Source organism: Rhea pennata, chromosome 10, assembly GCF_028389875.1.
Source record: "Rhea pennata isolate bPtePen1 chromosome 10, bPtePen1.pri, whole genome shotgun sequence".
Taxonomy (NCBI): domain Eukaryota; kingdom Metazoa; phylum Chordata; class Aves; order Rheiformes; family Rheidae; genus Rhea; species Rhea pennata.
This window is the reverse complement of record NC_084672.1, coordinates 12199709-12324352: the sequence shown is the minus strand read 5'-3', so window position 1 is coordinate 12324352 and position 124644 is coordinate 12199709. Positions and strand designations below refer to the sequence as shown.

Sequence of the window (124644 nt, the reverse complement as noted above, 5' to 3'; positions counted from 1 at the left end):
AAAAAAAAAAAGGAAAAAGCATGACTCAAGTGGTGCATTAATATTAAAGACACATGGTGCAATTCCTGTGGGAAGGTGCGATCCATCTTTCCTCGAGGCTGAGTTCCTGTGCATTGACCACCAGTTCGATATCAGGCTCAGCGCAGCTTCCTGTGCCTATCAAATTTACTTTAAAGGCATGATGGAAACTGCAAAAGGCTGAGCACTCAGGAAGCCGCCGGCTGAGTAGGCAGCGGCCCGAAATAGAACGGAACAGAACCAAGAGCCGCCCCCCCGCCCCCCGGCAGCTCCTTCCCGGAGCAGGACAGCTCCTCGCTGCTCCTCCTCGCAGCCTGCACGCGTGGATTGCGGTCCTGCCATCTGCAGCTTCAAACTAAAAAGAAACCACCGACCATTCATTACAAGTGTTGTGATAAATCCCAAGCTCCTGCCACTCAGAACACATATCCTTATTCCTTATTAAAGGAATGACGATTTTCGTTCCAGTTCCCTCCCTGCTTGTCCTGAAGCTCATCTCAAATGATAAATGGTGATGGGTAAACATTCTCTGCACAGACGAAAAAAAAAAATGCAGCATTGCTATAGACACCAGGCAGTTTACTCATGGGAAATATTTGTGCCCTTGGCACAAGGCACCTCAGCACAGTCTGGGTTCTTGGCACCTTGGCCAACATCACGAAAATATTGGGGGTTCAGACCAATAGATTTAAAACCAGTGCAACTACATTTCATTTCTCTCTGTTAGTTATTTTCTCTCACTAAACTTTTGGTATTAAATTCTCCTTCATCATGCTCACACTGAAACTGGCCTTACTCTCTTCTCATGTGTGGTGACATGAAACAGATGCCACGGGAGGGGGAACGAGCTCCGCTGCCAGCAGCCCCCAATGCAACAGGAGGAGAGAATTAGAAACCAGGAACCAAAGAGCGAGCTGAACACAGACACTGCGGTTTGCACTTTTACTCTTCTATGAAAGCTAGTATTAATCCTAAAAGATTCAATAGATGTTATGATTAAATTTGGGGAAAAAACACCCAGTCCTGATTGTACCCGTGAAATATTGCTCAAAGCAGCAGTGGCTTCCTTTGAATCAGCTCCTTTGGGTGGGATGTCTCACACTGCCCACAAACCAAACCTAAAGGGAAAACCTGCACAAGCCGTAAGTTAAGAACAGTGACTAATTTCTCGTAACGCTTTAATGATGGCTTCAAGCACCAAAGGATAGAAAACGCTCAGCAGTGAGTAGCAGCACTACTGATTGTATGTAAAGCACAGAAATTCTCTTAGCGCTGACATTTTTCTTTTTTAATTCTTTAATTTCGGTGCCAGGATAGAACGTGAGCTCCACGCAGCTGGAAGGAAAGGCCAAGACGGAGCCCGAGCCGGCGTCCCCGTTGCGCGAAACGCCCTCCCTGCCCGGGCTGCCGCGGCCCGAGACGGGGCCAGGCCTGGCAGCCGCGCAGCACCCGCGCCCGGCGGCGGCAGCTCGCTTCCCGCCGCAGCGGGGCTGCCGCCGGGGGGAAAGGCAGTGAGCGGAGGCGGCGGCCGGGCTGGACGGAGCAGCGGCGGGGAGCCGAGGGGAGCGGGGAGCCGAGGGGAGCAGGGGCCGGCTCCAGGGACGTGACGGGTCCCCAGGCTCCTGCCCCAGGGAGACTCCTCAGATCCGTATTTGGCTTTAAACCCCAGTTAGTGCCAGTGGCTCCGACCTGCCGTGCGCCTCACGCCCCGACGGGACAATTTCAAGGAAAAGAGGCCCCGACGCCGCAGCAGGGCACGAGCCAAGAGCAGGCAAGACGGGCGCTGCCCAAAGCAGCCTCAGGCGGGGGGCAGCGGGAGGCGAGGGAGGCGAACGGCGCCCCGTCGGAAAGTAAAAAGCTTTCGCTCAAGACCAGAAGCAAGATTTCTGCTGAAGCCGCTGGGAAGCCAGCGCGTGGCGCGCCGCGGCGGCGGCGGTCCTCGGCGCTCTCCCCGCCCGCGCGCTCGCCGCGCGCTCCCCGGCTGACGAGGAAGGGCCTCCCGGGGCTGGGCTGTCCCCGGGCCGAGCCCCGGCGCCCCGCCGCGCTTGCCCCGGCGAGCCCTCGGCCTCCGGCACCCCCGCAGCGAAAGCCTCGGCGGGCAGCCCCCGGCCTTCGCCTTCCTACGGCTTCGCCGGCTCTGGGAAGCGCCGCGGGAAAGCGGCCGTTTGCTTTCTGCCGCGCGGCGGGCCGGGGGCCCCCGGAGGGAGCGAGGAAGAGGAGGAGGGCGGCCTCGCGGGCGCCGGGCCGAAGCTTGGCCTGGCGCTCTCGCGAAGCCCCCGGTCCTGGCCCGGCACTGAGTGTCTCAGCAGGATAATTGGGAAGGACGAGGCGGGAGAGAAAGGGGAGCTGTTGGGGGTAACCGGGAAACGGCGGCGCAGGAACGGCTGCGGCGCCTCGCAGGGGCCGGCGAAGCGGAGCCTGCTGAGGCTCCGCGCCTGGAAGGCGAGGGGGGACCCGGCGCTGCCGGCTCCAGCCGCCGCCGCCGAGCAGCGCCCGCGCGAGGCTCCCGGCCGCGCAGCCCCGCGGGCGCTGCAGAGGCACCTACGCGCTTCCAGGCACCCGGCAGGAACCACGGTGGCTTTCTCGTAAGCAGCGTAGCAGAGGTCTGCGTTTCTATTTGAATACAGAATATTTGGGGGATTTTTTTCCTGCTATAAATAGGAGCAGCAGCGTTAATTCGCTGACGCCGTGCACGGAGCTCTCTGAAGGCGATGGGAAACCGAAGCAGCCTTGCTTCCTCATCGGCACGCTCGGCGGAGCCGGGCAGAACCGCAGGGCGGCAGCGGAGCCCAGAGCCAGCAGCTTCTTCCCGGGACGTTCGGGAAGCGCCAGTGCGCAGGCGCAAAAGGCCAGCGGGAGCTGGGCCCTCTGCAGGAGCCACCGGCCATAGGAAACGGGGCCTGGAGTGAGTTATGAACAAGCTGCAGTTTTCTTTCCAGGGCACCATGTTTTGCTCCTCCCAGTTTGACCAACTGCAAAAATGCTGCTTTGCCCGAAGCCACAGCGAGGCGATGAGCAGCCCGGCCCGGGGGCGAGCGGCAGGGCCGCTCGCGCAGGCCAAGGCAGCGTTTCTGCCGCCCGGAGGGGGCGGGCAGCACCTTGGGCACGGTGGCTTTGCTGCCTCTGCTTCGCCCCCTGCCCCCTACCCCCGCAGCAGCGGCGAGGGTGCCAGCGCCAGGCCCCCAAATCCACAATCCAGCCACAGCTGAACGGCCGGCACCGGGGCAGCCGCGGCAGCGTGGAGCCAGAGCGACGGCACGCGGCCTCGGCGGGCACCGGCGCCGCGCAAAAGGCTGGACGCAGCTGGAACCTCCATGGCCCCAGGCGGAGCTGCTGCAAGCCCCAGGCCCCGCATCCTGCCGGGTGGATGGATGGACGGACAGACGGGCCGGGCGCCCGCCACCCCGCCGCGCAGGCCTCTAGCCCGGCCCCACTGCGCCACAGCAAAGCGATGCTGCGACCGCAGGGAGGTTTCTGCTTGCTCAGCGTTTGGTCCTTTGCTCAGGTGCCCTCGGAGCGACGCTCCTCCCCGCGGAAGGCTTTAGCAGAGCTTCCCTTCCGGCGGCGCTGCCCGCGGCTCCTTTGCCGCTCGCCCGAGCCCTCCCCGAGCCCCAGCTGCTCCTCCGGCCGAGGCAGCCGCACGCGCCACCTCCTCGACCGTGGTGCAAAACCCACGAGAGCTGGAAGCAGCGCTCCTCGAGGCAGAAATCCACCCCAAAATGTTCCTCCCTCTTGCTTAAAACGTATTACAGAGCTTAATAGTCTGGAGAATTTTTGTCTAGATGTTTTTTTGAAAGAGACGTCTCAGTGCTAAGACTTTTGCATTATTTTTTGGGGGGGATATACAAGAGCTCCCCCCCCCCCAGTTTCAAATGACAATTAGTTGTTGCTCTGTAACTCTGCAAAACACAAGTAGCCTGGTTTATAGGAATGAAGCGTTACAAAGACCCGAGGTTGTTCTGGGGTGGACATGCGTTAGCTTTTGCTACAAACGTAGACGGCGCCGGTGTGCGTGGCGTTCCCGCAGCCTCCACCAGCTCTCCCAGGAAGCCCCAGCACAAACAGAAGGTCGATACAGGTAACTATAGGAAACGCACTTTACTCTGTGCCCCCTCTCCCACGTGTCTTTATACAAGAGCAAGTCTGTTACCGGCGTTACATGATTACTAAATTCCTCTTTAAAGTACTATCCTTGGAAAATAACATTGCAATAGAGCTGAGCACGTTAGATAGCGTCCAGATGGGCACCCACACATATCCGCCTCTCCAGCGAGCGAAATCACCACGCGTCAAACTGCAACGTAACAGTCCCGAGCACGCCAGCGCTCTGCATCTGCTGCCGAGACGCACGTTCCGGCCTCCCTTTCCCAGCATTTCATACTGCTCGCTAACCTGTAAAAGGACAAAAACAAAAGAAAAAACCACCCAAACAAAAGGTAACGAAACAGAAGCCTGGTTATCTTCTTTGTCCAATTTTGCAATAATAATAAAAAAAGCCCAAGTTGCCCAAGTTTCATATACTGGGCTCCTTAAAATCTGAAGGTCAAAAGCAACTTTGTTGCACGAGGAGCGGGTCCTGGTGGCTGGGGCCTTTCCTCACATTTCTGATACGCCGATTGCCCCACTCCCTTTGGGAGCTCCAGCTTTGCCCGCATAAACCTGCTACCCGCGAGCTCGCTTTGCTCTCGGTGCTGGCGGCTATCAAGAACTTCAGTGTTGCAATGTCCTGAGCAAGTTTCTCTCATGTAGCTGTTCCAGCCGTGTGCAGCAGCGCCAAATGTTAATGTCTATAGCGTTATCTAAATTCTCGGTAGAGGCAGAGAAATTTCTCAAGGAAGAAAGTGCTTTGAAACTACAAACCCCTTATTTTACTGTGGTTTAATGAAGAGGAGGAAGAGAAGTCCAGTTGTAAGGCTTTAGGGTAATTCATTTCCTTGTCACTATCACAGTACAAGTCACAAGGTGCCATCTACTTTTTTGTACTTTCCAAAATTCATTTCAAGTCAAGATGCATGCAAAACCCACACAGGAAGAGTACTTTTGATGGAAAGCGATAGCAGTTACAAAGCAAGGTTTATAACAGAAGTCCTTTCAACAGAGGCGACAACTGCAAGAGCAGAATTGAAACAAAGTTAAGGCACATAAATAGAAAATTCAGAATTACAGGATGAGGCTGTATCCTTTGTGAATTGCTACAAATATTCTCACAGGTAGGAGTTGCAAAACAAGTTAATGACACTGTTACTAGAGGTGCGGAAGAGTGAGCAGTTCCAGTGAGTCACTGGAGAACGCGGGGATGACATGGTGAGAACTTCACGTTATTTCAGAAGGTACAGCAACAAGGGGACATCGGCTTAAATTCTCATACCTTAGCAGCACACAGGAGATGCTGATTTTTAGGAGTGCCCCTGTTGGGAAGCGGCTGTTCTGGCTCTTACTCTCCTGGAGTGAAACATGGTTGTCTGACGGTGCTTTTTGAGGTCATCCTACGGCACAGTACTTGTGAAAACGGGGAACTGGACTCCCTAACGCAGGAAATCCTTTCCCAGCCTGGTGTTTCTCTTTAGCTTTTGCACCAGTGACCATGCAGCCAAGGTGATCGCAGAGCTCAGCTCCCTGTTGGGGCTCAGACTGGTGCCCGGGTGGAGGGCCACCACGTCCCTTCTCCACCCTGTGGCCAAATACAGCGTCACAGAGGCTTGGCAGGAGATTTTCCACCTTTCATCAGTTACCAGAAGTGCCTGGGCAGCGCCTGGGCAGCATTTGAGAACAGGAACTCAGGATAAAGTAGCCGCTGAACAAATATACCACTGTCCAGAAGCTGTAAATTTCTACAATCATTTTTATTAGTTATGGAAGAATCCCCACTAGTATTTACATAGTGCAAAAAAGCTGTTATTACTCCAAAAAGTACGGTAGACAGAACAATTATCCTTCATACAGCAAAAAAGAAATGGAACAAAACCCTTCATATTGTATTTCGTAGTGATTTCTTCTACTGCTTTAACCTAAACATTACTACAAATTTTAAGACATTAAACAGCTTTATTAGAATCTATTTTAAAGTAAAATACATGAACTATTTATGAACATTTAGAAGGTGGGCTGCGCCAACTGGGTTTCTACTTTCAGTGTTACCATTCAGCAGAGTGGAGTTTCGGGTTACATATTCCTAACATTTCCTTGTGAGTGGCCAGGTTGGTAGAAAACCCGCATCGTTTGTCTCTCTGTGGCTTGCTTCTGCTGATTTTTCATTTTGTAAACTAATCTTCATATCTAATTTTTAAATGGATAACACTGAAATCAACTGAATAGTTTCATTAGTTGGCACAACTTCACAGGAAATACTTAATGACAGTTTCAGCAAAACAGCAGCTTTTCAAACGATAATACTTTTTACATAGGTAAGTAAGTAACGCTATTAAAATTTAAGCTTGTGTTAAAGAACTGGACTGAATCACATTGTGTAAGCTCCCACCCACCCAAATGAGCATAAGACACCTCTTATCAGAAGAAAACAAGTGCATTATTAAACATTTTCTATAATTAATTTTTAAAACACAGGTCAATACTATCGGTCACTGTTTAGCTCCAATCTTACAAGTACTTGCACACAATTTAAGCAGATAAATAGGTCGACTGATTTAAGTCAGTGGACCTAACGCTCGTAAGTGTGTGTTTGCAGGATCAAGTCCTACAACCTTAAACAAACATCTTTACTTGGTCCAATTACGGACAAAAGCTCAGGATTTTTTCCCTTATACATATTTTCACCTACACTGTATTATTATTTTTACAGAGATAAAGTATAAATAGGTTGTATACATAGCCACCTCTATCTGTTTTAAAAGATCCCTATCCCTACCACAGATGCATTATTTTTTATTTTACCAGATGAGTTAAGTGGTGAAATCAATTCTATAAAGAATGCCTTAAGAAAAGTAATTTGTTTTCTGAATACTCATTTCCACAACAAAAATATCTATACACCTGTAACTACAGAAACATCTTTTCTTGGGGACAGTAACAACCTGTATAATAAACTGCACACTTATACTGAAATAGAAATTCAGCTACTTTAAAAAAACATGGTATCGTAAAACATTTTTATGCTTTCTTTTTTAAATTCTGGTGCTAACAGAATCAAAGTTGCCACAGTGCGATACTCTTCAAGTGCTTCAAGTTGCAAGAAACTTCCTTAATTTTAGATGCAAATGGATCAAGCCCAAAGGAATTGCAATTTCATTCACACAATTATTGCTCATTCCCAGCTTATTAAAAAGGAAGCACTAAAAATAGTTTCCTTTAGTCATTTTCAGTTTACCCCTCTAAGGGTGATCTGTCACATTTTAAAAAGAGAACAGCTCCTTATTTGCTGGAAAATTGAGAGATATTAGAAGTGCTGCATCACTCTTAAGAATTCTATTAAATCTGTAGCAAAACTGCAGTTATGTAGTGGGCTGAATATTACAAGAATTTTTCCATTTTGATATAAACGTCAAAAAATCTTAAAATGACAGTCCAAGTTCAGAAAAGGCATATAAAAAGATGCGCCTTTGATGCCAATACTTCAAGATCAAGTTATTTGAATCACTGGCGCTGAAAAAGCAAAAGCAAAACTACAAACATCTTTATTTTTATTTTTTAAAAAATGTTCCGGTAAATTTTTGCCCTCATTGTAGACACTAATCTCAGCTGGCACTGAGACATGCACTTACATATCCAAGGGCAAGCTTTGCCTTTCAGCAGTTCAAACACTTATCATTTCCTAAAGCAAAGAGACTTTCAAAACATACAGACAGTAGAAATCTGCCACACATACAGTAAAAGGGTTAACATTCAGGCGGCATCATTCCTTAGTCTTTGTTTTCCTATAAAATGCCTGTTCTAATATCTAGGAAGATTACATTACAGAACTAAGAACGTGACAGAACAGCCAGTCGTCCTAGCAGCTCTCTCTACTGCTTATCTACATAGCCTTTGCTATGCCTATGCTACCCAAAGCATTATTTACATAATAAACACAGTTTCTGTTATTCTCATTAGCATCCAAAAAAATAGGAGTAGATGATTTCTAAACCTGGAGTCTTATTTTCCCAGTGCAACTTAAAATACCAGCATAGCAAATACTAGAAGCGCTGGTCCCATGTTATTAAAGTTGTGGGCTAACTACGTAACTGAGCTACAAACTCCTTGTGTTATTCAGACTACCCAGATTTTTGTGTGCTTTTATCTAAGTGATAAAAAAAACAAAAAAACAAACAAAAAAAAAAAAACGTGGAATTGAAACAAACATACGCTTGCCATAAAAATGTTATTCATGCAAGTTATTCTTTGGCTATTCTTGCAGTGGAGCTCTTGCTGCTGGCAGTTTCAGTATCTCTCTTGCCAGTGTAAGACAAAGATGGAAAACAGACTCCGCGCATGCAAGGTTTAGACACATACTCCATTTTCAATGCTGAATAAGTTCATCATCCATTAATGGATTTCACTTCAATATTCAGAACAAAACATGAAAAAGTTTCTCTAGTAACATGTTTTTTTCAAGGAAGGAATGTGTTTTGTTTCTTTAAACTCTGAACCAATGAAACACCTCCCAGTACTACATGGCACTTTCTCCTTTCCTGGGATAACCACTTCCTTTTCTACTCTGCAGGTCAACCCTCAAGGCTGCCACAGCTGTGAGGAGGGACAAAAGAGGTCACGTTATCAGTAAGAATTGTTAAGACCCATCCTGAACTCAACAGGAGGGTGGCCAGGATCAAAGCATGCAGATGAACATATCAATACACTGAGCCTCTGTATCATTCATACTTGCTGTTAAAGGACTATCCTTGCTTTTTGCAGTGTTATGCAGATAACATTATGCTTAACAGCATTCCTGAGGTAAGTGACAGGAGAAAGAGGAAGTCATCAGTTCATTAAAACCCCGGATAGGGATTACGGTTGATGATTCACTTAGTGTGGTTTGGCAGACAGTGACTGTGGAGAGCTTGGGAAATTTTTGTTTTCTTTCCTCTTTTAAGATGCAGTATTTCCATTTTGTAACTAATAACACCACATTAATTATCTACCCCTCTGCTTAAAGTTGTTCTGGAATCAAAGTTGTTATAGCTTACTGTAACCATCCCAACTATCAGCAGCTTTTTAATGGATGCATATACCAAGACCAAATAAAAAGCTGCATTTATCTTAGCATAAGAATCATACATAGATTTCCTTATTATTTACTTATCCTTATGACTGCAGACAGGGGTTTGTTGGTTCTCTTTAAAGAGAAAAAAAAATACTTTTGTTTCTAGCTAAAACTAGAAAATGATGGCCAAATACATCGACATAACTGGCATAACAGCATGTAAAATGTTGGTAATTTGTCAGTCTTAAAATGCAGATTATCTGTTGAAAACGAGCTAAACAGTCACATCTTAAAAAGAATTTCTCTTAAAACTGGTCAGTTACAAGACGTTTCCTTCTACAAAAAATCAAATGAATACCTACTGACAGGTCTTCACACAGTTTCTATTCTGGGAAATAGATACTGATTAAAAGCTAGGCTAGTTTTCAAATCAAACAAGTAACAAAAGACAGCTACAAAAAATATTGGTGTGAATTAAATACACGTATTAAATGTTTAACAGTGCAAAATGTTGAGATGAAGCATATGAAATAATGGCTGCAACCTTTACAACAGTTAGTTTCTAAGAAGTTCCTGAGTTTCTGCTTATTTTTTACGGCATATAGATAGAATCTGTGTGTTCTTTATTCAAAGAACTGCAGATGGTGGGTTTATGTTGCGTGTTACTTGCGTGCTTATCAGTTGTCCATTCCTCACCATCAGTGACTGGATCAACATGCTCAGAAGTCTCTATTTCTTCCTCTTCACTTTGCTCTGCATTGTCATCTTCGGCACCACTAAGGGTCTTCCCAAGCTGAAGAGTTTCCATAGTTCTCTGGGTCTCTGAAACCCAAGATTCAATTCTGCTATTAAGCTGAACCTCTACGGAAATAGGTTCATGGGCATAATCCTCATCATCTTCCTCATCCTCATCATCCTCCTCTTCTAGCATTCCTGGTACAAGAGTACTGGTAGTACTGGTCATGGAGGAATTCAACAGATCTCGGCAGCTGCCATCCAGTGATCCTGTCTCTGTACTCTGCTGTGAGGCCCATTCCAGATTGTCATCTGGTTTCACCTCTTCTTTGTCACCTGGTGTGAATTTTCCATGATTTGTTGTTGAGGTAGCCCCAGTTGTAGCCACAGGTGGCTGTTTATTAAGAGTGGCTTTTTCAATTTGACCATTACCAGCTTTTTCTGGAACTGTAGCCTTACATGAGGATTCTCTTTCATTTTCAGATGTTTCTAACCCATCAGATGTTTCCACCATATTTCTCCAGTTTGTTTCTGTAAGTTTCAAAAGTAATTTGAACAAAGAACAGATTAATTCTTTCTGTATAAGAATATTTCTCTTAAACTACTGAATAGCAATTGAGGTAACCATTTTAATATAATGCTATACTTCACTACAACAATTTTAGTTAAGTGGGGAAGAAAGGAAAGGGAGAAACAATGGGGGAAAAAAACCATTCTGTGACACAAGTTTGTTTCAATAGTAACCTAAAACATGGACTATAAGATTGAAAATTTGTGCACTTGGTTTCCTGTGTACTAAGAATGAGTAATTAGAAGTAAGATCAAATACTTTTGTGCTCAATTATCAATAGAAAACTGCCGCAATATTAGTCATCCCTTTAATGATAAAATGCTTGACAAGTGAAGCTAGTTCAAGACATCATAAAAGAATTAGCTAAAACTAAGATAGTTGTAATGCAAATTAAAGAGATCAAAAAATTTTTTTTGACCTCAACCATTTTTCCTCTCTCAGCTTGGCATAAGCAAGCTGATACATAAATCTGATACTCACACTATAATAATTCTTCACAATCATTCAGTGCCATCTCAAATTTCAAGATTTACACTAAAGGTCCTATCTTTCAGATACCTCAGTAACCTAGCTACTTGTCATCTTTGTGTCATTGGTTCTTCTCCATCACCTAATCAGTTCTGAGCTTGGTACAGTCTTACTACCATACCTTTCAATACCAGTTCAATAGAACTAGAGAACTCATCCCAGCTGATGCGAGTATCCTCTAGCTTTTAGGGTGATTTTGATAAGCAAAACAGCATTAGGTAACTACAAGACTTGTGAGGATTAGAACTTAATGATTATTTCCCATATAGTTTAGGAAAAACTAGTTACAGAACTACCAAAAAACTAAACGATCTCATATTACCTCTGAAAATCGTAACCACTGTAAATTAGGACTAAAAAAAAAATTAAAAAAAAAAAGGCTGTTTTAAAATAAGCAGTGGGGAAAAACTCCAGTTTCTGGTTACAAAGTTTTTAAAACACTTACCATATTCTTTCTCATTCACTTCAGATATAGGTTCTGAAATAACACTACAGAATGAGATAGCACTTGCTGCAGAGGGATTACGAGAATGACCCATATGATGGGGTGCCTTCTTGACATTCTTCAAAGCTTCTTCTGCCTGTTCCTGCTCCATTGCTGCAACCATATCTCTGTATGCTTTTCTGGCCTCCTCCGTCAGTGATACCAACTTATTAAACAGTTCCTAGAGTATTAACATACACACATTAAAAAAAAAATTAGTAGTGCTTACTAATAATTTTCCACTTTATAGTACTACTTTTAATCAAAGCTACACCCCATGCAGCCTTATGCTTATTAGCTCAAAATACCTTTACTTTGACCAAAACGTAGTTCTGCTCTATTTCATACAAATGCTATTCTACATTTACACAGTCCTAAGGACATGTGCTTACTGGTATGCCTGGCAACCTTAAGCCTCCCAAGAATTTCAGATGGCTTTTCAAGTCTACTCAAAAGCTACAGTTGTGATGAAAATTTTTCATAGCATCAGTCTTTTAGTTCTGTAAATAAGTAAGCAATTTCAAAGAAAAAACAGACCCCAGTATAGATCAAGTCAAGGCCTGTATAAACTGTGTACTCATTTGATGTGGTCTCTACGACAAATCAGTTCATAGTTACAAGAAGCATAATGATTTACTCCAGCCATTTTTGTGAATTACTCACCTCAGCACCCGAGTAGTTGAAGATACCCACCACACTGACAGGAACCAGTTTGTTCACACAACGTCCAAGAGCTTTACGTCCAAGAGCAAAGACAAAAGGAATTTCTTGTTCCCGCGCCATGGCTATTACATTATATAAAGCCTCATCCAATCCACCTTAGAGAAAACAGTTGTAAAGAGATATCTTGTCAGTTAAAATCGTGGTACAATAGATGGGACACAGATTTATGTTCTAATTTTAACTGTAATCATCAGTTAAAGCGTCATTACATATAGTCCTTAGCTGTTTTAATTCAGCACTTGCTTAAAATAAACTAGCATTGCTGTAAGTGGGAAGATAATAGAAAGGACTAAGCAGATACAAAACCTTTGTACTGCAGTATAACCAAATATACACTACTCTGTATACAGATCAAGGTGCTTCTGTTCAGCAATATTCTGTATTCTCTATTACTACTGTACACATTGTAAGAGTTTGTCAGAGCAATTTTATTGAAGAACTTTGCTCTTCTCATCTCAGAAAGCCTCTATTTGTGTTTCTGGTAGTGGTAAAATATGTTGGCTAGCCTACACATACAGAAAGGAACGAATCCTCCTGGAAACCACTCAGAGCTCAGGATTTCAGCTCCATCAAACACTGAATAGAATAAAAATCTATTGGATGCATATCTGGTTTTTGTTAAGCTGTTCACCAATCAAATAAAAAAAAAAGAAAAGATCAATACTAATCAATCAAAACTGAGTCAGAAAGTGTTACATCTAATATAACTGAAAAATGCTGCTAACCTTGCTAATTAGTGTTACTCAGGGGCATAAGAAAATCGTAGATACAATGCAGTTAAATACATCACTGTTTTTATCATTTATACCTTTCGACTGGATTTTTTCACAGTTAGGAGATATGATTACACACTTGATCTTGTTTAACTTCATATGTTTCGTAACCTCACGCAACCCCATAACAAGTCTTCTCCTTGCTTTAGCTCTCATGGGATCCTTTTGGTAAATCCGTTCCTGGAAGCTGACAAGCTCTTGCAGTAACAGAGTCACACACTCGTCTATTTCTTTACTTAGAACCTGGTTACAGTATCTGTAAATTCAAGAAATATCAAAATTAGCACAGCACATGCTCAATACTAGTTCATTAAGCCTTTTCTTTTACTAAATAAAAAATATTTTACTTCCTTGAAACTGTACCATCTAAAGCTATGAAAAGGGATTTAGAAATCAGAGTGCATACTTTAGGCTAAGAAAGAAAACTCCCCTCTGCCCAAAAATCCTGAAAGCATTTAGTATTCCAGTAACCCTACCTATCTCAAGAATTTAGACAAAAAGAATAAACAAACCCTCAAAAAATCCATTAGGTGTCACAAGTGACTAGTCTTCTCCTTAATTTGATACTCTATAAAAATGTTAGTATATAAAAAAAAGTTTTAGCATGAGTGAACATTACAGAACTTTCATCACTCATAACTAAATATTCTTTTTCCCTTCCATAATGTATGCAGCCTTTCTTAAAAAAAGCAAGAGAAAAAAAAGAAAGATCTCCTTTTCAAAACACTTCTATCTAGCTTACTCATTGCACATGCAATGTGCATATCCATCCATGGCAAGGATAAAAGGGTAGTTTATGCTACCTCAGCTTTCAAGCCTGCTAAACCTGTCACACTTAAAAAAAAAAAAAAAATGAGAGTGACAAGTGTAAACTTCAAATTTATGTGAATAAGGCAAAACTCTTACTCTCTGAATCTCTTGCTGTGAATTTTGGTTATTGCAGAAGATGCCATTGGACTACCTATTCCTGAACTAGCAGGTGAGCCTTGGGACACTGGAGTCATGCAGTATGGAGAATTCTGACTTGCTGGCGAAAGTGAAGTATCACTAGGCATACTTAACCCAGTTTCTGAAAGACAGATTTGAAACATTACAAAATGCAAAGGCACTTTTACACAGAAGAAACATTATCACATTTATGATCCATCTCTCCCACACTCTTTCCAAATTACATTCTGAAAACACTGAACAGTATTCTTCCCTGAAGGAAGAGTAGAGAGGCAGAAAAAACAAAAAGCTAAATAAGCACATATCAGACACGTGGGGTGGGTAAATAAGTGCTGTTTGACTATTCATAAAATGAAATCCAAACCTAAGTTTGAGAAAAGAACAGAACAGAAAGGAAGACATGCCTAAATGGTATAACTTCTTGGTTATAAATGGTAAATGGTAAATATAAATGGTAAATCTTAAGATTTACACTGATCTTCAGTCAGCTGAAGTCAGACAAGATTTTTGACAAATATCATTCAGAAGAAAAATTTAAGTGGTACATCTGGAATTTTGGTAGTTTGATCCTCTTCCCCTCTCTGCAAAAGGGACTAGGTGGAGAAAGAAAGGGAAACAAACAAAACTCCCCCCATAAAATCCCAAAGGATGTTGAATAAGAGTTTCCAACTTGCTGAACACTCCTGTCAATAAACTGGGGAGTCCAGACTGTCTGTTTGCAGAGAAAGCTCTGAGCAACAAAGAATTTTCAAAGTTTAACTTCTGTCTGGTGAACTTTCAGTTTACTCATCATTAAAATGCATTCTGATCAACATGGCACAGCCCACAAGAAATTGAAAGCAGATCATCACCATGCAATCACTACTGAAGAATAACAGGTTTTGTCCACTTAAAGATTTTTTTTTTTAATCAACTCTGAGGTGTTTGAAATATCTATCCAAGTGAGATGAATTAAAAGGCTGTACAGAAATTAAGTAAATAGAACACACTCTGGACTGAGCTTTCCATGACTAAGGTACAGACAAGACAGTCTGCAAAATAAGGGTTCCAATTTCTGGTATTTTGTTGTACACTGTTAAAAAAAATACAATAGAAGCTAACAACAAGTTGCATACTATAAAAACTCCCCAATATATTAAAACGAATAGATTACTGCAATGTGAGGTTGATTCTGAAAGACAGAGACAAAGAAGTAAAAGAGAAGGAGATAGACCTTCTTGAGAAGCCAGTTCCTGAGACTGATCAGCAGTCAAGTTAATGTGAACCTCTTTCTGTTCGTCAGATCCCAAAAGGCTATGATCTGCTGATAAACGGCCTTTCTTTTCTTCTCTCTCTTTCAAAATAATCTAGGGATGAAAATAGCAACCATTAGCACGCCAAAAATACATAGATAAGAAATAAAACTGTACCATTTAATTGAACAAAAAGACCAAAATATAGTTAGCCAACTGGTTTCAAACCTTCCTACTCGCATCAGATTTTTTTTTTTTTTTTTGGGGGGGGGGGGAATGGGACACGACACACAACCCCCACACGAAAGAAAAACCATTTCAAGCTTCCTCATTGATTACAGATAGTACTTCATTTAAAATTACTTTGTTTTAAATATTAAGCACTTTCAAAACTTCCTTTGGTAATAACACTCATTTAACAATTCCTCATCCCCACTCTGTTTTAAAGTAAAACGCACAAAAAAATCCCAGCCACCCACAAACGGCCCACACCACGCATGCATCCCGTATGCAAGAACACTACGGCCTTCTCTGTGAAGCATGCCTACAACAGATAGAAACCTCTCATTTACAGCAACAAAGGCATAAAGATAACAGCAAAATATCTATGGCTGCTTTATGTGATGGATAATGAAAAACCAAAAACAAACAATAAAAAGCCTCAGCAAGATACAGACAAGAAAAACTTTTTCTGAACAGGTTGCTGTGGATTTCTCTGGTCCAAACGCATAATGGGTAAGTCAGAAAAAAAAAAACCCAAGCCTGCCTGGGGAGAGCAAAAAAATGCAAATTAGCCAACGCCAACTATCACACACACATAGCTTTGCCAAATCCTGACTGCCCATTTGACAAAACGACCCTGACAAGAACTGTGGTGCATGAGTAACATCAAGGAACTTTCACACTTTCCTCTTTTTTTAAAGCTAGCTTTTCTGTATTTTACCTTTTGATTTCTTCACATTATGTATTACATCTGTGTACACATTTATTTTATTTATGTATACACACACACACTGAACCATAAATTCACTCAATTAAAAAACAGCCTTTTACTTCAAATTATATAGCTGGTTAAAAGAAGAAAGAAAAAAGGATGGGGGCATCTAACTTAGTATACTATGTTGCCCTACACAGTAGGGCTCTAAAACATGGAAAAAACTCACCTAGCTTTGCCCATATGACTTAAAGATTATAGTAAAAAGTTCTTGCAACTGCTGCCTAGATAGACATATACTATCCCTAATCTGCTACACGGATAGAGAAGTCACGTTACATGCCTAAAGCCCCAAAACAAGATACCACTAATAGGAACCAGAAGTGAGCAGAAGCTCACAATTCCTTACCCTAAGCTCAGGGTCACTAGACTTCAAGTGAAACTAAATAAATAAGAATTGATTTTTGAAACTTGAATGTAGATTAAAACACTCCATAGTTGTCACATTTACCTTTTTAAGCGCAGTAGGGCGTTTCAGTTTTGAAATTTCTCTTTCTTTTCCTCTTTTCACTTTTGGAGCAGTTGAATCCAAAGGATTAAGGCAACCCATAGCTGGCTGTCCCTTTAAGGACTTCCTATTGGCAGATTCTTTGGTATGAAAGGGAGCAGCACTGCCGACTAAATACAAGAAAGGTATTAGTCTTGCTAAAAAGACACACTAACTTTATTTCAGCACTGCTTTCAGAATTTCCACTGATGAATTCTCAAAGTACATTTTCCTTCCTTGGGAAAAAAAACAAAACAAAACAAAACAAAAAACACCAGTTCATAATGACAGGAAAATTGCATCAGATATTGTTGCTTCCAGATGGTTTCAGCTTTTTTCAATTTAGCCTCATGTTTAAGAAAGCTATGGAAAGTAATTACTTCGTAACACTGGTAAGGAATCTCTCTCAAATGACTACATGTTACATTATTAGCAAGATTATAGTAATACAACACATTGCAAATATTTATTTAGACATTCATTTTTAGTTGTCAAAGACTATTAGCTGACAAGACAACAGATGAGGGAATGAAGCATGCAGTTAAGTATGCTTTCTGTGAAAAACAGAATAAAAACAAACAGTCTTAAATGAAAACGCCAACTGTTCTGTGCTGAGTTATGTTTGATGTAATCTTGCCAACTTCAGTTAGTATTTGAACACAGCAGAAACTTGGGAGCAGGTAAATGAAGAAACGTACATAAGGAAAAATGGTAACTACGTGTATAAAAATGAACTCCAGGCTATATGCTATCGTTCAAGAATGAAATCCAAGGGTTAAATAAGCAGCTCCATGAAAATATCAATTTGGTATTCAGCAGTGGGCATTGAAGAAAAATCTAACTTAATATTAGGAATTGAAAAAGAAATAGAGGAAAAAAATGCATTTAAGTCATTGCATAAATTCATAGTGGAATCACAACTTTATGTTCTGTGCATATTTTATCTTCTACATCTCCAACAGATACTGCAAAACTACAAGAAGATAGAGAAGGTAATCAGGATGATCAGAAACGTGGACAAATTTCCATATAAGGAAGCAGCTGAACAGATAAGGACTCTTCAGACTGGAAAAGAGATTATAGATTTAAAAAAAATATATACAGAAGAAGAGCGGGGAATGATTGCTCATTTTCTTCATAATGCAAACGCTATGAGGGCTACTGAAATTATGATTGGGGCACAAAGGAAGGGAGGAAAGAAGTCAGTGGAAGGAACAGCTTTTCCACACAACTTGTAGTAAACTCACTGCCATAGGACCTTAAGGACAGTAAAAGCACATGATGAAAGAGTGATGGATAATTTAATTACTAAACAAATTTTGATTGAGAAAACTTTGTGTCAGGAGGCCCTGAACTACAATCTATAGAAGCTGGAGGAATATCCTGGAGAAGTATCCTTGTGCAATCAATCATGCATATCGCCTCTAAGTTGCTTCCAAAAGAGAATTCTGGAATAGAAGCTCTGTTTAACCTCATACAGTTCTTTTCAAACACTCACTTTCACACTGAATTACTCGCAATAAGCGAGTACTATTTGAGCAGTAAGTGTTTTAACAAAAGTTTGTCTTCAGTTCTGCAAGACTATTCACCATTGCATTCTGCAAGTACGAAGTAAGATAGTACAGTGAGTATTTCATAAAGATAAATGCATTAAAAAAATTCCTCAAATTTTAATGTTTATACCTCAAAATAAAACTTAACAGAATAAAACACCAAAGGAGCTCAGAATGATCACATTTCACATTTATACTGTCACAAAAATGCATTTAGTGAGTTAAGCAGATTAGAAATACCTGTGTATGAAAGAGGCCTGGTGTTGGTGATCTGACGAGCTTTCATTGCTTGTTGCTGCTTTTCAAGAGCCGCTAGCATGTCCCCCAAATCCAGTTGTACAGGTGTCTTGCTTTTCTTTCCAGCCGCTTTTGATAAAGCCTCCTATACATGAATATCACATGCTGATAAACACCAGCAAAACAGTCTTTCCAAAGAAATTCTTGCTATTACAGAATAAAAAGGACTAACAGCTAATATGTATTCCTTTTTACTACTGGCAAGGTGGGGGGAGGAAGAGAAGCCACAGACCTGGAGCTTTTTCTGTTCCATGCTTATCTCTGAATATTCTTGAGCTGTTGCAAGTGCTGCTGCCAAAGCCTTCTTCTTCTGACTTTTTGCACGCTTCGGTACGGAGGTTGTAATAGGAATTGGCGTTTGAACTATATTGATTGGAGAATTCTCTGGTAAGTCATCCAACTAGGATTTTAAACAAAGCGCACAAAAAGCAATTAAAGGCCTTTCATAAAGATTTTTTTATTATTATTATTTCTCTCTTCCTCTTTCATAGGGAGAGTGTCAATCCATAAACCAAATGAACATTTACTTTGGTCAGCAGTATGAAATCAAAATAATTAAGTACAGCTAGATAACACAGTAAGGTGAAATATTTATGCATATTTCATCTTTGTACAGGAAGACATTATTATACTTATTCTCAATTATTTCTTCAGAATGTTTTCCAGTTTAATTACTAAATACTGGTGCCCCTTCCAGAAGTTTCACATAGGACTCGACTTTCCTGGAGAACAGCCAAATAGATGAAATAGTCTAGATGTTCTGTTTAAAGGTTTTGTTTTAGGATCATACAAGTATTAAAAGGGCATCTTTGCATCATCCATTTGTACAATCTTGAAACGATTCTCTTAGTTTATTTTTCTTTCAGAACAAACTATGTATTTGGTAGTTATTCTAAAAAGAAAAATGAAACTAGTTACTTATTTGTGGATTTAACAGTTTTAATAAAACTCTGCACCAAAACAGCAGTCTGAACGTAAACCCTCTGAGTCAGAAAAAGTAAAGTCTGCCACAAGACGTAGTTTAAGTATTAGCACCAAGAAATTTAGATAAATACCCCAAATCAATTTCAGTGTAAGAAATCCTATTATATCTAACATTAACTTTAAATTTACCATGAAACTTCATAAAGCACAAACTCCATGAAAAACACACCACTGAGATGGAGAAGCGTCCATGAAGTTCATCTTAGTCTCACTCACTGACAACCTCATTAAACAAAAATCCAGCAGTCTATTTTAACATGGCTTCTCTACACCATTTATTTTAATTAGCATTCCTTTAATGTCTAGATTAGTATTGCAAATACCTTAAAAGCTACTATAATTATTAAAAATATTGTAATAGACAGTCATAAAAGAATATTAACATTATTATAATCTCAAAACAACTTCCCTCTATTTAAAAATCCTCTCCAAACCAAAAGAGTTACTTACTACTTTGGGTGAAATCTTTTGCTGCATGTTAGCACTTCTGCTGCTCCCATTGTCACTATTTAGCTCTGGAAATTCATCTTCATCCTAAACAATATACAAATTAAAAATGGCAAGTATGGAACTGAAAAAGGCACATGAAAAGCATCAACCAAAATGGCTAAAACTAGACATGAATTAATTGTATCCCTACCTAAAGTTTCATCTTAAGCTGGAAGGGCTTAAAAGTGAGAAAAATAGGACATGATGACTAAAGTAACAGGAGATTTCTATATCTCAATGAGCTTTTTCAAAAACAAATGAACAAAAAATTTTAAACTGCCATAGTACATTAAAGAAGTTAAGTACGATTAGATAAGTATCACCAAATACATTAATTTTTATTCTCAGATAAAAGTCTACTTAAAAGTTATCTACCTGATCTGTTGGCCACCAAAAAAAAAAAAAAAAGTCCTCACACTTTCCATGACATGCCAGTGTAAGTTTTTGTACAGACACATACACACACATACATTGAAAGCACTGTATAGTAAGTGAAATTAGTGCACTACATGGCACACCTCAGTCAGATGCTTTAGAACTTCTCCCTGTTGAGACGACCATTTATCTGTATGTTGAGACTATCAGTGTTAACTTATCTCACTGTAATACGAAAGTAGTTTTTACAGAACACTACCTCAAAATACAAAGGTTCAGGACTCTGCTCTGTTCTACTTGACTGACTCATAGTTAGAGGTTTTTCATGTCGTTTCTGCACATTCTGCCTTCTTTCTGAAGACGTGCTGTGGCCTCTGCATCTGAAACCGGACTAAAAATAAGGGATGTGATCAATATTTTGCAACGTCAATGTTTCAAAACGTGCCTGTGTGTGCATGCATGCAAGGCATTCACGTTCACTAATTAGCAACAAGAGAGGTACAGTTTTTGTGAAGTTTGATTTATTAAGCTATGTATTTTGGGATTTTGCTTTAAAAGAGAGGAGGAGAGGAAAAAAGGAATCTACAGATGCTATCAGTTTTTTTTTCCTTCTTCTTTTTCCCCCTGAGAGGCTTTCCAAGACATCATATGAAACGCGAAATACCAGAGTAAAAAAATCTTTAACTTTACTGATTGGGTGTCTTTTCTACAGAATTTTTCTGCTTCGTATAAGCATCCATTTGCTCGTTGGTTAAAAGACAGAAGTAGTGACTCTACAGCATGATGGTTTAGATGCCTTAACAAAACTATATCCCAGCAAAGCAACCCAGCTGGAACACAAATGGGAATTTATTTCCACAAAGCATTTCCATTTAATATTAGTAAGGAACAGAACCAAAATGCCAAAGCAGATTTTGTATGCCTGTAACACACTCCTGTTTTTGCCAAGTCTTAATTTCTGTTTTTTTAGTTTTACAGCTGAAAGCTTCAATTATGATCTTAATCCAGATTAAGAACATTATTCCACCACTTGTGTTTAAACAGATTCTTGAAGAAGTTCTGTCAATTGTACTCCTTACAAAACCGAGTCTATGTTACTAGTGTTCTAACTCACATTACTTTGTCAATGGATAACTTAAACAGCTTTTTGTTCTTAAAAGCCTCAATGAATTTATATTTCAGCAACTAAATCCAGCATTGCTGGACCGCTTTACCGCTATTCCTCTGATATACTGATCTTTTATGGTACATTTTAGTAGTATTTCAAAGTAGAAAAGAACAGAGCAGCTTCCAGTACTACCCACTAAATTTTAAAATCCTCAGATTCACCTAGGTTTGTCTTGATGCTTAAAAACCACACACACACACACACACACACACAAATTATCCAAGGATACAAAAGTACAGCTACCCTCAAACATAGAACTTTCACCTCATTCAGACTACATATCGCAGAACATTAGAACTACATCATAATCTGACCCTTGCACCACATAGGCATTACAGGGCAGAACTGTCACATCAGCAGAACCTATAGAGAATCTCTGCTTTCTTTCACTGCAGAAATGTTTTGTATTTGTTAAGGGACTTGAAAGTCAGCTGCCAAAACCAGAAGATTTTTCTTGAGGGGTCTCAACAGCCATACTCAGCATGGGTGTAGACACAATAAGCAACAGAAGAGGAAAACGCATTTTTGCGAGCTCTTTGCAAAAGCATAAGGCTGCCTCCACCACCAAAGCAGTAACTAAAACGCTGACAAAGTCAGCATCCAAAATGCTTTTGGATTCAAATGATGTAACCACGAAATTAAAGCAAAGCAGCAACCCTGGCTCAATATAGAGATAGGCAGAATAAGTATCTGTTGTATATTGCCATAGCCTTCATTAAAGACAGTAATGACTACTGCAAGAATACCACCATACATTTGCTGCTTTACCCATTAAAGATGTGAAATTCAAAAACTTTTTCTTGTAGCAGTTAAGTGTGATATTGGCAAACTTTTTGCATACAGTATCTCCATTCACCTCTAAATTTCTAATTTATGATCACAGATATCTGAAAAGTACTGAAGCGGGGTTCTTTTGGACAAAGATGAAGGAAAGCACAGGAGTTGCTGATGACTCCTCAGAACTGACATGTGAATCCTGAGGAACTGTTTGTAGTGGGAGAAAGTCCTTTGGTTACATTTTTTTTTTTCTGTGTATGATTACTACCTTTTCAACATGTGTTTTATAACAATACATGGGCAGAGTTCTCCGGACAAAAGAGATCTCAGAATGTGGTATAAACATTCTTCTGTTTATGGAGTGAAGGATTGGTGGAAAGCCAGATGCAAGAGGGGATTGGCCAAAAATGAAGCATATCCTGAATGTGAAATTCTAGATCAGTTGTATTAGCATATTTCTCAAGACAACTTGCTATGGACAGGGTGCAAGTTTAATTTCAAAGGGAAAGCAGTCAGTTCCTAGAAAAAAAAATCTGTCTTGAAGTACAGTGAATTTGGCTAGTGAAATCACATTTAAAACTTTGTGCCAGCCTTGTTTTTAAAGATCTAAAATAACTGCCATATTTAAAGTCTGAAGAGTCTACTGGATGAAAAGAAAAAAAAATTCTTCTTACTCTCTCAATGCCATAAACCACAAAAAGTGATTTATTAAAGCATTTTATTTGACTATAGAACAAAGACAACCTCCCTCCCTGTGGCCAAATCTAGAACTGCTCAACTGCCAGATACAAGGGACAAGCAGCTTCTTAATATAAGAACAAAAGCCTACCAAAGCGAAAGATTCAAGACAAATCCACAAATCCATCTAACTTGATCTGAACAGGACAAGTATCTCAATGCACATACATACATGCCTATGATAAAGAAATTCTCATTTCAAGCTCTACTGTTCATCTCTGCAATAGCTACATATGGACAAAAATGGAGTCTTAGCTAAACAGTCATTTTAACCTGCCTCTCCCTCCCAAATGAAATGACCAAAATCAGAAAGGCCAGTTTCTTTTCACACACCAGTTACAGAAATCCTGTCCCACAAAAGTTTTATTAAAATATATTTTCAAATTTTAGCACAAAAGAGATTTGATATTTTTATTAATAAGTCAAAAATATGATACATCAATAGAAAAACATTTTCAAAGACAACAAGAGTGAGAACATGAGATTCTGTTTCACCACTTTCATTATAAAGTTCAAGATTCTTGTGAACAGATCAAAAACCTACCTTTCTTCCCTCCTCCCCCTCCAAATCCATTCCTGTATAGAAATCACCTCATTGTTTTTTTCTATTCACCCGCACTGTCTTCATTTCACAAGTTAGTTTATACATGTAACTTACTTCCTAAGTAGATGCATGTTAAGAACATACTATAGACAGAAAATTGCAAGTATGTGAAATCATAAATACATAGTGGTAGCATAAGAAATACATGATCTGGAGGTGTCTGTTCAGCCTGATTTCCTGCTTGAGTTTCTACACTTTTTAGTCACCATTTTCATTGATTATTCTTTGCATGTTGATTTTCTAATCCATTTCAAATTTGCTATTTTCATACAGTACAAGAAACAGAGCGCTTAAGTTTAGAGCCATTAACAACCTACCTGTGAACCACTCCTTTGCTCAGCTTGTCTTCCACCTCTAGAAAAAGTCTGAGTTTTCTCAATCCACGGCTTTTTTTGAGTTGCCTGGGAATTTACACTAGTCCAGCTCACACCAGCTGAAAGAGACAAAAGTGACACCTATGAAAAATGAGTTAGTATGACAGAATGTATCATAATGAGCACACATACCATGAAAGCCAGGAACATACTTTTAAAACAGAAAATTATTCGAGAAAGACTAAGTCTCCTCTGAAGTCTACTTCTGTTGCTATTTCTAGAAGTTAGCAGAATTGCCTTTATAGAAAGGGTGAAATTACACACATACAAATTGCCAAAATTGATCATTAGTAGCAATCAAATAAATGAAATCTCAGGTTCATATCCCGAATCTTCAGTCCAATCATAAACAGCCACCAGCATTTTTCACTATTACCAAACTAAACAGAACATTTGCTCATGTTACAGTACTTCTCTATTTGAGAAGCAAATGAATACTTTTCTAGAAGTTTTAGAGAAGTAAGAGCTCTAACTCTGAGCTGTAGAGAGGAGTGTCATTACTACTCAAACATGAATATAACTGCAGTCCAAAAGGGTAAGGAAGCAAAAGAATAAGATATAACTACAACAGAAACACAACTTTGTCTGAATGCTTCCATTTGGAGTCTTCTGCTATTTTGTCCCTTAAAAGAACAACTGTTAATAAATCATTAGTACCAACTACTTATCCATCCATTCAGCAAGCAGCTACAGAAAGGAGTGCGGTGGTGGTGGTGAAGCAAAAGGCAGTAGAGAACTTCTGAAGTATCCAATCAGTTAGAACAGCACACTTGAAGTAGACAGAGGCTATTCCTAGCAAAATGACCCAGCAAAATACGATACAGCTTACTAGCTAAGAAAATGCTTACCTGTATTTATTGCTGGTTCTACAACCTGAAAAGGAAAAACAAACATTTCAATAGTTTTTATTATTGTGCAGCATACAAACATAGCTAAATTATTCACTTATGTACACGCACATTCATTGCACAAGAATCTGTATTTCTTGAAGTCATGGCTGCAGCCTGGTTATTGCCATGCTTTGGACTACAATAACCGCTATCACTGTCTATGTCTGCTTCACTCGCGCCTTGTTCGCTAGAGGACTCTGCAGCAGGGTGAGACGCTCTTCTGCGCCTGCCTTTTGATTTCCAAAGCATTGTAGACGTGCTCTCAGACAGTGACTTATTAGCAATATCTGAAGGAAAGTCTGCAAAACAGAATAAAAATACAATCACTTATACAGGAATTGTTAAAAAAAAAAAAAAAGAAAAGAAAAACCTACCTACCAAAAAAAGCCAATTTTTTTCCATATGACAGTTACTTCCCATTAGTAAAATTTATTTTAATGATAGCACCGACTTGAAAAAGAGATAAGGTCTAGTCTTCCAACTATTAATAACAGTCAACTCCAGTAGTATAGAGTCTGACAGTGTCTAAGTCTTTAATACCTCAGAGTCACTTTGCGCCTCAGAAGGAATACCACATCCCTGCAAAATTATCTCACATATTAAACAGGTCTCTGGAAGCACTAGCACCTTTTCTTCAATCCCTTTTGATCAGCAAAAGATCCACTTTAGCAGCTGTCTTTTAAACATTGTTGTTCCAGGAAACATGGTGACAGAAATGTAGTTCTATACATTTAGAACACACAGAAAATACAGAAGAAGTTACCTGTTTGCTGTGATGCATCAACCAACAAAACAATCTTCGATCTGTTCTCAGGACCCGATGAACTAGTCTCCTTTTGGGTTGCCACATTTTTCACCGGAGGCCGTTTATTTTTTATGTGCGTCTGTAACTGTTGTTGCTGTTTTAAAAGATTAGCCATATACGCACATAAGCCAGATGATTTGGCTTCAGAGTTGTAATCAAACTAAACAAAATAAGAAGTTCTAGCACTCTGTACAGAATTGACATATTTAAAGACAAGAGACAAATACATAAGTATTTTATGACAATTCTGTATTTTTGGTTTATTAACTTTTCCCCCGTTTCCTGCATGAACTCTATTATGATACTTCCACATCATAACAAAAGGTAAACAAAGTATGGCTGTATTTTGTTCTCTGAGAAACTAATTCTAAACTCAAACCTAACTAGTGGAGAGGCACTGGAAAGGAGAGTTTCCCTTATTGCGCTAATAAGGTTTTATAAGCCTATTCAAGCATTTTAACATAAAACATAAATTCTGTGTCACTATACAAAGAGATATTACTCCGATTAACACATTTTCTGCTACTTTTCCTCCCTCATTGATACTACTGCCATACATATTCTTGCTCAAATGAAGTAAGTGCTTCCTGTGTGAAGGAATGTTCTATATGGTTCTGTTTATTCTACCAATATGTGGTCAGTAGTATGCTTACTTTTTGAATGACTGGTCCCCTGTTACCACTTCGGCTTCGCTGACTTGATAGCGGAAAGACCTGGCCTGGTGGGTTAGGACGCTCAGTGCATTCTGCAGTAACTGTATTTACAGGATTTGCTGTTTGAAAGGGTGCAGAATAAGGTGTAGGGAAGGGATGATAGAAACCCATGACCTGAGCACATGGGGCTGGCATCAGCTGGTAATATGTATATTCCGTAGAAACGGGTGGTTGTGCAGATATTATAGGATAAGCAAGGTATGGTCCTGCAGGATTTGGGTTGGGTTGCTGCCATCTGATGTCATTGTTATATAATGGAAACTGCCTGAAAAAATTAAAAGGAAAAAAAGGCTGCTGAGGAAGTTTTCCCCTGAAAAAACTCAGACCACCACCACACCACACCTTCATTAGAAAATATCTATATAGATAAATATATATTTCGTAGACTCTTTGCTTTTAATAGCAAAACTAAGTCGTTAAAGCTTCTTAAGATGACAATTAAATGACATTAACAAAATATATAAAAGCTCAAATGACATTCAAGTGATAAAGTTTTACTTATCTTGACATCTGTGTAACCTTATTATTTAAATTTAAACTTAGTACTTAAACGTAGCCATTTGCTTTGACAAGCACTTTGGGCCCATTTACTTCACTGTTCCAGCAAGTCAGAAAGCATATATTGCCTAAGTAGGGACATGAGCTTACACAATGTAAGCCTACAGATAGATAGAACAGTGATATTCATTAGCTTACTCAGGACCAAACACTTGTGTGAATTAAGAGAGGAAGTCACCAACTTATACTTCGCTCAAAACGAAAATATAGGCCTTAAGAAGCATGCAGAAAAACAGGTATCTACAAACTTACTACCGAAACCAAGCATAGGGGCTTCTTCCCATATTTTCATTTGTGATACAGCATACTACAAAAAGACCCCCTATGGAAACTGAACCCAATTCTCTTTCTTCCAGTATGCAACTCTTGAATAAGTAAAAAGAAAAATAATTCTTTAAGTGCAACAGCACTTTGAAGTGCCGCTCTATGCAAACATTAAGTTAATCAACACCAACTAACAAATACAAGGAACAGATACAAGATGATCACCATCTAAGCTGTGCATTTAGAGAACAACAGATTTGGGCTAGAACAGTTTCTAAACTCAATGCCTTATAACTAATAATGCAAAGAAAGCTGGTTAGACAGACTGTCAGCTGCAATAGTGTCAGCTGCATACTGTTTCGCCACCGCAGGAGAAAAGTAGGACACCTGGAGCCTCATTTCAGACTCAAGAGATTCAGAGATAGATCTCATGACTGGCCTAGAAGGTGCAAAATGACTTAAAGATGACTTTATGAGGGATCTATAGCAAAGGCAAGAAAAGGAACAAGGAATATGAAAGTAAAAAGAAGGACATAAGGGTGAGGGGAACAAGATGGGACACAAACCTCATCCTCATCTGTGAGGAGTCAGAAGATTAAACACAGTAACCAAAATGAATATATAGCTGACTATCACTTTTATTCCTGAAGTCTGACTAAAGTTGAAACCCACTTAAAAAGAAATTATCTGTGATAAAAGACTAAAATCAAGTATTACCTATTGGATTGGTTTTCCTGTACAAATGGATAGCAAGTGATCAGGTAACTGGGGATAGGAGTTGGTTCCACGCCATTAACTCCTCCACTGTCGTTAGGAAGCGCCATAGGGATCATCAGTGTTTCTGGACCTTTCTTCTGAGGAATAAATGGTTCTACTTCAGCTGACAGCTTGACATTCTTAAGAAAGAGAAACAATGTCTTCATTAAATACAGAAAAGTATAAGCTGTTTAGAAAAAACTTAAAGATTCATAAAGGTCTATGGCAATTAACACAAATAGCAAGCAAAAGGATGACAAGACTGCAGGATTTCTTCAGCAAACTGAAAGAGGTGGGGAACAGTTGGCAATTGCTTGCTCCAACCTTCCAATCCCAGGCTGCAATACAGATGACCAACATTTAGCATTTGTATTACCCTTTACACTTGCAAAGTGCTATACAAAAAACAATTAATTAAAAGGAGACTGAAGTTCAGATCTTGCAGAGCAGATACTAGTCTGAGCACAGAAAGCAATTGGATTAGCACTGTAGGTGGAGCACAGCTGTGTAGGCTTTCATAACTGAAACCAACATATGGAACATGTAGTAATGCCTGGTCTACACTGTAAAATTGATCATGTTCCTAGGCAATTATAAAAGATTTCAGCCACCATAGGTTTACTGCTAAAATAGACAGTGTATCACAGAACCCCCCCCCACACGCCATCTGCACATTTTAACGTATTTTAAAGCATTAAGAATATGATTTAATTTTGCCACGAAGAGGGAATTAAAGACTGCCTAGAAAAAAAAAAAAAGATTCTCCTCCTCAAAGAGTCTTAAAAAAAAAAGTATTCTCAACAATTTAAAGCTTTTTAACCCACATTTTTATCCTTGTATAGACTAGATGGCTCTTATATTTACACAATTTAAAAAAATGCTCTGTTCAGCTTACAGAAGGAGCCTCGGTTCCAGAGAGGACTGCAAATCCAAAGTACCTTTACATTTTATATCACCTTCTAAACTACTTTTAGCTAGAAAGCATCTTTTTGTACCAAGATTACAACTTCATTATACTTGTCTCACATTTATTGCCTCATAGAATGTCAGTTTCTAGATAGGCTCTCTCTAAAGCAGAGAAGATCTCCAGAAGCTTTTCCTTCCATCTGTCCAAGAAACTATTCCAAAAGGAAACGCCTAATTTGGACAAGGACATGCTCTGTTTTACAGATGGAAAAGCAAAGGTTTGACATGCAGACAGCATTATATGCTGCTACCTGTAGGACATCCACGTGAGCAAAATTAGTTAACAAGCAGAGCTCAGGAACGCTGCAACAGGCATTCACACCTACCACGTGGTGGTCAGCCTGGGTTCTCGTTTTGTGGCAAGCCCACAACCTACCTTGAGACATCTCAGCTTTACTGCCAAAAGCTGAATCTACAGGTGTATTCTAGAAAAAGTGTATTTTTGAAAAACAATACAGTGCCAGACCCCGTATTAATTTGGCAAGTATCCTGCTATCATATAGTGTTTTAGAAAGAAGAGAGAGAAGATAGTTGAGACTGTAAGAGCTCCCTAAATTTCACAGAAGGCTTGTATTTAGTACTAAATTATCATAACTATCAGTAAAGGTACTTTTATAATAGAGGTATATAATTCAATGTGTATAACATGCTGTTGTAACATTATCTCTGAAATTGTCAGAGAAAGCGTAAAGTCAAAAATTCTAGGTGGTGAATCCTTTAAACTCTATACATACCACACATGATGTCCGAAACTATGTAATTACAAAGACAGTCAGTCATTCTGTAAGAGCTGTTCTGACGACTTACAGAACTGGAACCAAACCTTTCCTGCAAGAAAGGTTAAGTGTCTGTCTATCGCTGGGTTTAATCTTCTCCTTCCATTGTCAAGTTTGCTCATTTATAACTCCCTCATGAGATCAAATGCAGCACTAGCTCAAATTTCACCATTAGTTATTTTCTGTAAACATCAATTCTCTTCCCTGTTTGAAAAGTTATTTGATAATTTTCTATTTAAGTATCATTCAATTATTCAAATACTGCCCACCTTGCTCAAAACGAACTTCATAAACACCGGAGGAAGCTTACCAAGTGAAAGCTTCATTGGGGTAATGGAGCATCGTCTGCACGATGTCTAAGTATTAACTTGAGATCAAGGATTACATTCTTAACTTTGATGACAGGACATTCTGCAAATCACAATGAAGCCCAAAGGTTGTTTATAATTGAATTATTTAAGAATTCCCCCAAATTATGTGGAAAAGAGAGGGGGAAAAAGGGGGAACACATACTGAAAATATATTTCTTGAGAAGCTGCTCTACTTTTCAGACTTGTTGAAGTGTGAAGGGAAAGCAGAAACATCCCCTCCACCAAAACACCTCCACGCTCTGATAAACTTAATTAATAAAAACATCAATCACTTGCACATAGAACTTTAGCATAAGAGACATGAAGTTTTATTAGCAAGCAGAAGAGGAAAATAAATCATCTGTAAAGAGGCTCAAAGCGGAACTGGAGTAACAGGAACAACAAAGTATATTTCAGCTAGTGACAGGATAGGTTATCTCTATCAAAAAAAGTGATTAGCAAAGACTGTTCTAAAAAAGGGATGTGGCATGAACTTTACCCAGGCATAAAAACCAATATAGAGATATCACTACCTGCTGTTCAACAAGGTTTGCGTTACAGTAAAGCAATTGCCTCAGTATCATCTAAACGTATTTCTTGATCATTACGTGCTAGGAAAAAAATCCTTTCATATTAACTCTTTTTCCAATTCCTGAAGCTATCTTCCGAGAAAAAAAACTGTGGTGTGGTTGCAGTGGTAACACAGAACTTGTGCAACACAAATCAAATTCCTGATTCTACCCAGAGGTTCTTTCACCTCAAGTGTATCATTTAGCTACCTGATGACTCATTTACCCGTTTGCAAAATTTCAGGGCATTCTCTTCAACACACAGCACCATGGGGATAAAAACTTAAACACCTGGTGATTTTATCTGTTTGTTTTTAAGTACAATGATCATGTAATAAGCGACAGAAGTGATGACATTCAAATCTCTCTCAGAGACTTTTCTTTCCCCATAATATTCCAAGATGGTCAGGAAAACAATATTTGCACCAGAATAGATTCATTTGTGGGCTGGTCTACAAAGCTGTATAACACGAACATTGTCAGAACCCAGTGGAACAGTCTCATCCATATAAAATTCAACTATACAACTAAGCTGAAGTCTTTACACATACAGTATTCTTATGAAGTGCTGAAAACTTCCAAATGATTACTCCTAATTTGCAGGTCCGTATTTTCCAGCAACTCCTAACTGAATTTTAGCCAAAGTATTAATTAAAAACTATTCAGGTGCTAAGAAAATTGTCAAAAGATTTTATTTGCCATTTATGTTGGAAAAGATTCCCTCTTTTAAAGCACTTCCCAGTCTTGTGGCCTCTTCTCTCCCGGTATTATTCATGGAGATTGATGTGAAAATAGGAAAATCATTCCTTAAGAACAAGTCACTTGGAGAACTCTCATTACAATGAATTTTTGTGATTTTCTATTACATGCATCACCATTCATTATTAATCTGGCGAGGGCAGAGTCTTTCAGATAGAGTATTTTAAAAAAAGAGACAGAAATCAGAAGCTGAATGACTTCCATCAGCAAGGCTGCTATAGGCTCTTTGCTATCTCTTCAATTTGTGAAGATTACCTCTACCTGTTAAGGCATGAGTAATATTGCTCTACGGATTGTGAGTGTGTTAAGATTACAGAACATCTGATGATTCTAGTAGGAACTTTTCCAAGACCATGTTTTATCCAACCTTCTTTCACAAAAGTTAAAAATGGTGATTTATACAAAGTATTTGGATAGAGAAGTATCAACTTTCTTTAAATCTTTCTAGTATATATAGGACTGTACTTTTTCCTTTTTAAAAAAATTTAAAGAAAAAGGCATTATATAAGTTGACAAATTTAGCAAAATAACATTTGAATTATTCTGTTTAATTGAAGGACAGCTTTAACGATTTCTTTCCTGTTGGCATGTCTCTTCTACAGGTAATGATTAACTGTTCCTATGACGGAGCAATTAGCTGATATATTATGGGCCATACAGAACATAGTGATTAAGTGTTTAGGTTAGCCAGAGTGGTAAAATAAAAATACAGCACATCCTACAGTCATGAACATACACAACTGCATCGAGTAGGTTTTTTTGCCTACTAAGTTTTGCAAGTGTCTATTATTTATTTAAAGGAACAAAACTATCTCAGAAATCTTTTTCATCCACCATACCATAAACATCGTTTTCTTCTATTTTTTAAAAATGTATCCAAGCTACTTGCTTTTGTAAAAAGAGTTTAGGCAAAATACTTCTGTTTAAATTTAGTATTTTATTTCTGTGGGCACTATGTATGTGCTAACTCACCAGAAAAATAAATGAAAATTTGGAGGAAAAAAAGAAAACCCTCAAGAAATATTTCAGTGTCATTTGGTCAGCATAACAAAAGCATTCTTCAACACAACTGATCTTCCCCATTTTCTCTTTGGGATAGAAAGCAGAAAGACAGCTTAAATGTGTTATTAATTCGAAAAAATACCTTCAAAATATTACTTCAAATTTTTTAAAGGGACTGGTAAAAATACTACAAAACTCTTTACATGGACTATGTGTTCAGGGGAAAAAAAAAAGAAGAATATGGTTTATTAAACCTAAAGAAATAAGGGAACAAATGCATTTAGTTAGGTCACACTGCTAAACAACCCCAAATATAAACAGCATCAACTCTCCAAAATGATTATCCAGACATTCCAATGCATTTCGCAGATGGGCAGTGGTTTCATTTGACAGACGAAGGAAACAAAAAAGCAGGGCTAAGTAATTTGCCCAAAGTTATCTCAGCAAAATTTTTCAGGTTGTGGTTGTCTTGGCTAAGAGAAAGGGTTGGTGAAGACAAACACAAAAATAAAAGGGCATTTTAGGTCTCCTGGCTCCTAATGCGTTGTCAGAACAAAATAAATGATATTCCCTTTTACAGTGTGAGAAGAGAAAGTGAAACAAAAAGCAAGAGGAACAAAAACATCAATTAAGCAATAAGAAAAGGTAGTGCTAACTTATCATAGCATTGGAGAAGTAAAGAAATCTTCAGCTGAAATTCTACTGAGCCTTCCAATTTAGCAAGTTGACTCCTAAGCTTCTATGGCTAGATACACAAACAATATGCCAAAACATTTTTTTTTTTAATACTATTGGTATACTTTAGACTCAGTGGAAATGCAATCAATACAGATGAAGTAAACGAGACTGGATCCTATTTTTAAATAGCCTTGTTTGTTTCAGAAGTGATAGGTGCATAAATCAAAGTGATAAATGCAAATTTTCATCCATGCAATAAAAATGGAGTGACAAATGAACAGAACATGACATGACTGATCATGCCACTGGTTTATAATTGTATGCAAAGAAAGAATTAGAGAAGAAAGATCTATGCCAAAATGCTAAAGAATTCTGGAGAAAAACCTCCTACACTTACCCCTCTACAACAGCAGTTGTGATACTAATCTATTCTCTCACTGCTCTTACAGTACCGTCATTTATTCCATCCTGCATTCACTGAAGAGTGTTTTGCCACTGACACCAATACATGCAAGGTCAGACTATAAACAGTTAACAGAAATTTGATGGTTTTGATCAGGCAATGTAAGGCAAACTTTGCAACTATCATAGGACCAAATCTAATTTTATTCCGGAATTTGACTTTTTCATGCCTATTCAACCTTTTACACCACAAAGCTGAGCAAAATCTTATTGAAACTGGCCCCGATAACCAAACTCCATTACGAATATAAAATTTTAATTATAATAAATTATATAATTTATAACTATAATTTATGATTATTATATAATCATGCTTTTAAATATAATTTGTAATTATAAATTTAAGATACGCTGAAGCATCAAATTTTCAATCAGTTGCTTGTTAACGGAAGCATACGCCTTCAAAAGAAATCAAGCTTTACACTTAAGTCTTTTGTCGACATCCCTAATTTTGATTTGCAAAATGTTCTGCGGTAGCTCATTACATATTTCAGGCCAACAATTGCAACTCTTTCAAGACCGCTTATATACTGAAGGGATCCTTTGTTTTCTCTATAAAAGCTACTGTAGTCATCAACAGCTGCAAAGACAGAAGATGACACAAGCAGGAACAGACTGGTAAACTTTGTCCTATAGTTATAGTATTGTATGCTTAATCTTAGAAAACTTTTTGTTCATTGTAGCTTAATGTCATTATTTTTTCATTAAATGGGATCTCTGACAGCTTTCCTCTCTCACTAGAGAACACTTGGATATCTATCTTACCTTTTACAGGGTGAGAAAATAGATACGGATGCTACATTTCAGAGGGCTCTAATGAAATCAGCTGTTTTACTGTCTCAAAGCCCGGAAACAAAAAGTCTCATCGCAAAAAAAAAAAAAAAAAAAAAAAAGTTTTGATTTTTTTTTAAAAAAACAAAACCTTCTCAATTTTGGATTTCAAAATTAAATAGCCATTTTAGTAGTAAAACAAGTCACAATTCATCTATTTGAAGACAAACTTTGCAAATATGGAAATCACTGTTACTATAAATAGTCACTCCTAAGTGGCAGATACTTCAGGAATGGTAAATATGCAGTCCAACTGGAAACACCAGCAGCAGGCCATTTAACGCAGCACACAATATAATCCTACTCTATTCAAGTTAAACATAGTAACTTTGATGTAATCCTTCATAGGGTATTGTTTTAAAGTTAGTCCCTGTCTCTTCCCTAAATTCCCATACATAAGTCTTTCTTTTCATAGAAGTACTGTGCTCTGAAAATAACAAAGCTAAGTATAAATTTAAAAGACTAAAATGCTTCTATGAGCACAGAAAATAAGCAAGTAGCACAAACTGGACCCAAGTGGTTTATTTTGAAACTCAAAACTAGAATATTCTAGGAAAATGGTGAAAAAATGAAGGTTAACAGTTATAAAACTTAATTGAAAGACTAAAAGCTACTAACATGATCCTCTTCTTCACCTTATTTAGTTTACAGCACATACCAGTACATACATAAACCTCAAAATTCATACTAGCAATATTTATAACAGTGCTTTGAAGCCTATGCACTAAAGGTATCAAAACAGGCCATTCACATAAGTGGGTTTCCTCATCTCCAGAAACCAGCCAATGCTAAGTAAATCTATGATCAGAAAACTTAAAAGACATTGATACTTAAACACAGTAGAAAATACATTCTGTAGTAAGATAATACAATCCCTTCGCAAAACTACAATTATTCTGTATTTTCAAGATTCAAGAGAAAGTAATGTGCAAGATACAGAACTGAGGAGTTAACTGACCTTCTTAAGTCTCTTTTGAAGATTTTTGCCTTGAGTAAGAAACACTGAAGAAAAACGTATAGGATAAAGCATGTAAGACTGCTAACAAGATCCACTCAGACAGCAAGCATCTTCCATCTACTGTTGGATCATCAAGAATAGCAAAGGCAAGCAGAACAAACAATGGTAGTATTTTTAAGCAATACTAATACCAAATATAGGTCATTGATCGGACCACTGATTTTGCAACTTCAACTAATTTCCCAACTACATTAATGAAACCAGATGTCTCAATCACAGGGCTAAACAAACATACAATACTTAGAGAATCGAGACGCAGCAGCATACCTTCAAGAGGAGAAGTTTCTCTTTAGTTTTCCACCACAACCAGCTTCAACAGAAAAAAATGCCAAAGGTCGTATGATGAATTTTATCTTTTGCGGGAGAATAACCAACACTTACTACCTCTGACAGCCATATGCGTTTTAATGTGAATAGTTTCAGTTCTGACATACAGAAGTAACTTTCCACGCCCACTACGGAAAACACAATAGAACCTATCATGCAGTAATGAGTTCAGAACAACTGTAACTTCTTTTCTTCTATATTAGCTGCCAGAAGATCACTAAGCATACTACAGCAAGGAAAGTCATACCAGAATTTAGTCAATAGAAACTTGAAGGGCAACCCCTACATGTGACACCTTTTTGTCCTTTAGGTTTCCATGGGAGTTCTTGCTGCACAACACCTCATACTGATTTACTGAGACAACAGAAAATTTTGTTCAAATACACACTTATCAAAAGCATTCACAGCTCCCTTTTACCCTTGAAATGCTATACTTTAACATAGTACAATATACCTACTCATTCATACTCTTAATTTCACAGTAATTATTCCTATCAATGGGGACAGTTACCATACTGTGAGTAAGATGGAAAAAGGGGGAGACAAGGATAAGTAGTGTTCTCATATGTTTGCATCCTTTAATATTCATTTATCAGATGTCATGTAATATATGTGCAGAAAGGAGCCCAGACTAAAAGAAGAAGGAAAAAAAAAAGGAATAGCAGCTAAAACCGATGCAATCATACCAAACATTTACACTGATAAAGGAGACTGCATTCAAATCTAATTGCACAAAAAGTTCTAACCCAATACATTGGGGGTTCTTCTAATTGAGATGCTACTGTACAAGGAGAAGACAAAAGCAACAAGAGAGTTGAATCACTTTAGAAACTTATCAGCTATTATTTCTTTGTCTAGAAGCCTCACCAGTGTACCAGGAACCAACAGGACTACGTATGCTGCAAAGAGAGTAAGCAAGAGAGGGTTCCTGCTTCAAAGAGCTTAACTGCACCCCGAGCTGAAATAGTAAAATTACCTAAGATAATCATACTAACTGCTTCAACACCTTACACTGTAAGTAACAAAATGTTTCTTAGCTCTTTCACAAGGTATTTCCAACAAGTGAAAAAGAGACTGCTTCGACAGTGGCATATGTGTAAACTTCTGGTAATGAAGAACTCAAGCAACAGAGAATAAATATTTCACAAGTGTACCACAGTACCAGTTACAGTTCAATGAAAGGAAAACAAGTTATTAAAACAAGAATTAGACTAAACTAATGTAAATTTTACAGTATAAGATCAGCTACTCTACATGAAGGTGTATCAGAAGTCAGACATTAGAATAAACAAGAAAGAGGAAATAAGAACAACGCATGAAAAATGTATTTAAAATCCTTATTTATCAAGCTAAAAAAGCCTACTTAGGGAGCTATATTAGCAGGTATATTGTAATACGCTGTTTACTAACATCCTTAAAACATACGCACAAAATGAAAAGCAAGGTAATTACAGAGAGCACTTTATTACTCAGTATGCATTTTGCTACGCAAGCTCACGTCATTTTATCGACCGACCCCACTCCTAGAACGGCTGGACATGCCACAGCTGAGAATCACAGAGAAGCAGCATGAATTCAGTATATGAATTTTCAACACGCATTTCTCTGAAACAGAAACTTGCAATAACTGGCAGGTTATTATGGAGGGAAACATTAGTTTCAGATACATCTTTCAGAATTAACTGCTGATTGCAAAGGACTTCATTGCACACATAGAGCAAAACCATAAGAACTACTCAAATTTCAACTTAAGCTTCTTATAGTTTGAAGGGTCTTGAAAATAGCTCAAACTGAGTATCCTGCCAACGCCCAGGCAACCATTAGGGAGACCAGCGGCGTGGGGAACAGGTGAACGATCCCACCTCGCTGCCCCGCAGCTCGCCGGCCGAGGCCGTCAGACGCGCCTCACATCAGCCGCGACCGAGCCTGGCGGCGGCGTGACAAGTTCCACGGGCGCCCGCAGGGGCCTCCCGAGGCCGCACGCACATCCCGCGGGGGCCCGGCCACGTCCCGCCACCCGCGCGAACAAAGCGGCGGGGCGCGGCCGCCGCACGGCCCCCCCGCCGGCTCCACGCAGCCTCCAAGGCCAGCGGGGCCGAGGCGGCGCGCGGGGCCCGGGCCGCGGAGCCCGCCACGGCCCCCGCGGAGGCAGGCGCCAGCGCCCCACGGCCGGGGCCGGGGCCGGGGCCGCCGCGCCGCGCCGCGCTCGGCAGGCCCCGCCGCCGCGGGCCGCGCCCTGCCCCCGCCACCCCCCGCGCCGCCGCCTCTCGGCGCGGCCTGACAGCCCGCGGCCCCCCGCGGCCGCGCCGCCGCCGCCGCCGCCCTCACCTACCTTGTCGGCTTTGTCCATGGCTCCGGCGGCGCTGGGCGGCGGCTCTAATAAAGGCGGCGGAGGCTCCGAGCCGCCGCCTCCTCCATGGCGCTGGCGCTCCCCCCCCGCCCCGGGCTGGCGGCGCTCGCGCTCCCGCACACGCCCAGCGCCGCGCTGGCCCCGCGCGCAGCTATCACGGAAACCGAGCGCGGCTACGCCACGGCGGCGGGCGGCGGCGGCGGCGGGGCGGGATCATCTGGGACGGAAGCCGGGCGGGTCCACGCCGCGCGGAACGCCTTCGCCGCCGCGGCGCCGGGGGGCGGGCCGCGGGGGGAGCGCGGCCCTTGCCCGGTGCGCCGGCAGGGTCGCGTTTGGGGCGCCCGAAAGCCAGGGAGGGGGCGGCCGCGTCCTCACGAGCAGCGTCTCCTCGCTCCCGAGCTCAGGCGGTGCAAGAAGTTCCGTATCTGCCCGCGATGGAGCCGTTCGGCAGGATTGGCCCCAAAACCTTACGGAACATCTCGTCTCCCCCTTCCGCGGCTGCAGCTTCCGCGGCGCTTCTGTAGCGGCGAGGGAAGAAGATGCCCAGGGGCTGCGCTGCAGGGGGGCACGCAGGACCCTCGGTCCCCACAGAGGGTGTGCTGGGGGGAGCAGTGGCGGGCAGATGACGTCCTCGAAATTATCTGCGACATTGAAGGAAGAACCTGTGGTTTGTTTAACAGCAGAAATCGGACCACGTTGCCCCGGGTTCCCGGGCGCAGGCCCGCGGCTCTGAAGCAGGCAATGGGGCGGTTTGGGGGAGCCGGGCCGCAGCAGCGAGGAGGCCCCGCGGCCCCCGCTCTGCCCTGCCGCCGCACTACGCGCCTGCGGCCCTGGCCGGGGCACCGCTGGGCCCTTGGCCCTGGCCGGGGCACCGCCGGGCCCTTGGGCCTCGCCGGGGCACCGCCGGGCCCTTGGCCCTGACCGGGGCACCGCCGCGTCTGCGGCCCTGGCCGGGGCACCGCCGGACCCTTGGCCCTGGCCAGGTCACCGCCGCGTCTGCGGCCCTGGCCGGGGCACCGCCGGGCCCTTGGCCCTGGCTGGGGCACCGCCGCGTCTGCGGCCCTGGCCGGGGCACCGCCGGGCCCTTGGCCCTCACTGGGGCACCGCCGCGTCTGCGGCCCTGGCCGGGGCACCGCCGGGTCTGTGGCCCTCACCGGAGCACTGCCGTGCCCGGGGGCCTCGTCGGGGCAGCGTGGAGAGAGGAGCAGCTGCTGGCCCTTTCTACGCTCAGCCTTCTCAGAGCAGAGCACCTCAAATGCCACCAACTTGTTTGTGTATTAACAACATAGCCACTAGTACAAGAGAGAAATTTTGAGAAATTGGTTTCAGCCTAGCCTTTAGGATGGGTCTTTCGTGTACTGTGCTGCCCTGATTTTCACTTGTATTTAATTACAGGCATTGCAAGCAACCCCAGTGAAGTCCGTGAGCCTCTATGCATCTAAGGAGGGCATCAGGAGTTTGAGTCTGTGAGTTGGTGCCACACAGTGACACTCCTACATGTATATTCCATTTGTAATATTCCTACATTTCATTTAGCTAGTATGTCTGGTGTTTGGGGTTTAGTCTACCAAAAAACAAGCATTATTTATTTGCAGCTCTGTCACTAATGTTTATATCAACATTCCTAAACCGTGCCCATGGAAGCTCAAGGAAATCAACTAGTAGTTAAAGAATAAATACCTATGTTAAAAAAAAAAAAAAAAAAAAAAAAAACACAAAGCAAATTCTGGAACAGATTCTTGAGTATTTGCAGGTAAAATACATTTATAAAAGAACCAGGCTTCTGATATAAATGGCATGGTTTAGGAGAAAAGAAAGCAAAACCTGTATCTTCATTTGACATGAAGTTAAAAGGAAAACTACCAAGAACATCTTTACAGAGCTATCTTGCTACAGATTCCTAGACTGAACCTTTGTAATTCCTGAATCTTTCCAGTTTTATGTTCATTATGATATGTAACAATTTGTTCTACTGTATAAACATTTTATATCTTGGATTAATCCATGTAATCCCTGTGTTTTTATTTTCTTAGAGGAGCTCTTCATCATTAAAACTTTATATATAACATATGGTATTTTGAAGGTGGCTATTACATTACATTATTACATTACACAGTAAGATCTCATTTTGCAAACATGATCTGAATATAGAACTTGCTCAGACTATCACTACCTTCTGTGCTATTTCACATTAGCAGGAAAATCAGCAGGCTCACAATATAAGTGTAACTTTTGCCTAGAAGTCTGCAGTATTACTTATGTTCTATGACTTAAGTTTTCTTAGGTTTGCAGCCAAGAAAATCATAGATCTTACTGATCATATGGGAAAAGGAGAAAGGTGAAAGTATAATGGCAATGGAATGTAACTACAGGATTTCTGTTGACTTCATGGAGACCAGAGATGAAGAGAACAGAAGGGCTGCTCCTGTTCCCTGGTTAATACAGAAGCTGCCTCTTAAATGGAGGAGCTGCAGAACTTTGCACCCTTTATACTTGCTTCCCTTTTGCCGCACCTTTCTTGATGAGATTGATAGAAATCACTTTCTGGCGAGTGGTCACACCATCCTGATTTTCAACAAAATATACCGTGTTAGCACAGTAATGGTCTTCAGCAGAACAAACGCAATGTTCATAACTTCAAGAAGCCATTTTAAGGTTATTATATTGTAATAGAGAGCTTAATTGAGGTTATGATGTTACACTCCCAGGGGCTTTCAAACAATGACATTTGTTCTTTCGACACAAAAAGCCGTGAAAGTAAAACCAGGGAGTACACTGGTTATATTAAAAGCTTTCAGTTGATGCAATTAAACTGCATTTCATCAGCCACTGATGAACTTACGAGATATAAATCTATAGATAAATAATTATGAAACATTTAAGTAAGCCACCTGACCTAGATCTCCATGAATCAAGCAATACATGAGTGAAATGTAGTAAGTGAAATGTATTTTAATCCTAATAGTTTAACGTTTCACTTATTTGTGCTAAATTAGGTTGACGTACTTAAAACCTAGCCACTTTTCCTCTCCGAGTAATGTGGGAGAACTTGCCTAACTGGACAGAAAACAGTGAAAAAAACCCCACTGAAACAACAGGCACAATTGTCTTTCTTGTATTAGCAGACCAGAATGTTAGTGTGGAATGCAACTTAATTTGTCCAAATTGGTGCTGACCATGGAATATATATTATGACATTTTCTTAAGATAGTTGCTGTATTTCTTTTTAAAATAATGACTCATTATGGCAAGGCTGTTCATTATAAAATCCTTCTTTTGTTCCCAAGATACATACCAACATAAAGGTCACACTTGAAGGGGCTGTTATGCATCCTTAAACAACAGTAACAAAAAGTTCTAAGATCTAAATTGGGCAGTGACTAAATAGACATCAGATTTACATAAATCTTTACAATATATATAATACAGAAAGTCACGCTGAGTGACCTGAGTGGCGACACGGGTGAAAAGAACAGAACTCAGGTCTCCCATAAAATTTAACTCTGTATTATCACCTAAAAGAAAAACATGCCAAAGTACTCAGAACCAGTTATGTTAGATCCTCTCTCCACAGCTATTACAACTATGCCGTGATACCTGGTTACATCATCATCTTTTTTGTTTGAGTGTTGTGTAAGTGAACTGTTACCAATCTTAAGGAAGCCAGTATTTAAAAAAAAGCAAAACAAAAAACCCCACCCAACCATTCAATACAAACAAACTAGTAATCGCAGTAGCAGCTTTTGAATATTCAGTCCTAAGTGTTCCATTCTAAAATCTAACAGTTTATGAATAATTAATGCTACTTCCTTTTTTTTATTGTCACATAAAGAGAAGTAACTCAAATAGTTAGGAAACAAAAATGGTGCTTGAAACTTGTGGGAGCTGATTGCAATTTTGCTATTAAGTTGTTGAGTTTATTGCTACATCTTCTGGATGGTGGAGACGTCCTTCCTGAAGACAACAGGGGACCCTGACCAAAGGAACAAGGAGATCTGGGGCAACGAAAATTAAAAATTGGAGTCTAAACCAGAATGTATCAGCAGTATGGAAAGGCACTTAGTAATGACTCTGAATTCAGAATTAATCACAGTATTACAGGCAAGTCTAACAGCATGTACCTGGCTCTTCACACTCCCTACTTATGCAGGCTCTATTTACATCCAGCGGATAAAAGTTCTACAAAACGCATAAGGGTGCGATTAAGTGTCTCATTAAGATCAAGGCAGCTCCTCATATTGAAAGTTGAACGCCTGTGTAAGCCAAGTTGCACTAGCATAAAAATACGAAAGAAGTGTTGCTCAATAACACCTCCTCCACTTCAGCAGTATAAGCAGGCTCAAACTGAGCTCCACAGCAGCACAGGCAGATTTGGGGTGTGCTGCAGCAAGAAAGTGGAAGAGGCAGTAGGAATGAAGCTTACTCCAGAGTGACACAATTTTACTAAAATATTCAGTATAATTATAGTTAGGAGAAAAAGACAAATATAGGAAGCAAAGCATATCTTGGCAAATAAATTTTTATATCTGATGTAGGGTGTTACTACTGTAACATTCTGCACAGGCAGCTAGAGGCAAATGCAACAGGGAACTTAATGCAACTGAAGTGGGAAGGTGGTACTAGGTGTGACTGGTCCACAAATCTGAGAATCACGATTCTGATAGCAACCTGTGATTACTACTAGGTAGCAGTCAGAGCAAGCACAGCACTCCCACTGAGAGCAGCTGTAAAGCAGCTTTAGAGCCAACCAGGAGAAATCCTGCCTGGTAACTCTTTGTAATCTGGCCAGGATGGGATTAGCCTTTACTTTTGCTGTAAGGTTTACAGTTATTGCATCTAAAATTTTGTGCTAAATGTGCAATTATTGTCATGCAGATGCATTTTGCAATCCACCTTTCCACTGATTTAGGTGATAATCCTGTCTGTCAACATCTTATATCAACATATATCAACAATAATAGAATAGCAGCTAAACTTTTACTTTTAAAGTGACTATTAACATGTACGTATGGACATATAGTTCTGCAGTTCTGCATATAGTTCATATAGCTTCTGAGGAAGCTGGGGTACTGTCCAGAGTGATGTCATTTTACTGTTAATCCACACGTAAGAGTTCCCGCTCAAGTAAGTTACTTCACTTCCCCTCAAAACTAAATCTGACAACACAATTTTCATATACAGCTATAACATTTTACAGCTGACAATTTCTGAGTAATTACAGGAATCAGTGTTTTATTACCAGACTACACTCCAAATACCCTCATCATATTATTTTATTAGATGGATTTTTAACAGTCTTGCATTTTTTGTTAAATCACTTTCTAAGCCTATTTAAAATGAAAATAAAATCCTCACTACATCATTCTTTCAGATTCAATCCGTTGTAGAAGGACTTTAAGATGAGAAAAGAACGCATTTTCTCCAAAGTATATTTGCTAAGGACAATAATTTCTAACATACACACACACATCCTTTCTGACTTTATTTGCATGAATGAGGTTCAGGTTCAGTTTTAATGCACAAGCTGCCAGCAGCTCAAATGAAGGGGGTATGTGTTTGTGTGCATGTGCATATGTACATACATATATGTGCATGCGCATACACAAAAAAAACTACAGTAACAATTAAAATGTTCTTTTGCAAATAAATAAATTACTGGTATCAGCTAAAATTCCAGTTTGTCTTGTACTAATAGCAGCAAAACAAAATGTGGATTAAAACCTCCAAAAAGTTGTGGAAACTCTGGCTAGGAAAATTAATGACATTTCCAGAAACTTAAAAATTGGAACTGAGACTGGAGAATCTGATGAGGCCGTTTAGCAATTCTTGAACCTGCAGTGCAGTAATACTTGAATAATAATAATAAAGTCACTATCTTTCTTCAACTGCTTATTCAGTTTTCCTGACAAGGTAGAAAGGTCAATTTACCACATCAGAGACAGATCTACCAGGCATTAAGTGGGCTATAGCAACTACTCACAATGTTGCAGCACATGCACTAGCACAATGCTTACAAAGTTGGGTGACAGGTTCAGAATTATGAGAACACCAAAAAGGGGTAGAATCCCTTAGGGATTATACAGATCTCCGTTATGTGCCTACAGCGCAGCTGCTAAGGCACTATATGCATGAGTAGGAAATAAACTATGCCCAAACTGCAGAATAGTTTATTAAAGGTAGACTCATACATTTTCTATGTTAAAACACACATTAGTCCTCACTGTTTTTTCAAACTAATAGTACTTTACCTGTTGGACTAGTCCTTCATGACTAAAAGCTAGAAAAGGGGGACTAACTACGTAGGACAAGATTTACTGCAGTATTCCTATTTCCTTCTTGAAAAATCCAAATGTTCCTCCCCAGCACATACCTGGGATGGGAAAAGCTATCTCAGTTAAAATAAGCAGTCAGAAAGATTTGTTTTTTAAACAATACTAAGTTTATGCTCAGTTCTTTTTTCTTCCTTTTGAGAAGATTAGTCACTCCTTCCCACAGCAAGGACGGCAAGAAATGGCAGAGAAGAGAAACATGCTGAAACCAGCTGCCAGTCTCCTGTCTCCATGGGAAGGTGAATCTTGCAAGAGTGGCTATCCAAATGGGTGCCTCTGGATCTGGAGAAAAGAAGCCCAAGGCCTTCAGAGGAGGCAGCTAGACATCTATACAAGTTAATGTGGAGTATTATATGCAAATTTGATTTTGCTAAGTCCAGTTTCACATCACTAGATTCTAGCAGATTTTTCAAAGTAAAATCTATATTATACATTGTAAAGAAATGTAATAAGAATAGTGTGTTTTATTAAGTGTTACCCACAGATATTTTTGAAGGAAAAAAGAAATGTAAAAAGATCTTTGCCTGTCTTAAAAACTGATTTCAACTTATATTCATATGAATAACTCTTATTTTAAGTGACTACATAAATTAAAAATATCTACTGGTAAAAATATGCATCAGTAAAGGAGAAATGCTCACAGAGATTCAGCATCATGTTATTTATGCAACACATTGTTAACCCTTAGTTAACACAAGGAAAATAATTTCACTTACATTGACAACTACAGAGCAAAATTATTTTCTGTAACGTCACTAACTTTCAAATGAAAGTTAATACCATCCCATTTAAATGTATGCTGTTAATATTTAAATCTTGTCCTAGAACGAACATTCAGTTTATCATGCTATCTTATACATAGGTGATAGACATGTGTGCTACAGGAGGCTTCTTCATGTTTATTTTTTCATTTTGTGGCATTAATTGTTCTACATTACACATTTTTCCTTCTGCTGCAACGACTGTGCATGGCACAGCTTTTTGCACTATTTACATCATACCATTTCCTTTAAATTAGAGGACTTGCACTTATGGAAGAAGTGAACATGCAAAATTTCTTTTACTCTTCTGAGAACCACAAGAGAATCTATCTGTCAAAGAAATGGTCCAAACAAGCTGCCATAGTTGCTGTGGCCAAAAGTACAGCTTTATTTTAAATGATGATCCCAAAATCTTGGGACATGGAAGGAAGTACCTTTTAGCAACTTGAACAGTGGCTCTGAAGGAACTCAAATACTATCAAACGTTTGCAAGGGAACGGATTCTATTGTTACTGCTGTCACTGTACTTAGTCCCCACTCTGTACCCATAGCGCAGAAATGCTTCTGTTGCTTTCAAAACCTGTGTTTCTATTCACACAGAATTCGAGTCAAGAAAAGGACCACAACCTGACCAAATTAATCAAAGAGAGAGTCAAACAATTAGGGTCCACGTTTCTACTCCCAAAGTATTGCCTGACAAACCTGTATTCTTAAAATATAAGAATCAAAACCAAGAGCATATTCCTGGGAAGTGCCAAATACCTACCAGTATCAACTAGATGGACTGGTAAGAGCTTGGTTTCTGGCAAGATAAAATTAGTCAGCATGATGGCTAGATGTCAGGTTTTAATCTAAGTATTTGTGATTACCACTTTAAGAAAAAAAATCAAAAGCATACCAAGGTTTAGTTCTAAAATCTCCACATTATCCTTCACTAGTAAGGTGAGGATGAAGTAGTACATATTTTCTTAAAATACCGAAAGTAAAAATCAAGTATAATGAAAGCACATCAAGAAACAAACTGTACAATTTCTGAACTGCACTGTTTATTTTGCTGCTTGAAACCTAAAGTGACAGTATGCCACTATAATTATGGGGTTTCTTCTAAACCTTTACTACACTGCAGGTACAGAAATATACGGACACATTTTTGGAGAATTGACATTTTGCAAAATGCAGCAAACATTTCAATTTATACATGAGAAAAGGAAGTGTTCAAAAGGGTATGCATTTCAAGTTATTGCAGGTTATTTCTGTGAGAGAATTTCTGCAGGTAAAACATGTTTAAATTTAACCAACAGTAACGTGTCAGTGTATTTAAAATCATGACAAAAATCTTCTCTCTGGTCATTAATTGCCCTTTGACAAATTACTATGATGTTGTATGTTTAGGGCAAGATGTCAATACAGCATAAATCCCGTGGCATTTTGGTTTTCTTCTGGAGATTAAAGCTGTTTTTCTTGGGATAAATGCAGCAGCAAAACACAAACCAGCTGATCAAAAAAGCACTTCTGCCATAACTCCAATAATTTCAGGGCACACCAACCGACAGTAGTTTTGCCATTCCCAGTTCTTTTAAGGTTTACATCACTGCACTGTTGCCTTAGGTAAGTTTTGTAAAAGCTTGTTTTCTGTTAGGCCAGCTTGCTGACTACAGCCTGGTTGAGAGAATTTAGTTGGTTGGTCCATTTATCTAATGCAGTATACCGTGCACCGCCTCTTTTCTGATGATCCAGTTCAAGGAGCTGGTTGACTTGATCAATTCGGCCATGTATAGTGCTATAAACAAATAATCAAATAAATAAATATAAATCTCTAATGCACATGGAAATAGAAACTAATAATAAATCAGAGGTAAAATAAGAGATCTTCTTATACAAAACATGATGCAGAATCCATTTCAGAATTTTTCAGTTTTATAATATACTATTCCCTTCTATTATATGTTGTCCCTGTAGTACTGCTTATTTAGCTGCCATCATGACTGGAAATCAAATTAACTGATTTAGTGAATATATATATGTATTTTATTTAATAACCTATACCTATGCTTATCTACAACCTACATATAAAATCTTAAGCAATTTAATGTTAATAGTTCTTTTAAGACAATGGATCATGAAATATAAAGATTTAGTAAGTAATTTATTACAAAATTCAAAATTAATGTAAATATGTGCCACTCAATCTCTCTGTATAACCCTATTTGCTCACATCTTACAAATATATTAGACTGTTCCTAAGGCAAGCAAACTCAACCAATAAATTCAGCATCATTACTTTTTGATTTTAAAATCAAATGGTATTTTCACTACATACAAAAATATTGTTGCTGTTTCTTGTATAGTTTATTTTAAAGCAAATAATGACCAGAACTAAGAAAGTACATACTTATCCAATATGCACTGCACAAGCAAGCTTTCCACATCAGCTACATCTATGTTTAACTCCTAAAAGAAAAAAAAATCATCATATTACTATTTTTTGCAACTTAAATCCTTCCAATCTTTATTTTTATGCACAGAGTTTGATTTGATTTCTATTTCGTATTTTAGAATGTATGAAATCAATAATGATCTGCCAAGCGGAAGAACTCCACACAAAGTATATATTGTCAATGAGCAAAGAGATCAATAACCTCTCAGGAAAGGCTGAAAAGACTAAAGCAAAATTTTGGAAGCTCCTGAAAGGAGTTTCTTTGCTGACTCTATTGGGGGAAAAAAACCAAACAACAACAACAACAAAAACCCCACAAAACAAACAAACAAACAAAAAAGGTCTGGATATAAAATGAGATTATAATCATCAGAAAAGAATGGGCCCATATTTAAAACCGTTCAGAGAGCTAAATGGAACAACTAGCTCAAGTAAGTTCTGCAAATGTTAAGGCTATGTTCTTTTCCATTCTCCCATCCCACGCCCCAAAGCGTACAGATCTCTATTACACAAAAAGAGATCTAAAAACATTTATAGTATGTTTTTACATGATAAATACAGAAATTGGGCTTCTCTAATACTTAATAATATATTTAGAAATGCTATCAATTTTTGCAAGAAAAATCAGAGACTTGAAAAAGACTCACAGGAGATGAAAGCAGTTCTATTGTCATTTACTGGTTTTTGCTTTTGTTTTTTTCTGATTAGAGAATGTAATCAGTGGTTTTGCCTTGTAATCCATTTGTTCTATACCAGAATTCTGTAATTCTTACAAGACAGACATTTGAAGGTATTTTTTAAACAAGAGAGATTAAAATTTGAAATTTCATGTCCATTAAAAAGTTGCGTAGTTAGGAATTATGCAAATTTCAAATTTTAATTTCTACATTTCTCTTCAGAAAAGTGCTTTTCTGCACCAAGTAGAATACAATAATTGAGTACTTTAGAAATGCATCATTAAAAAGCATTGAGATGATACCTGACATTTACATTTTTGTACTGCAAAGGCATCAGCAGTGCATCAGCACTACATTATAGTTTACATTATATTTTAGATCTTCTATTGCGCCAACTGTTTCATTTATTTAAGAGTTGTTTATTCACAATCAATCATTTACTTAGGCAAATGCAAGGCTCCATTGGTATGTACCTTAGAAATAAAAGGAATATGTATTCTTGTGTAAGGCTTAATTAATTTTATAAGCACTTGTGTTCTGATGTTTCGCAAAAGCTCTGCAAGAGAAGAAAGAAATAAATACTGTAAAAATAACAGTACTGAAATAAAGATGCAATACAGTTCCATCTTTGTATCTTTCCATACCCTAACTACCATGACCTTTTAAGGCAGTGAGTAGTTTCACATTAGTTTCACATTCGGTGACTGAGTAAAACAAAATAAATAAATCCTCTTTTTTCCTGTCATAGTTTAACAATGTGTAATTCTGAAGATGGACAGATAAAGCTGATGTATAAACCTGGAGCAATGTATTCCCTGTTGAAATTTAAATTATTCAAATTAACTGGATAAATCATACAGACCACTGCACAGTATGCCTGCCCCTTCAATTCATGGTTGTAATGCTTGCCTTAAACAAAAGTGAGAAGAGATATTTCTAAGGCCCTGAAACTTAAGCCTGCACAGAATTAACTTCATGGGGTATATTCACATTTCAAGTTGAAGTTCAGAGTCTAATGGAATAATTATGATGAGGAACTGAAGAAGCGTTATAAAACAGGGTCTGCATGAAGTGGCTGATTTTTCTTAGTTAAGGCAGAGCAGCTGTTTTAGTAATTTTCACATTATTAAAGTACTATAAAATGAAAGCCTATATTAACACTGTAAATTAGCAGAAAAGGAGCTGGATCTAACAGGTTACACAAGCATTGTTCACTTAATGAAAACTAATAGTGAAGACTGGATTACGTATCTCAATAAAACTAATTACACTAAAACAACTAAGCAAGATGTATAAACATTAAAATCATGAACACACATTCCATTGCAGTAGGCAGTGAAAAAGCTGAGAATGTCTTTTTCCCCCTGCGTGTTACTGGCAGCCAATGTCATATACCAAGTTAAAGTCTCTCCAGTGCTTAGGTTCACCAGTCCTCCTTCTCTTGCTTTCCATTTTTACTGTCATTCTGTCCTCCTTAAGCACCTATCCCTCTAATCTTACAGTCTTCCCTACCAGACTTTGAAGTTTACCAGTAGTCAACATGTAACAGCAATAGCGGGGTTATATTTAGTTTCCTCTGCTGACTGCCATCTTCTCTTTTACACACAAGTAGTATAAAACCAGCTCCCTGGATTTAACTCTCTTCTTTCATGCAGCCATCCAGCTAATTGAGCTGGCAATGCCAAGTAAGTCTTATTCTTGATGAATCAACAGTAGTCATCTGAAAAACTGGACACTACCTGCAAGTCAAGAGACTTAAACTCTCCTATAAATGACAAACCAAAGAGGAGACTTTATTTCATCTAACTGTTAATGGAATTAATGAACACATATTACTGTGTTCTCCTGTTTTACTACATAGAGGTTCTACAAATCCAAACTTTGTTTTCAACCTACACATTACGATTGTGTATCTTGTTAAATGTTTTATGACATCGCAGTAGACATTATCTTAGAACATCCATTCTTGCAAGAACTTTCGTAACTCCTGCAATTCTTAGCAGTCATTCTACCTGCCAGGATGGATGCTGGCCCTAAGTCCCGGAGAACTTAGAAAACAGTAAAAGAATTGTCTGTAAGCAATAATTACAAAGAATACTCAACACAGAGAAAATAAATCTTAAAAAATACATCATAACAAGCAGAGAAAAGAAAAGATTAAAAGAGCCCGTGAAAATACCTTCAATATGCTCCCTTATGAAGGGATCGTCCATGATGTTGCTGTGATTTGTTTTCAGAATCTTCTCAAATTCAGTGATGTCATTGTTCTGATAGGCACTTCAGAAAATACAAGATTGGATTCGCATTTTTAAAAGTAACAAGACTTTGTTCTCTATAATCTTCATAAGGAAAAGCCATTTTCAATGAGATGCCACAGAAAAGATCTTTCTCGTAATTCATGTTTTGTTAGCATATGCAGAAGTTTAGAATGATCAGTTAGTTCCTTTGCAAGTGTGCACTGGTCTCAAACCATTTATACTTTAAAAAGCTATTATTAAAAAAAAACACAAAACCCTAAAAATAGCCAATTTTGCACAGCATTATTACTCAAATTTTGGCTTAATAAAGCCATATTTTATGTAACAAATAGAGAAAAGGGATCAAGAGGGTTTTTGTTGCTGCTGCTTCTAGAAAGTTGAATTCTAAAAAAATGTTGACTTTCTGGACTAATTGAGAGTAATTTTGGTATAACATTATTTTTCAGATTTATAGTTTATTCTTAGTATTCATAAAATTATTTAACTACTTAAGATTGCTATTTAAATAAAGGTTACAAAACAAAGATGGGTTTGGACATCAATTATTGTTCAGTAGTAGTACTGCAGTATCATTTACAAATACAAGTGATAATAGCTCCTAAAACAAGACCATTTTCTTAAACATAATGGTCTTACAAATCAAATATATTATCTTTTCTTACGGGGACAGCCAGTCATTACAGAGACTATATACTAAGTAATGAAGTTTACATAGTAATTTAGCTACATTAAGCTACACTGAATATTTTAAAAACAACATCTATTTCTCCTTCTTAGTCACTGTACATTTTTAATTTGTTCTTAAACAGTCAAGAAAGACATCCTGTAAAAGCAGCAAGAAAAAAAATTAGTTAAATTTAGGATGTTTATAAATAGAGTCTATAAATGGACTTACAACAGTGGAGAGGACTGTATCACATGGAACCAATAAATTTTACTTCATAATTAAACAGAAATTCAATTAAGTATAGTTTATTGTTTATTCCCAAAGTCTCTCCTTACAATATGCAAAGCATTCAAGTGCCCAATGTAGAGTATAGGAAGAATTAAAAACACAGCTGTAATTTCTGGAACTGATTTTATCTTCTGCAACCTTCTTATCTACACTGTTTTAATTGCATTATTAATTTAAAAAAAGCCGTTATACTCAAATGTCAAGATAAACGATATCAATTAGGAGCATGAATAAAATCAGACTGGGTAAGGCCATCTGGAGTTCCTTCTGCCTCAAATTCACATGAAGCTATGTAAATTAGTAAATTAGAATAGACATGTCTAAATTGGAATTATTGGAAATAGTTTCTTAATAAACTGCCAAATCATGTATTCATTATTATGTCAATAATGGACAAGCATTCTCTTTTTTAGAAATGATTTGTGTGCGTACAATGGTGCAGCACCATAGTAATCTCAAAGCAAGGTTTGTTCCAAAATGACTTTAACTGTGTATTTCAAAATGTAAGCACATATTACTTCACATATAATGAAAAGATGGGAAGTTTCTTAAGCATTGCTCTCTTACTTATTAATGCAAAGGCAGGATAGAGTGGACAGAAAAAGTTGGCCTCATAGCACAGAATACATAGACTGTCTTAGTCCACTTCAGTTTGTCTGATAATCTAAATACCCAAAAAGCTCCGGCTTCACATTTGCTTGTAAGAGGCAATGAAGCATTCTTTTGATCTTCACATATTTGAGAGAGATTTTGAGGCATCAAAATATTCACATATTTTGAGGGAGACTGCTTGTGAATTTCATTTCATATTCCTATGTTATGAAAGTCCTTTAGTAATCATGAAATATCAATGCATCCAATTATTCCATTGGCTTTGGTATGAGATGTCAATTATCTCAGTTTCTCATAAATAATCAGCCAAACACTACAGACCAGGTGCAATATTAGGAGAGAGAACTTTCTTTTAGGGAAAAAATGTGATCTTTTTGCCGTTGTAGAAGAAATTCACCAAAGCAGAAAGCAAAGAAAAAAAAAAGCAGAAAACCAGTATCCTGGTTTGGTTACTACATTTTTCTTTTTCTCCGGAAAATTTACCATCTTACCTTACTAAATTCGTCATTGCTAGAATCTCTGGATCATTTTTGTATGGTTTAGCCTACAAAGAACAGAAAGCACAATATGCATGTTTACATTTTAAATTTTTTCCTTTTTTGGGGGGTGGGGGGTAACTTCTCTATCAATGCTTAAAAAAAGCAGTAACTAAAAAGTGACTTAATCATATTTATAAAAGTACCTCCTGAGAGTCAAATGGATTAATTCCAGATTTCATCAGCATGTTTGCTAAGACCAAGTATTTTAAGCAAGTTGTTCTTCTGGGGCTCCCTGATTCATCATAATTCTTAAACGCTTCAAAAAAATCAGTGTGTGCCTTTTCAAACTCTCCTTCTCTTAAGTGCATTTTGCCTCCACATTCTGAAAAGAAAACACAGGATGAAACAAAAAGGAACACTGCGTGCTTGTTGCTGACTAGAATAATTGTACTCAGAAGTTCCACGCTATTTCTAAACAGATTACTGGAATATTTTCAAGGAGTCTTTTCATTCTCTAAAACCACTAGAAAAAGCACTAGAGCTTGCATATACAGCTTTGCCATTTGAATAAACCCATTCCAAAGATGACAAAACAAAACCCAACCTACACTATGAATCTAAAAGAACACCAATCCTTGCAGCCAATAATTATTTTAACTTTATGTTAAAATACTTAAAATTCAAATGGAATTTATCTCAAACCTCAAAGATAATAGACTTATAGACTATATAGACTATATTTATGAAATCTTCCCTATATAGTTTGAGTAAAACTACACTGAAAATAAACTGAGAAGTACTGTTCATCCTTTATTTCTTAAGTATCTACTGGTGCCTGACCTTCTGTGCAACTGCCTACACCAAAAGAAGAAAGAAGGCACAACAACGTTCTGGAAAAAGGCGTTTTCAAGACATGCAGCGTGTTTCCACTAGAGATAATAAATTATATTTTCAATACATCGTAAAGCTCTTCTATTCCTAATGAATTTTAGTAAGGTGACACATCAAGCACAAATTTTAAAAAAGTAGGCTACAGAAACAACAGTCCCTTCCACTAGCAGCCCTATCAAGCCTTGTGTATTTATCCTTTGTTGCCTGCCATGGTGTCAGGAAGCTCATGTCTTCCCCCTTTCTTCTACTGCTTCTTTCCTTTGCCACATTTAGCCAACTATCCCACTGTGTACCTGCTGCTTGGGGACCAGAGCAGCAACGTCAAAGTCCTAGAGGAGGTAAACATTAAATGACAAAACTGTAGTGACAGCATTCATAGTCTCTTATTCACATAGGGTTTGGCTGACTCTGAACATAAAGGATCTCCTGCAATGTTTTATAGTTGAAACTGAAAAAAATATTATGAGATTTTCAGGAAACTAATCTATGCAACAGAAGTTAAATGAGAAGTTCAGTATTAACTTGCCTCTGATAACTCCCATGATCAGTGGATGAGGAATGGCTGACTTGATGTGCAATGACTGTTCATATAGTGCTTTAAGCTTTTTGTTATTTTTCTGTGCTGTATACATTTGAATTTCCAAAGCATAGATTTCCAATAGTTGAGTACCTTTTTTTAGATCATCTTCGCCATCATCAGTCTAGGATAGATTAAGTAATAAATACTGTGAAATTTTAAGAGAACAATGATTTCAGCTTTACACATTGATTATGAAATACTCTCAGAAATGTCCTGTCAGAAAAAGATATTCCTAACATTTTTAATTTTGATATAGTTATAAACAGAAAACTCAAGAAACTTACCATAGACAAAATTCTGAAGCCATTTATTAACACATCATCATTTTTGTCTAATTAAAACTTTTCACTATAATTACTACCAGAAATTTGCCCTTTATACTTTTCCACTCTCCTTTAGAAAAAAGCCCCTCTCAGTATACAAATATGATGACTGAATATATATATATATATAGATAGATAGATAGATAATATATATGATGCTTGTAACAAAACCATTTCCCAGATATTTGTAAGCCATTTTCAATATGCCAGATAAGGAAAAGAGGGCACAAAAAAAAGCACAGCAGGCTGTATGGCTTAATTTCGCCCTCGTTCTTTCCAAAGGGGGACAACTGTATGTCTCAGCTTTGACTAAAGCTCACTGGAATCTTCATTGCCTTGTAAAATACATGTCTATACTTTTAAATGGTTCACATGTGCTGTTCATTCTTGCACTTGACTAAAAAGAAACTTATTCAGTCACTACTTGTGCATTTTTTAAATCATTTTTTGCCAAGGAATAAAACACTTTTATCATTTTTAGCTCATTTGATCAAGTAGATAGCAAGTGAAAGCAAGCACAGGATTTCTTCTGTGCTAAAACTCTACAGTGTGCCTATAAAGGCCAGCAACAGATGTCAAAAATCAATGTTGTTTACTAAGGTACACTGATTTAGAGTATAAAGTTACCTGGCATGACTGATGCAGCTGGCGCAAAATCTTTTGTAACTTTCCATATTCTTCTCGTTCTAAATATAATTTGCCAAGCTATAAAAGAAAAAAAAAAAAAAAAACGAGAGAGAGAAAAAAAAGAAAAAAAGAGCTGAAGTATTAAAGTCTATTAAGATTTCATAGCTTATAGGGTTTAGTTGAAGGTATCAAAAACAGAAGCAAAATATAATGAGTTATATATATTTTACCTTTGTGTTTGTCTTAAACCACAATCTATCATTCTTAGCATCTTTCAGAGCTTCAAGTGTTGTTTCATAGAATTCCTGAAGCAAATCCATCTGACATAAAAAATCAGAATTCTATAATTGTAAACAGCAAATTTGTACCTGTTAATGAAATCAATCTGAACAAACTTAAAACTGCATGTTTGAACTTCAAAACAAGAACGATAGAGAAATCTGCATCTTACTGAATGTCTGCTATTAAATTGTAAAAATAGCTTCTAAAATAACAAATCAAGGTATGCTTGTTCTTTTTATATGAAATAGATATTATCATTAAAAAGCGTGCTGGTGACAAATGAAAGCCACCTGTCCATCTTCTACAAGTAATAAGAAAATCCTTATCTTATGTAACACAAAGCAAACACAAATAGACAACACTAATGCTACTTAAGAAAAACAAAAAAGCAAAGATTTACATATCAAAAAGTATAAAAGAGTAAGATTTACCCCCAAAAAAATGGTCAAAGGAAGATACTTTTCTATACTACCAACAGTGCATGAAACAAAGCTAAAAACTTGAGTGCATCAAACTATTTCCTTGCATAAAAAAAGAGATCCTTGCATAAAAAATGAAATATAACAGCCAAAATAGAAATCAAAGTACTAAGTATAACACTGAACAAAAGTTCTACAGAGACTGCACTAGTATTGTTTATGGCCGTTGTTCTTTTTGGTAGTAGGGATAACAGATCTGCAGCTATACATTAACTTAAAATTTCCAAATCATCCCTGCAGGTCTGGTTCCAGGTGGCTTTAGACTACACACACTCAACTCTGCCCATAAGGTTTAAGTTCAAGCCAGTTAGATCTGAGGGTAGTGTCATCCATCTATTAAACTTTGCCTTCCTATAGCTGGCAGGACAGGAGGGATAGTGATAATGGCACAAGAGTCATTGCCAAAGACCAACAATCCTCCATATGCTGGTGCTATCTCCAGGCAGTCAGTTAGGGAAGCTTTTGACCATCTGTAAAGCTTCTATGACAACTACCACCAACACGTCATTGCAGAATTTTGAAAGTAAAATGGATTACTTAATAACAAATTACACTTGATATCGCACATACTATGCTAAAAAAGGAAACTTTACAGCATGGATATCCTAGGTCAATACTGCCAAACAATATTCAGCCTGCTTTAATCAAAAAAGCCATAAATTTATGAAAGTGATTATGCACAGAATCCATTAAATGTGGGAAACATATGAAAACAAATTAATACTGTAACTGTTCTCTAATAAGCTCAAAAAAACAAAGAAAGTCCACAGTTAAAAATGTGAAGAGGAAAACCATCCAGATGAAAGAACCGATGATCTAACCTGCTTGGAAGTAGAGATATAATCAAGAATAGAATTGATGGATTTTTCAGAGTAATTCCTTGTAACTGCACTCCGTATGTAGGTCAATAGCTGTTTATATCTGTTCATCATTTCAGGAAAGTTAGTCTATAAGAAAAAAAAAATTTATGAATTTTTATTTTAATGATTAAAAAACAAACTACATTTGGCAAATACACATACAAAAACTAAAGCACTATAGAAAGACTGAGCAGTAGTGGTTGCTATAAGGATCTTTTACATTGCTGCTTTATTGATAAGCAGGAGAAACAGAGCAACTTCACCAAAACTCCATAGAACAGGTATTTAAAAAATTTCTCTCATTTAGAAAAATAGAGACAGCTATACAACTGTTAGCAATGGTTGCATATGTAGAATGAAAATATTCTTTATTGATTTGTTCTGGTGAACAGTGGAACAGAGTTACATACATATACATATGTTAGCAGTTTGCAATTCTAACTGAAATCTGAACATTAATACCATAACAATGCTCAGTTTATATAAGATGTTCTAAAAAAAGAAAAAAAATGTATTTCCAAAATTTATATAAATGATCCAATAAAATAGTATTTTTAAGAGTAGTTCTTAATCTTTTTTCTTTAATTGATTAAAGATAGTATTTGAATTTATATTACAAGCTTCGATTTCACACATACAATATACCAACAGCTAGGGTATGATACCTCAGCAAGGACTGAGTCTCAGACTTTCAGAGAATCTCAACTACTACAGCAGCTATTTGTTTACATTTTGCCTTTCATCTGCAACCATAACATAATCTCCCTGCCGTATCTGCAGTAGCCACAAAGGCTGCATAAAACAAGTCCTGCCAGATTTTGCTACCACAGTCATAAGTTTGAATAATAATTTATGAACTATGGGCCAAATCCATATTTATGCCATTTACTCTCAAATGATAGCTGTAACTTACCAATTTAAAGTTTATTTTAATCATCTGTTTCAGAGCTTTGAATCCCCATTCTCCTTTTTCACCTTCAAGCTCTAAAACCTGAAGTAGAAGAATTATAAAAAGCTTATAAAAGCCTTTCTCAATTTGTAAATCAATTTGTACCCCTTTTAAAACATACACATCCAATATATGCCTTTTTCCCTGCTTTCTTCTTACAATAATGTTCAACTATGCACTGTTCTCCAATTCTGCTCTTCCATGATGTCACTGAAAAAGTTAGAGGTATGAATCTTATTAGTTTTGACACCTAGCTTGATGAAGGGAGGTAATTATAGATTGATAAAGATATTTATAGATTTTTTTTTTTATTATCCAACATTAAACACTAAACTCTAATGCCACTCCATGAACACAAACAAACAAAAAGTTTTAATAAAAAACAAGACCTAAATTATTTTAAAAAATTACATTTCTGTATTACTATCATTTCTTCTCATATCAGAAGGACTTCCAGGCTGCAATCTTTAATGTAACATACTTAAGAGAAAGTTTTGTAAGCAAAAACTTTAGAAAGTTTTAAAGTAATGTATTTATACTTTTACGTACAATAAATAAGCCAAAAGATGCAAAAATCTATTTCTACCTTAAAAAGTAACAGCTAACATATTGCTTTCTGGTGGCAGTGTGCAAACACTGAACATTTAAAACTGATGTGAAGGCAAGAAACTGTCTCTAGATGTGTCACTTAGCATTTATGTATTTAAAGTTTCGGAGTCAGATTGTGAACCAAATATAATGCATTACGTAAGACATCAGCAAAAAAGCCATTTGATTTTTAAAAAAGAATACTTTGGTTTCTATATTTGACGCATGAAAACATTGTTAGGCTTCTTTAATTAACTTAGTAAGTTTGGAAGATTAAAAAGTTCAGTTTTGCTATAAAAGAGAACCACTCTATGGTCCTGTTTATGCTTCGTAAGTGTGGTCCTGCAAAGGCAATCAGTCAGGAATCTAAGTAGCTAAATATAAACTTAGCACATTAATAAATTAAACTATAAACGTTACTCTTAAAGTTGTAGAAAATAACTCAAAAGGCAAGCAAATATTTTTAATGTGGATTAAATACAATTTTTTTTTACCAATTCTCTACTGCTGCAAATAAAAGAATATAAAGAACATAAAGACTGCAAACCTTCTGAAAACTGCTTAGTGCCGCTTTGGGATCATCTTCCTTCAAAGCTTTGGAATTGTAGTATTGATTTTCCAGATCCACATTTGGTTCAGAATTACTGTCTTCAGAATATTCCTAAATTTTAATGGGGAAAAGAAGAAAAACAAATAAATATCAGAGAAAAAAAGAAAAGTTTAGAATACCTTTAATGTTTCACTGAAAATGGAGAGAACATAGTAAGATATATTGCTCAAACTGACACAAAACGCAGGTATACTAACATAAAATCTTCAGTTTCAAGGCATGTAACATGTATGGACTTATCGATGATTTTATCTTTCTCTCCCATTATCAGATCAATCTCATTGACTAGCAACATTTCCCTGCAAACATATTTCTTGCTGGACTAAAGAACTCTAGTTCTAACGCCCTCATAACTTCACTGACTTTGTTTTTATGGTAAGTACAGATTGTATTATTAAAATTTAGCCAATTTTGGTGTTTAAGAACAGCTGCCCAACAGCATATGTCATTTTTGTACAGGGGAGCAAATACACTGGCCACTAGTCTTCTAAAAGGCACCATATATTATGTGACTTTCACTATCCACAAAAAAAGACCCTGAGCTGCCACACAAGTAATGATTCAGCAGCAGACAGTATAAAGAGTTTCCATGAATCTCTAATCTCCCTTTTTATATCATAAAGATTCATACTTGTCTATAGAAATAATAATAATAAAAATAAATAATGATGATAACACCAGTTACTTCTTTGCTGAGAAGAAGAAAATTATTGGGAGAATACTAAAGTTACTGCCAAGGGGAGGAGGGTGGAGTGTAGGCACAAGATAATTTAATCAAATAATTACTTGTAATATACACTAGCACTAAACAAATTGCAGAATTTACATCTACCAATTATAATATTATTTTTTTAAAGTACTCTGGGGCATCTGCTGATGAAAAAAACTAGGCATTTGATCTTCTTTTGCTGTAGGACAAACAGCAAATTTTACACAATTACAAACACTAACAAAGTCAAAACCCAAATAATAAACAAATTTATTTGAAGTTTACAAGAAACACAGTATTTCACATCCCTGCTTTTTTAACCCAACTTCTCTCAACAACGTGCTTAACTATCGGTGAACAGTTTAACAGAATTTGTTTAAACCTCAAAGCTAATGTCATCAGAGTAACTTTGCCTTACAATACTACAAACAATACATAGTTAGGTGCCCTTCTTTAAGTTGACATTTCCCCTTTTGCTGCATTTTCTCCTCTGCTCTATAAACATCTATTTTTTTGTTCGTTCATCTCTTGCTAATGATAAAGTCCTTCAAGACCATGGAAAGGACAGAAAAAAGATGAGGCCTAACAAGTTTTAAAATTAGCTCTCTGTCCCTATAGTGCAAGCGAATCTTTCAAAGTATAACTTTTCTAAAATTTCAAATAGGAAATATTAATTATGGCAACTTATAACTGACTCAAATAATTCTTGAAACATTTATCTTTCAACCTTCAGATCACACTGCCAGTATATAACACCTCTGTTTCAATTTGTCACGTGCAGATGAATTGCTCAAGTATGCATTTATACTTACTCAAAGTATTATTATTTAGTATGAAATCAATAGACTTAAAAGCTTAGTGGATTCCACAAATCTGCTTTCTGAATTCCCAAAGAACTATAGAACTTAATACTGAAAACTTCAAACAGGAAGCAAATATCTTCTCATGTTATTTCACTGGTAAGACTTTCATCTTGGTTAGCTTTTATTTGTAAATTCTTTACCCTAACGATCCACCAGAGATAAAGCAACTACAAGAACATACGCAAGATGCCAATAGCTGTACCATGTCAGGTACCTCATGAAGATAACCACTGAGAAAGCTTAAACATTACAGCATTTAAGATACCTGTAATCAGCTGATGCTTTGTTTATACGAGATCTGAACAATAGGGGATTTTTTGGAGATGAAGTACCTATTTGTAAAAAATAAAAAGATGGCAAAATAAATTAATTCCTTTTCAGGAGCAGTGTGCTCTATTAGCCTAAAACCAAAAACATCTAGGTTTTTACCTCAGCTCTGGCAATGAGTCTGGATGTGGACTTACGCAGGATGCCTTTTTTCAGCTCACTTTTCCTCAACACTACTTAAATATCCTATAAAGTTATTTTTATACTAATATTCATATTTAACAATGAATAAATGTTAAGTCTAAAGAGCAATTTTTCCTAGTAGAATTACTTTGAAATGCAGCAAAAGTAGTATTTTACTTAACTACAGCTACATCTGTATTTTACCTTCATTTGATGCCTATTTGCTTCATATGATGTTACTGACTCAAAGCTCTCAAGGAGATGGGCCTTCTCTATTTCAGGAATTCTGCTTTTCTTCATGGTATACAGACCTAAATACACCTAACAGAGACTCCTGAGTTGAATATCTTGCAATTTAAGAGATATAATTCATGTTGGAATTCATAATCAAAGAAATGCTTGCTCCAGTACATGGTTTACTCCCTTTTGAAATAGCAGGATACCTCCATTTATGAAGGTTGCCCTAGCGAGAATATGGCATAATGAGTTAAGATATATGCCTAGATAGGTGAGGTTTTAGGTATTTTGGAGGGGTTAGATTTCATGAGTAGTAAGCTGCTGAACAAATTACCATTGCAACTTCAGTTTGGGGGCACCTACAATGCTATTCAGGCACCCCATATAATATTTTAATTTGCCATAATACTTTTAGTATATCTGAGAAAAAAATTGAGGAAGAGAAATTTTTTCTGCGTCCAAAAACATTTTATTGGATGTAAAAAGTAACACTTATGACAACGTGAACTAGCCTTACTGTACCCTTTCAGAGAGCTCAGATGTAACACATCTTAGAGACCTCAGCACTAAATATCAAGTAAGACTGGAAAGATCAGACCCATATATAAAGCATAAGACCCCCTTAATTCTTGTAGGTAATGTAAGACCAAGTAATAAAATAACTTTATTGTAGTCAAATTCGAAGTTCTTTTAATACCAGATTCAGATACCAAACACCTAAACTTTTCTCCCCCTAATTTTCCATCCCCTGCCTCCTGTCTGAAAAACTTCCACAATGCAACAGCTTTTATGCAGAAAATTTGTTTCGTGAAATGTAGTACCAATGTAGTAACAAAATAAAAACGAGTAAAAATTCTGTGTTAAGTTGAGAATACCAGGTTTACAAAAAGCATTTCAGCATAACTCTAAACATCTCCACTACACCATTTGGACCTAATATTCTGCAAAGTGAAGAACACTCATAATTGAAACTTCAAGTACCTGTGTGCTATATTTTAGCCTGAGCTGACATAAAAAGTTACAGCCCTAAAACTTTTTGATGAAGATTTTGGTGAATGTTTAAATGAACACCAATACTATCAGTATAAATTAAAACAGAGTGGAAGTCTGAGTATACAGAGCTCATCTTTGAAACCGATATAGTTTTCCCTTTCTGAGAAGAGTGAAACACACAAGTGGTTTTTTGATTGTTACTCATGAAGTTACAAAGGCTAGGTACAACCTAAAAAGAAAGAACTTAAAAAAAATGTAAAAAAGTCTCAAAATATTACTTAAGTATTGTTCCACCGAACATCCAAATTCTAAATGTAACCAGTTATAAACAATTCAGTTCTATCACATCGCTTTTTGAGGTAAGAAAAATACCATACTAGCTCAATTCAAATGGAAATAAAACTTCTGATGTAGCTCACTCTGACTGGGATGTAATTCTTTCAAACAATTTTAATAAAAGCTAAACTAATACCACACAGATTCAACGTAACTTACTGATATTTATTGAATTACATACTGAGTTTTCAAAAAATTCACTTTGTGTAGTAAACAGTTTTAAAACAATGAACCTCAGCTTCTACAATAAACACATACAGAAGATAATTAATCTCACCCAGCTTTAATCATGAAATTTAGGACATGGATCCATTCACAATTTCTTCAGCAGCAAAGGTAGTTTAAGAGCACCCAGCCCTCCCTCATTCTCTTTTGCCCTGTTTATTGCTCATCCTGGCACCCCCTTCTCCCTTGGCTGCAGTGACTGAAGAGCTAATATGCTGTGTGGGTCCTGGCAATGACTGATCCTGGCATGGTTGAGAGAACAGACCAACAGTTGCACAGACGCAGGCTGCTTGAGATAGCAGCAGAGCAGGTGACCAGGAAGGGTGAGAAAAAACAGCTGTGGTATCAGAATACCATAACAGGAGCCCTAATCAATGTGGTCTCAAGAGAGTATCCAAAGCACTTAAAGCGCTGGCACTTCTCCTCACAGACAGCATAGTGTATATGAACTTGGACACCAAAACATGATCAGTGACACAGTAAGTTTGTGGCATTCTAGCAGAAGAGTGACACACTAACCTAACCAACACATGCAGAACCAAAGAAATCAGTATTTTGTAAAAACCACAGTTGACTAGTTACTAATTCTCACGTTTCCTTTCTTGCCCTTTTCTAGGCAAGCCCTTGTCTAATCTCTTCATCAAATGCATAGCAGTAATCTGAACTTCTGCTTTTCTGTATAGCAATACAGAACAGAATATAACAATAGTTCAGCTATTTGCATGGGACTCCTACTCTGTAAATCTTTTTCAATAAAAAGTGAAAGTAGCTATATAGAACACAACTTTCAAGACCAGACTTCAACCATTGGGCTATCTCAAACTACTTCAACTGTTTCTGTGTTCAGGTGTTTCTGAGAATAAGTCTGGTAAAACTTTGGTTTTATTCAGCTAACTGTACTTCGTTACTACGGCATTTAGGAGGTCTCCTAATTCTAGGATTTTGAGCAAGGACCTAATATTTTACAAGAGACCAGTGGTATGGGGTTCTTAACACAAAAATGCCCACATGAGGCCAAGTGAAAACCTCCTGAATGTAACTGCTCAATATATTAGTCTATTACCTTGCCAGGTAAACTTCCTGAGTGTTTCATCCACAATGAACACGCACTATTTCCATATGGCTCATATGTGTTGGCACCAAGAGTGCCCAACCAATCACCATCCCAGTGCTAAGTGCAACTTTCTTTGCCTCTGCTTTTCTTGGACCACTGGGCCCCTTAGCACCAGAACAAAAAAGCATTGGAAAGTTTCTGTGTGCTTCTGCCACTGGTAACCATGCACATAAATATAAAGGAAGCAACTGGACTGGAATGCAAAAAAGTAAGGGGAAGAAGAACTGAGACAGTTTGAGAGGGTAAAATCAAGTGTGTGATTTGTGTAAGAAGTCTGCAACCACTCAACCACGCACTAGGAATCCCAGTTTTCTTCTCCACATTCCAGGTCTCTGTGCTCTTCTGTTCTTACTCACTAATGCTGCAAGTCATCTCCTCCTAGTGCCTGCTGGCTCTCACAGGGGCTTGTAACAGTCAGTTACTGACAACGGGAATAAGCAGTCTGTGAAGCAGCTTCAGGATTCTAGTTCTGCCAGTGATTTGCAATGGGGTCAGTACATTTCCATGGAAAGACAGCGCTCTCCCTTTGTTTTGTTTGTTTGTTTTAATGTAGAAGTTGAAAGATGTACAGAAATGAGACAGGAGACTGCAGAAAGAAAAACGTGGTATTACAATGTGTAAATAGTGTCCAACAGAAATATCTTTTCTTCCCACCTCTATCATACAATTCTTCTGTAATGTTGCGCAAATCACATAACTTTGTTTCTTCCTTTTCTAAGGATCCAGTTTAGGATAACTGGGATCCAAATTACTCCTGTTTAACACTCAATCGCATATCCAGGCAAGTTTGGTTCTAAAAATGGGCTAAATACTCTTATACCAAACTTTTCAATTTTCAGATGGAAAGAATTTACAGACTAAATCATTCTCATACTTATTGCTCATTACTGTAATATTTCAAAAGCAAGTTTCAGTTTGGGGCCAAATAACCCCCAAAATATACTAATTCTGTGCTTACAGGTACTTAAAAGAGAATTTATAAAGCATCAGGACACACACTGAATCTTGACGACATATTAAGCAGGAATTAATTCAGAGAACAGTTTATCCCATGTCCTCTATTAAGCACGTTTTTGTTCAATTAAAGAAAAATCATATGCCAATGCAATTAAATGTAAAAAAAAAAAAAAAAAAAAAAAAAAAAGTGGGTAAACTAATCTTGATTTTGTATTGCCCAAATTCTGAATGCTTATTTTTGCAGCCTCATCACCCTCATGCATACAATATATGCATATTTTTAAATGATTGCAATACTGACATGTGAAGATTGGGAAGAGGTGACAACGTCTTCACAAAATTTCAATCATGTCTATTAAAAATGCCTGCCAATACAAAGTAGGAAAATGTCACTAAGTACGGATGAGATTACTCATCAGGTTTGGTAGTACACAGGAATACCCTTTGAAGTTCCTTTTGAACTATATTTCTTATAGTTGGAAAGAAAGAGTGAACCAATTCATATTTACTAAGCTTGTCTTCCTGAGAGCCTGAAACAAGATGTTTGACTACATGCTTCCAAATACTGACACTGTCTGAAAAGGAAAAACCCTTCGTAATTCAGAAGCACTTTCTCCATATTTGAACAATGTCCTTGATCCTGATGGACATGTGATTTCATCTCACTGAAGTGAAAACAGCTAGGATTCATACACAACTCTTCTATCGAAGTCCTTGAAATAATGTACCTACATAACACAAATATTTGTTGCAGTATAATCAAACTGCTCAGCAAACAGATTTGGATATCTTTCCTCCAAATTAATTTTGAAATTGAATTTCAGAGTACAGTAGCATGTCTCATTAAGAACATTGCAGACTTTTTTTTTCTATATTTAAAACAAAACTAAGCACAAGAAGGTACAATACAACAACTGTTAATGTGCAATCACTGTGCCTGGAAGCATCACCTCCGGGAGAAAGGCTGAGTTTAGTCTCAAAGTCAATTCTAAACATAGCTTTTTGTCTGAGACTATGAACAAAGATGGTAGTTATGATGGTCCTTCCCTCTTCCTCCCTCTCTACCCCCAAGCTGAAATTAGTAAGAAAACCTGCACCACAGTCATATGACACATCTAACAGCACCAACCCAGAAATTAAAACTGTTTTTCATAATGACTAGAAAACATTATTCTGTTTATTGAAGCATAAAGTGGAATAAACCATGTTATAATCAAAGTGAACAATGCACATTATTAGCAAATTCTGAATCTAGGTCCATCCACCCATAAATATAAAAGAAATTCACTGCTGATATCAAGACCTCCAACAGATAAAGCTAACTTCTATATGAGCAGCTGACGTCATTTACATGCAAATTCCTTGACTCCTGATTCAATGAAAAACTAAGTAGAAACAGTAAATGATGATCTGTAAAACAAGTAGCCATCAGTTGTTTAACACAGTGTAACAATCACTCTGATTATACAAAAAAAAAAAAAAAAAAGAAACAAAAAACAAACACTGAGAAAGAGAGGGGACTTCAGCCTTCCAGTTCACATTTCAGTTCAAATGCAAAACATTTGCATATGTAAAGAAATGTAACTGACTGGTTGGTTCTACATAATCAGCAGGTAAAGAGCACTTTCAAAGAGGAACAGACATAACCCCTTCTAATAAAACCTAATGAAATGAAAACTTTTTAGGAGTCTTGTTTGTACTATTTTTATGTTACTAATTACCCTGGGATATCTCAATAGAGGCTCACTATGCTATACTTCTCTGACAAAACAAGTAATCTGTTTCTTCTTTTGTTGAGTGTTTCTGTAATTTCTATCTCCACCTCCTTCCAAAATACTCACTCACCAGCACTGAGATGTGCTGTTTTGTTTCTAATTCTTGTCCCAGTATTTTGTCCTGAACTCGGTCCTGAACAGCCTTATATTCAAAAAGGCTGAATATAACCTTTGAACTGAAATTGAAAACCATGCACCCTCTTATAGTCTGCTCTTAATTTAGTTAGATTTATATCAACATAAAAAGAAGAAATCAGGTCCTATCTTAAGAGAAGGTTTAACTATTTTCCAAAAAGTTTGCAGAACACTGTGATTACAGTCTCAAGGACATTTAAAAACAACATCTAATTGTTTGTCAGTTCAAGAATACTGAAACTAGTTAAACTGGAATATCCTTATTCTTAAATTCTGCTCTTTTTCATCTGGTATAAATCCAAATTAGATCTAAAAGTCTGTTTTTAAAGATACACGAGAATTACATACTGAAAACAAGACACAAACATGTTCCTAATTATTACGACCAGTATTTTTATATTTTGGAAAGGTCTGAGTTAACAGTAATTAAATGATGATGAAAGTGTTCTACGAAAAGTAACTACTGTCAGCAGCTGAAATTTACCATATGTAAGAAGTTTCGGGAAGGTTTTTACTACGATAAAAAAGTACTCAACAGAAAGAAGAAAAAGCATCAGACTAGCAATTAATACTTAGTGAAAATGACATAACCTTTGTGAGCTTGGAGTTGTACTGACTTATTCCAGTTTATATACAGACAGCTGGATTTAAATACTGAAAAAAATGTCATTCCAATGGTTTCTCTAAACTTCCAGTTCTCATCCTGTACACATTCTGCTGAGTTTTGTATTCATTTGATTGTATCACATGGAAAAAACAAACATAGTATCTTAAATTGGGATATAGATTTCAGCATTAATAAAAACAAATGTAAGTTTATATTACAACAAATAATAAACAAAGTATTTTTAATAGTCTTAGTATATTTCATTCAGGACATTTTTTTTCCAAAAGATTGTGAATTCATTCACAGCGGTAAGTGGTAGGCTAATGAATGAGTGCTTGAAATACTGACATATACTGCTCATAAGGCTAAGATAAGCACATTTGTCAGACAAGCACTCTTACATCACTTTAAAAAGTTAAAGCCAAAACCAGACACTTGTGTGTCCAATGTATCCAATCATACTGAGCAGCTCACAATAAAAACTGCCCAGAAACTATTTCAAGTTTGTCAAGTCTTTTAAGTTAATTCTTCAGTAGCAATGATTATCAAATCGATTTATTCATTATAAAGCAAGTCTTCTAAAAAATAAAAGTGTTTGGGGTTCATTTAGTAAGTATTAGAAAGAAGTTTTGTTGAAATAAATGAAATACAGAATATCACCCCTCAACCACACAAAGCTCTTCTAAGAAGTCTCAGTTCTTAAAAGCCTACACAGGACTCAGAAAAGCAAAAGAAGAAGAAAATCTCAAGCCACCATATGAGATAACAGTAACAGAATTCTAACTGGACAGTGCAGCAAACACTTCTTGGTTCAAATATGACAGCTATTTAGTTTACTAACCTTCCCCTAAGATGTTTTTATTTGTTTTAAGAAACTGCTTTTAACGATTTTAAAGAGACGCATTGCACCAAAACAATCACATTGTAGTCCCAATTTTTCCTGGATAAATTAGTCTGTTGCTGATTACAAACAGCATTTTTCAAGGTGTCAAAGCTTTGAACAAAAGCTAACGACAAAATATAACCAGATACAATACACAAAAAACAAAGCCTACAATTAAAACAAAACAAAACAAACCCAAATCCCAGTAAGACTAGGTACCAGGAAAGTTAAAAGTAAGTACTCTCTTGGTTTGTGGCATCAGAAATGGACTGTTTGGCCATTTTTCTTCACTCCTCTTTCTCTTCCCTCCACTTTCTCTCAGTTTGACGCTAGCACATGACTGACATCCAGCCCTAAAGAGACCCTCGTGGCCGGGGAGGGGGAGGAGGGCAGGCACTTGGTGCCAGCCACTTCGGCCGCGTCCACGAGGAGCCCGGCGGCGGCCCAGGGCCGCCCCCTCAGCGCGACCCCTGCGGACGGCAGCCGGCGGCCCAGGCTCGCCGGGCCCGCAGGGGCTCGCCCGCGGCCTAGCTAACTCCCCGGGGCTGAGGTGGGCCTGTTTCCGCGGGGGAGCGGGGGCAGGAGCGGCGGCGGGGCCTGCTCCGAAAGGAGCCCCCGCACCCCCTGGTGCCCGGGCGCCCGGGCGAGGGAAGCTCATCCTGTCAGCGCTCCCCCGCGGGGCAGCGCCCGAGGGGCCGCGGCGGCCGCCCCGCCCCGCCCCGCCGCCCGCCGGCCCGCCACCGCCCCTGCGCCAGCCCTACCAGGTCGTAGTCCTCTTCATCATCGCACATGAAATCATCCTCCATGTCAGACATCTTGGTCAGCGGACGGGCGGGGGGGAGGGGAGGGGAGGCGGCCGGGAGCGGGAGGAGGTGCCGCAGCCGCCCCTTCTCCCACAACCCCGCGCGGCGCCTGCCCAATGTGGCTCGGCTCGGCCCGGAACCCCGGTGCCGCCCCGCTTCCTTTCCCTTCCCTTCCCGGGCCCGGCGCCGCGGCCGCACGGAGCGCAATCCACGCTGCACCGCCGCCGGCTTCCTGTCCCGCCGCTAGCAACCGGGCCCCTGGCAACCGGGCCCTTAGCAACCGCGGCGGGATGGTGGCCCGCGGCCCGGCCTGGCCCCCGCCGCGCTGCCTTGGCCTCGCCGCGGCTGGTCGCGGTTTGTGCCGAGGGCGTCGCTCCCGCCCGGGCTTGCCTGCCATCGTCTTGTCCCTTAGACACCTCTGGGTGTAAAAGTAGTTTTAAAAAACTGCTGGTTAGTTGGTATCTTGGCAACAGCTGTTTAATCAGTGCGTTCTACTTGCCTCATTTGGGGCTTCCGTGCACCTTGTGTGCTCCACGCTTACTCCAGATATGGCATCATGAGTCTTAAGGTTTTAAAACACCTTGCCTAAACTGTGAGAAACACAGGTCTCCCAAAGCACAAAGTCACCAGCTTGCTGAGCTGCCTGTGCAACAACCTGCTACCTGCGAGCGAATGAAGAAAAAAACCCGGGCACTGGCTGCAGCGCTCAGTGGTGACCAGGCGCACTGGCGGTATTGATGGGGGGTTGAGATTTTTCAGTGGGTCTTTTTACATTGCCACAGTTTCTGACAGTCCTTTCTTTCTGTGGTCACTGCTTAGCCCTTTAGAAACCCAATTTCTGTTCCAGAATTGTTATTTGGTTCATTTCTTGTATGCCTATGCATCAGGCACGTATGTCCCAAACTGAACCCATATTTTGAGTGTGCAGTAATGTGACATTGGACGCTGCAACTTTGGTTTGCAACCTGGAAAGCTTTAATTTCTTGTTAATATTTGGGGAATGGGTAAAATGAAGCTTTGAAAAGTTTATAAGCAATTGATGGGAGAAAGTTTTTATTTTAGAGGGTCTTGTTCATCCATAAGAATGAAATCCTAATGCACTGTACCTTTCCGGGTACCCCCATTTGAAGCTCCGTGAGTTGAATGTTAGGGGTGCTAAGATACACGGTAAAATAACAAGTGAGCTTGTAAACGTGTGTGAAAAGTTTGGTTCTTCCAACTTCACGGTAGCCGCTATCCTTGAGGGATAACAGGAGCTTGTTTGAGGGGAAATGGGCAGAATCTCACATTAGAAATCCCACATTTTCCCGCACAGGGGAAAGCATCGCTGATTTACTCGGTGTTTTCCTCACGCAGGCGAGGCCGCGGGCCAGCCCGGGCGCTGCCGCGGCCGGCGGCGGCGGGGGCGGCGCTCGCTGCGGGCGGGCCGGGTCCCGCGCCGGCCCCGCCGCCCGGAAGCGGTGGCCGCCTGCCCTGGGGAGCCGCCATGGCGGCCGCCGCCCCCGCCACCCTCCCCGTCCAGCTGGCGGAGCAGCCCAGGTGGGTGGGTCGCTCCCCGGCCCGGCCCCGCGGCGCGGACCCGCCGTCTCCTGCCGGGGGAGGGGGGCGCCGGGGGCCCACGGCGGGCGCCGCGCTTTACCCGCAGGCCGAGGCAGCGGGGTGGCGCTTTGAGGCGCGTCGGCTTCTCCCGCGGTTTAAGCGGCCGCAGGAGGCCCCGGCAGCTCCTGCCGCCAGCGTGGCCCCTCTGCGGCCGAGCGCGAGCGGGCGCGGGGCCCGGACGCCCCTCGCCCAGGGCCCCCGCAGCGGGGCGGCCGGGTACCCGCTGCTGCTGCCCCCGCCAGCGCCGCTCCCCGGAGCCGCGGGGTGCTGAGCGCCCTCTGTCCCGTGTGGCCCGCGGCGGGGCCGCTGCTGTGCCCGCCAACGCGGGCTTTTCGCCCCGTAGAGCTGCCCCTCGCTGCGTCGCGACGCTGCGGACGGATTGTCCGGACGAACCCTCCTACCTGCGTTAGCGCTGGAGACGGGTCACTTTTCTAAACTCTTGCTACTTAAATCAGATCGCACTGCATTTCGAGCCCCACGGAAAGGATGGGGACTCAGATGCCTTCCTGGACTTGGACGTGCGAACTTGTGAGAGATGCAGTTGCTTAATGCTTCAGACAACCCTCTTTGATGTAGCCTTTGTAGCCTGTAAATAGCCTTTCGCCAGGCTTGCTTGTAAAACCCACATTAAGAAAGAAATTAGTCAGCACTTGGATAAACATGCCCCCATGACTGATCTGTTTGTTCTTGGTCTCTTGGTACCAACACCACTGTAAAAATAGCTGTGAAACAAGTGGCACAAAAAGGAATAAAGTTAACATTGCTTCTAGAATCTGCCAACAGACATCCCCATGGACTATAATATCATCATTAGTGTGGTCTAGAAAAAGGACTGTAAAATGAAATGGCAGAAATTGCTGCTGCTAATTGGAAGAGTGATAAACTAGTCAATACGAGGGGCAGTTATGAGGAAATTAAGAGACAATACACTTTCGTTACTGGGCTCCAAGATGGAGAAGTACAGAAAGATCTGTTAAAGAATTTCACAGCAAATAATATTTTGTAGTTTTCCTTCTAGAGAAATATTACAAAACATTTGAATATGTGTAGTTGGACAATAATGCAGCTCATACAAAGAAGTACAAACTAAATAATTGACTGTGAAATTTGGTAACATCTGTTTTTTATTGCTGTCATCTTACACTTTGTATTAACTAAGCTTCCATTTCTAGTTTTAGACTAACCATAGAAACCTTAGCAGGGTTCCTGTGACTAGCGTTTTGCTGTTAGGCTAAAAAAAAGCCTAAAAAAACGTTTAATTGGATGCATGTTTGAAAGCCACCAGAGTATGCTGGTGAAATAGTATAAGACCTATTTTTAAAGATTATTTTGCTTGCCTTTTTATTGCTTGTTCTTCATCTTCTGCTGCTTCCATTAATGAACGTTAATGGGTTAGTGTGTAACCTAAATTGCTTTAAAGTTGATCTGTAGTGAATTGGTAGCAAATCTCTCATCTCTCAGTGGCTTCAACTCTGATTCTCGGTCTCTATTTACTCACTGCTGCTTCATGACACTCAGAAGCATCCCTACATTGAAAACACAGGGTGGAAGTTAGATATCTTTACATTCTTATGAAATAAAGGAATATGCTAGATCTTTTATATCTATTAGAACTTTCAGTGGCATGTGTATAACCTCAAGGGAAAATTTGAAGAACTTTCTGGGAACAGTTGCTGTGAAACTGTACAGAAAACACGGTCTAAATAAGTCACAGGAATAATGCAAGTTTTGAAATTTTAGTTCTCTGTAGATGTTTTTATACAAAATGGTGTAAAGTTTGATACAGAAATTGCAAAAGTCAAAACCTAGAAGAAAATCAGTTTGCTCAGGCCCTGAGCAGTCTGATCTAACTTTGAAGTTAGCCCTGTTTTGACCAATTGTTTGGAATAGATGACCCACAAAGGTCCTTCCTACCAAAATTTTTCAATGATTTCATGCCACGTCCAACTAAACACGTAAAGTACAATTGTGGACAAGAAAAAGAAGCCATTTCTTATTAGACGTATATATTTTGTAGCTTAAGTCACACAAGGAAGGCATTCAATGTTTAGAGCACCAGATAGTGAGTCAGCACTACACACTCTCTAGGAATTTATTTGCTGAACCTGGAATATTTAGAATCTGTGTGCCTCTATTTCCTTGCCTGTAAAATGAGAACAATTGTACGTGCCTCACATAGATCTTGCAAGGTTTAAATTATTACTGTCTGTAAAGTACGTGAAAATTCTCCTGAAGATGCAAGAGAGATGGGGGAAAAAAAAAACCCACACGTTACGTCTATTCTTTCCTTTCTCCTTTTCCCATATTCTTTCTCCGATTTTTGAAGTTTAGGCTAAATGTTTTAGCTAAGTTGGTTAGAGTGTTGTGCTCATAATGCTAAGGTTGTGGGTTCAATCCCCATATGGGCCACTTGTTTGAGGGTTGGGCAAGATGATCTCCAGAGGTCCCTTCCAACCTTACCAATTCTATAATGCCAAGTTTTAACATGTTCTAAAATATCTGGGAGAGAACAACTACACTTCTGAAAACTTTGACAACATTTTTTAATGCTTCAGTTTTCTACTGGGTCTTGTGACACAGAAAAATGCCATGATTTCCAGAGATGGGTTATTTCTGCAATATGGGCAAAATGGACCTTTGGTGCCTTGGCACGAGGAGCCAAGTACTTGCAGCTACTGCACGGGTTGGAAAAAGGAAAGGTGGCTGAAGGAAGATATGGATATAGATGTATTTTGCTCATCCTGCTCCCACTGGATGCATGGGAGCAGAGGATGGTGACTTGTAGCTGCCTCCAAACCCCAGTGCCCCAAAAGAGCCATTGGTCCACACTGCCTAACCTCTTCCTCAGCGGCAACAGCAAGCAGGTTACAGAGCTCTGGCACTTGCAAAGTAGGTGGAGGCTCTGGTACTTTGTAACTCCAGGCTGTTGCCTACTTTGCTGCTGGCTAGAACCAATCTAGGCTGGGGACTCGCATAAGATTAGGGCTCTTTCATCCTTTTTAAAAAGACATACAAATATTAGTTGCTTTTGGATGTCTGACTCCTGATTTTATGATTACTTGATTTTAAAACAAACTTCTTATTAACTAGTGTATTCTAAATAGTGTCTTTTCCTCCTTATAGCAAAAATAAGCATCTTAATGTAGCTCCGTATGTAACAAATAAAATTCCATGTACATCAAAAAGTTTAATTTACTTTAAGAATACATTTTAGACTATAGATTTCCTGTCTTTTATCAGAATATATTAATTCTAAAGTTTTCCAACCTGCCTTTCAGATTGCTGAAGCTGAAGGAGATGTTTGCATCAAAATTTGGGTCGACTCCCAAGTTTTATGCTCGTGCACCAGGGCGAGTCAATTTAATAGGTAAAAGAGGAGTATTAATCTTGTGTTATTTTACTTTATCTGCCATCATGGGAATTTGGTAGTTTAAAATACAGAATTTAAAATAATGTTTGTCTTTTTTTTAATTCTGTTTTTTTTTCCAGAAAAGTTGCTTGTGATTGATCGAAAGTCCTAAATGGGAAAGAGAAGATAATACTGTATTGGGTTTCACTGCATATCATTACAAATAGAACTGCACAAACCCCGGTTTAGGGAAATGTGTTTATACAGAACAGTGACAATTTTGAAAACTTGAGTAACTTGCTTGCTTATGTTTGGATGCAATTTTTTTAAAGGCCTTGGAAATCTAGTCTAAAGTAATTAATGGACAGTGGATCTACAAACATTAGTAAGATGCCGTCATGAAATCATTTTTTTTCTTATCCACTGTAATTTAAGTTACCAGGTATAGCTAGCCACGAAACAATGCATTTGATGAAACATGAAATGACTCTACGATGATCTTCTCTTTCTTACTCTGCCATAGAGATGTGATCCACTGGCTGCCTGGCAAGACACAATTTGTATTGATTTAGGACTTAACGTGTATTTCTCTGGCAGCTTTGTTTTTGAGATTTCTCTATCCAAATTATGATTGTGTTCTCCCTAGAGCTCAATTCCTTGTATATTTATAGAGTAATGCAGCCCATTTGATGACATTATCAGTAACAGGATCCCAGAAAAGAGATTTAAAAATTAATTAGTCCACTGTGCAAATAATGATAATTTTTATCTTGGTGTTCTGTGAACATGTTATGTAGATTAATTAAAGTAGATAGCATATGCTGTCTACTCAGAGAGAGGATATTTGCTACATCTATTTTATATTTGAAAGTTGTTTTGCATCTTGTGTGTAACTGTGTTAATGATTATTTAAATATAATACTATTTTACTGGAAAAAGGTTCAGAAATTACATGCAAAAAAATTTCCTCTACAAGCCTAAAGTAGTGGCTAATGAATCATCCAGACTGGCAGAGGAAGTCACATAATAAGGAGTCACCTATTGCCTTTATTTTTTCCAGCCATCATTCAAATGTGATTGATTTGATCTGTTTTTTTGTACTGACATAACGCCATACAAATAATGTAGTTGTTTGAATAACCTACGTAGTGCTTTTTTTAATAATAAGCCAGTGTTATAAACAGTAGAGAAAGGCAATAGATCAAATGACTAAAGAAATAAGAAAAAATAAAAATATTCTGTGCATTAATATGAAATGGAGGAAAACTACTAAGTGGGGCTTAAATAATAAAAGTTGGGACTGTGTATTCTGAAACTGTCTATGATAGGAAACAACTGAGCTCCTGTAGAATCCCTAGTACTACTATTCTAGAAAGAACTATTCCAAAATGTTGTTAATTGTCTGTTTCTTTTGTAGGAGAACATATAGACTACTGTGGTTATGCTGTGCTCCCTATGGCTATAGAACAAGATATACTGATTGCAGTAGAACCTGTGAGAACACAAGTTGTGCAACTGGCCAATACAAATTCTTCATACTCGTAAGTAATAGTTTTGTTTATTCATTGATTTTTAAGAACCTCTTTATGCAGTTGAAATTCAGACTAACTTTTCAGAAATCTGACAAATCTCCATTGTAAGATGTTACTGGAGTTTTATTTGTGTAAAATGAATGATATAAGCAGATGGGATCCTGTTGACTCTAAATACATATTAGTTTAGAGCACTAGGTCCACTGTTCCTGTCTCCCACCTCTTTGTTTGGATTTCTGTTGTGAAACCTCTGATTTTTCAATCCTTCTAGAAGTGCAATCCTTTCCCCCCTCTTTTAGCTCATCTTTCCTGATGGAACCCCTCAACTGGGAGCAGTTCAGGTCCTCCTGCAGAAGGGAGTGAAATGTTTTGTAATCAGTAACTGTGCATGTAAGCTAATACTCCCTTGCTCTGGAGAACCTGGGGCTGTATTTGCACAGCACAAAGGCTTTAGCAACAACCCTAGCTCAAAGAGTCTGTATTGCCTCTGTTTCCCACTTCCTCCCACAACTGCTTGTTCACAGAAGCATAAAATAATTTATGTTGGAAGGGACATTTGCAGATCATCTGGTCCAATCCAGGGCTAACTTCAAAGGTAGAGAAGGGTGCTCAGGGCCTTATCTAGTCAAGTTTTGAATATCTCCAAGGATGGAAATTCCATTACCATGAGTAACCTGTTCTGTAGTTTGGCCACCTCATTGTGAAGAATATTTTCCTCATGTTTAATTGGAATTTTCCTTGTTGCAGCTTGTGTCTGTTGCCTCTTGTCCTCTCTGGGGTACCTCTGAGAAGAGTCTGGCTTCATTTTATCTATAGACACATGATAGGAGGTCAAAAACAGAAATTAGATCCTACTGTATACTTCTCTTCTCCAGGCTGGACAAAACCAGCTCTCCCAGCCTCTCCTTTTATGTGTATGTGCTCTGGCCTTGTAACCACCTTAATAGCCCTTTACTGGGCTCACAGCAATTTTGCCAATGTCTTTCTCATACTGAGGAGCCCTAAAACTTAAAAAGTGCTTAACGGAGGGAAATAATCCTGCAGTTAGCTTCAACTACACCCACATTTTTCTACCTCCTTCCTCATGATGTACTGATATTTGTTGCATATGTGGTTGCATGGCAGTTCAGATCAGGTCACTCAACCAACTGAACTTTTGCAGTTTTTTGCAAAAATCAGAATCAGCACAAACTTAGTTGGTTTAAGCCAATGGCAAACTATTCCCTGAAAGCACAGTGCACTGCAGTACGGGGAGAGGAGCATATTGCCAAGAGTGGAAATTACTTAAGCACGTACTCCTGGTGAAACCTCAAATGTTATAAAAACATGTTCTGAGCTGCTGCCTGCAACTGAGACAATTACAAGGAATTTTCACTTCCCTGGTGAGTATAAATACATAAATGCTTTTCATTCACTGTATGGAGTATGTTGTCACAAATTGGCTGAGCTGAATTAAAAGTTTGCCACTGCCAAAGGGATGGCTTGCTTCTCTTCCCTTTTACCCTTGTTCTCCCCGCCCTCTCAGCCCTGCTTCTAGCCCTGATCCACTCTCTGCCTTTTACCAGGTATATTACCTGTGTAGCATTAAGGTAATGTACACTAATCACCTTTTTTTTTTTTTTTGCTTGCTTAATTTTCTATCATTTTAGTGAATGGTTTGCCATGTGCTCAGCACCAAAGCTGGCTCAGAATAAGCAATGGGAGCATGCAGCAGTGAGCTGAGTAAAGGAAATGAAAGTGGGTGGGACCTTTCCCTTTCCGCAGTAGTAATCTGCAACGTGGCTAAACAGTATAGCAAAACTATTCTGCAGGAGGAGAAATTATAATATAAAATTATAATAGCTTTGATCAGGAAAAGTTGTTATAATGGATATTAAATAAAACAGTAACCAAAACATAAACGTATTTACTTGGTCTTTGGGCTTTAGCACGTTACATAAGAATCAAAATGACCTTCTGCTGAAGTAAATACAGTTCATTCCAAATCTAGAATTATAGCCTTTGATTTCAAAGTGAACAGTCACTACATTTTTACATCTGCCTTAGTTTCAGTTTGAAAACATACAGTTTAAACCATAAACTAAGAAGAGCTCTCAGAGTATGACATTCAGCATCTCTGTTTCATTGAGACATTGTTGCTTAAAAAGAAAGCTAAAACATGCCCATAATTTCGTAACAAAGAAGTATTTTTCAACACTTTGGATGTTACTCCACATAACAAACAATTGTTGACAGTATATCTTTTTTTTCCAGCTTGTCACGCTGGTAGATTTATGCCTGTGGTGAATGCATATATATACAGACCTTTGGCTAACAAGGGCTAACCATAAGCCTCTGTAGAATCACTGTTTCCTATTTCATTCTTGCTTTGTTAACTGGAATATAGCCCTCTTCCACCCAGATAGTTCATGTTAACTTTTCAGAAAAACGGAACACAGAACAGGTTGCAAAAAACCACTGTTATGTTTTTCATCATAAATTCTGAGTTGATTAGATGCTTTTATGTGTGTGTTATTTGGGCTGAAATGCTATTCAGAAGTTGCAACCTCTTGAAGTTCCCAGTACCTCCTCTCACAAAACATCTTTGTAATTGAGAAATACATGCATAGACAGTATCTGACGTGATACTTCTCAAAATGCTTTCAGAAATACCACAGGACAATAGTTACCAATGATTTTTCCATCTCATGGCACAACCTGAAAGTCTTTTTAAAAAATCAGATCTTTAACAGAGGACTGCAACAGATAAGCTAACAGATTGACAAGACGATACCTGGCCAAATTGGCCAGCCAAATTGATCTCCCAAATAAGGATTAAATACTATTCAAGCATGAAAAAACTCCACTCTTTAATTTTCCAGGTGAATTAGAATGCTTACATGTAGCAGTGGAGATGGGGCAAGCTTTCCCTGTAATCCCTTAAAATAGAAAGGCTGAAAAAGACAGTATCAGGCTATTTAATATTTTTCATTTTATTTTATTACAATGTTCTTATATCAAACTGCCTGCCTTCCCATAGGAGGAACAAAGATAAGATTTAAGCTTTGCTAATTTAAGATGAAGTTTAGGCATTTAGGAAAGGGTTTTTATAATAACTTGAATGTGATAACAAAAAGCTGGACTTAAGGATTCAGGGGACCTTGCCACTCTAACATCCTGTGTTTCTATGAAGTAGGTCCACGTGAAACCAAAGCCAACTTTTCTTTCCTTTTCTGTGTGAGAAGATTGCAGAAACAAGTAAAATACCTTATAAGAAGTCATTGTTTCCCTTTATCACAAGCAACCAGCAAATGTAACCACAGTATATGTCTTACTGTTCATTTAGTTTTTCCTTTGTCTGATTCTATAAAAAGAAGGATGCAGATGAAATAGTCTAGAAAGCTTTTTGGAGGGACTTCAGATTGATCTCCTGTTAATCACTTTTAAACATTGATTGTGATTATCCTTGCTTTTTTTACAATAATAATTTAGGATTATTGTGGAAAACAAGCATAAGCAAACACAAATTTTTTTATTCCTCATAATTAAAAAAATGTTTTCTATCTTGCCAGTACTTCTGTTTTCTGATCATATTCAAATGTTGTAAGCAAAAGATTTTGTTATATCCTCCGGAAGATTGTTCCAAAGACTCATAGATCTCAAACTCAAAGAATTTGTTGGTATTCCTGAACTTTCCTCATATTGCAATCTCAGTACTTGCTTTTGTGTTGCTCTATAAACCAATAATTTCTCAGTACTAACTCTCTGCAATTCATTGATGCTGCATTGTTGATAATGTCCCATAAGTGGCACTATTTTCTGAAATTGAAATGACAGCAAATTATACCTTAAACTGTATAGCAATCTCTGATATTTCCTGCACTGCAATTAATGTTAAAATTGAATATCTAAGTGAAAAAATGGTAATTCTAAGTTGATATTTGAAATGTGAAGTCTGTCATATCATGTTGACCTAGCAGTAGTTTCTGGACTGATAATGTAAGTGGGGTAGCTCACTATGGTTTAGCTAGCATTAGACCAGATAAAGAGGAGGCAGAACTGGAGGTCCCCTTTTACTGTGGTTATCAGACTTCAGGTTTGCATAATCTCAAAAATTGCAGCCTTTAACTGTACCAGGATAAAGTAAAGGTTTCAGACATAATAGAAGACAGTTATATCACTGTAAATGTGCTTTATGTTAGTGTAACTGTTTCTTCATAGGGAAGAGAATACTTTACTGATAAAGGTATCTTCACATCGGTATTCATTACAGATATTAACTAACATTACTATTTTAGATAAAAATAAAAAAGGCACATCGCTAACGTAAGTAGTTTTACAGGTACAGAGTAGGACTAGTATAAGAAGCAAAAATTCCAGTTTCTTGTAAGTTGTCAAGTGTCTCCTTCCTTAAAATTCCTGCCAGTTTTTTATTTTTCTTTCCATTGGGCCTAAATATTTCTAAGGATTCCAGCTGCCCCTTTTCATACAGCATTGCGTGACACATTGTGCTCTTTAAAGCACAACTTAGCCTGCAAGTTGAATAATTTTCATTAGTTTTTCCTGACATTCTCAGTGCCTTAGCTCTTTCTGGATTGGGCATCTACTGTATTGACATCAGATAGACATAGTTATTGGGAGTTTAATAGTATAGACTTCTAAACAGACTGTGCTTCTTGAGGATTGATGCATGCCCGTCTGAGGTCTCTGCACATCCCTGCATGTTTTGACAGCATGTATCTGTAGCATTAGTTTCTTTAAGAACATTTAGATTTGCTGTTTTTATTGTTTTGAAATAAAGTTGGAATAGGTAAGCCATTATCAGAATTATCCTGGATGAAATAGATAATCTTGTATTTGAATTGTACCCTGAAAACATACATGAAAACATATATTTAGGCCTGTTTTAATGAACTGCTATTCAGGCAAAGGGTAATGAAGATGAATTTCTGAGCAGGAATTAGAAGAAAGCTTGAAGTACATTTATCACTATTCTAAGTTTGACAACTGTGATTATTTAGATTTTTCACTTCGCTGAGGGATTGAAGAAGGCGTATAGACTTGTGATGGAAGACATGCTACCTTGATTAAGAATGCTAAGGGGCAGCTTTAGTTTCTGAATTTGTTTAATAAATTCTGTAACTTAAGCAAAGCTTATCTATAAGTTACGCTTTTATTTAAAAATTATTATATAATTTATTAATAAAGAAGAGCTATAGGGAAAAAACTAGTAAATATTTAATAGAAAAAAAAGTGATTGTCAACGTCAAGTTATTTCTGTTCATCAGCAGATGGCAGTAATAAGCCACGTTTTTCTAACTAAATTTACTGACAAGTTAGTCTTAAGGTATTTCTGTTTTTGCAGGGATTTCAGTACCAGTGCTAATAACATTCAGATTAACAAAACCAAACCTCTGTGGCATAACTACTTTCTATGTGGACTGAAAGGTATTCAGGTAAGCCAAATCCATTTAACTTAAGAAATTAATGTAGAAGTAAAATACAACAAGCATAATATTTATTCACCCTGAAAATATTCCCCTGCATTTTGTGACTTTCTCTTAACTCTAAAGTTAAGTATTTATATCTTAAAATTTGAAAATGAGATATAGTTGATTTTGTTTTAAAATATTTGTAGAGCACTATGTTCATTTTATATTTATTACATAAATTGATACTGAATAATCTGCTTACTTAATAAAATCTTGATCAAACTAATTATCATAATGACATTTCTGTATTTTAGAGTTTAAAAAATGCTTCTCAATAAATTCAGGTAATAACAATTTCCTTTATAAAGGTTTAGATGCTTGGCTGTCAGGAAATGAAGATGCTATCTTCGTTCCTTTTCTCCTATGGAAGTGTTTTAAAATACAGAATTAATTTTTATTTGTGCTCGAAACATGCAACTAGTGCACAACTGAGCAAAGCTGACTCATGCAGTAGGCAAAAGAAAATGTAAAAAACAGACATCATACAGAAGGAACATTCCAGTACGAGCTGTTGCTTATCCAGGTTTTCAGTGTGTGGAATTTGAATGGGATTTTCAAAATTTCCAAAGTCAGTTAAAACAGTGTGCTTACGGTAAGGGCTGGAGCACTTACCAGACAGCCTTTTCTCTGTCTGCTCGTTTGAGCTTTATCTTCTCCTCTGCGAACCAGCCTGGCTCTGGACTGGCTTGGAGCCTGAACAGCCCAGGAAAGCCAGGGCTCTGTGTCCATATTGGCCTGGAACGCAGAGCAGAGGCTCCCCATAAATCCCACTTGCCCATTGCAGGTGATTCATGGCCCTTCTAGGAAGAAAGCATGGTGTCTTCTCAACCTGATATGACATTTTTGGAATCCTATGACATTTTTGGAAGGACAGATGGCATAAACAGTGATGACAAGGCCAGGATCAGGTCACTATAGCCAGCCCACGTTGTGGGTAAATGTGTCTTAAAGCACATGAAGTTATCTCTGGATAGACCGTCTAGGTCATCTCACAGCATGATCCAATAGATAAGCACTGCAGATAGCCATCAAAACCAGCCTCAGACCAATACAATATTTGGAATAACCAGTGTCACAAATCACTTTATTACAATCTGCAGTTCCTAAACTGATATATTTAAACTATATGCTTTCTTATATTAAGGCTAGCGTGACCAATTCACTTACTTTGCAGTGTGCTACTGAGATTTGTTTCCTAAAGACAGGACTTTATACTTGAAGGTTAATTGGCAAAGCAGGTTTTCAGACTCTAATACTGGCAGAAAATAAGCATAAATGTTACAGACTTAAGAAACACTGAAATACAAGTACTCAGAGGGTCCAGCAGGATAATCTGTTTATATTAAGCTGAACATGCTATCCTTTCGGGACAGAACTATTGCAGAACTTGGCAAGGTCCATTTTCATTTTTGAAACTGAAGTACATTTTCTATTTAAACATCGCGTGATAAGTTTGCAAGCTGATTCACATTCAAGACAATCCAGAAACTGGATCAGTTTCTGGTTGCTTGAACGTTTTCTGTTTTTGAACAAGCCTGTCTAGTGTTCATAAAGGGGCATGGGCAGGATACAAAGTTCCTTGTATTTGTAGAAAGGGAAATTTAAAATAATATGAAGTGATAATAGAATGGTAGATGTCAGAGGAGGATCATTGTGTTTGTTGATTTCTGCTGGTGTTATTTATGGTTGAAGCTGTTTCAGGAAAAGTAGTAGAAATCTTTTGAAGGTGGGCATTTTTGTATAGAAGCAATGCTGTTTTTCTGATTGTTGACATTTTTACATAGTTTATTGATGTATAAATCTGGATCAGAATGTAGCTGTTCATGTACTGCCCATATATGTTCAAAGATTTTTTGATAAGTACTCTATGTTTATTTAAAACTAACATGAGAGAGAATTTTATATTAAAATTATGATGAATGAAAACGCAAAGCAAATAAAGACTAATTAAAAGAATACATGCTTGAGGATTTAAGGTTTCTGGATTAAATGTTCTGGATTAAATTATTTGTGATATTTATAGTGCGTGTAACAATGTTTCAAACTTTATTCTAAAAATAGCAGGACAAATACCATCACTGCTGGTAAGTATGTCTTTGTGCCTCCTAAAGCATACCTTCCTACAAGTACCACTGTGGTTTTCTCGGTGCCTTCAAGTACCATTGTGCCAGTTCTGTGGGTGCTTCAGGAATTTGGCTTTGAACACGGCTTCATGGCCACTGGTTCCCCATCAGCCTAAAATGGCTCCCTAATACGGCATGCCAGTGTGAGAAGTGAAGCATGAAGTGGACCTCAAGCTCTTTAGGATGCATTAAGTGAGGAGCTGAAGAGGAGAAAAGGGCAAAAGTAGACTATAAAAAGATTGGTAACCGCTGTCATATTCTTTGTCACTACAGCAGCTCAGAGCTGAGCCAATACTGCAGAACCCACCCACGAAGCTTGGTAAATTCTTGGGCATTTAGCCCATACCAAGTTGTCTGTGGGGTACAGCTCTGTCAGCTTATGTACATTTGTGTACAGGAATTGCAGACATACCTTTGGCTGAATCCATACCATTGGCTTTGTTCTTAAGGGACAGAATGAAAATTTCACTTTTTTTTTTTTTTTTTTTTTTTTTGAGACACCAGAAGCAGGTCCTTGGTTCCAGCAACTCTGCACAAAGATTCTCTTTCTAAGTATCAGATAATTGCAAGCCTGAGCCTGTCTGTGCTTGAAACTGAGATTGTTTATTTTTTCATTGTTAGGAACATTTTGGTCTTAACAACCCAACTGGAATGAATTGTCTGCTAGATGGAATCATCCCTCCAAGTTCTGGTCTCTCTAGCTCCAGTGCTTTAGTGTGTTGTGCAGGACTCGTGACATTAAGAGCTAATGGAAAAACCCTCTCTAAGGTAATTTACTGTAAAACACAAGAGTGTCAGCAGTAAAATTCTACTTAAAATTAAATATTGTTAATGTCTGTAAACATTAAAAACACGATACAATTGTTTTTGCAAAGAGTTGTTGGATATAAACTTAAGATATTGCACAATTGAGCAAACATCTTTGGCCAAATTTTGGCAGGATTTGAATTTGGCAAGAAAACAGGCTTACATTAAAGCTGAAAAAAGAGCATTATTGTAAGCCTGTATTTTGGCCAACCATCAGGTCCATGCCTGGACCAGATGTGCTATCTGCAGGCCAGGACGGAGGATATATGTGCTAAAGCATGTGGACCACACCCCCAAGGCCTTTACCCTGGCCCTGAATGATTTTTCATGGCTCTAACAGAAGAGCATCTGTTGTAGGCCTGTGGAAAAATTTCTTGATAAATTATATAATCAATGCAAAGCAGAGGTAAAACTGTTACATCTGACTCTCCTTACTCTCTTCACAGTTTTTGGAATGAGCATATTTATGATCCAAAATGTATTCTTCAGTTTTTTAAACAAACATCAGTCTTAAAATAAACCCCAAATATGTGACCTGTTACCATTACAACTGTCAGTAGAATTTGGCTTATGTATTAAAAATTTCTGGAGGAGTCATGGTCCTTGAAGGTGCCATATGGGTAATAAAGTTCTCTCCAGTAGAAATGTCTGGGTAAGTAAAACTAGGATCTTAAGTTGGAACACTGTCAAGAAGAGAAAAGAACTGATCTAAATGTGACTGTTATGCATATCTGTGCCTACTGTGTAAGTCAGACATTCCCAAATTGTGGTACAAAACCAATTTGAAGTGGTACATCATGATGGCAGCTCTACTTGTATACAAGAACTTATCTGAGCAATGAGGTAAAGAGCCCTGTACAGAGAGTTTTTGGTAATCAGCTGTGACTTCTTATCCAGCTGCAGTGCTCTGCGCAGCAGCACGTGCTCTATCCCACATTGCAGTGCTTGCAGTGCTTGCTTGAAGAAGGTATCAAGCAGGGATAAGGCAGCAAGAAGCATGTTTGGTTAGGTGGCTTGGCCTTTTGTAGTAGGAGGATATGGCTGTAGTCATTGTCACCCAGTATTGGACATTTAACAGAGGCTCCAATTTGCAAGATGAGGTGTGTAGTTCAAATGCAGATGAAGGTATGGGGTTGGGAATCCTGCTCTGGTGAGTGAGACTTCGCAGTAAGAGGGTTGGAGGTGACAGACACATGCTTTTCATGCATGTGTACATGGCCGTGTCAAGAGAAATTCTGCATAGAGGCTGATATCACAGGTCAGCACCATCTCTGATGGTGACTGAACTTGGGAACTCCAGATCAAAGTCACTGCAGTGAATATATTCAGAGAGAAGCTGGGTGTCTGCAAAATCCATAAAACTGACAGAGGTCAGAAAGCCCAAGTTTTACTAGGTAACAGAACTCTGTGCCTGGAAAACCAGAAGACAGGTTTTCATTATTCCAAGAAAGACTGTACTGCTTTCTTAAGAGAATAAGCATGACAGTGTGTATCTTGAGCTGAATTTACACATGGCCTGGGAGTACTGTTCGACATTATGCCAGACCTGTTCTAAAGAAAGGTGCAAAACTTCTTCTCGTGTTTTTATAGAAAATTATGGAGGAACAAAAGGAAGACAGAGCCTCCACCAAATGTTTTTTCCTTCTCCTCATGTGTCCTCTTCAATCAACCCAAAATCTCTCTAGCTTTTTGGCTGGAAAATGTGATGACAGTTAATCCTGTGTCTCAAATATGATTGTACAAACACAAGAGAGAGAACTCCACATATTTGTCAGGAAATCCTGCAGAATCCTGCTGTCTGCAGCCAAATATTTTGCACTTGCAATGAAAAGTAAGCAATTAATGTACAGATGAGAATTCCCAGTAGCCAACAGATGAAGAGTTAGGCACATATCTGAGGTTTTGTGCGCTTGAATAGACTAAGACACCTGATTGTGCTGGATAAGACAGAGGATGACAGCTCTGAAGACTGATTACTTTTGTCCAGGTTTTAAGGTTCCCAAAATCTTACAAGACGGTAAAAACAAGAAGTCCAGTGTTCTGGACTAATTTATGATTTAGCTTTTGGAACCTTTTACGTTTAGCTAAATCCAGGTCCTCTGATGCGCTGGATTTATACTTAGCCTTGCTGAACTGCTGTATATAAGGCAGCATTAGCCCAAGTATAAATTAGAGCAATCTAGGCATATGAGACCTCAGAAGTATGAAATGGGGTCTGGCCACTTCTTTCCAGCTCCTAATGCATCGTATGCTATTGTCAAATGGTATCTGCTCAGGATCCAGTAATGCTGGCTGGGTATCGGCTGGGAGCTCCCCCATGGCAAGAAAATTCTCAGCTGACCAGATCTAGGGGCTTTCCAGATACTTCCTACTAGAAAGCAAACCAGGAGCTTGCATTTTTAGGGCTCAGAATATTTGTGTTAGTTTAGTTTTAAGGAAGAAATACTGCTTTCCCTCTCCCCTACTTTTTTTTTTCCCTCTAAATGCTTACAGTTGCGAAAGTTGTAAGTGGTAATATTTATAAGATAAAATATTCAGTGATTGAGGTGGATTGTCTCGGTAATTTTATGAGAAAAGATTGACTTTTTGCCCCTCATTAATCTGATGGACTTTGCAAAATCATAATACTATGATCTGCAGAAGCAGAACAAGGAAACTTCTGGCTTTAGAATCAAATTTGGCTGAATAGTAGAGCTTCTGTAGCCAAAGTTATGAAAAATTGACCTTTTACTGAATGGAACATTTATCTTTTGTGTTTCTGTGAAACTATTTTTATTAGAGTATTTGAGTTATATTTGTGTTCTTCCCTGATAAATGTAAGTTTAAAATAGCTGTAGTGTAAAGTGGTTGAAATTTAGAGCTTTTATGTGATAACATCTTGAGTGTAAAGATGGGCCTATGAGATTAAGAGACAAGAAAAATGTTGTAAAAACATAGCTAGAATTTCACGGTGGCTTACTTTAAAAATAGCACTTTCTGACGTTGAAAACAAAATCAAAAAAAAATATGCTCTCACTAATTATTGTGTGTAGCAGCCTGCAATAGGGCATTGTTTCAGTTCGCATACAATATTTTTTTAAAAACCCATCACACACATACACAATAGTTTAGGGAAAATACCAGTCCAAGACAATTCAGCCAGATGTGCAGTGCTAACCAGTTGCAGCAGTGCAATAGTATTGAAATAACAAGATGGAAAATTAAGAATGAGATGTTTAAAAAGAATCCCCTTTTTTTCTCTGAGCAGGATACCAGTCTAAGGCTGTGCTGGCGTTGCTCAGTGAAGAGCAATCATCAGGATTTTTTTTTTTAAACAAAGAGTAATGTTCTAAATTGTCCCAGTTTTGTGTTTCATGGTAGGAATTTAAGTGACCAGAGAATCATTTAGTACTTTTGAATAACTAGATTTACTTGAGAGTTGTGATGATACTGTTGCTCTGCAAATGTTAAATCCTTTGGTAATAAGGTCCATTCACCAACCCTAACATTTCTTCTGCTACTTAGGGCTGGGCAGCTCTGTACATACTTAATTATTGGGAAAATTAGAATAAAACCAAATAGAGTTAATTTAATGTGGAATGTTGAACATAGAAAGTTGAATAATACTTTGGTCTATTTAGCCTGAGAGAAATTTAAGATTGACAGAATTATAAAAAAAGACTTCAATTGTTTGACTATGCATGTTTGTAATTGAGTGTAAACAGAGCACTTTGGAGCAGTGATAATCAAAGGCCATAATCTTTCATCAACCAAACTGATAACCTTCTTTTTGAGTATGTTAGAGAGCAGACCAAGTGGAGCTGAGATTGCTGTGCTTTTAAGAACATTCAGATAATATCTGACAAATATTTTCTCACTTCTGAAAAAATATAAGCATAATTACCTTGAAAAACATGTATGAAATTTAGCTAATTGGGAGTTTGTATGCAAACTGGAAGCAGATGGTAACTGTCAGCAATCAATTCCTAATCAAGATCAGGTATTAAAAATCAGGACACTTCCTGATGTTACAAAACCCCTCAAAAATTAGGCATCATTTTATACCTTAATATATGAAACATAGTGCCTTATCCCTTATAAGTGATTTTTTATATATATATATATATATATGTATATGTATATGTATATATATACACACACATACATACACGCACAGACACCCAGATACATACAGAAAAAATCCCAACATTTAACTGACTCTAAATATGTCTTAAGTGATGGAGAATATTTTCTTTCTACTCTAAAACTCAAAATACTCATCTTTATCTGTAAATGTATCTTTTCAATTTTCAGTTCTGTATGCTGTGAATCAAAACCTGTAGAAGTTCATGAAAAATCTGCACTAGGTCCTAAATAGACTATAAAATGGCCCACATTCATTGTTTTACAAGGAAGTGGTAGATTGAGTCTGACTTTTCAAATTAAACTGGACAAAATGATAATGAATGTGCATTAGAGAACAATTATTGTGTTGGCATAGAGAGACTAAATGGACTTAAAGGGCTTCTCTATATTTTGACTCTGCAATTCTGTAGATATTTAAATACTGAAATTGCTCAAATTCACATGGGGAGTAGACTTGGAGCACTGAAAACGACAATCTAAAAATAACTTGTTCTTTTTTCAAAATATTTTTCTTCATGGAGCTTTCCTTCACAACCAATAAAATTTAAAACAGAAAGAACATTGTTTTTGATTTTAAAGTTCAGCTATAACTTTTCACGCATTGTTGTATGTAGAAAATCTAGCACATTTAACTTCAACTGAAATTAGCTTATATAAAACCACTGATGTAGATGTAATTTAATACTATCGTTTTATAGATAAGGCTCCTTTATTTTGGTTGCCATCATTCTGGGTTTGTATATATCAAGTTTCTGGGTAATGTGGAGTAAGCTGTTCCAAAAAAGTACTAAGCAACACTCATTCTGTTTTACTAACAAATATTTGCCTGTCTCCTACTCACTAATTGTCTTGCTCTTTTAAGGGGTTTAATCTTACACAAGTTTACTTCTTTCAAGTTCTATGTGAGATTGAAAGGGATTGATCACTGGTATGGAACATATTGACAGTGACAGTTATATAGGGACAAATTCTATCACAGTTTACATACTGTCCAGACCCACTGCACTGAGAGAAAATCAGAGTAGTTGGCCCTTGGCCTCTTTGCAAGCAAGGGGACTGTTAAAGTTCAAACTCCCTTATCTATTCTCACTCAGATAATTCTTTAGGAGGTTTTTATATTAGTAGGCTTCTATTTTTAGGAAGATCTTTTTAAGTAGGTGATCAAAATTGTAAGTTGTAAGGTTTTTTGAGTAGGTGGTTCATTTGTTTTCATTATGCAGTAGATACCTGAATACCTTTGAACCCTTGGGCCTTGATGTTCATTATACATTGGATTAAATTGAAAGAAACTAAAATAAATGATCAGGAAACAGAGACTCAAATGAGTTGTACTGGGTGGTTCAAAATTTATCATGCTGCAGAAGTATCAGGGTGTAAGAACATAAATGGTGCAAAACTAATACAGTGTTGGTGACTGGAAATAGCCAGAAAAATATTCCTTTACCTGCCTTCCAACATTTTTAAAAGATCAAAAATACTCAGCTGAAAATCAAAGCCTGAATTTTAGCTGTTTCATATGGAAAAGTAAATTTTTGAAAAAAAATTGTACACACTAGTGAAAAGTATCATTTTACTGAAAACCACTTTTCCATTTAAAAAGCCAAACAAGGTGACCTGAGGCAGAGCTATTGATGAGTTCTTATTACAAGAAATCTCTCTATCTAGAGTAACTACACATAAGGCAACCAATAATAAAAAATCACAACCCTTGTCAGCCTAAATTATATCTCCACTAATATGATTTCCCAAGTTAGACTTTCCCCATGCTAGATAGGAAGTCTTGCGGCTCAAAGATAAAATGGTTTTAAGTGGTAGTGATTTCTTTCTTTGTAACCCAAGATTGACTTGCTTCTTATCAGGAAGAACCTTAAATAGTTTCAAACAAAAAGCAGAGGTAGTTAGTCGAGCTCTCAGATCAAAGGCTAGCCTGGGTCTGCACATGGGGCCCGTTACCGGCATACAAATGAGTAAGCACTGCCTCTTGCAATAGAATACATTCATTCTGAGCAGAGTTTAGAATTAAGCCTCTGAGAAGAGAGAAGAGGGAAGGAATAGCATGAGAAGGATAAAAGTTTGCTATATTATTGGTTGTTTTAGCTTTTTCCAAATGCTCCAAAGTTGTCTGAAACATAAGAGCTTAGTTTTGAAATCCGTGGGAGACAGCAGCTTCTTTAAATAGATTCTTACTTCATATATATTTCTTAATGCTTTTAATGTGTCTTATTGTGCAAGCAAGTGAATTATATGCACTAAGATGCCATTCCTAATGATGCTGCTTTGTACAGTTTTGTACAATTAAGGATATTGTCATTTAATATATTATTTTTTGTTGGATAAAAAACAAAAAAAACTTTAAACCTGCTGTGTTGTGTAGCTCACTGATACTAAACATCTCCAACGCAAACACTGCCAATCTGTCATTTGTGCCTGCCAGGAGATGTAAAAGCCCTACTTGCATTTGTATATATCACATCAGATCTGATTTGAAAGCTGTAATATTTAGTGTTTCTTGACAGATCAGCAGGGAGACGTGAAGGTTTAACTCACCTACCAGCTACTACCACCATCCTGTTATGCTTGTCCCTCTCACACTTGCAGAGCCTAACTAGACCAATTTTACAAAATAGCTAAGGTACTGTTAGACTAACTTGAGATATTTGATTCCATCCCAGCTTCCCTATTTTTTTTTACCACTCATGGTTACAGACCTCACTGCAGTCGGCAGGAAGGAGCACTACGCTGCAGGTATTTCATTGCAAAGCACATTTAAGCAACGGAGCACTGCACAGAAGTGGCTGACACGTGGTCGCGTAAGCTGTCTTTGTGACTATGGTGTCAGGATGGTCACCTCTGAGAGAGAGGTGGAATAGTAATGTTGAACTGGTTGAAGTTGCTTTATCATATGCCTATGTCAGCACTAATTAACAGAGATTTTATGTATGTGGCTCATTTGCCACATAAAAGTAGTAGAAGATACAATGAAATTGTCTGTCAGTCTGAGGAAAGCCATAGGTCTGCCCCTCTCCTTCCTCATAAACCAAGACTGTTAAACTGAAAAAGATTCAGCAAAAAGTCACATGGATGATCAGAAGTACAGAATGACCTCCATAAAAGCAAGCTAAGACTCTTTGGAAAAATGTGCTTGAAGATGATAGAGGTCCATAAAATCATGACTGTAATTGATGCAGTGGATAGGAATTAATTGTTTGCTGTCCCTTGTATTATAAGAGCCAGAGGGCATCAGATGAAGCTAGTCAAGTACATGTTCAAAATGGACAAAAGGAGATGGTTCTTTACCCAACATGTTGTAGAATTCCTTGTTTCTGGATGTTCTAAATGCTAATGGGTTTAAGGCGAGTCTGGTGAGTTCATATACAAGAAACCCAGTACAGGTCACTAAACGTGCAGAATTCACATTCAGCTCAGGAAGCTGTTCATCAAAACAGTAATTGGAATCTGAGAGCGTTGTGGGGAAATATCATCTATACTCAGTCCTGCTCTCATACTAGGACGCTGCTTTTAGATAGAAGACACAGAGTTAGCTGGACTTTTGGTCTGACCCATTAGGGCTGCTTTTATGTTAATACGTTCTATATTTGTATTCTGACCCAAGGCTTTTAATATATTTTTGCTAACTGACAACCTCTTACTTACTCATGAGCATTAGATGTGTTTTTCTTCTTGCCTGAGGATTTTTTTTTGTTTGTATGAAAGATGAGATTAAGGGAAATATCTTCTGATGTTGTTTGGGCTTTACTTTTTTAATTATTATGTCAGAAATATCACATGGCTTGTTTAATACCTGCTGTAGATGACAGCTTAGGACTTGCTGTCTGCATGATAGATAGTCACAAATGATAGCCTGGGGTAGCTAGCCCTGCTGGAACAGCTTTCCTGGAACAGTAATACAGAAATCAGAATACATTAGCATATGTGGATCACAGAACTGTTGGGAGAAGGAAATTTTTGATTCATCTGTTTAATGAAGTTGTTTTTTCTTCTGGAGTTACAATGCTTCTGTTCAGACCTATTTGTACTTTGATTTTAAAATCTTTTTATTCCAGTTTTCATTACAATCATCTTAGAAAGATTTTAAACCAATCCTGCAAAGGATTCTCTGAGACTATATTCTTTAGAGAAATAAGCCACAATATTGGAAATATGGAGATTTTTGAATTCCCATTTCAATTTTATGACTGATCGACATGACTTAAAGTCATGTAAACATCTGTGCTGTCTGTAAATTGAAGGTAACAGTAGCCTTTTGGAGTGTTTTAAAGTGAAGTCTGTAAAATTCTATGAAGACTTAAATTATGATTTATTAGTATTTTTGAAATAAAGCTTTAGGGATGGGGAAACCATTCTGATGAGTCTCAGGTGTGCAGAGCATTTTGTGGTTAGCTCTACGGGGTGAACTCTTGTATGGATAAGAATATACAGAATGGAAGCGTGGCCTATGTGCGGTTTATTCTTTCCTCGGTATTTCACATTTTGCTTTGTGAAGTACAAACATCTGCTTTCACCTAGCTCTACAGTAATGCCTGCTGAGGACCTTTTTATGGGTCCATTATTTTATGTAGAAGCTGTAAGTCTGAGATCTGGTTTAGAAAAATCTCTCTTTTTTCAGCTTCTAGTAATGAAGTCGCACATACTTACAGCATTATCATCTAAAAATCCCAAGTAGTGATTACTAATTACCAGGAGGGAAGAGATGCTCCTCATTTTATTGAGGAAACGAAGCCATGATGAGTTAAAGGGACTTTCCCTGTCTTGCAAGAAACTTAACGTGGAGCTAGAAATTGTGCCCAGACCTTCTGACATTCGGTTCACAGTTTCAGTCATATGACTGTCTTTTTCCAAGTATTAAGTATGTACACAAGGCTCTCCAACTGAGTCTTCACACTATTTTCCAATGTTTCAATTCAGTTCCTCTGAACTTTGTCCTCTCATTAGTTTTAGCAAAAAGGCAAACATTTGCCCATTTGTTTCAATAGTAAGTAGAAAATGCTTTCTATACAGATGACGATTTCCCCTCCATTCATGTGCTTCTCATCCTAGTATTTGAAGGCCAGCCTGTGTCAGCGAGGGCCTGTTTAAATTAGAAACCAAGTAATGTTTCAGGGATGCCTTGGGCTGTCCTGTGGAGAGGGTTCTTCTCAACGCTTGCCAGTTACTACTTGGTGGTCCTGCCAATCCTTGCCGAGTTTCAAAACAAAGGTTGCTCAAGCTCATGCAGCGCCGTCAGCCCGGCGTACGCAGCTGGACAGCTGGTGAGCCGGGACGGAGCAAGGCCCAGTGCTTAACCAGGCACGATTCACCCGGCCACGTAAAGGGACAGGGGAGTGGCACTGGCCTAATTGTGAACATTCCTCCTCTGCAAGACTCCTGATATTTACTTAATAAGCCCAGACTCAGAAAATCTAAACGATTTCAGCAGTCAAGCAGTAGCTGATTTGTATATGGAGATGACATGCAGCCAGACTAAGTGAAGGGTGAAATGCTGAATTTCTGAGTTTTGCAAAGCTTTATCCAGCAATTGCAAATGAAATGCAGTACCTTAGGCAGCTGTGCCCAAGAGTGGAACGGACAGTGAAAGTGCCTCCGGAGCTGCCCTTCAGGCCAGCTTTGCAGGGCCACATCTCCTACTTAAACATGCACGTACCATTTGCACGGTCTTGTATGAACCCATGTGGAGAAGTTTCTATTGCTGCCAATGAATAATATTCATGAACCTCAGTCTGATGTATCCTGCCAAAGGCTGCCAGAATCAGCTCTGTTTTCAGAGGGGCAAAGGGCAGATTCGTAGAACTGGCTGAGACATGCCTGCATTTCCACATGCCAGCAAAAATGTTTGTAAATAGGCATGCCTTCATATGCAGAGAGGAGGGAGCATCTAGAAAATGCTGCATGTGTGGAGGATTATTCTTTATTTTCCATAGAACTGTTGCTATATTTTCTATCATTAAATGGAAAAAAAGAGGAATGTTACATTCGTATGGGAGTCCTATATAGTAGCATTTCATTCAAAATTATTTCCAATTTTTAGTGAATTAGGGACACATGATGACTGGATATTAAACTTCCATTGATGAGGGTAAGAGATCTAAGGTTCAAACCAGAGGTGGGACCTGCAGTTCTCCAATGAGAGAGAAAAGCAAACCTTGATAAACTCAGCCTTCAGCAGAAGTTAGGTATTGGGATATCACTTTTTGTTAAAAAGAAATAAAAATCAAATGTGTGACCGTTCTATACTTTCTCAGGAAAATAAAAGAAGCATTATTTCTGCTCACCTTTTAAAATACACAAAAGCAATGCAGGAAAGGAGAGACTATCTTTGCTTCTTATGCCCTCCATGTTCACTCATTAATGGTCTTAAGTGGTCATTTAGCACTGTATGGCATCCGTATAAGGTGGATAAATCCTTGTTCTTTTCAGTTTTGTAAGTGGATCTGCTTAACCAGAAACACCAGCATGGGTCTCTGATGACAGTCTCAACTCCCTTGATGTTTGATTCAAAGAGATCCGGTCTGTGTAGCATTTAGAGTAACTTTGTTAATGCTCGTTCGATAGCTTCCTCCTATCAGCCTAAGATTTATTGAGCATTTCTCCATTGTGGGCTGAGAAAATTAGCGGTTTGTGAATTTGCAAGTGGTTCAGCCTGATTACATTGATCTGAGCACTAATTTTACAAGTTTGTCTGTGGTGTCGTTACAGAAGTGGAGCGAGTGGGCAGGCCGGTGCACTGTACATACCTCCCTCCTGGTGTGGTGATTTACTGCCTCTATCTGCTGTGTTTTACAGTTGTGTGCTGGTTAATGTCCCTGCTTTGCTGGTTAGCTTGTTATAAGTCACATGATGCTACATCTTTAGTGGGGAATCTGACTCTGATGTTGCCACTAAACTGAAAAAATGGGCTGTTGCTTTTCTAAAGGCCTTTTCACAGCTGTCCTGTGGTTACCTTGCACTTAATGAAACAAAGCGGTAGGTGCCGTGGTATATGGAAACATGCTTTCCTATTGACCTATTTCCTTGTGAATACTCTGTGTTTTTAAACAGTCTCCAAGACTTCTCTTGGTCTGATGGCTGAAAGCTTTCGTGTATTTATTATTTTTGACAATTGTGATACTAATATTCTGCACACCCATATTACCCTCTGACCTCCAGGTATCAGAACGTAAGCTATGCCTAAAATGTCACAGAAGAATGTGAATCACATATAATTACAAATCATATCAGATAAACAATGTAAACTAAAAGTACTGCATCTCAAGGAAAAATGACAAGCACCACTGACTGGAGTATTTACAGGGAGAAAGATTTCCTGAGTTAGGTTCAATACCTAATCTCTGATTATGGAGCCAGTATATTAGTGTAGTATAAGGTAACAACTTGCTATCATTCTATAAGCTGCCAAGATGCATACATAGATAAATCCAATTAATAAATCAACAATCATTTTCTGTTAGGGCAGAGGGGGCGAGATGAATGAGGAAGGTGGGGGGAGAACTACTGGCGTGGAACATCTAAATTAGAATAATGTGAAAAGCATTGGACTATAATAGGCTCAGTAGAGGCTGAATAATTTGTTCTTTTCTTTCAGAGCAAAAGGAAAAAGGGACTATGTGGCATCTTGGTTGATACTAGCTTACAGCACTTACTATGCAATATACAATGGTCTCAGAGGTCTACCTTTCTCTCCTTCATTTTCTCACAAGTTTGTATCTAAGCACTGTAAAAGTAGGATCTTTTGTCTTGGCTGAAAGTTCACATTGAATGTTTTCTCAGGTAGAACTTGCAGAAATTTGTGCAAAGAGTGAACGTTACATCGGCACAGAAGGTGGAGGAATGGACCAGTCAATATCTTTTCTGGCAGAAGAAGGAACTGTACGTGATCTTTGTAATCTAAACTAACAATGTACTGTTAATTAATGTAAAAAAACAATATTTTAACATTTATCTAGCAGACAGAGGAGAAATAGGAATACCTTGGCAAGCAGTATAAGCTCTATTTCTATAGGAGTGAAACAGGAATTGTGCGTAAACTTATGTACAATTGAGTACGACAGGTTTGAAGGAAATGAGAAATGGAAAGAGGAGAACATAAAAAGACGTGGAGAAAGATATTCTGGGAGAGCACAAACTTCCATATTGCGTGGCTAATTTATCACTGAACTTAGAATATTTCCCATATAATGAAATCTAAATGTTCGGTATGTCCTGTATTCAGTGCAAATGGGATAATTATTACAAAAATGCTTTCTTGAAACTTCTTATAACCAAACAGTTCTAGGAGTTTTTGCCAGATCTAATTACAAGGACAATGGACATTTTTTCCCCCAGTTTTGCTAATACCAGACAATTCTGTGGCTGGATTCTGATGTGAAAGGTATTTAGCTGTCTTAAATGTGGTAACAGAAGGTGGATTGGCAGTGATCTATAGGACCTGCCAAGCTGTGCATGAGTACTCACAGTGGAATTTACAACGGAATCCATCTACTGCCCTAGAAGATGCACAGGACCTCAAAATTCAATATTCGAACCTAAAACCTGTCAAAATACATTTATTGAAATTAATGTAGCCTCTCATGAAAAACCTTATTTTGCTTATAACTTATTTGAAGGGATTTTATATTTCCATGGTTTAGGGGCCATATGCCACATCTTAGATGAGTCTATAAAAAAATATGCTGTTTCCTAGAATTACACAGAATATGTTTATTTCCACCATGAGACATACGTGTTTTCAATTTCACAACATTGCCTGTACCTACTTTACACCTTTCCTTCACACTTTAAACTGTTAGTAGCACACACAGAGCTACACCCATGCTGAAGGAAGTTGCAGACATACAGAGGATCACATAAATGGAGACTTGGAGGTAGTGATCAAAAGGCAAAGTGAATATTAGGAAAGATCAGAAAAGAAATGTCCTCAGCTCAGGAAACAAACATCTTTGAGGGTGATATTTTGGAGGTCTGTAAAGTCCTGAATGGGTAAGAGAAAGTAAATTGGGAATTCACTGTTTTTCATAACAGAAGAACTAATAAAAACACAGTGAAATTAACAAGCAGCTTGTTAAAAACAAACAAGAGGAAGTTTGTTTTTTTCAAAACATTCATTGTTAAATTGAGAAATACAGTACATTGTGGAAGCTAAAAGTTTGAAAAGGGTTCAGAAAGGACCTTATTGGATGCCTTGATAGAATATTAGCCTATTTGTGACAATTAAATATAAGAGTCTGATGCATCTTCGAGTGCAAGTATAACCACCATACTCTCTGCTTCTGAGAAGAAGCAAGAATATAACAGAAAGATCGTTTTTTATGTCTCATTTTTATACCCTCTCTAAATGTCCTTTTATGGCAGCTGTCAGAAATGGGACACTGGCCCAGCTTAGTGGTGCATTCTGATCTAATGTAGCAGTTCTTAAATGGGTATACTTAAATGTAAGCGAGCTTGTCTTCCTTGATAGTAGTTTTGTGAAGTAGTTCAGAATCTCAGTGGCAGGGAGTAACACACATGCTGGACATAATGTACAACCAGATTTGTCATTGTTTATTTAGCACTCTAGCTGCTTAAGGAACTCTCTGGGGGTGAATAATGCCAAAACCAGTAAGACATCCCTGCTTGCAGAATTACAGACTATTCTGAAAAGCCAAAGCAGGGTACATGATTTACAACTTATCCCAGTGAAAATCCAGATGTGGATTTAATCTCTTGATTACATTACATCCTGAATTTTTTAATTAATGGATTCCTAGCTTATTCCATGAAAAGGTCACAAATTGTTGGGAACATGTTGGGAACACTCAGCCCGTGTAAGGCACAGTGAGGCAAGAAAATCTTATCTCAGAAAAAGGGAGACAGTAACTACAATTTTATATATCGTTTTGGTCGATTTCTCTGATTGTCTGTAGGTAACATAACTGTATCCAGTCATTTCTAAAATTTTGTTAACATTCTATGCCTCGGTGAACTGAATCTTGGTTTAGTAAGAAATCAGCAGACTAAGAGGGAGATGGGCATTGGTGGATGGCAGGGGAATGTGAAGCCCCTTATTTCTAGTAGCACACACGTTAGCTTCAGCCAGGTCTGTACTTTTCTGTAGATCAAAGAAAAACTGTAGTCTTAAAACAAGCAAGAAAAATAGGTTGGGTGGGGTTCTGCGAAACTCTGAAAAAAACCAAAAACTTAATGGAAACATTTTAAAATCCAGCTACAAGGAGAAGGTTTGAAACGTCTGTGTAACTTGGCCAGTGAGGTTAAACCTCTTTTCTCACTGTTTCATGTCAGTTTCCTTCATTAACTGTCCATGGATTTTTCAAGAGAAAAAACATGCAAATTTGCATTTGATTTATGTAACTAAGTGCACTGTTAGCTAGTAGTAAATTAAAACTAACCATTCATTTTTCTTCCGATAGGCCAAGTTGATAGAGTTCAGTCCTCTGAGGGCAACTGATGTTAGACTTCCAAGTGGAGCAACGTTTGTTATTGCTAACAGTTGCATTGAAATGAATAAAGCAGCAACTTCTCATTACAATATTAGGGTAATGGAGTGCCGTCTGGCTACAAAGGTAACGTATGGCTTTTGTCAAACTCTAATGAAACCTTCATGTAAGTATGTGCTTTTCCCCACTTCTGACCAATCATGTCTCTACTTTAACACCTGGCTAGGTGCTACTTTAGCTTTTTTTTTTCCAGAACCAGACGCCTCCATCTGTGCAGAAACAGAACTCCTGCAGAGTTTAATGGAAGTATAAGGACTGTGCCCTTATATAGAAGGTTTTGTGATTCAGTTCTATTTATTTTGTATTATATTTGAATGGTGGTAATATGTCTATTTTTCAGCGAGATATTCTTAGTTAATAAAAATAGACTGTTTCTAATTAAAGCTGAATAATGACAAATAATGGAAAGCAACCAGTGTGGTCACATATTTATATGTATATATGGTAATAGGTGTTTATTTTCTAGGATTTAGAGTACATCAAAGCCACTGGTTAGAAACCTGGAAATATTACTGAAAGTGCTGAATAGCAGCACATACATTAGCAAGAAGTTTAAAGAGGATTGACTCAAAGCTAAACATTTAGGTTGTGCTGCCAGGTTACAGTTTGCAACTAGCTCTAAAATATATGGAATCTGAATATGACAAATCCAAGTTCCACTTTCATTCTGGATTTGATAGACCATGTTTAGGAAGATGTAGATACATGGATTGGATACATAGATTGGAGTCTATTTTAGAAACAGAGAGGGTTATTCTTTGATTGAAGTGAGGAGTAAGTACACCAATTCACTGCAACTATATCTAACAGAGTGTTCTCTGACAGAATAGAATTAGGGTCACAAAGTTCAGACAAAAGTTTTAAAAAGTGCACTGTGAAAGTCCTTGCCAGAAGACAGGTCAAAATCTGAGCAATGCTCAAATAGATTTTGAGTATGTGCTGGCATAACAATTCTATGAAAAGTTACCATCGTTAATGCTTAAAAAAAAATAAAAAAGAGATCTGTAGAGTTTATCAGATACTGACAAAACAATTCAAAATGTGGTGGTTGGAATGGTTTTCCAGGAGGGAAGCTAAACTTCAGATGGCTTTTTGAATGGGCTTTAAACACTAGTATGAAGAACAGCTGCATTTTAGCAGTATATAAGATATGGTACAAATAATAGCACCAGTGACCATAGTTAAAGCTGTTGTCATTAAAGTTAACAACAAGATTCTTATACCCTCAATAGAATTAAAGAAAGAACCTCTGTGTGTAGGTTCTGGCATATTTGAAAAACTTCTAATTTAGGACACTTAATTGACTAGCTCTTTTAGGAAGAGTTTCCTTTGAAAATTTTGCGTAAGAGACACCTTTGTATGTGTCTTATTTTAAAAGGTAAACCTTAGCACAAAATGTGTTAGGTCGTAAGGCCTTTTGAAATATTGATCCATATGCTAGATTTTATGAATTACATCAGTTTTCTAAATTACTTTAAATTATTGGTCATGTGTAGTAAACTGCAAAAGGAGGGGAGGAAAGATGACTTTTTTATGCTCATGTGATGTAATCTCTGAAAAAGTACCTTTAGCAGATACATTATTTTAAGGAGACTAACAACATACACCTGTATTTTTGAACATATGCTACCCAGACAGAAAGCTACACACACACAGAAAATATGTTGAGCCAGGAAAAAACGTTGAGCCTATCTTTAGGAACAGATCACAGTGGGGTGAAAGAGGGCAGGTATGTAAGTGGAAGCAGGGAAGTTCTTTAAGCACCATTAAGGTAATACAACTACGAAGTAGCATGCTGGGCCTCACAATAATGTTTTAAAGGAAATTCTTATCAGTAAGTGCCTTAGGGTAGACTTTTTCCCTCTCCTGCTTTTATTCTAATATTTCACACTCTTTGCAGAAAGCTCCATTTCAGTAAAGATACCAACACAACATATCCTCGCTGGCATTAGTGTAGAACATTTTGAAATTGCTCTGTCCTACAGCAAGCGAGCTCTTGATTATCCTCACATTTATCTTTTTCAGGGCATGCTCCCTTCCCTTTTCTTCTGGACGTTATTCTCTCGCTTTCCTATTCTTTCCCCCTGTTGTTATATTGTACTCTTTGGTGTAGCCTCTGAGTGCTTTCCTATACTCCATTAAACGGTATGTTTAGAATCTCTCATGTTCCACAGAACACTCAAATCCAAAGGACATTAACATGTACTTTGTATTTCAGAAGACTCACACAGTAGGAGCTGCAGGATGAATATGAGCATTAGTCAATACTAAGCTCTCCCCATGCTTCATAGCGTGTGTTTCACTTTACTTTCAGCTACAGTGTGGTGCCAAGAATATCTGCAAACTGGGATGCCGTTAAATCAGCTAACATTTGTTAAATGTGGAAAGATGCTGAGATGGCATTATAGAGATGTAAAGCATAAGAAGGCGATGTTGCTATATAAGGGCTTAGTATTCCTATAACTATTCCTAGTCAGGCTTTCTTGTATTTATATTTGTCCTATCATGTATTGAGTGTGTTTTCCTCTTACAGTTACTTACAGTGCTCCACTGTGCCTGTCTTGGACAGCAAAGGCTAGAGATACTATATCCTGGCAGTTGAGAGCCAGCTGAATGATGTCCACATCTTTAATCCATCTAGTCAGAGATCATCAGGAAAATGTCCAACTGTGGGATCAGTATTGGGATTACTTTTGTACATTTAATAGATGAGATTTTTTTCCAATTTCTGTTCTGTGTCCATTAGAATTCTAGTTGCTGCAGCTAGATGTCTTTTAAAATGCTTTCTGTTTGCCCTTAACATTTTTCTCAGTGATGTTAGAATTGAAATTTTGCTGTAAGCAAAAAAGTTCTAACCCCTACCCACTGGTCTGAAGGGGTCACTTTCCATTTAGAATATTTCTTCTGTAAAATGCCACAGTAGGCAGCTCATCTGAAATGGGCCTTTTTTCTTCAAGAATAGAAATGGGAATAGATGTGACAATACATATGAGAAATTACTAAAAATGTAGAAAGATTTTGTTGAATTATAGAGCATTATTTTTTTTTTTTCCCTAAGTTTCTGATACTAAAGTCTAGGGGGTGCTAAACATCAAGATTAAGTTATGGGGAAAGAAATTTCCATTTATTTAGCCTTTGAAAACCAGGCTAGAAGAGACCTAATCAGTGTTTTACCTGAAAATTTTCTAACTCTGATTTCTGTGTTAGCCACTAAATGCTGTTGCTTCTTTCTCTACCACTGGACATAAAACGCTGTTTTTGTCATATGATTGGGCTTTTGATTGGATTTTGTTTGTTCTGCTCTACTAAGTTTCACATAAACCTTAACAAGACACTAGATGGCACCAAAAGTGGTTAATTTTTATATACTGCAATACAGCAAAACTGGAAAAGTCCCTGCAAAGTTAAGTTGGATGAGAGCAGCAAGGTAAAATCTGCTGCAGATAACTGAGTAGATCTCCTGTTTAAACCACCAGTTTTATGCTGTAACTTTGCACAAAGTGAAGCAAATTCTTTTCAGGCATGTATGCAAATCCCATGCATTTTTTAACCTAGGAAGTTAAACACATAGCTTTTCTGAATTGAGGCCTAAAAGATTTCAAACAAGTCTTGCTCAAAATCTGTGTTTATTGAAAAGAATAACAAAACATACTGGGTGAAATCTTGGCCCTGTTGATGAGAGATTCAAAACAAGATTTCTTTCCTTGGTCTTCCTGCACTGCTTCAAACACTCTGCAAACATACAGCCTGATCTGGCATTTCTGGAAGCTTTAATCTCAGTTTAAATGGTGCAGAATTGGAAGCATGTCATGTACTCATAAATCCAGTAAAACTACCTTGGCAAGTCCCACTAAGCTGTCTTTTAACACTGTTGTAGTCTGTTGAAATTAAAGATAGTATGTCATCAGTAGGATTCCAGAATGACCACTTAATAATACCCTATCATTTATAATACTAGAAATATTCCACCTCATGAAAACATGAGGAAAGCCCTCAGCTATTTTCACTAGGCATAGGAGAACATCCTCACATTCCAGTGACCTACAGAAAACTCTCTCTGACATTTCTCCTTTAAGGACTCTCGTGTGTTAAAATAACTACTGACAATTGCCAAAACATCACAAAGACTTAAAGCATTACATACATGTTGGATCAAAAAAATATCCATCCATCCATCTGTTTATCTATAACTAATTAGCCTAATAGTAATCACGAAGGAACAGAGCAGATTCCAACTGACCCATCATAACCTTTTTGTAAGGCTGAAAACTTTAAGGAGGAATCAGTGGATCTGATATCCAAACAAATAATGCCAGTAGGGTTTTTACAGAGAATGGCTAACCAGAGTGTGTGGGGGAGAGAGATATCTTTCATTCACAGACCTTTTATAAATAAATGTAATGGTTATCTGCTGTGTAGTGATAGAAAATGGTTTTTGATGGTTCCTGATCAAGAACTGACAAGAAAGTATTAGTCTTAATGCTGCTTACAGACAATTTAATGTTAGTTTAAAACTAGAAGGCAAAGTATTATTATTATTATTTTTTAATTTTAGCTTCTCTCAAAGTCAAAGGGCTTGGACTGGAAAAAAATGTTGAAACTCCAAGATGTGCAAGTCAAGCTAGGAGTTAGCCTAGAGGAAATGCTGACCATTGTCGAGGAGGTATTTCACCCTGAGCCTTACAGCAAAGAGGAAATTTGTAAATGCCTGGGAATTAGCCTGGAGGAGCTCCACACTCAGATCCTTAGTCAAAACACACAAGATGGTAAGTGTATATGAGATAGTATTTTTTTAGTTTACAATATTTGTATTACATAAATTGTTTATATATTAATAAAGTAATGCACATAGGAGTCTTGCCAGAATAGTTTCCCAGAATCTTAGGGGGCAACTGAAAGAACTGATCTTATGATTTTCATTCTAACATTTAACCTAAAATAGTGTGAAGCTGATTTTGATTGAATTGTTTCTAAAATGGTAGCAATAGCAGATCACTTACTGTTTTACATTAGTCTGTATTGTTTTGGAATCATCTCTAAATAACCCAACTTTTATTCTGGGGAAGAAAAAATGTAAGCTAGGCTTTATTTTAAACCATGGTTCTAACAAAACCAAACATTTTGGATAGACAGCACCATGAAAATGAATCCTGAACGCTCTCCCTTAACTGATGTTAAAGACCAGTATGGGTGGAGCTTGTGTTTCTACTTTTGACATGACAAACTTGATCACTTCATAAAATGTGCACTGGGTAACATGTTTTCTAGATATATCCTGAGAAATAAGCCCCTGTCACTGGCAATATTTTTTAATTTTAGAAAAGTGTTGGTGAAGGTGAATAATTTAATATTTAAAATATCTCCTATGTATTCCTGCTGATGATTACATCAGGTAGTCATGAGTATGGGCACACATTAAATGCTTCTGTAAGAATTGTTCTTACCATTCTTACAATTACAGTAGGGTTGCTAATAGTACTAAATAATAGGGAAGATGTATGAAGTGATTAATTTGCATTGAATGGTTTCAGAGAGGTATATATTTTATGTATATTTATTAATAACATATATATACATATACACACACAGATGCTTATATTTTGATAATCTGTCTATAGGGAACTAGTGTAAACATTATTTATTGACCAGGAACCAGATTTTGAATCTACAATGCTTGTTTTGTGTCCCAATGGTATGAGAGAGTGTAAAATTATATTATTGTCTAATTACACTGCTGGAAGGGTACCAGCATGGAATACAGTATCTTATCCAGCTCTTTATCTGGATAAAGATATCACGATAACTGTGATGTATGTATATGAGGACTATACTGAACCATATACCTGTACTTTCTAACATTTTCATGGGAAACTGTAGGGTTCTAAATCTTTTATATTGTCCCTTTACTCTCCCCTTTATGAAACAACATAAGACTAGTGACTGACACATGTTTATACTCCATATACCCAGTTTGTAAAACAAAATTCTACAGTTCTGTAGAACTGAATTGTTTATACAAGTTATTTAATTTTTTTTTCCAAAAACCAAAGCCTGGATGAAAAACTAGCATAAAAGCAATAGAAGAAAGTCAAAGGAAATCTAATACTGTGGCTCAGAATAGTGTTTGCAGATGTTTGCTGAATGGAATCTCTTAAATTTGCATGACCATGATTTCATTTGATAAGGCCAATTAAAATGGGTTTATACTGTAAGCCTCTTTGCACGTACGATATAAAATTAAATAACAGATTTCTGCAAAACTATATGCAAAGAAGAAATAAGACAGATACAGAGAGAAGGAATCTAAATCCACTGTTTGTTTTTGTTACACACTAAACAAATTACATTTTATGTTGGCTTTGAGAAAGCAGTGGCTATTTGACAAAAATATTTTTCTTTCTTCCCCTCTACTTTCCCATTATATTTTAATGACAAAACCTGGCTTCTTCATGCAAGAGAAAATGTACTGATAAGTAATCTCTGTGGAGAATTTCAGAATGTTACTGAACTTTATTTTACATGCAATATAAGATATCTTCCCCTGTAAACATTTTATCATCATTTCTGATAAAATACTATAAAGTGTAAAATACTTGCATGAGAAATGAAGTATTAATGTTATAACTACTAGTTAAATATTGACTATTAATATTAGTTAACTATTTCATATATTAGTTAAATCATTTATTGGTTCTCAGTTCTGTAGCTGAATATAAATTGTAAGCATTTTTCATTTTTTGCATTATTCGAAGTCTGGTGACAGTTACAAATAACGTTTTGTACTTATATTGTGTCTTATGTTTAAGGACCTGAAAATGCTTTAGATATATTATTTTAGCCTTAAGTCCACCTTCCCCTCTACTGTTCCAGCAACAAGTATGTATACTGTATACTTATATAAAGTTTATATGCTTATGTAAGACTGACGAAATCAGAATGCCAGAGCTCAAAGACAAATGGTATGGACAGGAGGCAGGTAATAAAGGATTTCTGCAGCATCTTCACTACACAGCCCACTTGCTCCCCAGGTTTGGAGAAGTACAGATGGTGCATAAAGCCTCGCGAGCCTTCTGGTAGTTGTTCCTTGGCCAACTCAAAATCCTGAGTTTAAATCCTCCTTGCAAATGTTTACACATGGATTGTACTTGTGGCTTGTGAGCATCTCTAGAACAAATAATATTTATTACTTTCTAAGGTGCACTATGCTATAATTTTGGCTTGGACTTGAGTGCTTCACAGAACATTTAGTGTGCGGTGGTTGTGGGACATTAAGTATTTATAAGACTCACCACAAAAGGATATTCTTCTGTTAAACAGTGTATTCCCTTAACCATAAAATGTTTTTTTCTTCCTAAATGAGGTATTCTTTAAACCAATTTTTCCTTTTCCCATATAAAATTGTAATCTAATTTTGACATTTAAACATGGGAATGGAATTACTATGGGAGGAAAAGGCATCCATTTTCGGTGTGGGTTTGGCTGTTTAACTGCCCTCCCATTTGTCCCCTGGAAGGATAATGATCCAACTGAGCTGTAGCTTCAATGTGCGGTGTTTGAATAGCCTTTCATTCCTGTTGCCAACTAGTTTATGGTGATCTTGGTGCAAGAACAATTTTAACTTTCTTTGCACAGAAAGGTGTATGGAAAAGTGGATTTCTCGATGCACTACCATCACCAACTCGGGCTATCCAGGGATACGCGAGGTTCTGCCACGTGCAATAGAAGAGTCCCCTTGTCTTATGAAGAGGAACATTACCTCTAAACCAGTGCCCCCGAGAGCACTTCCCAGCCTGGCGGCCCGGGTACTGCCCCAGGCAAAGCATGCTCTGCGTCATGGAGCAGCATGGGCATCCCCTGCAGATGCGAGGAGGAAGCCCAGCTGCGTGGGCCAAGGCCCGCAACGGGCACGCGGGGGAGGCAGGCCTCTGGGGCATGCCACAGTTCAGGCATGGGCACTGAATTGCAAAAGTCATGTTACAGCTAGCATTTCTCTGGAGAAAGACTTACTACTTTAAACCAGTAGTTATCACAGTCTCAGAGCAGGTGTCTGCTAAATGGGTCACCAAATCCAGCAATGACTTGTCCCCTAGCTTACTTTCGGACAGCCAGATTGCAAACAGCTACTTGAGCAGTCCCAGTAGAGTAAGTGTTCCTCACTCAGGGTAGGGGGTTCACAGTCTGGCTCAAATTAAAGCCATCTGGCAGCATTTTCTCGTACACATTATGAGTCAGAAACCTTCACCCTCTTCATGTTCAATCAGCAGGATGCCTAACAGAGAAAGGTACTGTTCAACATGAGTAATGGTGGTAGGAACTGTCCCCTCCACAGTTTTTAAGTTGGTGAGTTTTCCCCATTGTAAATTTCTAACAGCCCCATCAACCATGTGTAGCTCATTAATCTACAGTGAAATATATCTTAAGAAGCTGCAAAGCAACCAGAAAAAAAAAATACATATAGCCTGAAGTGGCTGGTCTTTAGCTAAAGGTCAGATAAAATTGTACAGGAAGCCCTAAAGAAAGGAATTTGCTGAAGCAAGAACAAATAATCAGAGTTGCTGAGAAGCCACAAGGTTTAATTATAAAAAAGAAAAAAAATCTCTAAGTGGTGTGGATGCTTTCATTACACAATTTTCATAAACTTAAAATTGAAAATATGACAACAGAGTAGAAAACACACGGTAAAGTCCTCCGATATATTTGACCAACCCACATTTGTTTGAGATTAATAGCCCAGGATTTTTGTTTGCTTTTAAGAGATTTTATATGGATTTTAAACAAACTGCATTGATGTTAGTCTGGTAGCATCTTAACAAACTGAAAGGTTCTTGCTGCCGTATGAACTGTTAGTGCATTGGACAATTTCACTATTTATTTCAAGATCATTTGGTGAATTTAAGTGAATTCAATCTAGTTGTTCAGGGGTGATGTTTCTGAAATTCTCTGCAGGGAAGCAAAAGTAGGATGCAGGGAATCCATGAAGTGTCAGCAAGAATCACTGACCTCTGAAAAATAGGTACGGACCGGCAATAGGAAGCAGTTAGCAGTGGATGAATTCCATGTACAAGATGCATTCTGTCTTCTTTGAACTTCAGAAATGCATTTAGTGAGACTATGACCTAGAAGAAGGATTAGCTCCTGCAAAAACAGTCTGAATGAAGGTAAAATGTTTTAAGAACTTAGTGACAAAATGACAGAGCAGATAAAAGTATAGGATTCCTTAATTTCCCTAAAGAAAACTTTATTCCTTAAAGCTATTTTATTCCTTAAAGTTTTCTTTGATCTCCTTTCAACTTTTCATATTTGTTTTAATTTCTTGTGATTTGCATTTGTTTCATTCCATGAAATGTATAGCTCAGCTTCACTTCATTTCAAGAAACTTTTTGTAGGTGCAGCCGATAGAGTACAAATCACAAATCCCATATTGTTTCTTCAGAAAGGGGGAAAAAAAGACCCCAAAACTCTGATTGTGCTAAAATCAAACAGTTCAATTCTACATGGCAGAGCTTCACAGAAAGTGGCCAAGAAGAAATATTGAGCGATATTCAAAACATTTTTTGGACAGCAAGATTCTGGTCAGAGATTACATTCTTAGCTGATTTGAATCTCCTTCAGTCTGAATGGTGCTAAGTCATATTAAGCAGAGCGCCTGCACTGGATCTTCCCCAGATCCCTTGGTGGAAGGAGCATGACTTTAGACCAGCCCCAGACAGGTGGTTCTTTATGTCAGAGCGGTAGTAGTCAGAGCTGGTGTCACTACACTGGACTTTCAGAAACGTGGTGATCCTGGTTCTTCCCTAGTCACCAGAGAGAGGGCTGCCGGGGGGCGGCTCAGGGCCCCGGTGGGGCGAGCAGGCCCCTAACCTGCCTTTGCACTGACGGGAGGTGGGCTGAGGGCAGTTGTACCCCTGGCTGGGAGCTAAACTCCAGTGGGAGAATCCAGGCCTTTATGGCTTCCTGGTAGAGGGAAATGTATGGAAATTTTCAGTCAGGTTAAGTACATAACTTCCATTAGCTTCTAAATGCTTTTAAGAATCTGGCTTTAGTTCCCCAAGCCGTGCTCTTCTGCTCTCCTCTGAGCACAAAGAGGAAGCCCGTGTAACCTGTTCCCGCGCAGCCCCGGAGGGTTTACCTCTGAGGGCTTCCATGTTTTTTTTTTTTTTTTTTTTTTTTTTTCCTTGCAGAGCCCTCCAGCTCTAGTCCAGATATAAACTAATCACTTGTACACGCTTAAGTTTTTGTTTCTTTTAACCATGGCAGAATGTGGCTTAGGAAATCATTCTTTATTTGCAAAAAAATGTGGCTGCTTTCCCATGAAGCACACAGATTTTGATCAGTTTGTGCAATCTAAAATCACTGGCTCCATAGCTCTTTGCCATAGTCCATTAATTCAGATCTTATTTATGCAGGGTGATACACGGGCTGGTGACTTAGCAAGAAGATTAAAACGTAGATATAATTTTTTGGAAATATCATGTATGCTCTGCTATTTGTTATTATATGGTTAATTGCACTACACATGCAACATGTAGAAGAGGATTTCTCTATTACCAGAGGCATTTGGTATTGATAGTTGAAAATATGTGTATTGGTACATTGCTTTAAAGTAGGAATTAAAGAATATACATGTTTGATGCCCTGAAGATAATTTTACTTAAACAGAATATTACTGGAGAGAAAAGGCAAACTTAAAAAAAACCCTTCTAAACACAAACAAAGCTTTCTGAAATAAAATGCTGCCACAAACCATCCAATAGCTACTGTAACGATATTAAACTAACCAGTATAAATTCAGTAAATGTCCACAACAGAGCCTGAAAACAACGTACAGCCACTTCCTCTCATTTGCAAACTGCTCGAAAGGGCTGCTTTTACATACAGTCAAGGTCGCAAATCCTCCCCTCCATCAAGCCACACTCTCCTCAGAGCGAATGCTGTCAAGGACACGGCTCAGTGTTTGGCTGGCAGCCAGCTGCTGGAGCACCCATTCTGGTTGCCAGTTCATAACATGACGAGCAGAACACAACCCCAGGGAGCTTTAAGGTAATCTGGCCAGTAGAGCATTGCTCTACCAAAGGGTGGTCTCCGAATCAATCACAGCCTTTGGCAAGTCTTGTGCCTTAAAATTGAAAACAGACATGTTTTCAGTTCATTCTTTGGGTTACTACTGTTCAATGGTGATTTACAAGAGAGTGTGAGCTATGGCAATCTCTCACGCAACTTCAGATATTCCCTAAACAAATGCACATTGAGAAGTCTCCTTGCTCTAAAACAATGGCTTAAAAGAAAGGAATATTTAAAGAGAAACCATCCTATAAAAATGCCAAACAGCCTTTCTCCAACATTTGTAAATACCAAGGCATCGCTCTGCAATACACAGCACAAACAGCTCCAGTAGCCATGAAATACAGTGGGGTAAAAACACCTCTAAACGGGAAAACAGAATATGCCCTTCTCGTGTTAGTCAGCGATACTCTCAAGAAATTCTTGTTTCCGTGGGACACCCAGTTACTTCATTTCACTTCTCATTTGAAATGCATTCAGAAGGCCTGTTCAGAAGACAACAACACTGTTTCTCAGTAGGGGCTGTATTGAATTACATAATAAATACCACCAGAAGTAGAAAGTTGCTATGTTCAATATTTCTCTATGATTTTAGCATATGTATTGATGTCTCCCTCAGCACTACGTTTTCTGCATTTGCAGTCCTGATTTACACTTACTGTTTTGGAGAAATGTAACAAGATTAGACAGATACTGATGAAGTTTTAGGCAGTAAGGGGTGCATTCTGGAGTATTCATGAGAGACTTAAAACTGGACACAATTTTATTGCCAGTCTTTCAGGGAAGATTTCTACATATAATTGCAATTGCAGATTACTGAAGCCATCTGAAGTGGTTCCAGACCTTGGCTGCCTACATAGAACAGCCAGGCAGGAATCTGCATGTTGGGGTTAGGTCGCAAATTCTGTTTTAAATACATAGCTTGTCTGTCTTCTCTTGACTTTTTACCTCTATTTAAATATTTCATCAGCCATTTTAAAAAGCGAGAGAGACCAGAAACTGAAATGAGAAAAGACTGTGTGGCCCAAAGGAGAATTCATGCATAGAAGGGAATGGAAGGATGCTCAGAAGTGCTCTACCAAGCACCAGTGTGCTACAGTAGAGAGGAAATTAGGAAACATACTACAGTAGGTGCTACAAATACAGGATAAGGTTAATTTATCTAACTTTTACTCAAACAAGCCAGTCTGATCAAAAATCTGCAAAATTAAATTATGTTATACATGTACATGGTGAGTAATATTTCCTCAATAACAGCTACAAGCCTATAGCATTAAAACCAACAAAATAGAGAAAATACACAAATAGAGAAAAAACACTGAACTATAGTATGAACCTTGGCAAGACAGAACAGTTCTTGGCTATTAGTTGTGAACCTAATCCTCCCGTAAGTAGGAGCAGCTGGAGGAGCTTTCAGGCACAGCCATCCCTTTCCTCGTTGTGCCCTGCTCTCGGGTTCCCACCCAGGCTCAGGGGAGCCTCCTGCCCTGATGCACGCGCAGGCCCGCACGCCCTCGCACCCATCCCTCGGCAACCGCTTAGGTCACCGGCCATCGCAGAAAAGTCTTAGCTCAAGATACTACGCTAGGTCTTGGTCTTAGTAAGCCAATGCTAAGCGGTACCTGGCTGGGCTGGTCATCTCGTCACGTCCTCAGAGGCAGCAGTGACCCTCCTGCACGCAGCACCCATCAAAAACCAAACCAGGAGCACCTGCCTCCTCAGTATGCCTGTTCTCCAGTGTTATTTACAGTCAGGGTGAGCCTGTATTGTGGTGTATTTGAGAGGGCTTCCTAGCCTGGGCACCAGGACACATCAGTAGTAGCATTTTTATTAATGTCACTTTCAAGGAACTGCAGCTTTTTAATAGGAAAGGGGGGAACTGTTACATAGTGACATGCAAATCAGGCCTGGTGCATTCACCCAGAACCGCCTGTGGGAGAGGAGGTGCAGGTGAGGGCCTGTAGGGTGCTGCACACCTGTCTGGTGGTGGCATGATTAAGTTTTACTACTATTTTGAAATCCTGAATGTATTACATTAATGTCCTAATACATGTTACTGCACGTCTGCTGCTAATTCTTCAACTTGTAACTTGCCTTTACAATTAAAAAGGTGGAAATGGGTTGGTCCGGCAGCAGGCAGCGAGGGACCAGTGTTGGGGCTCACGTGCAGAGCTGGGCTGGGGAACTAAATGCACAGCCCAGGGGTGGGTGGGGGTGTGGGTGCGTGCGCATGTGCGCGCGTGCGTGCCTGGGTGGGTAGGCTGCGTGTTCCTTATACAACATCTGTGTGTTATAATCATGTGCACGCTATCAGAATGGCTAAACTGAGCTACGTCATCTCTTAGATGGTGTAACATGACTTGCTTCTGCAGTGCATTTATAGGGGTGAAGTTTTGTATATGTCTAGATAAAATTCAAAAGTTTTTTTTTAAATGTGAATGTTGCAAACATATCTGAAAGATGTTTCCATTTTTTATTAAAAACTAATAGATTCAGATAATCACACCATTGTAAATGTGATCACAACTGCACTTACATGAAGAAAGGTTTTAATCTTTCCAGGATTTTTTTTTTTAATGTTTTCTCTGGTATGTATAAAATGAAAATGATAAAATGCTAACATTTTAGTCTGATGAACTCTAGATACTATTATATTAGGGCTTTAAAGAATAAATGCATTTTTGCGGAAGACTTTCAGCCTACAGAGTTCTAACATAAACTATGAATTATTGAAACAAATGTAATTCTGCTGTTTTTATGTGTTCCTTTTTTAGTAGATATTAATGTCACTAATTTGTAGTATTTAATATTTTCATTTTGTTTAGCTTCTACCTTTAAGTTATACCAGCGTGCTAAGCATGTGTATAGTGAAGCTGCCAGAGTGCTGGAATTTAAGAAGATATGCAGTGAAGCACCTGCCAATGCAATCCAGCTGCTGGGAGAATTAATGAACCAGAGCTATATCAGCTGCAAGGAAATGTATGAATGCAGCTGTCCTGAACTGGATCGGCTGGTAGACATCTGCCTGTAAGTCTTGACCACAACGAAGAGTGATCGCCTGTTGAGAATGTTGCTTGAATTGATGAGAAAATATGACGTTGGCTATTGCACTTTTTAAATGAAAGTATTATCGTCTCCTATTACAAAATTAATCTACGGGGACGTTACATGGTCAATTTTTTCTCTACTGACATCTGTGTAATACTTTCAGATGAAAGCTCCAGTTTATGGCTTTATTACAGACTTGGCTTTTGGACTGACTCATCATCGCAAGTGTTACACTAGATTGTGCTGGCTATTCTTTTTCTAAGTTGAAAAAGGAATCATAATTGGTTTTCTTAAAACCTCATCTTAATTGTTCTGTTGGAACTGTAACTTTCTGCATACTTAACCATTTCAGTACTGCCACCGTGGAAATGCTAGGGCATGAGCAAGCTGTTCCAGATTCTTAGCTGCCTTGAAATCCTAACAGTATATTGTGAAATATTAGAGCCTTCTTTTTTTAACTCTAGGAGAATATTGCGTCTAGGGCATCAGATACGTTGGAGAGCGGCTGATCAGTTAAATGAATGTGTTTTATAATAGCTAACACCCTTTGCTCCTGCTCGCTGCATTGTGTGTCTGAGCTTTCTCCACATTATTCAGTTCTCGTTCCTGCCCCAGCTTAATTTTTCCAGCTGGGTTCCCTCACTCGGTTTGGTCCCAATAAAACAAGCCCCACTCAGCTCCCAAATATATTCCCTGAGTGTCGTTTTGTCTCTTCTTTTCTCCCTCCTTTCCCTCCCAGTTTCATATCCTGTAGCCTAAGTAAATGGAGTTTGAGAAATGGCATGAAATGAGCTGGAAATCACATGTTGTTGTGTGTAGCAGGCTGTTTTTTTTTTTTTTTTTTAAACTTTCCTACAGTAGAAGATGAAATCTGGTGTAATCGTGTTAATACAGAAAGTAAAAATGAACTACTTAGTACCTGCATTCTATTTAATATTTCAGCCATACCACAGCACTGGCACGAAGAGTGTGCACACTTCAGTCCCTCCTGATTTCCACGTGCCTGGTGCACTGAATCACGGGACAGAAACATTAATGCTAACTTTGGTCTAAATGCAGTGCCTCTAGAAAGAATTCCGTGGTTGTGATCGTTTTAACAGTGGCTTGGGGGAATACGCAGTTGCCCACCCAGGCCTTCCCAGTACTCTGTCATCCCTGCCTCTGCCCCAGCTACCCTCTCTTATCTGCTTCTCTCATTCAGGTCTTAGTGGCTCGTGGTGATGCCACCTTCCTGCTCCCTGTTACAGCTCTTGCTTCTCCTTGGAGAGGACCTTGCTCAGTTTGGGAAACTCTGTGCTGAGCTCGAGAGTTAAAAGGCCAAATGTTACTGCCCTACCAGAAGGGATGCGTAGGATGCCGTAACTGCATAACTGCTTGCAAAGTGTCACATCCTTTCTTTAAATCTTTCACAGTCTTGAAAAAAACAGAAGTTCTCTTTGGGGTTGAAGCTAAAAAAAAATGAAGGTCTTACCTTCTAAAAATTAAGATTACAACAATGTTTTCTTCACTGGCAACATTTTTTTGGGGGGGAGGAGGAGGGCGGGATTAAGAAACCAGCCTGGCTTATAATGAAAATATGAATTTTACAAATAGGCAGCCTGCCACATGCATTCTTAGTCATGCTCATTTTGTAAGATGTAATTATGACTTACCAGGTTTGTAAATTGATATAGAATAACATATAGTTGATTATATAGAACATTAGGTTAGTGTGATTTCTTTTGCAGACAGGATGAAATGGCCCCTGAGCCAGAGAACTACAAACTTAACTGATTTGAAGACTTTTGGACAGATTATTTTGCATATGGGACACACATGCTGTTTTGAGATAAAGCTCATAGAAGGCCTGATAGCCATTGGACAATCTGATAGCAATTTAACAGTACAATTTTTGTTCCTCTCTTGGGAACAAATTCTCTATGCAACGCGCAGGCCAAGTTCAGTTTATTGTATCACATAATGGAATAAGCTGTTATAGTAACTCAGACGATGAGGTGATTCCAGCGTGGTTGTCCCAGCTACTCAGGGGGGAACTGTTCGTGCATGTGAGAAGGGAGAACAGTCTCCAGACTGGCTGAAGACAAAACCCGTCTGCAGTGAGTTATGAAGGATCTTGGACTGCAAAGTCTTGATCAGCGCAAGGTATCAGCAGCCTATTCTATGATGCCATTTACAGAGGAAAAGCCTTAAGGATTAACTTCTGCATTATTTTTAGTCACAGTTACTACCCAGTAATTCATAGGCAATAGATTCTATCTGATGGACGAACTTTGCAAAAATTGCTAGCGATTTCAAGTGTCTTCACTTAGGGTATCCAGCTAAATCATACCAATAGGGCCTGTTCTCAAAAAATGCTGGGAGAAAACTACCCTGTCTCAAGCAGGAGAAAACAGATCGGTATAAAATGACAGCTCTGCACTACAGCATGCAGCTACCTGTGCTACGTTTAAATAAACGAGCGTGGACCCTGGCAGTGGTCTCTTGCAGCGCGAAACTCAGCATGGGGTGACGTTCTGTGTTTCTTATTTATGCTGAGTTCTGTGTTGCCATGACTAGGCAGCTGCTGCTCTCCAAGCTGACTTGGGTATCGTGACACCAACTAGCAGGCGGTAGCACAGACAGCCACAGAACCCAAAGGAAGGGAGTACACAGTTAGGATTTTACTAAATTAAATTAAAATTAATCGGAGCATTTCAGTTCCAGGGACCAAAATATAAATAGCGAAGGAAAAAAGTGATGTGTGCCCATGTTACATCAGATTTCTTTCTAAATTACCAACAGAAGAGTCCATGGCTAGCATGGTGAGCATAGCTAAGCACCACAGCAGAGTGTAGTCAGTGTGAAATGATTTTTAATTGATACTGTTTAATGATTTTAATTGTTCTTTATTACATTCATTGGATTGAACAAATAAATTACTAGTTCATTATTCTTTACAGTGCTGATTCATCAGGAATATTTTCTAGGAAATACATCTTTTTTCTTTTCTAAAGCTTGATACTCTAATGATTTTTGTGTGATTCTGTAATTAGATTTATGATAGTGAATAGTGACTGCGGATGAATCCAGCTTAAGCCAGCATCTAATTTTTGAAAACTGTTGGGAAAAAACTCCTAACTTTGCTCAAATTGGGGATTAAAAAATTAAGGCACGTAAAATCACTAGTCACTCTAGGAAAACTTGGCTGATGTGATTACAGAAATGGGCCAGGAACTACATAAATTACATTCTTTGCTTACAATGATATACAGCTGCCCTGCAACTTTAAAAAGCCATTCCAAAAATACATTCCACAGAATTGCCCGAGTCTGCTCCTGCTCTCTCCTTACAAGGTTTAAACTGCAAAGAATAATCTGCATATCCAGATGTTTTCTGTTTTGCCTAGATCTTTATGTTTTACTGTACAATGTCTGCCAAGAAAGAAAGGGATCCATACTTGCTGTGGTTTGTAGTGCTGAAAAGTATAACCACTAGTTGGTCAGTGCTTTTTTCTTTTTTTTCTTTCTTTCTTTCTTTTAATGATGGAAGACTTGTACTTTCTCACTTTCTCTAACCTATCTCATGCTGTTAATACCTGTTTTCTCCATTAGCCTTTTTAAAGCAAGTATCACAGAAGGTACTAAACAATTGAAGAACAAAAAGTTGGAACTGAGCTTAGGTACTTTGGAAAAATCTCTCAGAATCCTTAAAGTATTGCAAATAAACTTCTTTTGTCCTCTTTTTTTCCATCTTTTGGTGATATAAATAGTAGTAATTCTTGCGTTACCAGCCATGCCCCTTACACTTGAAGGGCACCAAATCCTCTCTGATTTTCAAAAGGATAAGTCTGGAGGTAGAAGACAATATGAAAATCCAAACTTTTCTTAAAAAAACAAAAAACACAAAACAAAAACAAGTCGCAGCTCTTCCGAGTTGAAAAATGCTAAAGATGTTATTCAAATGAATGCTAAGCTACAGAACAGAATATGCTTAAATGTGAATATATGTGTGTTTTATTATGTATTTAACTCATTGTGTTTACCCCATGCTTTCTGAATAGCTCGTTCATGATTTTGAGTAATTAGAACAACAATACTGCTGTGATTATTTTCCCATCTCTCACAGCACAACTGTTTTGAAAATAAGATACTGCTATGTCTTACAATTGCTTCCATATACCAAACTGTATTGCTTCCATTTTTATTCATCATTTTTGTTATAGTATTGATATTTTCAGTCTCATTTACTCACACAGATGCTTGTGCGCACGCACACACACACACACACGCAGGCATTCATAAGATAGTTCTTTTTATGCAGTGAATACTCAAAACAAGCTACATAAAAACTTTACTTAGAGGAGCAAAGACCAGAATCCAGCAAGCAGAGCTGAGCGCCTCAACCACCGGATTGCAGAAATACGTCATCTTTCCTGTGTGCCCTTCTCACCCCGTTACCCGTACTCACGGCCGTACCGTAGCCCAGGTGGCGCGCAGGTACCTTCCCACACGTTAAACCCATGACTCCCACTGCGTGGGTGAATGCTCTGGCCACGAGATCGTTGTCCAAAGAGCCAGTGTCTGCTTTTACTCCTCTTCTCTCTGTGAGGGCATGATTTGATGCCAGCAGTGCACACGAAAGGACGTCCGGCTGTGAAGCCCACTTCAACAGAGGGGTATAACTTGGGACTGAACTGAGATGATTAAAAGTAGATTAAAAAGTTTCAGATCTGTTCCAATGTTAACTTGCTCATGTTTGGCCTAGGTAACTGCCATCCGCCACATTTCCAACATAGGCAGAATTAGATCCTCATTTCTGAATTCTTCTAATAGCAGGTACCTAGCTTTCCGTGCTGCAGCACTGCTCACCACAGTGCCGAGTTCCTCAGCACTCGGCCGTAAGTGGCTAGTAGTAATCCCACATTTGAAACTGTTAGCGGCAGTATTTTGAAACACAGTGACTTCAGCTCTGAAACAGGCATATTTTCTGCCTATATTACGCTTTTTTCAACTAAGTATTTTAAAATGACTCAGTAAAAATGAGGCATCATCATGACCACAGAGAATTATGAAATCAATAAAAGGCTCAGATCAGTTCTACAGCGATTTCTGTTACCCACCAAAATAAAAGCCAGACACTATCTGAAATGCGAAGTTCTGACTGAAGTAACAGACCAAATGAGTACAGCCAGTCCATTTAGCAGACTGAGGAGTGAACTGGACCTTACAAAGTTAGTAGGAATTTCCCTGTTGATTGCAGTTGAGTCTGGATTGGATCCTGGTCATTTTAGGAGGTTGCTCCATGGACCAGAAATTAAAAAAAATCACAACAGAGAATTAGAGTGGCTTACAGGAATAATAATGATAATAAGTAAAATAAAATACCAACAGGAAATAAAGAGTGAACAAAAAATCGAGTCAATATGCCGGGTGGCACCACACAGGCACACTGAAGAAAATATTTCTATTCCAAAAGATATGTAAGTATGTTTAGAATGAAACACATATGTAAGAACTTGCTTGAAATATGACCTAAACCTCAACTAACCCAGCAGTATACCACATTCATTTAACATAAAATGCACATACGAAAAATAACCACAGTCTACTCAGAATGAGCTGTCATTTTCCAATATACTATTCATATGATGTCCACTCTCCCTAAACCATTCTGGGCCTGGTAAATCTCTCAAAGCTTGGGTATTGGAAACATATCAAAGGTATTTGTTTGCAAATCAGATTAGATCTCTCATGAGAATAAGATTTCAAAAGAGTTTTCTAAATCATCCTGTTGTGTTAGGAATGCCCCAAAGAAATTTATTACACGGCATTGTCCTACTCTTTCTGAATTTAGCTGAAGAGAGGGAACACAGGTGAGCAAATTAAGAAAAATAATTCAACTAAATTCTAATGAATGGCATCTGAATTTTGCAGAGTAATGTCATGAGGTTTGCTGTAGGACATTTCTAGTGGCCCAGTGTCTTGAGGCTGGGAGTGGTTTGTGTTTTAGATGTTATTTATTTGTCATTGTTCTTCCTCTTTATTCCTCCCCATTAAGGGCTTTTTTCCTCCTTTGTGACTGGATTCTTATTTTACCTCTACTGCTGTAAATCTGTTAAGTTCATGCAGTTTGTCTAGTTTAAAGACAGATGCCGAACTCTGCCCACTTGGATGGCTGAGTGCAATGACTCTTTGTATGACTTCTTAAGAGTTCCTGAATTCTTCTTTTTGTGACTAGCAATCTCAGTAGTCCTGCAGAAGCCTGTTAGTCTCCAGCATGTTTTAGATCTGTCCTGGAAGAATACAGCTATTTGTCCTTGCCACATCAGAAACTGACTTGCATGCCTACATCCTGTGCAATTAGTTTATGAATCCTCTTTTGTTATTTTTGTCATGTATTTCTGTTTTCACTTCTGATGTCTTATGAATGTTGATAGTAATTCTTTTCTTCCTCTTCCTTTTTCATCTCAGCTGTGCTGTGATCCTTAAAACAGCTGATGTTGAAGCATTATAAAAGAGGATGACTTTTGGAATTGACAGAAATGATTACATTGCAGAGTTTAAGCTGCCAGCATTTTTTTGTCCAAAATGGTAATTGCAAATGTCTCATACAACTAAGTGGGCTTTAGAAGATATAGATGTGTTTTGAGTCCTGTGTTCACTAGCTTTTTACTGAAATTCTATATATGAAAAATTACCTCCTTTTGGTCTCTCATTCATGATTTTTTTCTGTTATTTTTATTTTAGGCAATTTGGAGCCGTTGGGTCACGTCTGACTGGAGCTGGATGGGGCGGCTGCACTGTATCAATGGTGCCTACTGACAAGCTGAATAATTTCCTAAAAAATGTAGAAAAAGCTTATTATCAAACCAATGTCCAAGGTTTAGCATTGGAGAATAATAGATTGTTTGCTACCAAACCTGGAAGAGGAGCTTTGGTTTTTGTTGAGGCCTAAAAAATGTAAACATTTTAAAGAAACTGTGTAGGGCATTTAGAACTGGCAGGACTTCCTATGCGACCATAAATTAATCCTTTTCCCTTTTATTACAAAGAAAAGTTGCTATAATCAAAATTTATTTCTAAAAAAGCAATCAAAAGAACACTCTTGGCTTGTAAAGTCTGTTTTTTCCATCCTAAAAATATCTTTCACTGTAAACATTGATTTATGTAAACCTATTGACATGGCAAACTGAAATGCTGAAATTGATGATACTTTGTTACAGTGAATCTTTTATCTTTTCTTTTTACTGTTTTAAAAGTAAGAACAGGTGGAAAAGGGAGCTATTTCATTGTTGGAACCTCACAATGTTTCCTGAGCTGTTCAATGCTTATTCACTTCTGCTGCTGGATGTTTTTTGGTTTTAAGTCCTGCAAAAATAAAAGATAAAACTGAAGTATTCAAAAAACTGGAAGGACCTTGCTAAACATTACAAATTTTATAATAGTCTTGAAGAGGAATTTTACTGTTCTAACTAATGGTAATATTGGAGGAGTACCTGCTGGCCCCAGTAAAGCATTAGGAATGGAAGTTAAGCAGGAAACCCATCTCAACTTACTGTCATAACATTTCCTGATTTTTTTTCCTAGAATTTAGGACAACTTTGAATTTTTCCCAAGTCAGACAGAAACTGACAAAATTACTGGTTTTCTTGGGCAGAGTATGTGGCATCACAATTACTGTTAAAAAATAGGTCATTCCATTTGCAAACTATTCACTTCAACCTATAGCTATTCTCAGGAATTTTCAACAAAAGTGTCAACAAAATCAATGCTATTAGTGAGCTGAGCATGACTTTACTAAATGAATGAACAAATGGTGAAGTAACGTTGGCCGAAGGAAGCTCCTGACACTCTCAAAGTTGCAATTGCAATGCGTTGGAAATAGAACATCTGCAACTCGTAACTCCTCTCCCTCCTCAGTAGGAAAAACGAATATGATTGCTCAAAGCGGTGGCTGTAGGTTAAGATAACCCAAAGAGGTCTTAAACCTGCTTCCAAGTAGAAAATTAGCTTCCTGAGCCCTGTCTTTCACAGCCCAAAATATTCTACTGCTTTGCTATGTGCAATGAAAATTCAGCAGAAGTTTTGCTAATGTCATAAAGACATGCAGCCATAAGGACATAGCAAGATTTGTGCCTGTGCCCATTTCTTAGGTCTGTGATGCTAAGCACATCCAGAATGTCTGAAGTCTGTAGGAAATTAGAGATCTCTCAGAACAGATCCTATGTACATTACCCACACTAATTCAGGCCAAAAATGAATTCTTAAAGGCTGCTAATTCTGTGAGAGGACTCTGCCAAATTTGAGCACAGCAGATGAATGACAGCCAGCACAGAGTGCCAGATCTTTTCAGGAGCCTCAAAAGGGACATATAATGGTAATTTTACCATCAGAGGGGATTTGTGTCTTCTGACAACCAGGAAGAGTGGAACAGGAACGCTGCAGATCAAGAAAATCAACTGACAGTGTTCGAGGAATGAAGGTCAAAGGACAGGCTTTGGGCCTGATGGGGAGGAACAGAAAGACTGGATTTGGAGAGAGGATTCATTTGGGAAGGAGAATAAGGGTGATGATAGTTAAAAACAGGAGGTAAAATTACAGAATGGTCTAATCTTAAAAGAGGCATTCAATATTACTATCCAAGGGAACTTAATGTCTTGTAACTCTCATTTGTAACATACAGCAGATGTGCTGCACATTCAACCAAACCTGTAAAATACAGTACTCCAAAAATCAAATAACAATAGGCAAAGATCTTCAAGAATCTCCAAGACAGCTTTAGAGATTTTAAAGAAAATAATACTTTTTAAAGAAAATAATAAAGTAAATAAATATGTTTGTTACAACTTTGTTACAATTATTAAATATAAGGACACTAATAATCCTCATTTTAATTCATTTTCTGTCTTAAAAGCAGATTACAACACTTCACGTACCAATTCTTTCATTACTGTAGCTGTGTTGAACTTTAGTTCAGCTGGATTCCTGGAAGCTCTCATCTGTCTAAGAACAGAATAAAGGCATTTTAGCTTCCCCTCCGCACCCCAAGTTGAGCACGACACATGTAGTCACAAATTTTTTCCCCAAAAACATGCAGGCAAGTTTTCCATCAGCAGTACATTTCAAAATTTTTCTGTTAGTGAATCTTGTGATTTTTTTCATAAATGGAGGAAGCTGAACACTGGCATATTACAAAAGAATGAAAACAAACCTTTCAAACTTCTGATTGATTTCTTTCCTTTCCTTCTTTATTGCTTCAATGCCTTTTTCATACTTTTGCTGTAATCTGCAAAATAAAAAATGGGACATAACTTTCAAGGAAAGATGTAAGCTGTTCAAACTATATACATAAAAATGGCACTCAGACTTTTTATTTACATATTACCAACAGAAAATAAATATTTAAATAATAAAAAGAATGAAACTTTGTGGGTTTTTTTTCCTACTTTTGAAGACATTTGCCTATATAATAGAAAAAAGCATAATCAGAGCATGAGACTGCTATAGGTAAGCAGCAAGTACACAAGTGGTACTTCTGAAAACAAAGGAAGATTCTGGTTTGGATGAGAATTTCTACATATAAAGCAGCAACTTTACAGACTTGTATTTTTAAATAGCTTTTTCTGACTCTGCAAAAACACTTTAGTCAAAAAATCGTGCAAATCAGGATATATAAATGTATATACATATATATATTTGAAAAAATAATAGAGTTAATGTCAGACAATATGTGCAGAGGTGATGGATCCTATTAGCATGAGCTATGATTATCAGTGCAGTATGATTTTCTCTCTTTATAATGTCTGACTGCAATTCATTCAATCATGAGTTTAATCTTACTGTGCGGTAAATGGGATCTAAACCTTTCCAAAAAGGATTTAGAGTGGAGACACTGTCAGACATCTAAGTGCAGCAACACTGCCTGGTGCCATGCTAATACTCTGTATTATCTTAATCCCATTGACGTGTACTTCATCACTGTACATGCTCCTGCTCCCAGACAGAATGAGAGTAATTCTACCATTCACTTGAAGGGAGGGGATGAAAACTGTTTATTTGACATTTTTCTCTCTTCCACTCAAGATACATAGATGTGTGTGTGTATATGTACACACACATACATTTATCAACCCAATATGCAGTAATTACTTAAATAATATCTTCAGGAATATCAGTTTATAGATTAATATGATTTAAATGCCAACTTGTATTTTAATAACTGCCATGCACTTACTTGGTATAATCCTTCTGAAATTCCTCTCTGAGTCTACGTGTCTCTTTAATAACATCTTGATATGTTGGAGCAACTGGTGTGCTACAGTTTCAGTCAAGTGAAAGCTTTTTATTTTCAGCTACCTAGGAAATTCATTTATGTGCTAAATCCCAATCAGCTATAGTTAAACAAAAATAAATCCAGAACATTCACAAGAGCTATCTTCTTCCAAAAAGAGCTACTATGAAAGTCCTGTGGCTAGGATTAAAGTAGTGCTTTCTGATTTTTGTCACTGTATCCCTCAACAAGAAAGTGGACTGAATAGGAGCACCACTACTGAGAAGTAGCAATAGCATGAAAACCAGACTGATAAGGCTTTACATCACTAAACACATGAATCACGAAGATGTTAAATTACATTTGAAATGCTAATTTTGAGGTGGAGGCTTAGGTACTAGTAAGAGTTCATGTTAAAAGTCTTCAATACAGCAAACGGTACGAGGGGGATTTTTCACTGAAAATTGCTTCCTGCGCTGTAGCCTTGACTGGCAGCTCTCCCAGCAGAGCCAGGCTTGGCAGCGACAGCGCTGCCAGGCCGCACTGCTGCCTCAGCTCTTCTGTTTTAGCCAACCTTCTTGCTGAATAGTCTTCTGAGATTCAGCTTCCCTTAAAACAAAGACCCTTCACTTTTCTGTTCTTGATCTCATTTCTGAAGCTCTGCCCTCTGATTTTGGGCTTGCGTCAAAAATAATTAACTAAGACGTTCTGCAAGATGCCACATCACAAGCCTCTGATAACAGCGCTGTAACTGCTGGGAGACCGGCCGTGCCGCTGAGCTCCCAGCGAGCAGTACCGAGCCTCCTCTGTAACGTCGCCTGCTTCAGCGGCGCTCTAATACTCCTGGAAACGCAGTAAAAGGCAGCATTAGGTGGAAGAACGGAGCTGTGACACACGTACTGGGAACTGCAGTTGGCTGAAGAGATTTTTTTCCCCCTCTATGATTTACTAAAAATCTTCTAAACACAAGAATACTATCAAAGTAGAATTTCTTTAAAAAAAAAAAAAAAAAAAGAGAGAGAGAGAGAGAGAGATCCTTCAGGTCAGCTACTATTTTGCCAGTAAAGCCTGCAAATCAATATCCGCTGGACTCACTCAAGTCTGCAGATTTGGCAATCAAGTTGAACAAAACCCCAGCCCACAGTACACATTCATGCACAGTATGTGTAAGACTTATTAATTAATGAAAAATCTGAAAAGGAGTAAAAAAATATTGAAGCTAGCCAAATGAAAAGACGCTAAGGAGCTTTAAGAATTAGCCGATCAGTAAAAAAAAATGAGACTGATTTCCAGCAGTGGCTCCCGAAGAAGCAACAAACTGTGTGAGGATTTATACAAAAGTGTTTGGATTTTAAGTCCAACGCATTTAGAGAACTGCTGTTGTCTCCTAGGCGCTACTTAGTTGGCCAGGATTACACATTAATATTAAAGCGGCAAAGAAACCCCATCCTCTCCCCACAACACTTGCCTTTCTGCACTTGGCACATGAGGCTCAAATAACTCAGTGAAGATTAGATGTACTTCAAGCTGAAACACACCAGTGCCCAAGCAGCTGTCGTCTTTCCAGCCAAGCCGCGTGTGATTTGGGGTGGGAATAAAAACATGTTCTGTTAGCCCGTGATCAAGCCAGATGTGCTTTTGTTCCAATTTAATTTTTCAAGGGATACTGAAGCAGGTTTGTATGAAACTCCTACTGCAGTTGTCATTGACTAATATTAAAGGCTTCTTTTTTGCTGGACTTCATATAATGGAGGACTTTATTCACGCTATTCTATGTTTTCTGCCTTATCCATGTCTCATATGACAGATTATATATATATATAAAATTTTGTTGGCCAGGCTGCCCTAGGTTTGAGTAGGATTTTATACACTTCCATTGATCAAATGTCAATATCAATAGAACCAAATTGTTCTGGTTAATGATGAG

The 124644-nt window shown here is 38.3% G+C and overlaps 3 protein-coding genes and 1 long non-coding RNA gene across 6 annotated transcripts; 2 read left to right on the top strand and 2 right to left on the bottom strand.

Moving 5' to 3' along the window:
* Positions 1 to 5842: 5842 nt before the first annotated feature.
* Positions 5843 to 38223, bottom strand: SECISBP2L (SECIS binding protein 2 like). Of its 2 annotated transcripts, XM_062583606.1 has the most exons (18): positions 38045 to 38223; positions 27936 to 28114; positions 26337 to 26661; positions 25642 to 25777; positions 24948 to 25177; positions 24837 to 24861; positions 23932 to 24047; positions 20587 to 20718; positions 19914 to 19997; positions 18712 to 18879; positions 18423 to 18564; positions 16594 to 16760; positions 15130 to 15262; positions 13875 to 14037; positions 13004 to 13224; positions 12136 to 12290; positions 11434 to 11653; positions 5843 to 10420 (listed from the first exon to the last, which is right to left on the bottom strand). In XM_062583606.1, exons 1-18 carry the CDS (start codon positions 38060 to 38062, stop codon positions 9747 to 9749), a joined length of 3288 nt encoding a protein of 1095 aa, XP_062439590.1. In that variant the 5' UTR covers positions 38063 to 38223; the 3' UTR covers positions 5843 to 9746. The 2 variants fall into 2 exon arrangements, with proteins under 2 accessions (XP_062439590.1, XP_062439592.1); XM_062583608.1 differs by lacking the exon at positions 20587 to 20718.
* Positions 38224 to 38345: 122 nt separating this feature from the next.
* On the top strand, positions 38346 to 45118 carry LOC134144934 (uncharacterized). Its single transcript, XR_009959522.1, has 3 exons — positions 38346 to 38729; positions 39458 to 39528; positions 44537 to 45118. It is a non-coding gene; the product is annotated as an uncharacterized LOC134144934 (long non-coding RNA).
* Positions 45119 to 46176: 1058 nt separating this feature from the next.
* On the bottom strand, positions 46177 to 68910 carry COPS2 (COP9 signalosome subunit 2). Of its 2 annotated transcripts, none has more exons than XM_062584264.1 (13): positions 68805 to 68910; positions 58697 to 58810; positions 57526 to 57603; positions 56574 to 56699; positions 55222 to 55332; positions 54992 to 55069; positions 53988 to 54162; positions 52774 to 52952; positions 52583 to 52635; positions 50446 to 50543; positions 48740 to 48822; positions 47545 to 47603; positions 46177 to 46932 (listed from the first exon to the last, which is right to left on the bottom strand). In XM_062584264.1, the coding sequence occupies exons 1-13, from the start codon at positions 68856 to 68858 to the stop codon at positions 46788 to 46790; spliced, it is 1353 nt and encodes a 450-aa protein (XP_062440248.1). In that variant the 5' UTR covers positions 68859 to 68910; the 3' UTR covers positions 46177 to 46787. The 2 variants fall into 2 exon arrangements, with proteins under 2 accessions (XP_062440248.1, XP_062440250.1); XM_062584266.1 differs by having other exon boundaries at positions 55222 to 55311.
* A 1393-nt stretch (positions 68911 to 70303) lies between these two features.
* On the top strand, positions 70304 to 119841 carry GALK2 (galactokinase 2). The gene is made up of 10 exons (XM_062584263.1): positions 70304 to 70385; positions 73724 to 73812; positions 75212 to 75335; positions 80671 to 80761; positions 83542 to 83688; positions 95638 to 95736; positions 98274 to 98426; positions 102916 to 103126; positions 112247 to 112448; positions 119195 to 119841. The coding sequence occupies exons 1-10, from the start codon at positions 70333 to 70335 to the stop codon at positions 119400 to 119402; spliced, it is 1377 nt and encodes a 458-aa protein (XP_062440247.1). The 5' UTR covers positions 70304 to 70332; the 3' UTR covers positions 119403 to 119841.
* Positions 119842 to 124644: the final 4803 nt, after the last annotated feature.

Excerpts from the sequence above, each read along its gene's own strand:
- GALK2 (XM_062584263.1), top strand. The coding sequence starts at position 70,333 with ATGGCGGCCGCCGCCCCCGCCACCCTCCCCGTCCAGCTGGCGGAGCAG. Across the intron at positions 80,762-83,541 it reads GTGGACTGAAAGGTATTCAG|GAACATTTTGGTCTTAACAA; the intron begins GTAAGCCAAATC and ends TTTCATTGTTAG. Across the intron at positions 83,689-95,637 it reads ATGGAAAAACCCTCTCTAAG|GTAGAACTTGCAGAAATTTG; the intron begins GTAATTTACTGT and ends ATGTTTTCTCAG.
- SECISBP2L (XM_062583606.1), bottom strand. Across the intron at positions 16,761-18,422 it reads CAGGCCTCTTTCATACACAG|TCGGCAGTGCTGCTCCCTTT; the intron begins GTATTTCTAATC and ends TCTTGTATTTAG. Across the intron at positions 15,263-16,593 it reads GCCCTACTGCGCTTAAAAAG|ATTATTTTGAAAGAGAGAGA; the intron begins GTAAATGTGACA and ends TTTCATCCCTAG.
- COPS2 (XM_062584264.1), bottom strand. The coding sequence starts at position 68,858 with ATGTCTGACATGGAGGATGATTTCATGTGCGATGATGAAGAGGACTAC. Across the intron at positions 56,700-57,525 it reads TTAAAATAAACTTTAAATTG|ACTAACTTTCCTGAAATGAT; the intron begins GTAAGTTACAGC and ends TTTTTCTTATAG. Across the intron at positions 52,953-53,987 it reads GATCATGGGAGTTATCAGAG|AATGTGGAGGCAAAATGCAC; the intron begins GCAAGTTAATAC and ends TTTTCTTTTCAG.